The sequence below is a fragment of the Rattus norvegicus genome, chromosome 8, assembly GCF_036323735.1.
Source record: "Rattus norvegicus strain BN/NHsdMcwi chromosome 8, GRCr8, whole genome shotgun sequence".
Lineage (NCBI taxonomy): Eukaryota > Metazoa > Chordata > Mammalia > Rodentia > Muridae > Rattus > Rattus norvegicus.
Genome location: NC_086026.1, coordinates 40281374 through 40425552, shown reverse-complemented (window position 1 = coordinate 40425552; position 144179 = coordinate 40281374). Strand labels below are relative to the sequence as shown.

At 39.7% G+C, this 144179-nt stretch overlaps 4 long non-coding RNA genes across 4 annotated transcripts; 2 read left to right on the top strand and 2 right to left on the bottom strand.

Annotated features, from left to right (window-relative positions):
• Window positions 1-7023: 7023 nt before the first annotated feature.
• LOC120094105 (uncharacterized) lies at window positions 7024-9076 on the top strand. The gene is made up of 2 exons (XR_005488037.2): window positions 7024-7163; window positions 8914-9076. It is a non-coding gene; the product is annotated as an uncharacterized LOC120094105 (long non-coding RNA).
• A 20869-nt stretch (window positions 9077-29945) lies between these two features.
• On the bottom strand, window positions 29946-39296 carry LOC134480012 (uncharacterized). Its single transcript, XR_010054114.1, has 2 exons — window positions 39113-39296; window positions 29946-30170 (listed from the first exon to the last, which is right to left on the bottom strand). It is a non-coding gene; the product is annotated as an uncharacterized LOC134480012 (long non-coding RNA).
• Window positions 39297-54042: 14746 nt separating this feature from the next.
• Window positions 54043-64796, top strand: LOC134479973 (uncharacterized). The gene is made up of 2 exons (XR_010054045.1): window positions 54043-54235; window positions 64677-64796. It is a non-coding gene; the product is annotated as an uncharacterized LOC134479973 (long non-coding RNA).
• A 27228-nt stretch (window positions 64797-92024) lies between these two features.
• On the bottom strand, window positions 92025-117075 carry LOC120094363 (uncharacterized). Its single transcript, XR_005488710.2, has 5 exons — window positions 117015-117075; window positions 116160-116280; window positions 96257-96351; window positions 92854-92913; window positions 92025-92348 (listed from the first exon to the last, which is right to left on the bottom strand). It is a non-coding gene; the product is annotated as an uncharacterized LOC120094363 (long non-coding RNA).
• Window positions 117076-144179: the final 27104 nt, after the last annotated feature.

The following is a 144179-nucleotide window of genomic DNA, read 5'->3' as shown; positions in this document are numbered from 1 at the left end:
TATGATTCTCCCTAAAATGTAGTTGTCCGGGTTGCCTTGGAGATCTCTCAGTAGGTCTGGTTCCTCCATAATCACCTAGTCTTATTGTTTTGACTAGCTGTGAATCTCTGTAATGGTGTCACTTTTTGCAAAAAGAAGCTTCGGTAATGAGAAGTAAAAGCAACTTACCTGTGGATATAAGTATTTAGACACCATTGGTGAGGAGAGTACTACAGACTTCGGATAAAGGACTTCAAGGAATAAATCTGGAATTGCCCTGAATACCTCCTCCACGAGGGCTAGCTCTTATGGCATTAGAGGGTTGTAGTGAGAATTTTGGGATCTTTAAAAGCATAGAAAATTTATAGGAATATCTTTGTGTTTTAATCCCAGGTGTGGAATATGGGGCTGCTTTAGATTTCCCACAGCAGCTAACTATGACTTGACTCATGCTTTGGCTGGGGCATGGTTTTGTCAGCTGTAGATAGTTTCTGTAAGTATGTACCATTTAGACTTCTGGGGACTATTGAAAGGGTATATAAATGTTAGGGCCTTGAGAGGGTCTGCAGCTCCTCCTTTTCCTCCCTTTCCTTCTGCCCCTCTTCCTATTGCTGCTGATGCTGGTGGTGGTGGTTGGTGTTTAGATGCTGTTGGTGGGTATTCATTCAAGGAGAAGAAAAAAAAGAAATTAGATATTCTGAAGGTGAAAAACAAACTTGCCTCAAGGAATTTGACACCCCTACTCAATATGAAGTAGTCTAAGGATTTCTCCAACAGAGGTGGAGAAGGGTGGTAGAAAACGGGGCCCATAAAGTAGCCCAAAGTCCAGGTACAGAAAGTACTGTCCAAATTGACAAGAGAGAAAAGCGTTCAGTAGTCCTGCCAGACTGTAAAACGCTATGAAGCACGAAAATGACTGGACTGCCAAGACATCCACAGTAACACATTAGTATTTCTTTTATGTAGAATGTAGCCAATAGCTATCTAAGTAGACTTAAAGCCCAGGCATCAGGAGGGGATTCATGTTTGATGCTGAAAATCTTACCCTGTACCATGGCAGAGGATGTCATAGACCCAAGAGAAGAATTTTAAACAGTCATTATCTAAACCAATAGATATGACTTTGGGGTTTTCACTTTGTTTCTGAGGATAGAACTCATGCCCTCATTGTCACAAGGCAAGCACTTCACTGACTAAACTAGTAGCCTAAACTCTAAAGATGCCTTCTATGGTTTGTTAACTAAAGCATAATAAAGTTGTGCTCTGGGGGTTGAAGAAATAAACTGGCTGTTAAGAGCTCCTGCTGCTCTTCCAAATGGATCAGTGTTTGGTTCCCAGAATGCAGCTCACAACCATCTCTAATTTCATTTCCAAGGAATCCAATGGCTTCTTCTGGGTTCCACAAACACCCACAGTGTATAACACACACACACACACACACACACACACACACACACACACACACACACCTACACACGTGCACACACACATACAGGCTTGCATGTACATGTGCTTACAAACACATAAGCAGGCACATGTACATACACACAGGCACACATGAGCCTGCACACGTGAGTAAATAAAAGTAAATGTAAAGGGGACTGTAGCAATACCTCAGTGATAAAGAGCTCTGGGTTCAGCCACCATCCTGACTTATCTGGAACAGATATATTTCTCTAGGCACATGGACGTCCTGTGTGAATACTAGGATGAGCCTTAGAAAACAGGGATGTGTTGGAAGATGTGCAGAGGAAGAAAGTTGGATTTAAGGAACTGGAAGTGAAGAGCAAACAGCAGAAACACAGGCTTGAGGGACAGTAAATAAAGTAATGACTGAATGTCCGTTGAGTTAGGCTTGAGCCAGACTGGGGAGTGGAATATGGTTAGTACTGTGTGCTTTCGTAGGCAAGGGTGTTTGTGTATCTACCTCCTCAAATACTGCTAAGGATCAGGAGGACAAAGACCGAATCTTACTGCTTCATTGAAAGGGTCAGTGTTTGAGTACCATTGGGTCATTGCTGGGAGGCCAGGTATGGAGTCCATATCTTGGCTTCTGGCTTGTTGTTCCATAACGATATGTAAATACTTCTTTTCCTGTTTCCAGCTTCCTGCTTCTTCTTTCATTTATTCCCCCTCTTTTGTCTGTTACCTGTCAGCTGGAGAGACTAGACTCAACTTCACTGAGCTCAAAGAAGCCCAGACAGGTGCTGCTTAGGAGTGGGGACAGCAAAGGCACAGCTGTGCTCTTATAGTAGGGAAGTGACAACCACAGCTAAGAGACTCTGGCTTTTAATTAGATAACTTATGCCTGAAACTGGCAAGCTCTGGCTCCCTCACTCCTCTGTCTCCCCTCCACTAACATGTGCCCGCCTGCCTGCCTTTCTCTGCCTGTCAGGATGGTGGCACCTTGTGTTGTCAGAAGGCCAAAAGCAGCTCCCTTGTAGCAAGTGGAGCAGATCCATATGTCAGTGTAAACCCAAGAGAGAAACAGATAGGGAACAGGAAGGGAGCGGAGACTGAGGAAGGAGGGAGTCTGAAAGTGATAGTAAAATTAAAGAAGGACCATCTCCGGTGAAACAGACCAATGAGAAAAGTTCAGGAGTGGAAAGGGCTACATAAACACCCAGGAAAGATGCTTCTTACCAAAAGAATAACTCGATTTTTTTTTTAAGTCAGAAGAGCAATTCCAATCTTTGCCCCTGCTGAGATTCAAACACAGGCAGAGCACTCACTAAAATGGTGCTCAAGGATTCATCAGGCTCTCTTGGAAAATGCTGATGAGCCCTTCACTGAGAATAGCCAAGGGAAATTCACCCTCTTCTTCCCTTAAAACAGTATGTTCAATGCCTCTTTCTTCTTCTCAGTCTAATTATCCTATTTGCACTCAAAAAGGAGAGCCGTATTTGAAGGCATGTTAGGAAATATTTATTTAGAATGCTATTTACCACGCCGTGCCAAGGTGACAAGGCAAAGTAATAAGTAGGGGGCACTTTCTTTGGAAAGAAGAGACGAAAAGAAAATTTAACAGTAGCATCAAAGGCAGTATTTCTGTTTCGAAACACAAGGAAATAACCTTATAATGAGGAGTCACAGGGAGAACTGACGATGTGCTGTGGCTGTTTCTACACATCCATCTTTAAACTCCATTGTTCCAGTTGAAAGAGAGAGTGCCCGAGATGGAAGGAGTCGGCAAATTAGAAGAAGAGAGAGAAGTATAAATAAGTTATGCTCCCTTAAAGGCACATAGGCGAGATGAAATTCATATTTTAAAAAGGGCTGCTGCTCGTGTTATTAAAACTTAAAGAACTTTGCAAAGCGGCTAAATGACTCGGTAGCATTTATTGTTAGCTCAGGCTCCCCATTTCAATTTGTAGCAGGAGATCAGGCTAGAGGAGAGGGTCGTTTTCTTCTGATGTTTTGTTATTTGACTCAGCCGGTTTCTTTTATTTGTTGTCTACTCTTGTGTGTTTGTCTTTGCCCCTGCGTTGCACCTTCTCTTTGGGGAGAAATCACATTTTCTTATTATTCTTTTTATTACAAAATCTAAATAAAATGTACAAAACCTCTTTGTGAAAGGACCCACAGCAGCTGGCTGCTTTTTCTGTCTTGTTTATGGAGAGAGAGAGAGAAAGAGAGAGAGAGAGAGAGAGAGAGAGAGAGAGAGAGAGAGAGAGAGAGAGAGACTGCCATGCATCTCGCACCACACACTGATAAGGTTAACACTATCTCAAGAAAAAATTTATTAACCACGGGTGGTAGGGGGAGGGGGCTCTTCTGCCACCCACTTAGCTCTTTGTTTTCTTGTCAGGGATGTTTACTAAAAATGAATCATCTGTCACCCTTGCCCCATGCTTTGTCCTCTCCTTACCTTGTCTCAAACAAGACTCTCTTCTGAACAAGTGTGATTTTTCAGTTTGGACCTTAGAATAGCAACATCAATAGCTCCTAGGACTCGTGAGAAGCATGGAGTTACAGGCCTTATTTACCTCGGCCTACTGAGTCTGAACTCATGTAGCTGGACAAGTGACTCGTGACTCTTCTGCATTCTGCTCTGAAGCTATAGCTGGGCAGAGTAAATGGCAGCCACCAGCCAAATTCTTTGCCATGTTTCTTCCCCTCAAATAGAATTGACCTTATTGAAATAAGAAAAGGGCTTCATTTGAATTTCCTTCTATTTAGAAATTTTAATTGATGTCCCACTTAAGAAGCGGAGGAAATCATATAAGTTACTATTATTCTTAGAAACATCTTCACTTATTTTTCAATAGTGCACTCTCCCAGAAAGATAGAATTTGGGACAGATATACCGACTTCTTGTTTGTAAAACCCCATGACTTTTATTTGCTGAATATTAATTAGCTCTATCTTCTCTCTTTCCCAAAGATTTTCAGGATGGATAAACCCCTTTCTCCTTTAATATGCACAACTTCCATCATTCCCGCTTCAGTCTTTCCTAGGAGCCCAGTGGCTACTATGGTGTAATTATTGAATTTTAGCTGAGCCGAAACTCTCTGGTCTATTTGCAGATTAACAAGGGTTTTATTCCAGGTTAGCAACAAGAGCAGAGACTAGAGGTTTTGGAAATGGACCTGTATTGATCAGGGATTAATTAGAAAGGGATTTTATTAGAATGGCTTTGAGGCTGGGGTCCAGCTAATCCAACAATGGATATCTACCAATGGAAGGCCCAAGCATCCAGGAGCTGTTCAGCCCACCGGTCTGAATGTCTTAACTGGTCTTTAGTATACACCAGCATCCTTAAGAAGTAGCCTCTATCAACAGACAGTCTCCAACAACTTCCTTTGTCTACTACCCATGAAGAAATAGACTGGCCAGGGAGAGCGAGAGCAAGCAGGCAAAGACAGCAAGTCTCCTTCTTCCATGCCCTTGTTATAGGCTGCCACAGGAAAATGTGGCCCAGATTAAAGGTGGATCTTCTCACTTCAGAGATATGGATTAGAAGTGGGTCTGTCTACTTCAAATGATTTAATAAAACAAAACTCCCTCACAGGTGGACCCCCTGCTTGGGTTTTAATTAATTGCAGATGTAGTAGAGTTAACAACCAATATAATCCATCACAAGTCTACCCCATGTCAACTTGCCACACAATTATATCTCCTTTTTTTGCTTAATTTCTGAATGAAAACAGTAACAGGGCCTAATTATGCCTAACAGGATACAGCTATCCTTCATACAATTATAAAAACATCGTGAATTTAAAAAAAAAATAAGTGACAAAGTCCCTTGCGGAAGATTCTGCTAGTATCTCAAACTAAAAATGATAACCCCTGATATCCTCTTAATTGATGTTGCATTGCATTCCATAATAAAAATCAAAGAAATAAAGCACAAATATATACACAAACACATTTTTAGTAAACTGTGACAGAAATTCTCATGCCAATTATAATCCTTCTGTCAGTAACTTGGCACGTGGCCTTAGCAGGTGTTTATTACTACCTTTCTCTACTACCCATTCTGTATTTCCTTCGCTGCCAGCAAGCACTCTACCAGGTCTTTGTTCTTTGCCTGGAGGAGTGACCCACACCTTCATCCTTGAATGGTCTGTGCCCTTTGTTGTCCTGCCTGGTTTAAGGTTTTACAGTTTCCTCTGACTTTAATCACTGCAAGTGGTAGCACCAAGAGATGCTCTAAATGATCTTCAGCACTGCAGACACAATCTTCCTTACTTCCATAGTGAAGAAGTAATCCAGTTCCTCCTTGGTAACCAGGATCATTCACACCTCCTGACACCGTTATTTATTCCTTTCTTAGTCTGTCGTCTTAAGGACATCAGAAGGCCAAGTGTCAAGGGAGAGTCCTATACTTCCAGTTCAATTGAATATATGTTGTGTCCTCTAGAAGAAATGTTCCCTTCTCTGGAACCAAAACTTCTAGTCCACCAGAACTTAAGGTCATGGAATCAGGAAGCAAAATTTGCTATCAGGCCATTTTGGGTGACAGTAGTGAAACTTTTCTCTTTATCCCTTGATTTCTGGACATGTGGACCCTAGCTATGGGAGAAATTGTACCACATGTTGGACTCTGATTCAAAGCATATTCTGCTTTCTGGAGAACACAGCTCCAGATCTCCAAGATGCTTCTATCTAATTGGTGCTCTACACGAGTCTTTAAAAGGCCATGTCATTTTTCTGTCAGGCCAGATGCTTCAAGATAGTGAGGAAAAAAGTTAGATCAATGGATCCCATGATTGAGAATTGTGCTATGAAAAGAAGGATGATGCATTCCATCTACCTGCTTAGAATGACAGCTATCAAGACTTCTTGGTGCTTGGCTCCTGAGTAGGAACAAAGCGAATGTTAAGAAAGACAAGAATCCAGAATGCTTGGCTGGACCCAAAGTGATACCTCACTTTCCAGTAAGTCTGTTGTTAGCTGACTACCTCTGGAGACCAAGAATCAGGTTGAGACTTGGGGTAGATTTAGGGAATTGAAGGATGAGGAGGCTTTGGTCACTCAGCATGATGTTTAAGTGTTATTTAACCAGCCTCCTCTGCTCCCACAAGCAGTGGCTTTAATTAGTTATGTGTTTCATTTGGTATGGCTCAATATTTGTCAGGTGCAATTTAAATATAAATTAAAAATTTTTGGTGGTGTATTTGAAGTTACACATTATTCTGTTCTGTTCTATTCTATTCTAGTGTGTAAATGTTTGCTGGTATGTATGTCTATGTGCCACATGTGTGCAATGTTCTCTGAGGTAAGAATCTGTAGCCAATGGATGAGCAGTCAATTAGTTCTAACCATTGAGCAATCTCTTCAGACCGCTTAGATTTTTTTTTTATAATGGAAATACCCATGGCATATAATGACACTGTTACCTAGCTAAATGATAGGCTGTCTGTATATGCTCCTAGTATTTCCTGTACCTTCCTCACAAATTCTCATACTCTATTGGCATGAAAATATGAGAGAACAAAAGTGATTGAAGAAATTCTGTTGTACCATTGTGACAGGTTGAGTGTTCTTGGAAATAGAGGCCGATACTCTTTTGTGGAATGCAGGCAAAAGAGTAGAGTAGAATACAGAGAAAGTTATGCAGTAATGCAGCCTCATGAAGCCACTGTCACCCCTATTCATAGCTCTGGGATTTTAAACGGTCCTTCAGAGTTGTGTCTTCATGGGGCAGAGAGAAACAGAAGTGGCTGTTAATCTGACAGCCAGTAAGTTTGGGTTTACCTGGAAGGAAGGGTGATTTGGGGCTAGAAGTTTTATTTACTTAAGCAGATATAATGTTATTAGAGTGCTCTTAGACAGGGCTCTTCTTGCAGTGTTCTTTGCTAGCAAAAGGAAAGAATAATTCCCAATGAATGACTGTTCTGGGCAGCTCAGCATAGCATCTGTCACAAGAATCAGGAATAAATCCTTTCAAAGTGCAAATATGGAAAGTCACCATTCTCAAGACCACATGATCTTGAACAAGATTCCTAAAGGAAGACCACACTGTGTAAGGAGGTAGTTTCCTGAGTTTAGCCATCCCAGGAATGAGTTCTACCTTGCTGGAAGGATCAAGACTGAGTTCATGTTTCTAGGCCCCCAAACTGAACTCCTCCTCTGGTTCTTCAGATGTTTCCTGTTGGTTTGTTAACCAGTAAAAGATGTAAAGAGGGAAGATGCTGTTGTCCCGTTAGCCAAACCAAGGCACACAAATCTTAAATGTGCAGCCTCTCTTGACTTAATTGATTATATGCAGCTTACTCACTCCTTTGATCTTTGTTCAATTGACTGTATGCTGCTTCCCTGATCTTTTATTCCTTGATCACTCTAAATTCCAAATCAGAGAGTCCAGGAGGGGGCCTGACTGTAAAAGCTGACTCAAGGACCCTGAAGTCAGGTGACCCAGATAAGGCCCCATCACCAATGCTAACTTCCTTGTTTAACTTCTTGTGTCAAAAATTTGATTCGTGAATGCAACAGCACCCCCTGCTCCCCATCACTTTGTGTTCCCGTTCTTTTAAAGCGTGGCAGAATCTGGCTACCTCGCTCAGCATTCAAAAAACAAAGCTTTCTTTATTAAGCTTTCATATCTGAAGCGATTTTTTTTTACTTCTACTCCAAACCCAATAACTGAAACCTGGCTTATTTATAGTTCAAGATCTTGAAGCCATCACCCAAAAGAATCTAGGCCTGGTCATAAGTGGTATCTATATATTCCCTTAAGCAAAACTGAACAAGTTAGCGAACTGTCAAGTTAGCGAAATATCTAAAGTATACTAAGCTAGCAAAACTTTGTGGATCGTCTTAGAATCTGCCATTCCTCTGTCAGAGGTTAGATTTCTTGCAGGGAAAAGCCTCCACGTCAGACATTACTCAGGGCTTTTCACTGGGCTGTTGATGATAGCTATTAAAGTTCTGATTCTCCTTATATCTTAGAATCAGTTGAAAAAAAATCAACTGTTTGCAGAGTGCTGAAGAACATGAGGTTTTTATACCAACAAGGAAAGTCAACCCTTGGTGCTCTTGTTTCAGTAAAATAAGGGTTAAATTTCTTCCTAGAAGAAATTGATTATATGGTAACTTTGGGATTCTAGTGAAGGAAAGAACATTTTAAATCAATTGATCAAACATCCCTGTAAAAAAATAACAATGTAATTGTGTAAAGGCTTCACTATCCCCAAATCATGATGGATAACAACTTCAGTAGATTGGTGGCTTGTGACTCGTGGCAGCACCAGCAGCAATAAGAACACGGCTGTGCATCAGGCAGGTACTCCTGTGGAGTCTCAGCCACACTGCTCATTCCAAGGACCTTAGATAATGATGAGGCTCAACTCCTACAAAACAGAGGCTAACCTCACAGAACTACCATGAAATTTAAATGTAATGATATAACCAGCTTACAACCTAAAATCTGGTGATCATCAATAGTGATTCTAATACACGTTAACTGACCTTGCCGTTCTTATGTTTTAGATACATGGGAACAAATGCCTTCTTCCCACACACGAGCCTGAATAAAAGCAAAGAGAGGAAACACGGAGTTCCTCTTGATCCTCCAATCTCTGGATCTTTCATAAACTCCCAAGAACTTATGACCTCATTTTTTTAAAAATAAAAACGGAACCAGTTCTATATATACCAACATCGTCAAGCCTGCATTTAGTAAAAAAAAAAAAGGTGGCTTTTTTTTTTTAAGAAGTGCGACCTGTGTTTCAAGCAACCTATTATGTTCGATTGTTTATTTCTTGCGATTCATGTTATGATCACAATCCACAGGATAAGTTGACTGAAGCTTCATTACCAATCAAAACTACATCAGTGGCAACCAACTGCAGTCCCTATGCCTACTGACTTTTTTTTCCACTTTTACACTTCCCCTTTCTCCTTTCTTGCCACACAAAACAGTATTGAGATTTCACACTTGGATCTCTTTTTTAAAAAATCTATGATTGGTAAAGTGGTCAGGGTGTGCTTTCTGGACCATTTTCAATATAATGATATGTCAAGAGAGACTGTATAAAGATCATGTTTTGATGGCCAACCAAATACTAATTCAGGCAAGGAGGAATTCCAAGCCTGCACCTCAGTGCTGTTGCTTAAGAAGGTGTCAGTAGAGACTTGATAAAGAATTTGGATGAAGAGCCAAAGCTGAATAAGACACATTACTAAAACCTCATTCCAATTTCTTGAATCATAATATTTGATATATTTATAAAGCACATGCAAATCATCAAAATCTTTCAATATTCAAGATTTCATTTCATAGATTATTTATGAATATCTTATTGCAGAATCTCATTTATATCGCCAATGGATGTCTAGCTAGGCGACTGTACAACTCACATCACATTATGTCTTACAAAATTTCACTATGTATAAGTAAGTTTATCCCTTTTTCCCATATGTCTACTGGAGACATTTTCTGCTTTAGAATTGCCTCTCAACAAAGGCACCAACAAGGGCAGATAGGGACAGAAAGAAGCAGAAGGAGTGTCCCAAGAAGTCACAAATTTTGAACAGAAAGCAATACCCAGGAATAATAACATTCAAACGATCACAAACAATTACTGTCTATGAATGAGACTCTAAAAATAAAACAAACTAAAATAGAACAAAACCAGTGCACACTCAGTGCTAGTCCCTGTGTTTTGGGAAGCACCTATTCTAAAGGCTTAGCCATTATTTTATTATGTGTCAGAGACTGAGGGAAATTGTTGATTGCACTTATGCATTCAATATTAGCATGTGATTTTTTCCACATATGGCTCATGTTTATGTTTATGAGAATCATACAGGTGGATCTTATCTGCTTCACTTAACATAAGACTTCTGACCCACATGATACAATTAGGATATGGATTCTGTTGAGATTTCGTAACATAACAGTAATGAGTCTGGAAGTATATTTGTTGTTCCTTGGTTTGCTATGTTTTTTTTTTACCTGAATTTTGACTTCTTTCAATTAAGGGGCTAGTAGATATGATAATTACTTGAGCAATAAAAATGTAGAACCCTAACCTTAGACTTTAGGCAAAAACATATCCCTGAGTGCATAATTTCCAAAGTACATGTCTGTAGCCTTGTCATGTGAGTGGTTCATTGTAGCTTAGGAATTGTGACTCATTTTTAAGGGTGTTCCATTGCTGTTCAAAGAGGTAACCTGCAGAACAGACCCCATATACCATGTACAGACTCCATATGCATAATATGAGCCTAGTGGAAATACATGTAAGTGCAAATGATTTTATCATACATATAATTTATACAAAAATATTTCATCTGTGGGATGATGTCACAGGTGAGGCAGGCACAAGATAAAAGGAGATCTGTCACTGGACAAGAAGGAAGGATGGGCGGGAGAGAAGTTTGAAGGAAGAGGAGGAGACCATGGCAGGTGACATTAAGATTCCGCTCTGTGTATTTACAAGTTGTTATTAATGTTCTTAAGGGATGGATGTGTATTGGGCTTTGTATTTTAGATGGGTAATTATATCTTATCAATTGGGCCAAAGGTTATTGTGTTGTGTGTTCTTTTATGTGATGGTTTGAATGTTAGAAAGTGTATAGTGACTGGAGACACTGGGCCGCTGTTGCGGAGTTGGGATGTGCTTCCGCCAAGATATCTAGCAGATATCTTGGGACACCACAGTGCCGGACCTAGTGTGGGATAAAAGACAGCAGTTTTATTTTTTATATTTTTAGAACAACATTCATCCACTAATAGAAGGTCACTAGCTGTTGAGACAGGTTAATTTACATTATATTTTTATGAGAATTGCCATCTGTATGTCTCTCCGGCAAGCTCAGAAACTCAACCTGTCCAGCTTCAATGCCTTGTCCCTTAGGAGAAATAGCTTGCAGCCTTATATCAATTTAGGGATCCGTTCTCTATGAATCCCTAGTGAGGTCTCACTCATTCCTATCTAATGATGGTGCTAGGCAGTGACCTAATTCTGAAACTTTGAACATTGTTCCCCCTGAGAACTTGGCTCCAATATAATGTGCAGCTGGGGAGATGAGACCAAGGTGGAGAGCTAACTTAAAGTCAGCAGACACATTGTCTCTATCAGCAAAGATAATTACCAGAAAAGTTAAAAGTTGGGTCTTGGTTCTCAGCTGATTCTGGTGCATCTGACAGACATGGGTGTGTGTGTATTCCATGTGGCCACTGACATTAAACCATTATGTGAGGTCTACAACTATCTCCTGGGCCATGCAGAGATTTCTAAAACCTTTTAACACAGGATACTTTCAATCGCAGCTCTTTTTAATAAGTTGCACTGAGGTTGTAAGGAAACAGAAGTATGAACACAACTGACTGTTATGCTTAAGGTTGTATGATGTAGAACCAGACATGAAAAATACACACTCAGATAGTCACAATGAAAGTTAGAACATGGTAGTGGTGTGGATACATTTCTGACATTGATGTCTGTCTCTATTACCAACCTTCTAGATCATAGATACACTTTTCCTCCACTCTCTGGACCATCAATAGCCTCAAAAATTATCTGCAGTTCAGATCTCCTTTTCTCCCCACCTCCAGGCTCACAGATGATCACCCCAGCACCCCACGTCTGTACTTGTTACTTTGTGAATATTATGAAGAGGTGAGGATGCTAAGATCTTCAGAGGAAAAGCCCTACCTTTGTAGGACTTTGTAAGCACGTCTCTGTGTGCCAGATGCATAGTGTGTACTTATAGTCACTTTCATAACAAAAAGATGCAGACAGGGAAGTAGGAGGAATGTTTAGTTCTGAGGAACATTTCCAGAGAGGGATTTGGAGAACCTACTTTGGGGTGGTTGTTATGATTTGACTAGAAATTGCCTCCAAGGTTTTATACATTGAAGGGTCGGTCCAAGCAAGTGCCACTACTGTGAAATGACTGGGTAATGATGATGGTAAGTTTATCCATGGATCAATCTCTTAACTTTTCCATTGCTGAATGGGCTACAGAATCTAGGGCCTAGTTAGAGGAAGTAAAACCTGAGGCGTATTTTAAAAAGCATATCTTGTTCCTGCCATCACCCCATCACTTATACCATCTACTAGGTCACTCACTTTGATCTACTTAATGATTATGACTGTGATGTTCTACCTCCGTGTGGATACAAAAGCAATGGGGCCCTATAATCATGGACTGATGCCTCTGAAACCACAGTGCCTTCTTCTTGTAAATTGATCTGCACAAGAGCTTCATCAAAATGGATAAATACAGCTAACCTGTTGATCCATGCAAAGCCACAAGGCCTCTACAGCAGAAGTTTCACTCCTGGCAGGGCTTCTGTCTGCACCAAATGTCCTTCATTAGATATTTCGCCATCTTTGAAGACATCATTAGGGACTAATGTGAGTTTGACTCATGAAAAGCTTCTTCTTGTGGACCAAATCCATTCCGATGCTTCAGGCTGCTCTCACAAAGAAAAAAAAAATCAGTTGTGCCTCAGGAAAGCTCAGCAAAGGGCTAATAGCCTGGGTACTTCAAATGCTATTAGGAAAGCTGCATGTGTTGCCCTGGAAGCTTGACAGACTCCTTCTGGTGAGGTACAGCCAGAGTTCTTATTGTAGCTTCTGCTTCCCTTCCCAGACTCTCCAGCTGACAGATAAATCTCTTTATCGCCAAACTATTTTTGCCAGTTGCATCTATAAATTATTAGATGAGTAAAAATAGCTTTGTAAACCAACTGTTGGCTACAGAATTAGATTTGATCCTACAAGAGGAGCTTCCATTATTAACTTCCTTTGAGAACGAAAACAAGGCACACATCAAGCCTATTGACTTGATTCTCTCTGTCTTTAGAGACTTGCTTCTTTTGAAATCTGGCTTCGGAAGAGAGGTTTTGAAGGTTTTGTTTAGAAGTTAGACTGCGGTTACACTAACTGGGTAATGACTGCTTTTGATAATCTCAGATAATGATATGAGTAGGGTCTATACAGATAGGAATATACGGCGGGGGGAGCAGCAATATTACCACCACAATTCACCTCACATTAGATGGACTCTCAGCCACTCTACTATCCAATCTTTAGCCCCCCCCAGGTCGATTTTCAGGATTATTTCCAGAATGGTCTAGAAATTGCTTCCACAACAGCTAAAGTCCTGGGAGATATGTTACTAACAGTATGTTTTAAGACCATAGATTTATGAGTCTAAAAGTTTAACTTTTCTTCCATCAAAATATTGTCATCCTCACAGTAAGGTATTTTAAAGACTATTGTCTATGTTTCTCAGAAATTAGCTGGCCAGTGCATAAGGAGAAGAAATAAAACTTTAATTCAAATGAGGACAATTTATCTTCCTTTCTGTTTAGAGCCTTCTTCTCCATTCATTTCTAGGGAACACCTTTTTACTACTACATATTCATTTATGTGTTAAACTCATTCAGGTGCCAAAGTAGACAAAATGCCCATATTAGCTATGGAAGACAGAGTCATTTATCTCTCATTCTACAAATTGTTATCGTTTACTCTTATGTTCAGGGTATGATTCCTGATAATAAGAAAATTATAGTACATATGAAAGACAAAAAAAGGGGGAAGAAGATTGGATGGTAGAGTGGCTGAGAGCCCATCTGATGTGAGGTGAATCATGGTGCTAATATTGCTGGCCCCCTGAATAGTCCTATCTGTATAGACCCTCCTCACTTCATTATCTTGAATTATCAAAAGCAGTTATTACCCAGTTACTGTAACCACAGTCTGACTCCTATAAGTGAGACCACTTGACAAGTTTAGTGTTATTCCTGTTAGTCCTGTAAGATTCAGGAAGCAGAGCATGGTCTCACCTAACTGGGTTGGCAAGGTGAGGTGTTGCTTGAGAAGTTGTATATGAAAGCACCAACATTGCCCACTTGTATATTATTTGGAATAGATCAGCTTGTCCTTGTCTTAGTCCTATGTAACAGCTAATAGAATAAACGTACAAACGTTGTGAGGTCCTTAATTCTTTGTTGTTGTTGTCGTTGTTATATAGCATGACTGAGATTGAAGATGACACAGAAGTGGAGTCTTCAATTGCTTTTGATTTTCTACTTTTGAAATTGCATAAAGATAACCACATGCCAGGCTCCAAATAATTCTATACTTATTTACAGCACTTGATTTAATAAGGCTTATTTTAAATAAACAGTGGCACATATGTACTTCACTAACTTTCATCTAGGTTTTTGGAAAAATTGTCTCCATTTGCCTTTTCCCTGTGGAAAGGCAGTTGCAGGTGACCTGAATAAAGATTGACAGCTATTTTCTGGTAACCAGCCTTTCTGCCTCTAGGAATAGATTTTCCCCTGAAGATTGGAAAAAGCATAGTGACATTATCTAGTTCACTGATGCTGATCCTTTCCCCATAGGGAGAATGAAATATATTATGCACCTAAACAAAATTGTTGATGCTTTCCAGGCAGTAAGAGATTCATATTCCCCATCTTCCCGTTCCTGTGTCTTATGAGTACTTCTAACAATACCGATAGTCAAGATTGAGAGTCAAGAGCTGCAAGCTCTTCTCAACTTTGCCTTTAACAAGTTCATGGCCTTTAGGTGTCACAGGATATCTCCGCAACCAGGGCCCCCTTTCTGTGTTAGTTTAGTTGGTGATTGGCTGTTGACTTGCTAGTGGATCGATTTCAGATGAAGTGTGAGATGACACTTTGAGGAATAAAAATATCAGAACATGTATGTTTTATTATGAGACATGATGATATTAATATGAAGAATGATTTATAAAGTTACCGAAAGCACTCGGCTTACAAAGAGAGCAGTCTGGTTGGAAGTATTCCCAGGAAAGCCACAGAAAATATGTTGGGGTCAGAAAAAAGACTGACCCCAATTTCAATTAATAAAACCACTGAGCGTTTACAAAATCTGAGACGAACTTGGACTTCAATTCCTTTTAACCATTACTTCATCTTGAATGTGGGTGATCATCATGTGTTGTGAGAGGATTTGTATTCCAAGGATTCCAAGAGCTCACATTCTTTGCATTATCAAAAAGAACAACAACAACAAACCCCCCCCCCAAAAAACAAAAAAACAAACAAACAAACAACAACAACAACAACAACAACAAAAACCAGCCTAGGTCTTTCCCAAGCTTCGACACATCTACTCTGAAATGTTCTAACAGAGATGCTGCCAAAGAAAGAATTTACCACATCCCTTTATAGTTATTTCTTTCTTTCTAATTTTTAACATCAAAAGAGCTACTGAAGATTGACAGATCTAGGATCTTTGTGGATATCTCTTATCTCCCTGGAGTGCTTGACAATCACCCAGTAGCTGATCCATCCCAGAGAGACTGGTAAGTAGTCTGCCCTTTGAGTACAGCAGCCTGTGGAACTAAAGCATTCAGAATGTTCTTTTAACAGTCACAGTGATTTTCATGTATAACCTCTAAATTAAAGCATTCTCTCGTTATTTGTAACATCTGTAAAATATCTAAAGCAGATACAATGGACCTGAGCATTTTATTCTCTTGCCTGTCTTATCTTCCTTCTAGACTCACTTGTCCTGTTTGTGATAGTTAATATAGGTTTTCAACTTGATCCATCCGGGAAAAGGCAGAATCAATTGACAGAGTGCCCCCATATAGTGGTCTGTGGGATTGTTTATGAGGCATTCTCATGGTTAGTGACTGAATTATTGTAAACCCACCCACCATATCACCTCTGATTGTACAAGAAAGGCAGTGGAAAGCAAGCAAACAGGCAGCATTCCTTAGTGATCTGCTTCAGTTTCTGCATCCAGTTCCAGCTTGAGTTTATTCTCAGACTCCACTCAACAGAGAATTGTTACCTGAAAGAGTAAGGCGAAGTTAATTCTTCCTTCCTTATATTGGTTGCTGTCCGTGCCTTATCACAGCAACAGAAAACCAACTATGATACTATGGAAGCTTGATTTGAATCTGTGACAAATCTCCCTGGTCATATCCCTGACTTCATTTTGAAAGAGTCACTCATACTGACTAAAAATGCAAGTTGCCCAGTGACATTTCTGGGCATCAGAGACCTGACTTTATATTGTTTTCCACATTCAGTGTCAGCATCATGGCCTGAAAACAACACAAGCTCCATGGGCAGGTAAAGTAAATGGAAAGACAAACGGCATAAGTAAGATAGACATGCAATAAATAACCCTGCTAATGTGAAGCTCTTTACAAACAGCTGCTCATGTGGATTGCTCAACAGGAATTTAGTTTACAGGGAAGAGTATAGTAGGTAAAGGGATTGGCTTAGCCATTTATCCCATGTGTTCTTCCCATTGGCATTTTTTTTTGAGAACAAATGCCCAGAGGCCCATAGCCAGTCCGCATGCTCCATCTATTCACCTGTAATGAGGTCTATGAATCATGTTGCTCTTGAAAGACAGTCTGATTTGTCACTGCATCTGACAGCTGTCGATCATAGCATCTGTGGAGAGCCCATTTGGCATGATTTCACTGCTATTTATCAGATCCAGTTCAACAGCAGACTCTCAGGCAAGTGCATGTGCACATTCCACACCCTCAGTTGAAAGGGAGCTTCACAGAGTTTTCCTTATTGCGCCAGTGAAAAGAAATCAAGCCGGACTGTTTTTGACAAGGAGAATTGAACATTGACACTGATTACGAAGAGGTAATGAGCTTGGCTCAAGTTATGGTCTTCTCCCAATAACCAAGAATGATGTGAATCCTCATTCTACATGGGAGGCAGGACCTGCTTAGTTCCTTCTTTTGGGAGATAATCTGTCTTCTACAATGTGTAACAGGAAAAAAAAAGCCTTGGGGTATTAAGAAAGCTGAGGAATTGAAAATACTGCTATACTGACAATATTTTAAGATTATAAGTGAAGTAATAGTATATATTTGAAATACTTTTTTCTAGAAATTTCTGAGATGTGTATAAGATATAGGAAAATCTTTGGCCAAAGCTAACGATATAGGCATATCTAGAAGGCTGTAAGGGACTCCCCTAACAGGCAGTCCAGGCTGTAAGGGGAGTAAACAGGCAGTCCAGTGAAGGGATTCGATGATTTCAAAGCAAGGTGTGGTGGGGAGGTGTTCCCAGTATAGCCATTGGTTCAAGATTCTGTTTTCATTTTCCATATTCTGGACACAATAATCCTTAAAATAAAATAGTCAATTCTTATGCTTGTAGAGTATGATGTTTTTCCCCAAGGATTACTGTTTTCCCCAACTTCACTTCGTTCTTTAGCATCCCTCTTTTTTATGGTTTCTCCATGATGAGACAGGCCAGACACAATAGAAAATTTTACAAAATTCAGTTAAATGAAAAGTCTTTCTTTTCAGAGGCAATTGTAGCTATCCTATGAAGTAGAGAAGGCATGCTCATCCTGTTCATTTGACATTCTGGAAACCTTAACAAAGGCAGTGTCAGCATGTTTATTAGGTAATGTAACCAGTCAACAACTAGATTGCCTATACTTAAATCTCCATCTGCTTCAAACATTAGTTCCTGCTTTATCAAACTTGCAGAATCTGTCATAGCTACAGGCCACTTTGAAATCCCAGAATCAGGGCAGTTCCCCCTTGGTGAAACCTGACTCTCTATGTCCTACTATGGGTGGGACTCAGCAGCGCTCCTCAATAATTATGGTAGGACCAGTGACTACATCTCTGTCTACTCTACTCAGCACACACAACAATGTCCCACATACATGTGTTGGGTTCTTGTTTCTCAATATGTCTGCTTTCTCATGAACTGAGTTCCACTTTCAGCTCTTTGTCCTGTTCTTCACCAGCCTTTATCTATTGCTTTACTTTTTACATTCCTAATTAAAATCAATTCCAAAATATCTAGTTATCCTGACTGGAAAAAATGTGATATCCTGTTTATGGCTATAGGTTATTCAAGAGTCTGTATGAAGAAGACAGTGCCACCGAGTTTATGCCTGGTTCCTGGTTCATACTTTGCTACAAGAATACTAAAACAGAATATAAGAGAAAATGGTGGAAATCATAGGTCTTTTGAAAACATGGAGAAGGTCTATTTTTTTACTTTATGTAAGTTATCACAATGCATTTACAAGGGAGGGGCTGGGCAGACATACTAATGCTTTGTACCTCCCAAATTGCCTGCTGCTTCTGAGAAGCACTTTTCCCCACTGTAATGAGGATGTTTAAATGGAAACTGCCATTTGTTTACCTGCTGTCTGGCTCATGGGTCCTTTTAGATTTATGTAATTGGCTCGGGGATAGATGCATGATTTCTGAGATGCACATGGCCAATCTTAGCCATTCTCTATGGTTTTGAACATATAAACAGTTAAAGTATGTCTATGTGTCCTCCGCTCTGTGTGTGTGTGTGTGTGTGTGTGTGTGTGTGTGTGTGTGTGTTGATTGCAGTGACTGGTGACCATTAGAATATAAGGTTTATAGAGAAGAGAAGAAGGGGGTGAGAATGAAAAAAGACATAAAGGATGGAGGGGAGGATGGAGAGAGGTAGGGGGAAGATAGAAAGACTGAAGGGCCAGAGGGTGAGAGAGAAAGCCTGCAGCAGTCAAGTGTGACTGTGTGATCATTTTAGCTTAATTGCTGCAATACTGTATGTTAGAAATTATTTAGCTTAAAAACTCTCCCAAATACATCACCTCTTAGGCAATTACTGATTCATTATGCTGAGCTTATAATGATCCATTTACAATCATAGAAGGAATCTGCTCCCATTGTAGGAGCTGATTCTCTGGCAGCTCTTCTTGACAGCAGCCTCACAGAGACATTCCTGTAGCCCAGAGCTTACACAAAGGATCTATAGAGAAAAGACCAAGTGCAAGTGTGAATGGAAGCAGAGAAATTATCATGACCAGGTGAATTAGGTTGGCTCTATCAATTCTAAAGCAATCACTTTCTTTCCTTTGAGTCTTCAGGTCTCTCTATCTCCCTCCTTCCTTCCTTCCCTCCCTCCTTCTCACTCTCTCTCTCTCCCTTCCTCACTCTGTCTCTCTTCCTCTCTTGTATATGGTGTATGGATATGTCCTTCCCCATGTGGTTTACATCAGGATATCTTCTTCAATCATTTCTCCACCCTAACTTGTTTCTTGAGTCTTTTCATGGATGTACAGCATGCGCTGTTTGTTGGGCCAGCTGGGAGCTCCCAGGGATCTACTGTGTTCCTCTGCCCAGTACTGGGAGACAGAAATGAAATGCCATTCCTCAGTTTTTCATACACTTCAGAGACCTGAACTCAAACTTTCATGTTAGCACAGTAAGTGCTTAACCCAGTGAGTCAGTACTCCTGCACTGTAACCTTACTGAAAGGTTCCCTGCAGCCCAGACCACAGTGCATTATGTTCTTAGACTGGCCTTGAACGCACGAGTTGGCAAACTTGTTTCAGGATTTATAGCAAGGCTAAAAACCAGTTTGTGGTACCAGCCATTGTCAAAGAGACTTTACACTAAGGAAGGCCCTGCTCATTACTGAATTCACAACACCCTGTAGGTGGAAAGTGTTGCCAATGGAATTCTTTGCCCGTCTCATGGGTAAAGGGGCAGCCATCAATGAGGAGAAGCAGGAAATAGAATTGAGCTGTGATGAAGAGAGGAAGCAAATGTTAAACCACATAGAACACATAGACCCCTGAATATCTGTTGAGCAATGAAGGCAAAACTCACATGACAGCGCCTTTCCCAGTGTCAGAGAACCTCTCATGGAATTTGAAGTTTGGTACAGCCACAGAAGTGGTGGACCTCTCGATATGCTGATGCAACTGTTGTGACTGTAAGAACAAGGCCCTTGCTTCTGCTCAGCCTGTGCTCAATGGTCACCCATGGTGGTCCTATGTCAGTGTACTTGACAAGACTTACAATGACTCAGAGAATGACGTGAGGTGAAATAAGGGCTGAGTAGAGGCTGACCAGACATATGAATCTCGATGAATAATGAATCCGGTGTACAGCTGTATTTATATAAAATAATTATCCCTGACTTCCTGACTTCCTGACTCAGCACTTCAGCTAGAGTAGCAGAAAAAAAAGAAAAGAAAAGAAAGAAAAAGTAAAAAGAAAGAAAGGAAGAAAGAAAGAAAGAAAGAAAGAAAGAAAGAAAGAAAGGAAAGCAAAGAAAAAGTCTTGTTTGGAACAAGACAAAGTTTCCATACGTGCTTCTCCATGACTTAAGGGTTGTTAACACTTGGGAGTGTCCTCTGATGACAGTACTATGATCCCCTAACAGGAGAAACTCATATCGAAACATAGCTACATGGTACATAGATGTTTCTTTGCATGCATGCTAAGAGGGGATGTTTGGTTATTGAATAAAACCAATTTTATGGTTCTTTCCTTCTACCAGTGGCTGTGAGGATCAAGCTCAGCTTGTCAGGCTTGCTTGGTAAGTGCCTCTATCCGCTGGAGCCATCTCAGCAGGTGGACCTTGAACTTCTGAGCCTCCTGCCTCCATCCTCAAGTGCAGGGAGTTAGAGGCATGAGCCTCTTATACAGTGCTGAGGGTCCTAGGCCAGCACCCCACCAGCTGGGCCACGTCCTCAGGGGCTCAGGAAGGCCTTGCAGTCTTCCATGTTCTGTATAATCCCAACAGTCTGTATCTTCGAAGGGCTTCAGCAACATTTGACTTCAAGTGCCAGGCATGTATCTTGGTCACAGGTCACAATGAGGAGTGGATACAGATTAATAAACATACCATGGTGCTTAAAGCACAGCAGAGCATCGGAGCATCCTGAATTACACAGCATTTTTTCACTAAGAAGGGATGTGTGTTTGAAACATCTGTTAGGGCATGTTTGACACATAGGTGTCTGGGAAAATTTAAATGCTGTGTATTTAGGAACCTTGATATAAACTACTACTTCAGAAACATAGTCATTTATCAAGGACTAAGTTGTTCTTAATAACCTTCCTCAGGGGAACTGCAGGCAAATCGTTATGTACTTGGTGATATTGGGCCTTCAGTCAGCCATCCGCTAGGAAACTTAATCTTCCATTTCAGAAGAATAATACGATTTTGTATGGTAGAACAACAAGGCCCATAAAATATACAACATTCCCCTCCTAGAATATCAGACTGAGGTGGATTTGGGGTTCACCAGAATTATAATTTAAAGGAGCTCAAGCTTGGACAAACAAGGTTTCTAAGAATGAACTAAGAACTCTTTCATGGAAAGGGACTGCTTGGTTCAAAAGATGGCCAAACTGAAGTCTTCTGATCTAATCCTAGATTTGAACAATTAAGATCTTTTATGTTGTAGGGAGAAGGAAATGAACCCTGGAAGCTGATGAGGAGTTGATTGGGGAAATCCTGTCCTGCCTTGAATTAGAATTTGGGAGAAACTAGCGGGAAGAACAAGACTCAAATCTGCACTGAGTGGTCAGTCAAGAGGGGAAGGGAGAGATGTGAAGCTATGGAGAAATACATTGTTCAGGATGAAGTGACTTGCTGGGTAGCCACAGGCAAGAATTTCAGATATCCTTGGGCACAGAGACAACAATGTCTGATGGATGTGGGGGTTGGAAGTGACTTAGCCAGAGAATGGCAATTAAATTGTCAATGATTAAGCCCTGAGGCATAACAGATAGGAAACTTGGGATCAAGGTATCAGTCATGATTTAGTATAACTTAAAATACAGTAAGTTTTGCCCTGGACAGATATGGAGAGAAGAGGTGAGGAGATCAGCGAGATTCACCATGGTATCCACAGCAGTGTCTCAAAGGAGAGGGAAAAAAGCTCCTGCCCTTCGGAGATTCTGGATTCTTTCATGGAGGTCACATATCAGATATCCTGCATAACATATAGTTACACTGTGTTTCATAACAGTAGCAAAATTACAGTTACAAAGTAGCATCAAAAATAACATTATGGTTGGGAGATAACCAAAACATGAAAAACTGTATTAAAGGGTCACTGAATTAGGAAGGTTGAGGACCATTGCTCTAGAAGATAATGGAATTTGCAACTATAGTAATTATAGAACATTCTAGGGTAGAGCTTTCAAATTATATTTTTTGGCAGGGTATTTGGGGAAGGGTAAGTGAAATGTCACCTTGTCTGTGACTCCCTTTTTCAAAATTTCCTATGCTTAATTAGTTTTGTACTGTGTGGCTTACACAGTCTCTAAGCATCTTTTGCATACATTTTCCCTAATATACTTTGGCTTTAGAGCTAGTACCATGCCATAATCACATTTACAACTGAGATATTTAATGACAGATCTCAAGAAATAATTATCAAGTTATATTAAAGGAATGTGTAAAGGAAAATCTGTGAATGTTACATGTCCCATGCTCTCTAGTTATCTCCATCCTTACATGTTGATCATCTCTTGTTATTGTAATTCCCACAAGGATCTTGGGACACAGCTCAAATTGTTATTCATGTCTTAAAGATGATGAAGCTTTCCTACAGAGGTCAATTGTCCAAGGTCATGCAGCTGCAAGTGGCAATCATTTGGAGTCTTAAAAATGTCCATGTCTTGTGTTTTTTTCAGAGCACCATGCACTGGGAGAACGGGGTGAGAAAAATCTAGAAACCCCTTTAGAATTTAAATTTCTTTCTCCCCAAGCTGTCACACCAGAATGCAACTAATAAACTAATGTGAAATGACACCTATTCAGCTGCCTAAGCTAGAACCATCAGTCATATTTAAACCTATATCCTACTGAGGACAACGGATTCCAGTAAGTGGGATAATTGATTTATGAATGAAAGACCTTGAGATCAGAGAAGAGGAAACTGTCAGTTCCTCCTGAGGAACCCTGTAAATTGCTGCTGAAATCCTAGGGTGTTTAATAAAAATGTTGGAAGATCCATAGGATCCTGGACTACTAATTGGGAATGAGGACTTTCTTGATTCCACAGACTGATTTACCTCTAAAACAATGCAATGTGAATTCATAAACTTGTCTCAAGATTCCCTAGGTTCTTGGGTGTTGGAAAGGAAGAGAAGGATAAATATACAATGGCAGTGTAATGTTAAGAACCCAAACTCCATGAGGTTTGGACTTAACACAGTAAACCTGGAGCTGTGGTACCATCTCAAGCTGGGAAACAAAGCCAAGCATGTACAGCAGAGAGGGCACTAGGCAACCACAGAGAGAGTGTGAAGAATGCCTGATAGGAAGATCTTGGAGAGTGGCAAGAACTCTCTGGTGATGCTTTTCAAAATTTATTGTGTGTTTAAACAGCCCAAGGATGTTTTAAATGCAAATTATCATTGAGAAGACGTGGGTGGGGCTCAATATCTTAAAGTCCCCTAAATTCTAGAAATTTTGAACAGCAAGTGTGTAACTGACAAAAAATCCACACAAGAATTAATACTGAAGAGGAGGCGATGCCCCAGAGACATTATTGACATTCTAGAAACGCCAGTATTGGCCTGTTTTACTATCTAGCTGGTTTATTTTAGTGCTCCTTACTCTTATACTTCCAAAGAGAGCACTGTGTCTGAGGTATTTAAACATTCAAGGAGATTTTTTTAAGTGTGAGTGTATTTCCTTACTGCAGTATGACATTAAAATCCCCTAAAGGTCACAGATTATATCATAATCTTCTTGTTATACTCCAGTGAGCATATAGCAGGTGGTACTAACAAATTCTTATTAAACTTAATATGTTTCCAGAATATTGGTGATTTTGTAGGGTTTTGGGTTTCTTTGGGGGGTGGCATATTATATTTTTAAGAGAAAATGGGAAAGGAGTGGCGGTGTTCCCACCTTCTGTAGCCAGGTGGAATTTCTAGTGGAGGAAGGGGGCATAAACTCACCCACCAAATTTTTGACTCAAAATTTGTCCTACCTACAAAATGTAAAGGGACAATAAAGATGGAGCAAAAGATTGAAGGAATAGCCAACCAATGCCTGGTCACACTTTTGACAATATTAATGACACTTTGCTATACTTACAGACAGGAGCCTAACATAACCGTCTTTGGAGAGGCTCTGTTCAGCAGCAGATGGAAACACATTTAGAGAGACCCATAAGCAAGCAATAGGTGGACCTCACAAGCCTTTGTTGAAGAGTGGGGGATAGAACTGAGCAAGCAGGTTTCCATCTGCCCCCAGAGCTGACCCTGTAGGATAGCTCTTGGTACCCGAATCATGCCAGGAGAGAGCTGGTCTCCCAGGAGTGCTGACCCAGGCTTAAAAGAAGGTCAAGCCACTTTCAAAGACAGCAAGATCAGCTAACACCAGAGATAGCGAGAGGCAAGTGCAAGAACCTAAGCAACAGAAACCAAGACCACTTGGCATCTTCAGAACCCAGTTCTCCCACCACAGCAAGTCCTGAATACCCAAACACACTGGAAAAGCAAGATTCTGATTTAAAATCACAGCTCATGATGATGTTAGAGGACTTTAAGGACATAAATAACTCCCTTAAAGAAATACAGGACAACACAGTAAACAGGTAGAAGCCCTTAAAAAAGAAACACAAAAATCCCTTAAAGAATTACAGGAAAACACAACTAAACAGGAGAAGGAATTGAACAAAACCATCCAGGATCTAAAAATTGATAGAAACAATAAAGAAACCACAAAGGGAGACAACCCTGGAGATAGAAAACCTAGAAAAGAGATCAGGAGTCATAGATCATCAATGGAATACAAGAGATAGAAGAGAGAATATCAGAGGCAGAAGATTCCATAGAAAACACTGTTACAACAGTCAAAGAAAATGCAAAATGCAAAAAGAACCTAACTTAAAAAATCCAGGAAATCCAGGGCAAAATGAGAAGATCAAACCTAAGGGTAATAGGTATAGAAGAGAGCGAAGAATCCCAACTTAAAGGGGCAGTAAATGTCTTCGACAAAATTATAGAAGAAAACTTCCCTAACCTAAAGAAAGAGATACCCATAAACATACAAGAATCCTACCAAACTCCACATAGATTAAATCAGAAAATAAATTCCTCCAGTCACATAATAGTCAAAACACCAAATGCACAATTCAAAGATAGAATATTAAAAGCAGTAAGGGGAAAAGGTCAAGTAACATATAAAGACAGACCTATCAGAATTACACCAGACTTCTCACCAGAGACTATGAAGGCCAGAAGATCCTGGACAGATGTCATACAGACCCTAAGATAACACAAATGCCAGCCCAGACCGCTATATCCAGCAAAACTCTCAATTAACATAGATGGAGAAAACAAGATATTCCATGACAAAACCAAACTTGCACAATATCTTTCTACAAATCAAGCCCTATAAAGGATAATAGATGGAAAACTCCAACACAAGGAGGGAAACTATACCCTAGGAAAAGCAAGAAAGTAATCTCCTTGTAACTAAACCACAAGAAGCGAGCCATATTTCCACCTCTAATAAGAAAAATAATGGGAAACAACAATCATTGGTCCCTAACATCTCTCAACATCAATGGAATCAATTCCCTAATAAAAAGACATAGGCTAACAGACTGGATACATAAACAAGACCCAGCATTTTGCTATATACATTTCATCTCAGTGATAAAGACAGACACCTCATCAGAGTAAAAGGTTGGGAAAAAAAATCCAAACAAATGGTTCCAAGAAACAAACTGGAGTAGCCATTCTATTATTGAATAAAATCGACTTTCAACCAAAAGTTACAAAAAAAAAAAAGATGAGGAAAGACACTTCATACTCATCAAAGGAAAAATGGAGCAAGATAAAGTCTCAATCCTGAATATCTATGCTCCAAATGCAAGGGCACCCACATTCATAAAAGAAACTTTACTAAAGCTTACAGCATACATTGTACCGTACCTCATGGTATGCATTCAGTGAAAAATGGATATTAGCCCATAAGCTCAGAATACCCAAGATACAATTCATAAACCACATGAAGCTCAAGAAGAAGGAAGACCAAAGTTGACTGCTTCAGTCCTTCTTAGAAGGAAGAACAAAAATACTCACAGGAGGAAATATGGAGACAAAGTGTAGATCAGAGACTGAAGGAAAGGCCATCCAGAGACTGCCCCACCTGGCCATCCATACCATATACAGTCACCTAACCCAGATCATATTGCCAATGCCAAGAATTTGACAGGAGCCTAATATAGCTGTCTCCTGAGAGGCTCTGCCAAAGCCTGACAAATACAGAGGTGGACACTTGCAGCCAACCATTGAACTGAGAACATGGTTCCCAATGGAGAAGTTAGAGAAAGGACTGAAGGAGCTGAAGGGGTTTGCAACCCCCTAAGAATAACAACAATATCAACCAACCAAAACCCTCTGAGCTCCAAAGTTCTAAACCATCATTCCAATAATATACTGGGATGGACCTATGGCTCCAGTCACATATGTGGCTTTGTCAGACATCAATGGCAGGAAAGGCCCGTGGTCCTGTGAATGCTCAATTCCCCAATGCAGGAGAATGTCCGGGCAGGGAGGTGGGAAGGAATGGGTGAATGAGTGGGGGAACACACTTATAGAAGCAGGGGGAGGCAAAATGGGATAGCAGGTTTCTGGAGAGAAAAGCGGGAAAGGGAATAACTAACATTTTAAAAAATTTTAAAAATAATTCAATAAGAATACCAAGTATGGCCAAAAAAAAAAAAATGAGCAAGCTGGAGGAGCCAAGGATACTACAAGAAGATCTACAGAGTCAACTAATCTGGGCCCATGGGAACTCATGGAGACCAAGAACATCCAGGGACTGGACCTAGGCCACGTACACATTTGTTGCAGAAGCACAGCTTGGTTTTCATGTGGGTCCCCTAATGTTAGAGAATGGGCTGTCTTTGGCTCTGTTGCCTGCTATTGGATCCTCTTCCCATAGCTGGATCACCTTGCTAAGTCTCAGTGGAAGAGGATGTGTATAATTCTGCTAGGACTTGATGTTTCCATCGCGGGATGGTACCCAATCTCTGAGGAAGATGGGAGGAGTAATAGGAGGAGGGGCTTTGTGAGGATGGGACTGGGAAGAAAAGAGGGAGGAGGCTTCGATCTGGATATAAAGTGAATAAATAAATTAATGAAAAAGTGAAATATTAATTAATATAACCAATAGTAGTCTCAACTCTAAATTATTATGCCAAATTTAAGTGTCTCTTACATAAAGTTTATAGTCTCATTTTTGTGTTAGCACTTCAAAGTTTTAGCCTCCAAACCTTGGAGTTAGAATGAAAAAATGAATGAGGATTCAGGACCAGATTGAGGATAGAGCAAGTTGTGGTCCTTTGAAAGTGATAAGGTCTGAGGGTAGGAATGGTAATAGCTGACACCTTTCTTCCTCAAGAGGATGGAAACAAATTGGTTCTAAATTTGATTGAGTTAACTTGGATTCCCAGAAATTGCTTCAGATACCTAGCCGGTAGAGCCTAGACATGAACTTGGATAAAACTCTAGCAATGAAATGTCCTTTTACTCCAGTAAGTGTGGAAATGAAAGGACTGAATGGTCCAAGGTAAAGGTCACTGATTTCAGACATAGACAGAGGCTACATTCTCTAGTCCCCATCAAACACCGGAATTACTAAGACAATATGGGTAAGTTACATACTTGCTGGGCTCTGGCATCTTCATCCATGAAAATAGTGGGAATACACTACAGGCACCAACAGGCAAAAATGCCTTTATGCATCTGGTCTTCTTATGATCCCCATGATTCTCTGGGTAATAATCACTACAAGAAAATAACTTGCTTTTTATTAAGCAAAATCCTGACTTTGGTTTCAAAAATCCTCTCCCAATGTATGAAGTATTTTAAGTTGTCGAAGAAAACATCATTAGTACAATGTGAATGCTGCCTTCTTTATTTTTATTTTTCTAAATTGCAAGATATGTGTAGCGTTATGCTGTGTTGTCTGCCACCTTTTGGTTAGTTACATAAAATGAAATAAACCTCTTCTTAGGGACAAGGCTGAAATAACACGAATCTATATGGATATAGTGGGAATAAAAAAGAAATCTTTTCACTTAACCTTGAACTCTTTTCTCTGGTGAAATATGGGCCATTTTCTTTATAGCTTAATACTGTATTTATCACTGGCTCAGTGAGTGATCTGATGGAATTCACCCATCTTTTGGGGACATGAATAAACCAAGCACAACATGTCTTATTCTCAGTATGACTCGTAAAAATTTTACCAGGGTACTTACAGATGCAATAAAGAGATTCCTTCTTACAAACACTTTTGGTATTTTTATTAATTTCCCAAGACTGTCCCTTAAAAGGAAAGTGTTCAGTTCATTTTATTATCTATAGCATTGTATTTCCCTTATACTTGTTTCCCAGTGTATATATATATTTCTCCTTTAAATGTATGATTGTTTTTGATAATTGTTATTGAATGCACACATGGGAACCCCTACTGTCTTCTGTTCAGTTTTGCCTAGTTTGTGTCATTAGTGTGGATCTGTAATACACTCAGGGATTACGGTACCTTCAGCACTGTCTACTTCTGCCTAGAATTGTGTCTTAGGGTTTTATAGCTGTGATTAGATACCATGACCAAGGCAAACCTTATAAAGGATAGCATTTAATTAGCATGGCTTATGGTTTCAAAGGCTTAGTCCATTATTGTCATGATGGGAATCATGGCAGCATTCAGTCAGACATGATTCTGGAGGAGCCTAGAATTCTACACCTTGATCCAAAGGCAGTCAGGAGGAGGCGTCTTCCACAGGCAGCCAGGAGGAAACTGGGATGCCACACTAAAACTTAGCCTAGGAGTCCTCAAAGCCCATTCCCACAGGGACATGCTTCCTTCAACAAACCACACCTACTCTGACAAGGCCACACCTCCTAATAGTGTCACTCCTCATGGGCCAAGCATTCAAACTCATGAATCTATAATCAAACCCATCTTTAGTTTTTGAGCTTCCAAGTAACTTTTGATGGGGATTTTATTGAATCAGTGTTGTGGTGCTTTGAGTAGGTATGACCCACATAGACTCTTTTGTTTGAGTTCTTGGCCCATGGAGAGTGGCACTATTAGGAAGTGTGGCTCTTTTTGAGGAAATATGTCACTGTGGGGCAGACTTTGAGGTTTCATAAGCTCACATTAGGGTCAGAATGATATAGTCTCCTTCATGCTGCTTGTAGATAAAGATGTAGAACTCACAGTTCCTTCAGCACCACATCTGCCTGAATGCTACCATGTTTCTCTCCATGATGATAAAGGACTAAACCACTAAAACTGTAAGCCAGCCCTAGTTAGATGTTTTCCTTTCTAAGAGTTGCCCAGGGTTATGGTATCTATTCACAGCAATAGAAAGCCTACCTGAAAGAAGCACTGTGCTATTTTCACATTTCAGGAGCACAGAAACTCCACCATTTAATATTGTTTTCCAATTCCTTCTATCCTTTCACTCTATGTATCCATTTTTTAGAGTTTGGGGTGGAGGAAAGGTTCTTTTAAAGCTATTGTGAGTAGGATATTCCGCTGACTTTTCCTCAAATTCATTACAGATATATAGAAGCTACTGTTTGTGTGTGTGTGTGTGTGTGTGTGTGTGTGTGTGTGTGTGTGTGTGTGTGTGTGTGTGCTGCTATGTTGCTGAATGTCCTTATTGGGTCTAAGAGTTCTTCTGATGAAATCTTTACAGTATTTAAAGTATAGGATCATATCACCTCAAAATAAGGATAATTTAATTTCTTCCTTTTTCTATTGGTAACTCTTTTCTTTCTCTTTCACTTCCTTATTGCTTTAGCTGATATGAAGCTTGATATTGAATGAGCACAGAGAGGAGCCACCCTTGTATCATTTCAGATCTTGACACAATTTTGGCTGTAGCTTTGTCGTATTTAACCTTCATTATATTGAGGTCCTTTGACTCCTAATCTTCAGAGCTTTGACCCTCATAAAACAAAAGGAGAAAAACACCATCAGACTTATTCTATTAAGCTGGGATCACTCCGATAAGGAAATCAGATAAAGACATTTGAAAAAGGAAACTATAAGTTTCTCCAATGAAAATAGAGAAAAAATTCAATAAAATATTTGCAAACTGAATTTTTTAGCACCTTAAAAAGATTATGTACCATGATCATGCTGAATTCTTTCCAGGGAAGCAAATATAATTCAACATGTGCTGTTGGTTGTATATAATAAGGCACATAAATGGACATCAGTACTGAAATCACTTAATGATGGTAGTAGAAGCAGAAAAGGCTTTTGACAAAGTCCAGCATTGCTGTATGATAAAAACCGTGACTTCTTCGACAGGTTATACAAGAATGTGTTAATCAATCTGCACGTAATTCTGTAACTTCTGTGGTTTCTGTTGCTATGATTTCTAGTTTTATTTTACTATGATATGACAAAGTATCAGAAATTAATACTTTTAAAAGTTTTCTTTAGGTTTTGCAAATTTCATGTACACAAGGAGATCTGTTCATATCTAAGCCACATCTCAGTCTCTAACTTCCCCCATATTTTTTCTAACGTCTTCCCTCTCAATTTCATGTCCTTTCTGTATTAACCCACTAAGGTTTACTGGTGTTGTATATGTATGGATATGTATAGGACGACCCATTAGACCATGGGAAAACTTCCGAAGTCCGAATGTTCAGTAATGGATGTATCTCTCATCTCTAGCAATTATCCACTCTACATAGCTATTTGGTGAGGGACGGGGACAGGACCTGATATCATCTACTTCAACTATGCTGGAAATTTGGTGCTGTCTTACTGATTCTAGGTTTTGTGATAATCACCACAGGTGCTGTGAGTTATTAAGTGTGATAACCATGCCATGTCTACAAGACATTTCACAGCCCTTCCTCCTTATCTTCTGCCTTATACATTTTTTTGGCTTCCTGATCTACAATGTTCCCTTAACTTTGATGTTTAATGAGAAAGTTGGTGGGCTGAGCTAATAATATACATGTTCTACTCTTATTCTCAGCAGTTTGACATGTTATGCATCTTTTTATTAAAGGTTGACCACTGTAAAGAGATACTTCTCTGGCCAAGGTTGAGAATAGCCCAGAGATCACAGAAACATAAATATCTAGAAGGCAAATTGATAGCATGACTATTTAACAGAAATAACAATAGCAGATTCTATCCTAAGGCCTGACTTTGTCAGCCATGGGGAATATGGGCTAGGATATAACACCAGACATGAAACTCTTCCTGTGGAAAGACCTCAAATACAATCAGAAAATAGTCAGTTACTTATAACATTTATTCAACTATTGGAGCAGTGGGCACATCTGCCCTAGAAGGTAGATATTGTATTGTGGTATACAGGGAGTAGTGCTGTGTAAAATCCTTGGTCCAATTCTCACCAAGACTACATAGATAGCACCTTCTGACAGTGTAAAGTTAGGGAGCAGGATACAGGTTTTCTGGTCAGTTTAAGATCGGTTTCTCTATGTCCCGCAACCAAAGTGTATGTTATCTTCAACAATAAGTTCTTACCATGCAGTTATGATGGCTCACAAAAGGCAATGTCAATCAATAACTTGTGTTGTTATAGCAACCTCTGACATGTCCCTGACCAATAACTCATAAGAAAGGACCTTATGCCTCAAACTATCTTATTCCTCATACTGAAAAGTTTATTTGATAATGTGTCTTTTAGGAGTAAGATTTTTTTACCCAGTAGAGTATTTTCTTTGTGCATAGTTTGAAATAAGCTTTACTAACTACTGAGTTTCCACAAGGCTTTTCCATGCATCTTTAGTTTTGGTTAACAAGCCACCATTCCCTACATATAAATATGGGGTTGGTTTATGCTATGTCTGTTTGTAATGAATAGCATTAGATTTTTAATAGAAGTTTCAGCAAATCTGCAGATTGCTTTTGGTGGGATGGTCATTTTTATAATATTGGTCATTTCAATCAATCAGCATCTTTTTATCTTCTAGTGATTTCATCAATTTCTATCTTCTGTGTCTTAACAACTTCATTGTAGCGGTTCTTTGTTTCCCTGGTTACATTAATTCCTGGACATTTCCACCCTTGCAGCTAATGTGGAGAGGACTATTTCCCTTATTTCTTTTTAAGTATATTTATTATTGATGTATAGGAAAAGTAGTGATTATTGTGTCTTGATATTTGTACCTCAACTCCACAATAAAAATACACACACTCTAGAATTTTCTATTAGAAAACAGGATCTATCTTTCTGATACTTCTAAGAAACTTACTTTACCATGAAAATAGATGGCGCTTTAGGTTAAAAGGATGGAAAAAGGTAATGTTTTGCAAATAGAGTCAGGAAATAAGCTAAATACACACACACACAGAGAGAGAGAGAGAGAGAGAGAGAGAGAGAGAGAGAGAGAGAGAGATACAGAGAGAGACAGAAACACAGAGAGAGACACAGAGAGAGATAGCGACAGAGACAGAGATGATATAAATACACATATTAATCCAAATACATTGACATGAATAGTCAACTATAGCCAATATAATGATAATCTAGGCAAAGAATGAATAGAGCCAAACGCCATAAACCAAATGGCATTAACAAACATCTGCAAAGTATTCCACCCAAGTACTAAAGAATAATTACTTTCCCAATAACCAATGGAACTTTCTCCAAAATTAGTTGAATATTAGAAAACAAATCAAGTCTCAACAAATACAGAATTTTAAAGTAATATTATTTTGTCTGACACAATGAAATACAGCTAGATATAAACACCAGTAGAAACCACAGAAAGTAAATAAACTCATGAAAATCAGATAACACACTATTGACTGATAAATAGGTCAGTGAAATCGGAAAGAAAATAACAATTCCTACAATTAAATAAAAAAAAAACCACAGCATACCAAAAATGGATGAATGAAAATGATCAGGAACTTTATGGCACTAAAGTCCTATACCAAGACATTTATGTCATCTCAAACTAATTACTTAAGGATGCACCTAAGGGACTTGGAAGACCACACCACAAATCAAACACAACAATGTAGATGGAAAAGAATACAAAAATCAAGGATGAAATTAATGAAAGAGAACAAATGTAACACAAAAATCAATGAAATGAGAAATTGTTTCTTTTGAAAAGATAAGCAAAATTGACAAATATTTGGCCATATTAACCAAAAGAGAGAAGACTCAAATTCATAAAAGTGAGAATGAAAATTTAACCTTCACAACTGATACCAATGAAATTCAAAAAATAAATAAGGGTCTAGTTTGAAAACATACACACTATTTATTTGGAAAACTATTTTTAAATGAATAAAGTTCAGATGAACTAAACATATAGAAATTAAAGCAAAGTAAAACAAGTAATTTTAAGAGGTCCATAACCAACATCATAATTGAAGCAGTAATTATATTTGTTTTCAAAATCTTTCAGCTAATGTGACAAGAGCCACATAGATTTACTGTAGAATCCTATTAGGATGCAAAAGAGGAATTAACATTAGTATTTCTCAAATTACTCTATGAAACTGAAAAGGGGAGAAAAGTTCCCAAAATCTTATGATGCTGATATCATTACCATCGTGCCAGAAACAGATGAAGGCAAGAAAAGTCAAACAAACAATAAAAGAGACAAAAAATTACAGATAGATCTTGTTGGTGTGTATAGATGCAAAACTTTAAATAAAAAATGACAAATCAATTTGACACTCATATAGAAAAGGTCATCCATTATGACTAAAACAGTTCTATTACAGAGAATCAGAAATGGCTAAATATGCATAAATCAATAAATTGTTTCTTTCAAACCATAAAGTTCCTTTAACAAAATCCATCATCCCTTCCTGATAAAAGTCCAAGTGACTGCACATGGAGGAAATGTACCTAAATGTAATAAAGCCTGTATATGACAACCACCATGCTAAATAAAGAAAAAACACTCAGAGTTTCCACTAAGATCAAAACCAAAGCAGGTATCCATTCTCTCCACTCATTTACAATATAGTGTTTGAAGTCTTAGCTAGAGCAATAAAACAAGAGAAGAAAACAAAAGGGGAATCATAGAAAAATAAGTCAAGGTATTCCTGTTTGCAAATGTTAGGTTTTTTTATAGAATAATCTAAATACATCAGTTTGATTATTTTGTCTTTGCTATAATTATATGATCTATAATCATCCTTCCTAATTTTAATATTTCTCTAAAAGTACAAAAATAATGTTTGAATCTCATATCAAAAAGGAAGGATCATGAATAATAGCTTAGACCTCTACCCTGTGTCCTGCTCTCATGTGATGAGACTAAAGTTAGTGACTCTCATTGAATAACATGCCTCAGAATTTATACATCTCTGCTTATGCTGTGTAAAGGGTGCTATTCTGATACTCACTGATTGAACCCTGCCTCTGCATTCTTTACCTATATGCTTTGTATTTATTCCTAAGTCTGAATTCTTTATCTATGTGCTTTATTTTTATTGTTCAATGATTACTTCCCTAACATACAATACCAGACAATTTATTAAATTACAGGCTTTGATAATTCCCCAAATTAGATTTTATAAGACACAGTCCAATAACGGAGGAAGGCAGACAAATAAATACACAGGTGATATCAAGCGTCAAGAAGAAAATAAAGCGGGGTAAGGAGGAGCATGGGTGGACGGGAACAGGATTGTGGGTCAAGGAAGGTTTCCTGAGGTGTGATTAATTTTCATTAAGAAAGTCAGAAGGCTATCTTGGTAAAAGACTTTCCTGGCACAATAGCAACTGAGAAGGTCCCAGTTGACACCATGGTTACCGTGGAGACCCCCATTCAGTTGGAGTAGAGGATGCAGTAGGATATGGAGTGCATCCATGTCATCGCTATAACAGGCAGTCAAAATACTTCAGCCTTGGAGGCTGCAAGGAAAATATTTTTATATTCTTTTTGCCATATAGGCATCTCTCGTGGATTTTGAGGCACATATACTACATAGAGAGCCTACTCTTTATTATTAAAGGGTGACCCTATAACTTATAACATAGATTCCAAAACATAAATAACTGACCTAAAGTAGAGTCCATACACATTTTATTAACTAAACCAGGAGGTTTTTTTTTAAAATATGGAAATGGATAGTAGGGTTAAGCATGGAGGAAAACTCTATAGATAATGTCTTAGGAAAATTAAGCTACATATTAACCCCAATGCAGGGAAACAAACTGGAAGCTACTTCTGGGGTGGAGGCAGTAAGGCCGCAGTTTGCTTGTGCCAGATGCATTCCATATGCTGTGCACCTGTCCTCACCTTGGTCTCTGCCCCAGGACACTGACCTAGAAGGAAAGCTTTAATAAGTTCATGCGTCCTACGGGTTTAAGGTGAGTTCAGCCAAAGGAAGCTCCAACTGGAGATGGAAGGAGGAAGGATTCACTCCTCTGGTGCCTTTCATTAAAGTCACCTCCGAAGAAGGTGACCCTGCTTGCAGCCATCCCGCTGCCATGCCCCTTTCTCCTCTGGCTTCTCATAACCTCGCTCTTCCCGAGTCACATTAGAACTGGAGTTAACAGCATGTTCTCAGACCAGCTCAGGGTTCCTGTACTAACCCCTCGGGGCTTTCCCTAACTCCCTACCTGCAACTTTGTAGTTAGACCTTTTTTGTAAATAAGCTCTTCTGGTATTATCCTAATGTGACTGTGCCATCTGTTCCTATGAGGAGAGTACCTGGCACACGGTCCATCCCTGGAGGTAATTCTAGGAATGAATCACTGCAAGATGTGCCTAGCAAACCTGATCTTAAACACAAGTCCCTTGGAATGCCCTCCATTAATCATAACGGCTATTAATTTCTTAAGGGAACAAAGGAAAGCAAAAAAAAAAAGAGCCATTTTTCCTGACTCCCTTTAAACTTAGGAATTCATTAATTCACCTTGAAGGTAAGTGTTCACAACAAATCTTAAAATATTATGTTTTCAGCCACAGCTTGAAAGGACTTTTATATTTCAAAATTGGTTATCAAATGCCTTTATAGTGAGGAATCTTCAGCAAAGGCGGCTCCAGCTTGTGTCTTTTTGCCTGTCACAAAAGTCCCCTTATTTGCACACCAGTGAACGATTTCAACCTCAAGACGGTGGCAGAGAAAAGACACAGCCAGTAGCTCTGTGATGTTGAAAAAACGGGGGATCAGAATGAGAATGATTTAAATCAAAAATGGTTCCTTAAAATGTCAGAGAGAACAAGAAACAAAACTTGGTGCTGAATGAAATCTAAAATGTTTTATGAACATGCTTCGGATAATAAGAATGTTGTGCTTTGTTTCAGTGACCTTGGAAAAACCAAACTATCTTAGAAACTGCCTGTGTAGCACTTCACAGTGTCCTGGGGAGAGAGGGACCAGGAAAGGGTAGCAGGTGTTTAGAATATCAAGGAACTAAACAGTGGCAAGAGATATGCCCTGAAAATTTAGTCTTGAAATTGCCATGCCCCAAGATCTTAGCAGGGTACCTAGCAATACTGCGAAAATTCATAAATGTTTACCAGGGTAAATAAGCAACAGATGAAGTAAACAATAACAAATGGGTCTCTGGATACAAAGGATACCGCACCACCCACAGGCTGCCACTTCTAAATGGAATTAAATTGGTAGAGGGAATTAGAATAGTTAGATTGCCTGCCATTGTGTAACCTAAACAAATGGTTGCTTCTCTGCTATTTTTCATATTCAACTTGTTGTTTCAAATGAATAGTTTCAGTAACAAGTTATCATCGTACCACATTCTTAGGTGATAATTTGCTTCCAATTGAAAATGCTAAATGAAGGCATTTTTTAAGCTAATGAGGATAAAACTCCTTTTTTTTGCCAGATTTAGGGAGAAGCATTTAACATCATTCCAAAGGACAAATGGTTATACCATAAAGAACAGACAAATCAAAACTATCAATGAGTGGATAGATGATAGATAGATAGATAGATAGATAGATAGATAGATAGATAGATAGATAGATGTATAGATAGATAGATAGATAGATAGATAGATAGATAGATAGATAGATAGATAGATAGATAACAAAAGATGTCAAGCATTCTTTAAGGGCAAACGGTGCCCAGCCTTAGCCTTGGTACTAGAGGCAGTTCTCAGGTAGAGAAGTGACAGGGAGGGTCATTGAAAGAATGGCTGGCTCTTCTCCTTTGTTTCTTATAAATTCAGTCAATGTCTCTGGATCTCAGATTATACAGATCCCCCTCCCCAATTTACTTGTCTCCATTCACATTCACTGTAGGATGAATAGCAGTAAGTGAACCACTTCTCTTCATAGCATCCATATAGACCAATCTCATACATCAGAAAAGAGTTAGCATGGACGAACATGTGTGTTGTCCCTTGTTACTTAGTTTTAAACCACTACAGGATCCATTCTAACATGATTCTAACATGAAATGAATCCTAGAATATTGTCAATGTGCTTTATAAACTAAGAAAAAACATCAACTCATACATAATTTATTACATATGTAGGTCTATACAGATTATTTGTGTATATTATTATTATTATTAACTAGTTGACTTTGCTTAATTTGACTTTTAAAATAATAATCAGTCATATAATTTAAAATTGGCAACAACTAATAAATTTTATTTTCCCACAAATAAAATGGTCCTAAATTATAAACCAGTAATTACAAGATTCTACAGCACAAAATTATCTTATCTACTGCCTTCACATCCTTTTAAAACTCCAACTTTTGTATATTTGTCTCTTTGGAAGCCCAGAATTTCTTTAATTACCTTCTTTTTGGTATCTCCATAGGTATTGGGTACATTGATATATTCAGAATATCTATGTATATAAGACCCCAAGTACATTTTCAGCAGCTAATTCAACTCCAGCCAGTGAAACAGTTTCTTTGCTCCAATTATCTGAGTAATTTAAGTACATAGAATCAATCTGAGTTTATACCCAGTGCTAATGCTCAAACCATTTTCTTCCTCCTGTCTGAATGATAAAACTTTTAAAGGAGCAGAAAAAGCATTAAATGAATATATTTTTGTGGTCGTTTGAAGGTCTGTAATGAGAGCAAGAAATACATAATTGAACATAGAGTAGTACAAGGTAAGTCATCAGTGTAATAGATTGAAACACACATTCGTGCAAAGCAATAAACTGGGACAGTCTCCTATGAGGTCAGGTGTGCTGCTTTGAAGTCGGACTGCAATTTGCCTTCCTTAGGACAGAACCTTCTTATGATTGCACATGCTCATTGATCTGGAGCTGTTTAATGAGGCAAAGAGTGACCAGTAGGTCATGCCAGGAAATTTGCTCTCGTACCCAGAGGGCTAGAGATAAGCCAATCCTTGGACGTGCAAAGGGAGATTTCTTCTCTTGAGTTGATTATCAAACTGAGCTCAGACTACGCTGTGACATTTCACAGGTGCTTGAAAAGGTTCCTTGAATTGGATTGCCTAAAAGTAGGAACAATGACAGCAAACATAAAATTTCCTTCAGAACAGGTCCAGGTTCTAGTCTCAGCTGCCGGGGATTTATTAGGAGAAGAAAAACCTTTTCAGAAGGTCCAAATTCAAAATGATCCTAATTGCAAATTTCTTACATAAGAGAGAATAACTCAGTTATTTCTCAGTTAGACAATAACTATTGCCTCTGTCTTACCCCCCAGGAAGTGCATACTAGATTCCTTTTGGACCACACAATGCACAGTAGATCTTTCTTAGCACCGAGTGTTGGGCATACTAACATGTGTGGAAAGTTCTCTCAGTCTCCATCCTACCATATTTCATGTAGGTGTTAAGAAATAAAGTCTGACACAGGGCATGTTTTCCAGAATGTATGGAAAGAAAAAGAAACACTCCCACCCCAGAAATGACAATGTAGTTCAGGACAGGGGGTGGGAAAGCACTCTTTCTGGCAGGTGTCTTACATCTAATTTAGCGAGAAAAGTCTTCCTGAAGATGTTTGATGAACTTGGCTTCCAGCTGGGTTGATACGGCTGCTAACATCATTCCTTAATGACTTTCAGGAAGATTTCAAAATGTTTTATCAACATTAATGAAGCCCCAGAACCTGTCTTTGAAGAAGATTTGAATGAGCAACATTTATTTAGCATTCCATATGCGGAAGCTGGCGATTGTTAGAAACAACTTAGGAATGCTGCCTTTATCTGAGTTCTGTTCAGTTCTGAGTGTGCTGCTGCACCTGTGTCTTAACCCATGGCATACTTTTTCATGTTAACAAACCTCCCTAGGGAGGATCATAATTCTGACTGGCTTTCAGACTTCCCGTCCACAGCTAATTGAATTGTTCATCAAATTTCTTAGGAGCACCTAATCTATATAACCAGCCAGCATTAGAACATTTGAGTCCTTGTAATCTGGAGCTAATACTGAGACGTATACGATGGCAAAAGGAGGAGAATGAATTGAGAAAGGGACACACGTTGAACCATGGTAGAAAGGGACAGATCCTCAAGGATAAAGAAGACATAGATTTCAAAGACCTGTTTCATGTAAGAAGGTTCTCATTTTCCTGTTTAATTGTTTTACCTAGAAGCTGGAGAGCATGCCAACAGAACACGGTACCAATAAGCCACATATTGGATTGCCAGTTACGTTTGGAAAACACATGCTTTTTCTAGCCTCAACCTGTTTCTTAAAATTAAAGGTAAAAGCTTCCAGATAATTGTGAGCGTATGCACAAACTTCTTACTGGAGCAAAAAAAAAAAATTCACCTTGCTTAAGAACACATATTTGTAAATTTGGTGTTCAGTAGCAACAAACCTGGAGACTTCCAGGGCTATCCATTGTTTGTTTGGCTATGAACATTCTTTTTAGAAGAAGCCAGTGCTGCTTGGTGAATGGCAGTGAGTACCCTCATTACAGGCCACTTACCATCTTAAGAAGCTGCATATGGGCAACTTGACCTCACAGTGACCTTTATAAAAAAAACACAGAAGTTAAGACCAAAAGAAACAAGAAAGATCAAAAATACAGAGGCTGAACTTGGACCTAACACACTTGGTTCCATCTAGTTAAGTTTACTTCTAATGAGGTCAAGGTGGTAGGTGAAGTCCCATTGCAAGTATCACAGTTCACCTACAACCTTAATTCTAGAATCTTACACCACACTAGCTAGACCATTTTTTTTAAGTTGACACAGCCAGAAAACAAAGAGATTCCCTCTCAAGAAGAAAAGCGAGTCTCTATGTGCCTGGTTAAGATGGGAGGAAGAGTCATCTGCTTCTGAAGCAACGGTAGCCACAGTTCCTCCTAGTAGCACATTTTGGGAAGTGACACGCTCCCTCATCATTGTTCCTATCCTGGAATAGCAGTGGTTTCATTTCAGTTCTATCAAGTTGCTTGTCTCCCACTCTTTCCCTCTGCTTTCAACCTGAACAGAGTTAACTTTTTTGATCTCCAGTAATGAGGTGTCAAGAACAGAAAATAAAAGCTGCGCTGATACGATTCTATTCTGAAACATCTGGAATAAAGGGGGGGAAAAAGTTGGTTGTGTCAATCAGACTGCCCTGTCTAGACCTTCTCATTATTTAATGCCATATTTCTTACTTTATATTGAATACCATAGTTTTTCCGTGATCCTTCATAAGAGTCTCGGACCTCTCATTAGTCTATGCACTCGACCGTTCAATTAATACTTATTGAAAGCCAGACACCGTGCTAGACAAGGGGATAAAATAAAGTGCAAAAGTGCAAATACGAGTCCTTGGCTCCTAGAACTTTCGGCCTGTTGATAGAGACGGACTTAATTAAGTGATCACACAACTAAATCTGAATCTTCCTGTGTGAGGTACATCAAAGAGAAAACACACTGAGCCTTAATCTAGGTGTGTGTGACTTCCCTCTGACTGGGAGGTTCAGAATGCTTCATTTTAAAAAGTAAGTCTTGTTGCTATTCTTGCTACTCAAACCTGTTTGGTTCTAGGGTCTGTGGAAGTTTGCACGGTGGCTACATGCTATTTTTCCCCCTGTTATCCTGATATTTCTGCAGTAGTCTCCAGGGCAAGAAAGACTTTTCAAAGTCCTATAATCATTGTGAAGAATTGCCTCAGCAGACCATCTCCTAAAACAGGAGATCTGCCATCTGTCTTGAACAAGTGTTTACTCATCCTACATCCTTACACAAGTCTCTACTTGGCCGTCCATAATTTCTGTACCTGTAAAATGAGCAAAATGATTCCCATCTTAGTTTTCGTGTGGCTAGAGCAAAATGCTCATGAGAGAGGCATTTAAAGTGGAGTTTACTTGGCCCATAGTGTTAAGGGGGTCATCCCACTATGGCTGAGAAAGAATGACAGCTTTCTGGGTTCTCTGGTGAAGCAGGAAGCAGTGAGACAGGAAATAGCCATGCATCATTTGCTCTGCCTGGACTACATCCTTCAATGAAGCACCAAGTCCTAAAATTTTCCTACACTCCCAAAGTAACAGCAGCACCTGGGAACCAAGTATTTAAATCTTGGGACAATGAGAGACAGTTCATACTGCAGCCATGCTGTCATCCTCCAGGTCTGTGTGTCACCCTAATGTGCACAGAAGCACTTTATAAATCATGGTGTGAGAGATCAAAACAGAAGAACATGGTTATAGTCATTTTTTGTCATGCATGTAGCAGTGAGAACTAGATGTGATGAAACAAACCATTGGCATCCTTTTATCCTGATTTTCCTACCAGAAAAGAGCTAGGCCTTAAACAGAAATTCTTCATTTTCACTCAGACAGATCTTGTCAGAGCCTTAGCTTGCCGGCTACGGGGACTATAAATTTCCTATTCTAGAAACCAGAACACATGATCTGACAACTATTTCTTTCCCTACTGATTTATGATCTCATAAAAGCTAAAATAATTGTGATATTTTAATCTATAAGTGTGATATTTCAACTTAATAAGAAAAATTTAAGAGAAAATATAGTAGTGTTCTGTGAGAAATAGCATGTGCCTACCATTACCACACCTTAGGAAATAACATTTGTATGTCAGGGTTGCTTCTGTTACCTTTGGCTTCAATGCAGGGTGAATAAATCTGTCCCTATAGGACACCTTCTGAGGAGATGATCATCTAGAGTCTAAAGCTATTTATTTGCCTCTTCCATGATTTAACTTCAGAATTCTTCCTAGGTCCCTCTTGCCTTTTGCTACCACCCTCCCTCTGGATTTACGCTGCAGCCCAGAGTGGAATTTGCAAATGCTGATCATGTCCCTGGCACTGACGTGAGTGGGACATATCCTCACATCTGTTCACATTCTTGTTTGCATCACATTTTTAAACTACCTACTGCTAAAGCTTTTAAGTAGAGGATGGTAGGCAGAGCCTTGCTGTATCTAGTATCCTCAGAGATTCTGCATTTATAATCAGGACAGCCGAATTTAAGGACACCTTACTACCACCCAGATCGACGTTTCCAGTCCAAACTCTAATGCTGTGGAACTTGCCACCAGACAAGGGATATCTCAAGGTCATTCAAACTGGTCTTATCAAAAGCTGAAAATAATATTGACCCTAGTGAAGCAGGTGCAAAAGAATCTTCTAGAAAGAACTCTGCAAGCTTGTATTAGGTATATGGTTCTTTTATGGATCTCAGAATTATAATAGTATAACCAGTTACAGGTCAAATAACTTGAGCTTGTAAATGAGATAGAACGGATGAAAGGCAGAGCGGAACTTCAAAAACATCAAGGCAGTGAAATCCAGGCCACAGGGTTCTGGGAAACAAGACAGAGTTGAAGAGATGGCATACCAAGCTGCCTCCAATCTAGTGGTGCTTGAGCAAATTCTGTGATTCTAAAGGTGACACTCTGCCACTCTTCACCCAATGAAGTGCTATTGAGGGAAACAAAACTGAAGCCCTGGTTACTGAGACCGCCATTTGCAAAACAAAGATTTTCTCATGCCTGGTATAAAAGCTGAAAAGGGAATGTGAGTTCCTAGGTCCTAAAGGATTTTCTTTTTATCTTGCACACGTGCATGTGCACGTGTGTGTGTGTGTGTGTGTGTGTGTGTGTGTGTCTGTGTGTCTGTGTGTCTGTGTGTGTCTGTGTAGAAACAGTACAACTAGAAGTAGACTTGATTTAGTTTCAGGTATCAGTAACATCTTAAGTGCCTTCCCGAGTGATGAAGAGCCAATCCTCTCATTCTGTTGTTATATGACCACATGTCCAAACTCTATCTTTCCATGGGCTTTGCAGCTGCCCCTCCAATAAAACCAGTCATACTTTGAGGGTTTTCAGCACCTGTGGCCCTAGCTTCTGAACTCAGAGCAGTGAATCTCACACCCCTGTGAAGTCTCCTCTCACACACATGATAGTTCAGCATTAAAGTTTTCCCACACCTTGTCTCAAGATCTAGATGGTAAATTGTAGAACAGTAATCGATGGTGTCTATTAAAAGGTACCAGTAAAATAGGAAACGAGGTAACAAAGGCTATCACCCTGAATTCCATCCAAGGCCTGCATGTGATAGCAGAGGAAGAACTCTTGAAAGTTATCAACCGGCCTCCCCTATGGCACCCATAGGCACACATCAAATATATTTTAAAATTTTTTAAAAAGACATAATTTTGGAACAAATTTTGAAAAAACATTTACCTGGCAGATTCATTTTCACAACTTTTTTCAAAATGCCAAAGACCTAATTGTATGACTTTCAGACGTTCCATGCCAGGTGAGCACTTTAGAAAGAGCATATGCACAAAATTGTGGGATCTGTTTATATTTTCTGGCCTCCATAGTCAGGGGTGAGGTGGGTCCACAGGCCCATATTAAGGCAAGGACTCCTGGAGAGGGAAGCCATGCCAAGGAGGGTGACTCTGGAGGTGTGATTAATACCTAGTGAGCATACCTGAGAGGAGACAAAGAGAAGAGTAGGCCCAGGAGTGGTTATATGAGGCTGATGCAGTGTGGGAAGTGTCTCACAGGAAGGCTAGCAGCTGAGAGGTTCAGGCAGCGGTGGTTGAGGCATGCAAGTGAACAGTAGAGTAAATGTGACAGGGCTAGAGAGCCATTGATGCAAAGTGCTTAGAATGCTGTCCAAAGCCTCTGGCCAGGTGGTAGATGTGTCTTCAATGGCACTTACAATAACAACCAGAACAATAGCTAATGATAGAAATTGCCTTAAAAATGCTTACTCCCCAACACTCTGGTTACTTTTCTCTTGCTTGCTAATTTGCATAGGACTTCTAGGTTATCACACTGATAAGCCCACACCTGTTATGAGCTCTTCCTCCTTCTGGAGCTTTCTAGAAGAGACTGCTGGAGAGGATACTAGCTGGAGCCTTGCTGGGCTCACTTACCCACCTTCCCGACACACACACCCCAGCCTACTGGGAAACACTAAACTAATTACCAATTCAGATTCATAAACGAGGCAAGCATGCACTGTGCCTTTGATGGAACAGAGGCAACTCTATTTCTACACCATCAAAAACAATGCGGTGATCCCTGGGAACCAGTTTATCCAACCTGAAAAGCTGCATTTTGGAACGCCTGCATTTTGGAGGGCTGCTTTTGAAAGGAGGGAAAGAAGAACTGGGGGTGGGGGTGGGGTGGGACTCAACATTATCCTTTGTCACCTTTGTTGGGGAATGTGCATGCACACTTCTTCCCCTGCAAGTCTAATTATTATTACCTTCCTATGTTCTGCAATGGGGAGTTAAGACTGATGTTGCTTCTCCTCCTGTCCTCCTGCTTCCTGAAAACTCAGGATTTGAGTCTGCTGACAAAGTTTACCTTTGGCCATGTGCTCTGGGCCTTTACATTATCAGTTTTCTCCCTTCCTTCTCCTGTCCTCCACTTGTCTCCCCTGGCTCTCCCCTTTCCTGGTTTCGGTCCCCTACTGCCCCTCCCCCACCACGTTATATTAAAGTAAGTGCAATATAGTACCCACCTGCTGCCTTGCTCTCTGCTTTCATTAACAATACTCGATCAGAACTTGTTGTGTGAGATTCTCTGACTGTTTAATGTGTTGGCATATAGATGTAGCTGTTGTTTTGCTGTGCCTTGTTTGTAAGCCCCAAAAGATCACCAAGGAGACGACTCTGATGCAATCACCCTAGGGTCTTTTTATTCAAGTTTGAGCTTTGGCTCACTCACTGCTGGCCCTGGTGAAGTGCTCAGTCCTCAGTGCGACAAGGTTTTATAGGGGAAAGCTAGCAATTGGGGGTGGGGGGAGTCCCAGCCGGGAAAGCATCTTATTGAATGACTATTGTGAGCAGACAGGGGGGTGCTCTGAAGCAAAACCATGAGAGATCACAAACTGTCTGAAAGTACATTTGAAACAATTAGACCAATCTTGATTAGCTGTTGCTAGGAAGAAGCTAGGGAGTAACTGGCATACAGGCCAAGGACAAGTCATGGGGTCCTTCCTGGTACGTAGGGCAGTGTGGGCTCAGCTGCAGACCAAGTTCTCAGGTTCTTTTTCTTTTAAAAAGTAGACCTGACCCAAGATGGAGTAGGTTTGGCCTCTCAGTTTCTACGGGAACCTGAACACAGCCTGTTTACATCCTTCACTTCTGGTTGACATCAGATGCTTGCCACTGGCTCTCTGGTGCAGTTCCCCTAGAGGGTATACATAGAAAATACCGACTGAGCTCAGGTGATCAAGTGATCCCTTATATGTGGACAGGAATACCAGCTACCCCAATCACTCTACTGGGTAGGACTAGGAGCAGAGCTGCTAATAATGAATTAATATTCCAAATATGTCATCTCTTCCCCAGCAGAGATGGACAGAACTCTGCTTCAGGAGTGTGTGATCAGTTACCAATGACTTTTACACTAATTGCATCATTTTCTTACAAAAATTTAGCTGACAACATCTATTATAAATCTCATTGTTACATAAGTAATTTAACTGGATCATCCAGAGATCCTTAATCTCTTCCCCAAAATCAGCTCAAGAGCTTCTTGACCCAGCCAGATGCGCGGAGCAGCTCACACGTACTCAAGCCAGGCCTTAATATTATATTGTGCAATGTATGTGGATGCCAGAGGATCTGCTAAGAAGAAGGATGGGGCAGCAAAAAATAGAAAAAAATTAAAAACAGGCACACTACACAGAAGTGATATGATGAACCTTTAAATACATATTTTCCCCCTTTGGTCAAGGTGACAAAATAGTATCTTGTGTGAGCATTCCTTTATGCATACTATGCTGATAGCTTTTATAGAAGGGTTATGGCTATGTGGAAAAAGTCAGGGGGGAAGCCATGTTGTCCAATATCAGTACTATGCCATTGTGTGTGTATGTGTGCCTGTCTGTCTGCCTGCCTGCCTGCCTGCCTGCCTGTCTGATAATCCAGTGATTCCAGTGGTGGCTACATTAAGGGGAAGGCCAAACATCTGGTTCAGTGCAAGGACTAGTTGTCTCCACAGTGCGAACCTTGTACTAGAGTGTTAGAGGATGTGGGGGAGCCGCTGGTCTTCAGACTGTGTTGGAATCTAGAAGTAGGTTCTCATACAGTTAAAGGGATCTCTCAGCATCAGGATAGATGAACTTGCCAGTAAAGATGGGGCAAGAGGGCGAAGGTGAAAGCTTCCTTCTTCCATGTCTTTTAAATGGTTTCCACTCGAAGCTGTGGCCCAGATTTAGAATGAGTCTTTCTACCACAAATCATCTCATCAAGAAAAGTCCACACAGAGTGCCCGGGTACTTTGGAATTTAGATGAATCCCGATGTAGTCAAGTTGACAACCGGCATTAGCCTCAGAACAATTTTCTGTATATCTCGGTAAGTCCTTTTACTTTGCTGGTCCTCAATTTTCTTATCTGTAAAATAGATTTAGGACATCTTCCTGAAAATTATAGAACAAACACAATGAGCTGATACATGTAATTATTTACATTGGTGCCCAGAGCTTATCATGTATTGTTTTATAGCCATAACACTAGAAGGAATTGAGATTCCTAATTGTAAATATTTGTCCGAGATTGCACATCTGCTACTGACTATAGAACAAACTAGATCCTAACCTAAGCTTCAGAAGAACTGGAGAGGCATTTGTGAAGTAGTCTTGTGTAATTACTTAGAGAAGCCTGAAATTCAAACTTGCCAAGCAGATAGGAAATGCTGCCAGGTGGGAGGGGAGTACAGTGACTGGGGCTAAAGAAAGGATCCGCCCTGCCACACAGAAGCAAATATGGACAGAAGCCGAATGGAATTAGAAAGCAGTGCTATGGGGCCTCATAACCGAAAGAGAAGGGCTCTGCTCTGAAATCCACAGAAGCCCAAATAACAAGCACCCAGGGGATATTAGCCTTTCACTTAGGGGGTTTGGTCTTTTTTTGTTTTTTCAGGTCATCAGTTTTTACATTAAGAATTCCTATACATAGTGCTTCTTTTTACTCTGGTTATCCCCATAATCCTCAGTGATTCTTGTTTCCTAGAGATTAATGGAAAAATTGCCACTCAAATCCACCACACTAGCCTCATGGCTACTGTGTCATTTCAGATAGCATTAATCACCTCTCTTTTCTATTTTAAATTAAACTCCGAGTTTGGAGTTTATGCACTAGATCAAGATGCACTAGCATAGTACTAAAGGATCAAGGTTCTTGCAGTTTTTGTCCTCAGGAAAGAGCACCGGGGCCACTGGTTAGTTCAAGGCTTCTGTGAGGAGGAGGAAAATAAGGGAGAAGCTGCTTTGGCCAGCTCCAGCAGGAGGTGCCTGGACCTCATTAGACTCCAGCACTCGGTCCTGTCCCTCAGCTGGATCTGAAGTTTAACACAGAGAAGGAATGCACTCATTACCCAAGCCTTCCTCATGCCTTTCTAAAATAAACAGACACAAAAACAAGCAGCTCCCTTTGGGCAGGAAGTCTCTATGTATTTCCAAACGAAAATCTGTGGTGGGAAGAAAAGAGACTGTGTCCGGTGTCATATTAGAGATAGGCTTTTAAAAAGACTAATGCTTTGAAAAGCGAATATATTGGGGCTATCCATAACCCTGGCATTTTGACAAATACCTCGGTGCCTTGCCTGTGTGATCAAATTGATTATCTCTACGAGTTTCCCTCAAAGCCAGACACCTCTGTGGTACCTTCTTCATAGCCCTTGAAAACCTGAGCCTAATACCTGAACGCCATTTGTGTCCGAGAATGTATTGCCATCTCCTTCTGTCATTATAACCCCCCAAAGACAAGCAGTTCAAGGGTACCGTGGTAGCTCTCGAGAGTAACAAGATAAATATGATTAACTTTCTAGTTTTGCTAGGGGAGTTCTTTGGATAACGGAAGCTTTGTTGGAGGGAGCACAGAACAATTCATTTCCTTCTCTCTCGAAACTGTCACAGAAGTCTGTTGCCCTACCTGGGTTTAATCTGTCAGATGAGAGAAGGCTGCATAAGTGGAGGTGACCAGACTGCATTGGGACACACGCTGAATGTGTTATCACACCACAAGGATTCAAGTCTAAAGTCTAGTTAATGTTAGTTGTAGTTGTTTCTGAGGAGACAGAAGTGGGGACAGGTTGTTTCAGTCCTGACAGAGTCTGATGAAGAAGACAGAGCAGCTCTGAGTAACATAACATTCACATGAAGTTCATTCACTAGTCAGATGTACACTGGAACATGGCTAGGCCTCAGGCCTGATGCACACCTTGGAGATAGTGGTCTCAAAGGGGACACTGCCAATGGAGTACCTTTTCTAGTCTTTGTTGGGAAGAGCTTACCTAGAGGCAGGAAGCTTGCTTTCACTTTTCCTTTGAGAGATAAAGTAAAATTTGTGAGACGTGTAGGGGTAGAGATGAGGTACACAGACTATGTGGAGAAACTAAGAAAGTCTCCTAACCCATGCCTCAGCCTGAATCCTGTTCAGAGCATCAGCATCCTTGTAAGTCAGAAATGGTCCTGCTTACAAAACTACACATCTGCATTCTCTCATCCTTACTATCACTCACAGAGTCCAGAGGCCAGCTTTGATCTACAGCCTGGAGTGCTACAGCCACCGTTTATCCCTTCTCAACTCACTCCAAAACATTTTCTGCTCAGTCAGTAGTAGCATGATCTCCGTGGTACCAATAACTTCCCAGTTCAAACCTCTCCCTCTCCATCCAAATCCATGACATGCAAAGCCACCGACCAGGCTCCCCATGGTGTGTCACATACCTACTCACAAAACCTCATGCTAAGGACTTTGTGAAGATGGTGTCAACATTGACCATTTCGTTTATTCTCATAGACGTTGGGATTGCCCCTGATTCCCTGCAAGCCTCACTCCTACCAGCTGCCCTATTTGCCAGCTAAACTGCACTCTGCTGGGTCTCTGACATCTCGCTGGGATTTCATATCATTGAGTTGCTTTGAATCTGTGAAACAGTTCTGAAAACTCCATTCTCCCATACCTTTGCTAACATTTGAAACTGTGTCGCAGTTAGCTTTGTTCTTTGTGTACATTTTAATTCTGTATCTATTAGCTTCCTGCTCTTAGAATAAAAATTCCTGGGCTGCAAATGCTGGAATTATCCTAGATGCACAGAACACATGAAACTCAAGAAGGATGACCAAAATGCAGATGCTTCACTCCTTTAAAAGGGGAACAAGAATACCCTTGGGGGGGAATAGGGAGGCAAAGTTTAGAACAGAGGCAGAAGGAACACCCATTCAGAGCCTGCCCCACATGTGGCCCATACATATACAGCCACCAAACTAGATAAGATGGATGAAGCAAAGAAGTGCAGGCCGACAGGATCCGGATGTAGATCTCTCCTGAGAGACACAGCCAGAATACCACAAATACATAGGCGAATGCCAGCAGCAAACCACTGAACTGAGTATGGGATCCCAGTTGAAGGAATCAGAGAAAGGACTGAAAGAGCTGAAGGGGCTCGAGACCCCATATGTACAACAATGCCAACCAACCAGAGTTTCCAGGGACTAAGCCACTACCTAAAGACTATACATGGACTGACCCTGGACTCTGACCTCATAGGTAGCAATGAATATCCTAGTAAGAGCACCAGTGGAAGGGGAAGCCCTGGGTCCTGCCAAGACTGAACCCCAGTGAACAGGATTCTTGGGGAGAGGGTGGTAATGGGGGGAGGACAGGGAGGGAACACCCATAGAGAAGGGGAGGAGGAGGGGTGAGGGGGATGTTGGCCTGGAAACCAGGAAAGGGAATAACATTTGAAATGTAAATAGGAAATACCCAATTTAATAAAGATGGAAAAAAATCCTTGGGCTGAACTAGTGGTGTAGCATGTAATCCCAACTAATCAGGAAGCTGAGGCAGGAGGCTTCCTAATCCAAGACCAACCTGGAGTAAAGAGTGAGTTCAAGGCCAGCCAGAGCAATTTAGCAAGTCCCTGTTGCAAATTTTAAGAGAGAAATAAAGGCCAGCAATTCCACTCAGTGGTACTGGTCTTGCCTAGTGCTTGAGAGGACACATTCAATCGCCATTATCACAGAAACAGAACCGAACTCACTGAGGAAAAGTCATCTCAGAAGAGGAAAGGAGCTTATTTTAGTTTACAGTTAAAAGAATCCCTTCCATGGTCACTTGGCCCCATTGTTGATGGCTTTGTAAGGAAGAACACCATAGCAGAGAGGACAGGCATGAAAGAAAGAACCAGAATTCCACAATGTCCTTTAAGCACATGCCTCCCACTATCCCTTACCACTTTGCTATAGCACCAAAATGAGGACCAAGATTTGGAACTTAGGGGACATCCCAGATCTGCTCTCTGTATTTGGCAAAAGATATATTAAGGGTGTGATCATATATGCACATGATGCTCCTTATCCCTTTGGACCACTCTGAAGGCACAGAGATCATTGCTCCTTCAAACTTCATGAGTCTTTTTACCCGACAGACTCAGATACAAGAATGAGTGTGGTGTGTGTGTGTGTGTGTGTGTATGAGAGAGAGAGACAGACAAACAAAGACATATGGAGAGAGAGAGAGAGAGAGAGAGAGAGAGAGAGAGAGAGAGAGACATTTGATTGTACATGGATTTGTTTGTACATGTGTGAGAGGGGTATAAAGATACCTTCTTTTCTATGAACAGTGCCTGAAACTATATGCTTATGCTTTTTGGAGAAAATTTTAAGAGATTAAGCAAAACAAGTATATAAACCTGAAAAGAGGGAAAGTTTAATTAATTTTGGAGGAAATGCAGGGACAAAAATAGAGCAGAGACAGAAGGAAAGGGCATCAAGTGGCTGTCCAACGTGGAATCCATCCCATGCTCAGGCACCAAACCCTGACATTATTACTGATGCCATGCTGTGCTTACAGACAGGAGCCTAGCGTGTTCTCTGAAAGACTCAACCAGCAGCTGACTGTGACAGATATAGACTGAGACAGGTATAGATACAGATGTAGCCAATCATTTGTTGGGGACCCCAGAGACTAATCAACCAATCAAAGGGCATACGTGGACTGGCCCATGGCCCCTGGCACATATGTAACAGAGGACTGCCTTATTTGGCCTCAGTGGGAGAGGATGCACCTAACCCTGTAAATCTTGATGCCCCAGGAAGAGGGATCCTGGCAAGGCTGATGCGGAGGTAGGTAAATGGGTGGTGAAGCACTCAGAATCAAAGGGGAAGAGTAATGGGGTGAAGAACTTGGGGAGGGAGAACTGTGAAGGGGACAACATTTTGTAATGTAAAAAAAATCAAATAATTTAATTAAAAAGTGATGGTATTTATTAAAACCTTAATTTTATCAACAGTTACTGGCTTATAAAATTGTCATGAATGATGCCCAAGTGACGATTTTCTTTTCAAGACTTTTCTTCTCCTGGGCATTGCCCCATTCCTTGCAGGTCAGCTTTTGTATCCTAGCTCTCATGCTTTCAAATTGCTTCCCAAAGTTCAGAATCTCTTGATGTAGTTTATCCATTATACTCTGTGCATTATTGCTATTTGCTCTTTTTTCAGAATAATGATGTATGTTTATTGTGCATGTAAAAGTGCTTGCTTACATGTATGCATGTGCATCACATGTGTGTAGGACCCACAGAAGCCAGATGAAGGTGTTGGATCCTCTAGAATGGGACAGTTGTAAGCCAGCATGTAGGTGCTGGGAACTGAACTTAGGCATGATGAAAAGAGCAGCAAGAGCTTTGAACTGCTCAGCCTTCTCTCCAGGGCCCTGTTCATCTGGTCTTAGGTCAATTGAAGGAATCTGTGACTGACAGAAAGGTCTTTGCTTATGGCATAACCCTACACAACGGTCAGCTGAAACACTGCTTTCCTATTTCTTGTTGTCTCGATATAGTCCATGTTTCTATAACAGAAACCTGCAGAGTAGGCACAATATAAGGGAAATTAATTTCTGTCCCACCATTCTAGACATAGAGAGGAGCATGGAGACTAAAAGGTTCACACCTAGGAAAGGCTTCCATGCTTCTTCATCATGGCAGATGGCATGGGGGTAAGACAGAGAGACTACCAGGGAAGACCTAACCCATTTTCACAAGACTATACTCATAATAATTGACACACTGACACTATAACAATCATTTATCATTAGGGATCTCCTCCCAATACTCTTTCACTGAGTATTAAGGTTCTGGTAAGTAAGCTCTCAGGGCCCACTTGGACCACACTAGTAGCATCCCTCAAATATTCAAATATAATTGCCCTGGAAACAGGCCGTCTTGGGTTAGACTCAGCAGTGTTAGGGCATATGCTAAATACAGTTCATGTTGACAGTGAAGTAGGTAAGGGTCATTTGCCCAGATGATGCCATTCATGATATTGAAATTAAACTTTGATGCCTAGATTATTCCAGCATCTCTGGAGGTGGTGGCTAGAGCTACCACACAAGAAAAAAAGAAGCCAAAAGAAAGCTCAGACGCACCCTGACAGGTTGCTTTTTGTTTTGTTTTGTTTTCTGTTTGGTAAGACATGTAAGGAGTCACCTTTCCATCTGCTACAGAGACCAAGTTAAGCAACTTCAGTAACTGAAGAAGTGCCACACAAGTGTTTCAAATCTTACCTAAACTCTTCCTCTCTGCACTTACTGACATTTAGAAGCCAAATCTTATTACCTTAAAATTGGCTAAATAAGGTCTCTCCAGTTAATTCTGCCTATAAAACAATTTTTTTCTATTCAAGAATACTGAACACTGGACTCCATCTCTCCTAATAAAGAGGCCATTAATTCTCTGCTACAGCTCATTATTCCTATTAACTATTCGCAGACTTTTTGCTAGAGGCAAAATGTATCTATTAGCGCCAGCAAATAAGGATTGCTAGGATGCTGAGACCAGCGTCCTCACCCAGGAACTCAGCACAGCCAGTGACACTGGTCTTCACCAGCTGAAATCTGATCGAAGCATCTGTGTTGTTGCAAGCACAAGACAGAAGGTGAAAAGGCATGTTGTTAAAAAGATGGGGTCCTTTTTTGTTCAGATTTGTTGATTCAGAGCCTGTGTCTTAAATCTACAAGCAAAACTAGAGTTTTTTAAAAACGTAATACTTTGTATTAATTATTTGGGACTTTCACACAATGCACCTGATTACACTCTCTTCCCAGTCCTTCCAGGTCCAATCTCCTCATGCTTGTGCCTTTCCCTCCCCCTCACTCCCTCAAAAATAGAAGAAGTAATAAAGAAAACCACACCAAGTCCAGTTGTGTTGCCCATGTACTCACTGAAGCATAGTCAAACTCCTAGTGGCCAGCCCCTTAAGGATAACTGGGTCCTCCCCTTTATCCCCCTGCCAAAAGCCATCAACTGAAAAGCTACATTTCAGCAGCCCTATCATGTTTTTAAAGACCTCTCTTCAATAGCTTCCTATCTGGACTGTTTCTTTTCCACGCGCCAGGGTGGAAATTGTCATAGAAGCCTTCCATGTCATAGAAGCCTTCTAAATCTCAACTGTGACCCTGCACTCATCCTGGAGACCACTGCCAAAGAAGGCAGTGGCAGCCCATATTATGGACTTACAAATGGTTTCTGGTAACAGCATGGCCTATAGACCTCATGATGGCTTGTACATCCACATGGCCTTTGGCAGTGACGCAGACTACATGCATCAACATGGCCTCCAGTGGGAGCATGGACCACAGATATCAACACAGACCCTGGAGGTAGCACAGACCACAGACATGAACATGGCTCAGAGCCAGGGAGATCTTACAGTTGGGTAGCATGTTTACAAGCAGAACCTGTGCAAGCCCCGAGCTGCTGCACCTCAATATCTCTTGTTCTGCCTCTCTCTGGCAAGTGCACTTGTAGTTCTGTTCTGCTATCTATCCCACTGAGTGGAGACTCAGTCTTTGTTCATTTAAAGTGACATTGCAAACTGCATTGTGTAACACTGTATGTTTTGTTTTGTGCAAATAGTTTTATATGCAAATATTTATTGGAACTGGTTATTGGTCTGGTTCAAGGTCTCTGGCTTTTGAAACACCATGAATGCTAGACGATTGCTGAGAATTTTCTTGGATATCTGGCTGTTGGTCCGAGTCATGGTGATCATGAGCTGCCTATAATTCCAGCCCTAGGGGATCCAATGCCCTCTTGTGACCTCCCTAGTTATCCACACATGCATGCACATACAAACATGCAGATACACATACCTACACATGAATAATTTTTTAAAATCTTCAATATAGAAATATACTAACTTTTACCAGGCTTCCCAAGTGATGGAAGCCTCACCAATCATTTATAAAGCACGGTTACTCTGCCAAGAAGGTCCAACTATCTAATCCACACTTCACGCCACCTACTCCAAGCGAACACTACCTAACCTCTTCACACTTACCTCACACTTACCAGGCAATAGGTGTTGTCTTGCTTCTTTTTTCATGTACTACAAGGATTGAGGTTCATCATTGCCATAGCATATGCCGTCAGGTCCTTCCTTTCTATTAATGAATCAAATGAATATAGCAGGATAAATATGAATACTTACCTATTTACCAGTTGTTAAAGCATTTACTTCATTTCAAGTTTCACTTAACATCAATAACTCTATCTTAAACATCTATGAACATCCACATGCAGGCCACATTCTGTTGACATGTTCCCTCTGTGTAAGATATATCCATACAAGTAGAATTGTTAGATTGTGATAAATCGTATTTTTCACTGTTAAAGAAATTTACAGACTACTTATCCAAAGTGGTTATAGTGTATTGCATCCCCACTCCACATATCAGGGTTCCTATTTTTCTATCTTTGTAAACATCTTTCTGCCTTATAATAGCCAGTCTAGTAGATATGAAGTGATATTTTGTTGTGGTTTTAATTTACATTTCTCTGATTAATAATATTTTGAGCATCTTCCTATGTGCTTCTTTACCATTTGGGGCCTCTTAGGAGCAATATCTGTCACAAACTCTGCCTCCTTCTAAAAATTAAATTGCTTCTTTTTCAGGAACTAGGCTGCAAGTATTCTTTGTAAATTCTTGAAGCAGTCCTTTATCAGATTTGTGCTTTACAAATACTTATCTTCCAACCTATTGCTTATCTTTTGATTGACTCGATAGGTTTGTTTTACAATGAAAAAGTTTCAAGTTTTGATTTATCCCAATTTGTCATTGTTTATACTTCTTCCAATGGCCAATCTAGAAAAAAAATTAACACAAACCTTGATGATTTTCTTAGGTTATGAATTGAAGACAGATTCTTTTCTCATACAATATATCCTGGATTGTAGCTTGGTAATTATTTACTTAATAACTAAAATCCCATTTAAGTGAATATATACCATATTTATATTTCTGAATCTGGGTTACCTTACTCTGGATGATTTTTCTAGTTCCATCCATTTGCTTGCAAGTTTCATGATGTCAGGTTTTTATAACAGCAGACAAATACTCAAATGTGTGAATGTACTATTTATTTTTTTATTCATTTTCTGTTGAGTAACATCTTGGTTATTTCCAGTCTCTGAATATTATAAATACAGCCCCAACAAATATAGTTAAGCAGGTGTCCTTATGATACGATGAAGTGTTCTTTAAGTATATATTGAAAAATGGCATAACTGGGTCTTGAGGTAGATTCATTCTTAAATTTCAAGGAACTACCATATTGATTTCCATAGTTGCTGTTCAACATTACAATCCAACCAGCAATAGAAGAGTATTTGCTTTTCTCTACACTCTCACCAGCATGAACTGTCACTTATGGTTTTGATCTTAGCCATTCTGACAGGTGAAAAGTTGAATCTCAAAGTAGGTTTGTTTGGCATTTCCCTGATGGCTAAGGATGTGAACATTAAGTGTTTCTCAGCCATTTGAGATTTTCTATTGAGAATTCTCTGTTTAGATATGTTTCTGGTTGTTACAGGATAGTTTAGTCACATTATAATCCCTGAGATTATACTATTTAGTGAAAAAAAAACTATTTCTAGTTGTGGTGAGGATCAGCTCTTGTCACATACCTATAACGCCATTGGCTAGAGTACAGACATGCCCTTAGAACACATTTAAACCCAAACAATGAAGGCAAAGTTGGTTTGTAGAAGAAAGCACCATGTTTGAAAATGATGTCTAATTGAATGGAAGACAAAGTGATGAATCAAAGAAAGATTTGACAGAATAGGATATGCCTAATCCTCACAAAAAGAGAGAGGAAGGGGAAGCTACATGAGTGACAACACCAAGAGGAAACAATTTTACCAGAAAAGTTTTACAGAGACAGGTTGGCGAGAACAAGCTAGACACATGAAAAGACAGAATGACCCAGAGACCAAGAGAGAAGCCAGGACTAGGCTTAGGGTAGCAGAGACAGACAGTAAGCCTCTGAGACAATTACTATAGGAGAATAAAAGACACTTTAGCACCCGGTTTTTACATTGGATTCTTTGGGTTTATTTTTGATGCCTAGTTTCTTTAGTAATTCATATATTTTGGGTATTGGGCCAGCATTAGATATGGAGTTGGTAAAAATCTCTTTCTAGTTTTTAGGTTGCCATTTTGTCTGATTGATGGTGTCCTTTGTCTAAGAGAAGATTTTTAGTTCTATGAGGTTCCTCTTATTAACTGTTGATCCTTGTGTCTGTATTACCGATGTTCTGTTCAGAAAGCTGTCTCTTAAGCAAATGCCTTCAAGGTTTTATCTCACTTTCTCTTCTATCAGTTTCAGTGTATATACTGAGGTCTTTGATCCACTTGAACCTGAGTTTTGTCCAGGGTTGTTAAGTATGGATCCATTTGCTTTCTTCTACATGCAGACATCCAGTTTTACCATCACCGTTTATTAAAGATGCTTTATTTCTCCACTATGTAATTCTGGCTTCTTTATAAAAAATCAGGTATCCATAAGTATGTTGACTTAATATATGGATCTTCAGTACTACCTCATTGATCAACATGCCAAATCAGGATATAGTAGGCTTCCAGAAGTTCTTTTATTGTTCAGGATTGTTTTAGCTACCCTAATTTGTTTGTTTGTTTGTTTGTTTGTTTTTCCATATGAAGCTGAGAACTGCCCATTCAAGTTCTGTAAAGAATTTTGTTGGAGTTTTGATCAGGATTGCATTGAATCTGTAGAATGCTTTTGATAGGATGAGCATTTTTACTATGTTAATACTATCAACCCATGAGCATGAGAAATCTGTCTACCTTATGACTTCATATTTAATTTCTTTCTTCAAAGACTTGAAGTTTATGTCATAAAATCTTTTCCTTGCTTGATTAGAGTTACCCTAAAATATGTAATATTATTTGAGACTATTGTAAAAAGTCGTTTCTCTGATTGATTGATTGATTTTATTTTCTTTCATAAGAAAGGATCTATTTCACCATATAACTTGTAATACATTATCCAGGGAAGTAAAAACAGGAACGAAGGCAGAAATGCAGAGGCCATGGAGAAGTACAACTTATTCGTTTGGTCCTCATGGTTTGCTCAACCTTTCTTTTTTTTTCTTTTAATTTGTCATTTGTATATAAGAGGGCTACTAAGTTTTTGTATTATTCTTGTATCAAGTCACTTGTCTGAAAGTGTTTATTAGATGTAAAAATTCCTTGGTGAAGCTTTTATGATCACTATGTCCACTGATAGATCATCTATAAATGAGGTTACTTTAACTTCATCCTTTTCCTATTTATATCCCTCTCATTTCTTTCAGTTGTTTTATTTATCTAGCAAAAACTTCAAGTACTATATTTAATAACTATGGAGACAGTGGACATCCTTGTCTCTTTGCTGACCTTAGTGAATTTGCTTTGAGTTCCTTTCTATATTGTCTATAAGCTTGCTGTAAATTGCCTTTATTATGTCTGGTATGTTGCTTATATCACTTATCTCTCCAGGACTTTTATCATGAAGGGGTGTTGGATATTGTCAAAGGTTTTGTCAGCTTCTAATGACATAGTTATATTTTTATTTTCTTTCAGTTTATGTATATGGTAGATTACATTGGCAGATTTTTATATGCTGAATCATCTCTGCATCTCTGGGATGAAGCCTACTTGACTATAGTGGGTGGTGTTTTTGATGTATTTATTTTTGGATTCAGTATGTGAGTACTTTATTGAGTCCTTTTACATTAATGTTCACAAGGGATATTGGTCTGTAATTTTATTTCTTCATTGAATCTTTGTGTTGTGAGTCTTTATGAGGTGAGGGCTTCATAAAATGACCATCACAGGGTGCTGTGAACTCATAAAGTGAATTATGTCAGTACTCCTTCTGTTTCTATTTTGTGGAATAATTTGAGGAGTATTGGTATTAACTCTTCTTTGGAAACCTGGTAGAAATCAGTATTAAAATCATCTGGCCTGGAATTATTTCTTATTGCATCCCTACTCCACCTCCTCTTCCTCCCCCCCTTCCCCCTCCCCCTCCCCCTCCTCCTCCTCCTCTTCCTCCTCCTCCTCCTCCTTCTTTTAGTTTTGGAGACTTTTATGACTGCTTCCATTTCATAGGCAACATAGGCGTATTTAAATGGTTTATCTGATTTTGCTTTAACTTTGGTAAGTTGCATCTGTTTCTTTTAAAATTTCCAATTGAGTGCCATATATGTTTTAAAAATGTGTCCCTATGATTCTCTAAATGTCTCTGGTGTCTCTTGTCATTTCCCCTTCTTTTTCTGATTTTGTTAATTTGGATAGTCTCTTTCTGCCTCTTAGTTTGGATAAGGTTTGTTCTAACTCTTTCATTTGCTCAGAAAGAAAAACAGCCCCGTTTCATGGTTATTTTTATTGTTCTCTTTATTTCCACTTTATCCATTTTAGGTTTTGGTTTGATTATTTCTTGCCATCCACTCCTCTTAGGTATAGCTTTCAGATGTGCTATTAAGCTCCTCATATGAGATCTCTCTAATTTCTTTTTTTTTATATATAGGCACTTAGTACTATGAACATTTCTCTTAGCACTAATTTTATTATATCCCATAGTTGTGGGTATGCTATGTATTCATTTTCATTAAATTTTAGAATACCTTTGATTTCCTCCTTATTTCATTCAGTAGAGAGATGTCTCGATTTCATGAGTTTGAAAGCATTTTGTTTTTTCTGTTGTTGTTGTTGATATTCAGCTTTAATCAATGGTGGTCTGTTAGGGTAAAGGGAATCATTTCCAGTTTCTTGTAACTGTTGAGACTTTCTTTGTATTTGGTCAATTTTAGAGAATGTTCCACAGGATACAGAATAGAAAGTCTATTCTGTGAATATCTTTTAAATCCATTTGTTTTATACCAAATGTTAGCCCCATTATTTCTCTGTTTAGGCTTCTTTTTTTCCTGGATGATCTGCCCATTACTAAGAGTTGGGTTTGAAGTCATCTTCTATCAGTTTGTGAGAATTAATATGCCATTTAAGCTATACTGGTATTTCTTTTACAAACTTCGGTGCCCTTGTGGTTTTTAGTAACATTGTGTCTTTGGTATAGATGTTAATTGAAATATAATATTTGTGTTTTTCCTCTGATGAATATGCACTGTCTTCCTCCATCTCTTTGTATTAGTTTTAGTTTGAAATCTATTTATCTATATATTTAAATACCTACACCAGTTTGCTTCTTTGGTCCATCTGTTTGGAATATCTTTTTCCAACTGTTCGCACTGAAGTAGTGTCTATCCTTGATGTTGGGGTGTGTTTTTGGCATGCAGCAAAAGAATGGATCAAGGTCTTATACCCATTTAGTATCTGTGTTTTCATTAGGGGTATTTAGACTACTGATATTGAGAAATATCAGTGTCAGATGATTACTGATTACTGTAATTGTGGTGGTGGTGATGATGGTGATGGCGGCAGCGGCGGTGGTGTGTGAATGTGTGTGTTTTCTCCTTTTTATATGGTTGACATATACTATGTTTCCTATACTTTTATGCATATAACTAACCTCCTTGGGTTGGAATTTTTCTAGTAACTTCTGTAGGACTGAGTTTATGGATAATTATTGCTTAAATTTGCCTTCATATAAAATATTTTGTTTTCCTTATCTCTAATGATTGAAAGTTTTACTGGATATAATAATCTGGGATAGAATCAGCCGTCTCTACCAGTCTGTGCCACATCTATTCAGGTCCTTCTGGCTTTTAGAATCTTCCTTGAATGTTCAGGTATAATTCTAATAGGTCTGCCTTTATATTTTATTTTTCCTTTATTCCTTGTAGATTTTAATATCCTTTCCTAGTTGTGTACATCTAATATTTTGATTTTTATTTGTATGGAATTTCAATTCTGTCCCAGTCTGTTTGGTGTTCTACAGGATTCTTATAACTTTATAGGCTTCTACTTTTTAGGTTAGTGAAATTTTCTTCTATTATTTTATTGAAAGCATTTTCTGAGCCTTTGATCTGAAATCCTTCTTCTTCCTCTATACCTATTATTCTTAGGTTTGGTCTTTTTATTATGTCCCAGATTCCCTGACTGCTTTGTGTTAGGAGTTTTTAGAGTTAACATTTTCTTTGAACAATGTATTCATTTTTTTCCTATTGTACCTTTAACACCTGAGATTCTTCCTTCCATCTCTTTTATTTGGCTCATGAAACTTGCTTCTGTAGTCCCTGTTCAAGTTCCTAAATTTTTCATTTCCAATATTTCCTCAATTTTTTTCTTTATTAATTTCCTTTCCAATTTCCGGTGTTAAAACGTTTTGTTTATATTTTTCTCTGTTTGTCATTTCATGGAATTCTTTAAGGAATTTACTTATATACTGTTTAAAGACTGCTATGATCTTCATGAAGGTCCTTTTCTTGTGCTTCATCTATGTTGGACTATTCAGTGCCTGTTGTGGTAGGATAGCTGGGCTCTGGTGAAGATCTATTTTTCTGGCTGATGTTGATTGTGTTATTAATCTGCTATTCTGGCATCTGTGTGTGGAATTAATCAATGGTCTAGATGTTGATTTCTGGATTTGCCTTTGTAGATGTGTGTTTTGTTCTTTGGTTTTTGTTTCCTGTATGGATTTTCAGAGAGTATGACAGTTTTATATTATCTGGCCTGGTTAGCTGGTGTGGGAGACTGGATAATTGTGATGAGTTAAGGAAAGGTTGAAGGAGGAGGTCATTGTGCTGTCTTGGGGATGGAGTTAGAGAGGAAAGAGAAACATAGATTTTAAGCTACAGAGCTAGAGATGAGACTGGGGATAAGAGTAGAGGATTAGGTGTCAGAGTAGTAGGAGATGTATAGGTCTGTCTTCAGCTTATCTGTTGCCCTGGGAGAAATAGTCCTTGGTTTGGGGGCTGAGATATGGTGATTAGTGGTGGGAAGGAGTTTAGAAGGGAGATGATCTGTTGCATCTGCAGATATATACGTTAGGGAGGAAGGTTGTCACTGGTGTTCTAGTGCTGTGTTGGGAATGAGAGTACTGAATTGGGTCTTGGAGAACAAAGAAACTGAAGAAGATCTATGGGCAGCCTACCTGGTTATCTAGCACGCATAATTTGTGGTTTAATGGTGCTTTGATGATTTCTTTTTATAATATTGCTCATGGAATGTGTTTCATCTCATAAGTCTATGATCATATTAAGTAAACTTTTGTGGATGATGTGAAGTGAATGTCGAAGTTCTTCTCTTTCCATTTCACTATGTATCTGGCCCAGCACCATTTGATGAAAATATTGTTCTTTTACCAGTGAATTAATTCACTAGCAATTTTTAATCTAGTGACAGTAAAGACAAGGTCTGTGTTCTAAATTTAGTATTTGTAATAAACTAATAACTTAAATATCACTATGATGAATTTCCAAAAGAGGAGCTAAGAAAGAAGAAATTTTGATGTATTCCTATGTAGCAATAAAATACACTGGTGTTCAGTGTGTTTCATTGCTATAACATTTCATTGGTGGAACATTTGTTCCCTTGTGTATAATCTTTCTTTTCAGAAACTGTACAGTATCAAAGATTATTATAAAGTGTTATACTATTATATAATATTTGTAGAAGACCATTGTTTTGGCATAAACTCCAATTATCATTCGAAGCTCCATCTGTTTTTATCCTCAAAGTGAAAATGTTGCCTGAAGTAATTTTTAAATGGGTAATAAAGGTAAGTTTCTAAAGGCAGTTGGATGGTAGGTCTGTTTATCAAACTAACAGTATAATGTTCTCTCTTGGGTTATGTGACCTTTTTGGTCATGGGTTCTTGGCTAGATTTTCAAGATCAGGCATGATGAGTTTCCTTCTGTGGAGGAGTCTTAAACCCAATCAGAAAGTTGTTGGTAGCTTCCATAACATTCATGTTACTGTTGCACAAATGGATACATCTTGCTAAGACAGTTTTCATTTCTGCATCATTTCACTCTCCTCACAGAAGCTTCCTGTCGTAGTGAATAGCTGTGACCACAGTAACTCACAACTCGTCAAAATACCGAGAATGAACAACTGTAGAGTACTCAACACCAGATGGGACATTTATATTAGACTCAAGGAACACAGCACAAGAGGGATGGAAACCTTGTGGGAAATAGTGCCTTCTGTTTGTGACATTGCTGTTTTTACCATGTAGTCATGGCACCTGTGGTAACCTATCCAAGAACTCAACATGTCAGGTTAGCCGACATTGCAGGGTGAGTAAGACAGGGGCTTAAAAGATTATAGTCCTCCTACCAGGTATTGGCTCAATTGATGACTCAAGGTGGGAGTCAGTTTACTTCAGTGCTGTGACATCTGATCTATTGCCTATGTTTCATCTCGTAGATGGTCTCACACTCACTGCCACACAGGTAGCACTAATAGGAATTATTTTTTAAAGTGCATAAGAAATCAGGAGGTGAGTGTGTATTGAGACATCCAGAGAAGTTAGAGGAGTGTAGCAGAAGATATAACCAAAATATATCATATGCATGTATGAAACTTTCAAGAATAGACACAGATAATGTAATTAAAATTAGATAATAATCTCTAATAGGCATTCATTAAAAGAAGGTATAGAAATGGTCAACAGATGCATACCAATGTTTAAAATAACTAGTCACAGTGTGCACCAAAAACAAAAGTAGATATCAGTTAATTCCACTTATGACTACTATAAAAAAAAAGATGAATGTAACCACTGTTGACATTACTGTGGACACAGTAATGTGGAAACAGGATAATGCTTCTTTAAAGAGGTAATCTATGGGTTTATCACATGATCCAGCAATCTTACAAACAAGCATGTATCCAAAATAAATAAGATTAACATGTTCAAAAGGGATCTCTGCTCCCTTTTTCATGGTGTCAGTCACAACTGCTATGTGGTTAATGCCTGCAGTGGTCCCGTCATGTCTGTCATATACTGGTTTGCAGCAGATGTCACTACCTCTGGCTTCCACAGTCTTTCAGCCCTTCTTCTGTGATGATTCCCAAGCCTCGAGGAATGGGAATGTAACACAGGTGTCCATGTAGAATTGATCACTACCCAATTTCTTCTACAAATTTATGAGTTGTTTCTGTATTAATCACTGTCTATTACAAAACAAAACTTCTCTAGTGAAGGTTGAAAGATTATACTAAGCTGATGGTGTAAGATAAAATGTAGAGTTTGTATCTTATGCAGGTTTTTTAAACTTGTGGACAAAGTTTAATACTGTGTCCATTTAGTCGAACAATTGTGGTAGGTATCCCCTAGGGCATATGACTTAGCTATTCACAGGTTTTTGGCCCAATTAAGGGTAACAAGCATGAATTCCAACTTGTGAGCTTTAAATCCACCCAGAAATTGGCTGGTTACTCTAATAACAATCCAGCTACTATTGGAAAAATAAGTACATCTTTGCTAGCTACTCATTATTATAACTCTCAAGGTTCACAGCTGGTTAAGATTGTCGATTCCTTTTCTCCTGTGGCAGTGTACAAAGAACCTTCCAGTACTTAAAAAGCTACCTGGTAAGGATGAAGTTTTGTTTTGAGAGTTTTGTTATGAAGAAATGATAATTTAAACCTGATTTAAATAATATATAAGTGTATGCACGTATCCGAACCTCACATTACCCTATTAGCACTTACAGTTATGTTCTTAAGGATTAGTTAAGAAAATAAATATTATTTTTAAGATGCCCCATAACAAATTAGTTATTTTTCTTTTCTTCTGTCTGCGTGACAGGTGTAACTACATGTTTTGTCTTTGTTTCTTCTTTTTCAGACACTTCCAGCCTAGAAACCACCCTCTGCTCAGCTCATTAAAGCACTTGCTTCATTTTGCAGAATGAAATGTTCTCCAGTTCTGAATTGAAAATAAAGGGAATTAAGTTATTTAACTAAATTCTAGTCATTTTTCCCTTGACAATGTTGTATTGATAAAGTGATCAAGAGTTTGGGACTTATGTTTAATAATGGCTTTTTCACTGAAAAGGATGTCCATTATCTTTTACTATTAGGGAAGATAATTAGACTTAGAAGTCTCCAACCCCTTCTTTTAGCCATTGATAACTCAGAACAACAAATGTGCTCTTTCATTTATTCATATAATGTCACCATTGAATTTCTGCTCTTGTTAACAGGTATTTATGATTTGCCCCTCATGTTTGACGCAGGATGGTCTTCCTATCAGCTACCACTCCCATCTCCTGGCAGGCATCCATTTGACCACAGGTTTCCAATTACCGAGTCCATTCTTCCTTCCTCCCTGCTCCAGCAAGGCAAGGCTCAGAAGTCACAATAACTCTTGTTTTGAAATCAACAAGAACTATAGAATAAGCACCAGGCCTGAGGCAAAAACCTGTCTCTCCAATAGTGGAGTCTGTCTTGATTTGTTACTTCACATCTGTTCTCTTCCGTGCTTGGCTCTCTTTCTTTAGTTCCTGAGAATTCTTAGTTCCTGGATATTGGATTTGTGTTAACTACCTATTTACCTCTCTCCTGCTCTCTCGCTCTCTCTCTCTCTCTCTCTCTCTCTCTCTCTCTCTCCCTCCCCCTCTTCCCTCTTCCCTCTTCCCTCTTCCCTCTCCCTCTCCCTCTCCCTCTCCTTCCCCTCTCTCTCTCTCTCTCTCTCTCTCTCTCTCTCTCTCTCTCTCTCTCTCTCTCTCTCTGTGTGATTTCTACTGCAAGGTGACATTTTATTTTGACCCTTTCCCTTATCTTGACTTGTTTAGCCTGGGTACATTTTATAAGAGCTGATATATATATCTGGGTACATATTCTATTCAGTCTGAACCCTGAAAGATTTAGCTATGACGAAAAACTGGTGTGCTGTTCAGAACCTGTCTTTTTTATTTATCATCTCTTTCCATTGATATACAAACACCATAATTACAGCGACAATCAGGTTTTTTGAAACTCTAATAAATGCATGAAAATGATTTTTCCACAATAAAAAGGGTTTTGGCTGACAGATTTTAAGACTTTTTAAATGATTGCGTGAACCCGAGGGACTAGTGAATAAGGTTTTACCTCATGACCATGAAATAAAAGTAGTCTAGACTTCTACAATCTGCAAGCATGCTCTAATGACCTAAAGCACTTCCATTTGGCCATATTGCTTAACAATTCCGTAATCTCCTCAAACCAGTAAGGTGATTGTGAGAGAATACGGGACCATGGGAGACATTCTAAATCTAAGCAGTAGCAAGCATATTAGTCTATCTTGTGTTGCAATAGCAAAATACTAGGGAATTGGGATTTTGCAAGTAAAGAAGCTTACTTGGTTCTTGATTCTTATATTTTGAGGGTCTAAAGGTTTTGGCACCAGCATTCTGGTGAGTTTTCTTTTACCTCTGACTTTGGACATTTCACAAAATGGCAGGAATAGAACGTTTTAAAAATGGCTGTATGAGAAGACACTAAGCACATGAGGAAGGATTACTTTATAATAAGGTTTCCTATGAAATTACTTCACTCCTGTGAGATTCAGTCAGCTACAAAGGACCAGCATTAATTCCCCATTAACTAATTATTCTCCCATAGACTCTAGCCCTCCATGGTTCTTCTACATTTTCAAAGTCGCTGTACTGATATAAGCCTCCAGTACATGACACTTTGAGTGACATATATCAAACCAAATCCAAGCCATTGTTAATGGTTAGTGACTATTAAGGGTGCAGATTCTAGGCTAAGACTGACTACGTTGAAATTGAAGGAGTCAGTACATAACATTTAAAACAGTTCCTGAAAGACATTAAGTTATCAATAACTGTAGGCCCTCCCTACAATGTATTCATATTTACTATTACAGTCCAATCCTATTGACTTTGAGATGCTTCCCTTTATAATCCATTTCCACACTGCATTTCCAGTGATTTCTTTTATATGCCAATGATCACCTGCTGCCAGTGTTTCAGGAAAAATATGTAATTTAACCTTTGTTTAAAAGATTTGTCTTTCCATTATCTCCAAATACACCTTGTAGTCAACCAAGCCAATTTCTTGCCAGTAGTATAGTCATATTTTACCTTCATCTTTTTCTTATTTTATTGTATTTTATTTTATGGCCTTATGTTTGTTGGTTGGTTTTACTGTCTCGTGGCTCCTGTCTCTGCCCACACTTATGCTACCAATGGTGATTGAGGTCATTCCCTTTCTTGTGGCTTTGTTTTGACAATCTGCTGTTATGCTTCATATTCTCAATATCCATTTTCCAGCAATCCTTCCCTACCTCTCTAGATAGTTCAGGTTTCTTCCAATGTGCTCCCATAGCCCTTGCATTTTTTTACCAAGGAAGTTACATTGTTTTTTTGCAGCTGCCTAAATGTCTGCCTTTCTCCTTCACTGGGTTCCAAGTTCTCCAGGTCTGAGACTTACTTTGTGCTGCTCTCAGTGACATCTCAAATACCTAGCACAATGGATAGCATATAAGTAGTTTCCGAATAGTTGACAGTTGTTTGCAGTGGTAACTTGGGAAAATGCAATCTACACATCAAAACTTGAAGACACTCATTACCAGCGATTAGTGATAGTAGCTGATGTTTCCTGTGTTCCCTGAAGAAAATCCACATACAGAAAAAACAGGCTTCAAATGGACTGATTAATGGAAGAAAAGGCAGGTGGAAGAAGGTTCCAGAATGACTCACATTCTTTCATTGGCCTTTATATAGCAATTTGTAGACTTGGGGTAAAAGTATTAGATACATAGACTAGGAAAGAAGAATGTTGGGGGAAATATGGTACCATTGGAAGACTGCTCCTCCTTTTCACTCCCAAGATGGTAAGGTTGCCACCTACCTCAGACTCATAGATAGGTTTCACAGGGCTGTCCCCATGTGCTTCACTTATCTGTCACTTTTGTTTACTCTGTTCTATATTCTTTACTAATTTGACTTGACATAATCAGGACATGACCATGAGAAACAAGATGACATCTTTTAAATATTTCATTTAATAAGAAAGTACTGGTTTCAGATCCCTGTTACTTTTTATTAGGAAAGAGATTGGGACTATCTACCATCACTCGTGGGATTAGCATGAATTTATAATAAAATTCTCCAAGACGTGTGTAGTATCTCCACTTTAACTAATGGAAATAGCTTTAGAATGATATTCATATTTAATGAGTTGTAATGAACTTTCCTTTTTCATTGCTCCCAGTCAGAAAGTAGCCCTTTAAGTGCCTGGTAATCTAAGAAAAACACCCACACTATGACAACTCATAATGCTGTTTGTTCAGCCAAACACGTTCTGGCTTCCCTACAGCTTCTTGAAATGACAGGTTCCTATTCAACATGGTGTGCTCCTTGGTTCTCCTTTCTTAATTAGGAAAAAGTGCAAAATGTTGAAAAATCTACTGATTTCAATGATGCTCCTTTGATAGAAAATTAAGTATATTTGGGGGACCTGTTATGTTTATAAAGCTCATAGTTCAGTGAGGGGAGTATTGATAGGCTTTTTGTATTTCATCTACTTCCCAAAGCCTGAAATTTTTATGAAAACCAAGGGCAACTTCTCCATCTGCCTCCCACTGGTATGTTTTAAAGGTAATCATTGGAAACACATGAGTTTCTTTCTCCTGTGTATTGCCTGTGGCATTTTTGTCACTATCCTCTTCAGATCAGCTGTTCCTCAGTCACTGAAAGAGAAAAATGTATGTCTTGTTTGCATACCGAAATGGCCTTTCCTCACCTACAGAGATCTCGGACTTCTATCTTGGCTTAATAGAAGTACTGGATGAATTAAGCAAACTACACATACCGGAAATATTAACAAGAGTGCTCCATTCTTAATTTCAGCTGTTAAAGAGAAATCATTTGAGAGGTGCTACTTTTAAATACTCACATGAATTATAAACCATAAATGGTAAAGTACTTGACAACACAAGTCATTATGTTGCTTTTTATGGTCCACACAGTCAGCAGGTTTCTCTAAGTGACTATGTGGTCAGCAGGTAGTAATGTTCATGCTATCTTAGGCACAGATCAAATTGCTTAACCAATGACCAATAACTGATCAGAGTTCTATAATTATTACTAACCCCATAGGTGGAACATTGCTTACTTTACCTCTTGAGAAAATGAGTTCACTTGCTGTCTTAGTTTCTTTGGTTACTGTGATAAAACACCCCAACAAATGCAACTCAGGCAAAAAAAAAAAAAAATTAGCTCTACCATCATGGTGGAGAAGTCGAGAATATAAGGAATTGGTTGGTTACATCATCTATAGTCAGAAGTAAGAACATAAATGAAATGCTCAGCTCATTTCTCTCTCTTTTTTTTTAAAGATTTATTATATATAAGTACACTGTAGCTGTCTTCAAACACACCAGAAAAGGGCATCGGATCCCATTACAGATGGTTGTGAGCCACCATGTGGTTGCTGGGATTTGAACTCAGGACCTCTGGAAGAGCAGTCTGTGCTCTTAACCGCTGAGCCATCTCTCCAGCCCTCATTTCTCTACTCTTCAATCATCCAGGATCCTCTGTCCAGGGATTAGTGTTGGCCACGGTGAGTTGATTTTGCCACCACAATTAATATAATTAACATAATTCTCCCTGAGCAGAGAGGTCCATATCACTATAAACCATAGTTTATGTCACACTCATGACACTAACCTTCTCTACCCTACAGCACACCTTCTCTTCAGTGCTGATGGTGGCTTACCTCCATTCTCCTTCAGGGTGTGATCTGTAAAGCAGCAAAGAGTGCAAAGACATTTATTTTTCCTCTGAGTTCGGCAGCCAGTTGTAAAATTTTAATCTTTTTTCCCCTATCATTTCAGGCTATAAATATAAAGCCCAGCCATCTGTTGATTCTTTACATTTTCAGGTGGCAGAAGGAGATGTGAGACTTAGCAGGGACTGGAGTTTTGCAGAGCTCTCCAACTTCTTAATTGTTCCTAGGGCCAAGGAATGAAGTTTCTAAGCTTGAAAGTTAGCAGAAACCCTGCATCCTCTAAGTGGGTCTAAGTTACCACCTGTTATTGCCTTGCTGTCATAGTCTTACATTTTAGTACCTAATTTAATCTAGACCATTCACCGAGCACTCATTGGTTTTGAAAAAAATGGGAGGATTTTAATGATTATTCCTGAATAGCAGTCCCCTAAAAAAATTATCTATTAGCTCACTCAATGAATATATTTAAATGTATATTCTGTCAGCCACTCCTGTGAGCTTCAGAAAACCTAAGTTCAAAAGCACTATCCTCTTCTTAGGAAATTTAGCATTTAACAAAGGTGACAGGCAGATAAAAGAAAATTAAAAAGGCTGCCTTTATCTTAGATGTCTGTGTGAATTACAGTCGAAGCGCAGAAAGAGAAGCCCAGAAGTTGCTTTGGGGAGGGAAGCAAGGATGTATTCACAAAGGAAAGAGGTTGGGGCTAAACCCTTAGAGATTGGCCCACTCTAATACACAGGGTCTGGTGTACTACAGGCAGGAGGCGTAGTGTGAGTAAAGATGTGTGTTATGGTGTGAAAGGAAGTGAAGAGGAAGCTTTCTCTGCTACAGAATGTTGTAGAAGAAACCCAAGTGGTGAGTGGAGAGGCTTGTGCCTCCATCTGACTAAGCATCTTTAGAGAAGCTAGAAAAACAGTTGATATTAAACAAAGTCCCATACAGGAACCAGGTACTGTTCAAAAAAATTTGTTTTATTTTACCTGATTTTAAGCACAATCAAGGCAATAGCAAAGGTGACTTTCATCCCGATTAGTCAGACAAGCTTTGTAAATGTAATTTTGAACAAGGTTTCATCTATCTACTGCAGTTGATCCTAGTTGGAATACTGTGTACTCGTTCTTTTCCTGAACTCTGTGGCCAGAAGCATCTGTTGCATCTCTGGCATGAATCCGGGCATCTCACTCTGTGATCTTTGAGACTGAAACACTTGGTGAATCCGGCAAGGTTTGTAAAGGGGCAATGGTGACTTGGAAGTTCTGATGCTAATGAGTCAGCTGAAAATGGCTTAGAAAACAAACTTTATGTTTGTTGAATGAGAGAAGTGCATGGTTTCTGGATATGCTCAGTCCATCAGCAGAAGTAGAAAGAGTTGTTTCAGAAAGAATGTTTAAAACATCATAATAGAACTGCCTTTTGGGTAGCATCAAATGAAGAGCATCTCAGAAAGAGACCCATCACTGATAGGCCAAAGCCAGATTTCTCACTGGACCTTGTCTCATAAGGCAAGGACACACGTGGAATGTAGTTTGCTGGACACTAAGTACCCCCTGTTGGTTGATCCTTTAACTAACGGATTTGTCATTCCACATTGCTGAAAACATGACTTTTTACATGGAGAACACCTAAGAGAACATCTCAAAGAGAACTGAATATTTCTTGCTGTCATCCTTTGGAACTGTCCTTTAATTGTTTCATCAATTAAAAAAAATAACAAGCAAGACAAGAAATTCATTACCAAGTGCAATTTTTCTCTTTTGTAATTGGCTTTCCAACAGGAACACCTTTTTTCCTCTATGTATAAAACTAGGAGGTGCATATACAAGACAAACATGATGTCATTTAGCTTATCAATATTTTATAGTGACCTGTGAGGACAAGGGATGATGGCATTCTCCCAAAACAAGGAATGGCACCAAGAAGCCATAAGAAAAGATGTACACGCAGTTCCTCTGCCCTTGGAAGGTGCTTCCACACCAGGGGGCTTTGATAACAGCATGTGTCTGCCACCAACAGCCCTGTTTGACTTACTTATTTGGCCTGGGGTGGTTGTATTTGGAAGATGTTTCAAACAGAACACAGAAATAAATTTAACTTGGAACCTACATTTATCAAATAAACTGTGATAGCAAGTGCTATGTTTTATAGGAGAAAGTCATTTAACCTGATCTCAGACAGGTTTGATAGGGTGGGCTCCAATGCTCATTATGGTTTCTGAAATGGCACATCATGTGGGTTGTAGAGCTCTTTGTGTTGTTAAGGTGCATGGTCTTCAAGCTCCATGTTGAGCTAGGGATTCTCTCTTTCCTCTTGCATATATATTGGGAATCTTGGAGCTACATGTGGTTTGCGAGGAACAAAGGCACATGCGCACATAGATGTTTGTTCCATTCACTCATTCAATTACATAGCAAATGGAGGGTATGGGGAGTGATGGTACAGACTGTTGTGATAGACAGGGCCTACAGGCCCAAGAAGATGCAAACTAGAAGTCAGTTGAGCTTTTTTTCACGCTGTGTTAACAATGCATATGCAGCAAACAAATGGGCATTGCAGATTTTACATAATATTTGAGTAGGCACAACCAACACTATCAAATAATGAAGAAAATATCTATAATAAGGCAGAATAGGTTGAGCTCTATGTTACAAGAAAACAAAACCAGCAAACAAACAAAGTCTTATCCTTGAGACAAAGTCTTATTCTTTTATCAGAGCAGACATTAAACTTGAAATTCTCTTCTTCCACCTTCTGAGTGCTGAAATTGTTGGCATATTTTACAATGCTAATTTGAGAGAATTTTTATTTTTTGAAGTTTATTTGATCTCATATCTATTTGTACCCATGAGGTATACATATGGGCCTGGGTATCACAGTTGACATGTGGATGTCAGAAAACTTGGTGGAGTCATTTCTCTCCTTCTACCTTTATATGGGTTGCAAGACCAAATTCAGTATTCCAGGCTTGTGCCCCAAACAACTTTACCTGCTAAGCCATCTTCTTAGCCCATGAGAAAGGATTATTTCAAATGAGTCACCAATGAGGTAAAACTTAAGCCAAAAAAAAGTTGATGAAATAGTCATGAGATTGTGGAAGAAGAAAATATTCTGTCTAGTAGGAATAACAAATAAAAGAACCCCAAGCTAGATGATCTTGACTAGTGGACAGGAGCCAATTGGAGAAAAGGGTAAACAATAGAAAGTCCGGAGAGAAGATGGAGAGAGACCTTTGGAGCAGCCTTACTCTGTTTATACAGGCATAGGTGAAAGGAAACGGAGTGTGAGGCACTGTCTTAGCGTGGTCCATATTAGACATTGCTGGGGAAGAGGGCCTCCTTGCTCTCAAGCTCTCAGGGTATTCAGACTTTTATCTAGCATCGAAGAGTGCGTGTGGTACCAACCATTTCTCAGATCAGATGAGTCTGCTCACTGGTACTGCCATGAGCTGTATGAAAACCTCTCAAACCAGAACTCTCACCTGGTTTCCTTTGCATTTTCTGTAGCAAAGGAAACATCAACAGGTTTGCTGGATGGTTTGGAAGTGATGCACAGCAAAGAGGTCTTTAAGGCTAGATGACTTCCGATGACACAAAACCCAGCTCCCATGAAATTGTAATGTACACATAACAACTCTTCATTACAGAAAACTCACCGTTTCCCTCCTCTTTAACCCCATCCCTGGGAGAAAAAGAATCTGCAGACTGAACTGTTTTTATACTGCATGAATGTCAACACAAGGGAAAAATTCCCCATGTAGGAGAGATCATTAAAACAACAAAACAACAAAATCATTTTTTCTTCTTAAGTAATGAATACAGAGGCAGCATTCAGCCCATCATTTCAGACTGCTGAGTCATTTGCCACTTGAAATGAATTGAGGGCTGTTAAAGGTTTTATAGAAGAATTCATTAAATATGTATTGAGCCAGCTTAAGATGGAAATTGTTATAAAAACTGGCAACCGTTCAACGCAGCAAAACTGATCAGTTTATGATGGAAATATCTTACTCCCTCCTGGATCCCCTGTTCCATTAGGCCATTCAACCTGGCAAGGCAGGAGGAGCCATCCCTACCCACAGGACATGGTAATGACGGCGACTGCTCATATGGCTGTTCTGGGAGGCAAGGAAAACATTGCCATTCTATCCAGGTGTTCCCTTGCCCAGGAGGCTCTGCGTGCTGCAAGGTCTGCATATTCACCTAAATGCTGAGTCCAGATTGTCTGCAGGTGGAATTCGAGACCATTGGCATTAGCAAGCCTGGGAACAACGCTTTGTGCAGGTACTGTGTACCTTCGGGAATAACGAGAAAATGAACAAGGAAGAACTGAGTAAGCTGAGCCCCGACTCACACTGCAAGTGTGGCACGAATTAATCCAGTAGCTATCGCCACACTGTGTAAAACAGCCCGGTGTTCTTACGCTTCCTTGCCATACTGAAAATATTCTTTACTTTGTAGGCAATATTGGTGACCCAGGCATCTCAGCCGAGATATCCGAATGTAATCCTGATACTGTGAAAAGTTCTGCTCTGAACATTAACAAGGGTAAAGAAACTTGAAGTTGGCTTCAGACTATATGAACTGTATAAGTTTGATCATCGGACAAGTAGAGAAACATCAGGAATCTAAACAGTGAAAGGGCTCATAAACAAAATAGTAAATATATGTTTTAAAAAAGGAAAACCAGTAAAGGTAACTAAATCGAAAGAGGGACGAGAAAGGTAGAAACCCTCGTGTCTGGGTCAATATATATACCAAGCTCCAGGATGCAGGATGAGATCATGACAAGCTGAATGGACATGGGCAGCACTGGGCTTGCCTAGTTTCCCACATTCATCTTACTATAGCCGTACTAAGATACTGTTACCTGGCAGGACAAAATGTCCTGGGTGTTTTCTGCCTCTCCTTATACCACTGCCTTTGAATTATGAGAAGCAAGCTGGAGCACACCCTCTGCTTACTGTACACTTCCGAATGTGCTGCTCAGTACAGGTTTGTAGAGAATACGCGATTGTGAACATGATGTATTATAAAGTCCAGAATGCGGTGTCTGGCAGCAATTGCCTTGAAAGTACATATTTCTTTCATAAGATAAGTTAAGAAAAATGTTTGGCATCTTTGTGAAAAATAATACAACCCACAATTCCAGAAATATCAAAACTTTCTTCTGTGTATATTATGCTGGGATGATAGCCCAGGTAGAAATGGTATAGACTGTAGCTCTGTAGAAGAGTCATATTCATAACAAAGGAGGCTGAGGTCCCTAACTGCCTCAGAGCAACCATGATGACAGTGCACCCAATTCCCAAATAGAAATCATATCTTGATTTCAAAGCCAAATCAGGAGTCAGCAAGCAATCCCACAGTTAAAAAGTCTGCAAAGAAATCTGGCATGGAGTGTGTTGATAAATTGCTCTATACTGGAACTCTGAACTACAAGAAAACATGCTCTACTTTTGTCTAGTTTGGGATATTACAATAGGGTTACCATGGATTACCACTTCAAATCCAATCACTTAAAACTCTAGATTTAAAATTGTCATACTGATAACGACAGCAACAAGGAGAACCTGTCTATTTTATAACAGATTATTTATGACATCTTGGAGTTCTGACTACAGGAATTGGTGAACCACGATGAGATATCTTCCTTAACCTCTTACTCACTGTGGATACTTTCAGTCCTAACCCCTCTATTGACAGGCATCTCTATACAGCAGGTCTGGAAACTTTAAGTCACCCAAACCTCTCTAGAAAACAACCCTTAGAGAATAAGTATTAGTGCTATTTTAAGAGTTGACAATCACAGGCCCCAAGTTTGGTGCACCCATTACCCTTTATTGTATGACCAAAGACAAGGATGCTCTGTGGATAACTGGAAAGCATCAAGGGATGTCTTATTCTGGAGGTGGAGAGAGATAGAGAGATAACAGAAAGACTTCTCTTAATGAAGTCTGAAATAAAAATTATCCTGACAATGAAGGCTGAGAAGTGGGCTCATGCCCAAAGGAGCTAAGGTAAGGTGATACAATCTGGGATAAATGGTAAAAGACAGGGGTGCAAAATTTTCACTCTTACTGAAATGAAATGCCAGGCAGGGAGTCTCATAACTTATTGACCACATATAGGGCCTGCCTTCCTTTTCAAAGGAATTTTGATTTAGTCCTTTAACCAGTAGTTAGTATCTGAAGGGTCAAGTTTGCCCTGAATATCTTATTCGATCTGTTCCTACAGATTCAATCCAGCTTTATCGTCTTCTCATCCCCAAGTCAATGACACAGACTAACTCTATATAGTGTTTCCATTGTATGAGGCATTCAAGCAATTTGGCAAGTTTCTAAGGCTATGGGAATGTATGAATGCATAATGCATGGATTGATCATGCCAGTTTATATTTGGACCAAACACCCACATGTTTCAGCATCTCAGGGAGGATACTGAGGCCCATCTTTCATAGATGCAGAGGATGCCAGTATTAACCTGGAAAGGGAACCTGGTCAGTTGATGTTTTAGCACCATCAGATGTTACCTATGGGAGACTCCTTTGTTTTCTGAGGGGTGTTGTTTATCATAGGATCACAGTGGTCAGCGTACCTCCTCTGGCTCCATTTACATCCGTATCATCTTACTCCCTATGACTTCACTTTGTTTGAAATGAAAGGCTTTTACATCTAACATAGGAAAGTGCTGAGTTATGCCAGGAAGCATTCATGAACCCCAAAAGACCACCACAGAGTCATTTCTAATGTAAACATGTTATGGTCTCTTTATTACAAACTCGAGTTTGAGCTTATTTGCCACAATCCACAGGACAGGGTAGTGAAGCAGCCTCAAACCCTCATTGGGATAGGGTTTATAGGAAAAAAGGAATAACTGAGGGAGTGTCTAGCTTGCAAGCATCTAATAGAATGACTATTGTAAGCTGACAGGAGGATACTCAGAAGTGACAACAAGAAAAATCACAACCGGACTGAAAGCACATGTGAAACAATCAGACTAATCTTTGATTGGCTGTTGCTAGGAAATAGCTAGGGAGTAACTCTGGGGTGTGGGCCAAGGACAAGCCATCGGGTACTTGGGTGTAGCTTAGGTTAAGCTGTAGGTCAAATTTTCAGACTTTTGTTTTTCTTTTCAGATGGAGTCTGATCCCAAGGTGGAGTAGGTTTGGCCTCTCAGTGACGACTCTAGGATCAGGAAGTGCCACAAACTTTAGTCAGCTCAGGGCAGACTAGTTGCCATGATCATCATCTGCTTCTCGAAAGAGACAATGCTTGAAAGGCCAATGAAACCTTACTAGCTGGAGCAAAGTAATAATGGTGCACCCCTTTATTCTTAGCCCTTGAAAGGCTGAGGTAGGTGAATCTCTCAGTTCAAGGCCAGCCATGTCTACGGAGTTAGTTCTAGGACAGCCAGGACTAGACAGAGAAACCATGACTCCAAAACCAAAACAATAAGAACAAAAAACATACAAAGAACAGTAACAACAACAACAAAGATAAAGAAAGAAAGAATACTGATCAGAATCTGCTGAACCTGAGGCTCAGAATGCTCATATAGCCTCTATCACAAGGTCACCTCATGACTGTGTTTCCGGTCTCTAAACTCTTTTCTGTGTGGCCATCCATCTTTGTACCTCTATAGGAGTGTTCTTACTTAAGTAATATTCAAAATGGCTTTCTGATATGCTTGGTCTGTTTGGGTCTTTAAGGTGAAGGAAATATGAAGCAGACTGGTTCCTGTTGGAAGATGCGCGGTGTGTGTCCCTGGGGTTATATAAGCAAAGGGGAAAAGGAAGCGTGGGGAACAAAACTAAAAGAAAAAGCATTTTAGTGAAGTTCACTATTAAAGTAACATCACCAATCTCAAGAAGCCACCTGCAGAGGAAATAACTTGGTTCCTTCTACTAGTTCTGCTTTGGTGACATGTTACAGGAGTCTTTTCCTGGGTCTGATCCTTGGAAGCAAGTTTCTGAGCCAAATGATGTCAGCTGAACTCCTGATGCAAACTGCACTGTCCCTCATGTGGTTGATATTTTTAGCCAATACAATCTGTGATTTCTCTCAAGGACAACAGGAATGTTCATAAACTATGCATAGGTCGTGATGGTGCTTAATGGAGAAATAACCATTTGTTAGCAGAGCATTAAATGTTTAACAGTCCATTAGTATAAAACCTTTTCATTTTAAAATTTGAGGATAGTTTCTAATAATTCTCTTCCTCCTAACCAGAAAAGTATTGCAGTGTTGCAATTCAGAAAGCTACCTGGTCTTTTGACCCTTATAGAGTAGAGAGGTTTTTCACCCGGTTCTCTGGAAATGTCAGGCTTAATCACTCTATAATTATCAGTTAAACTGTCAGCTGTATCTCCTCCCAGAGCCTTTGCATAAACATTTAGAACAATTAGAAGCAGAATCATTTTATGATCCCACTCTGAGCAGAGTCGGGATGTGTTCCTTTCTTGTTAAAAAAGAGACCTCTGACTATGGCCAAGTCTGCACAGTTAGAGATGCTTGGAGAATGCCAAGAACTCCTAAGTTCAATGTTTGTGTCTGTGCTCAGAATTTCTGGCTAAGGAGTCAAGTTTTACCTCTATATATCCTAGGGAGGGGAACCGAGAGAGAGTGAGTTGGTAGAAACAGGAGGCCAAAAAGAGAAAGAAGTGGGTGGTGTTGCTATCCAACACTGTGCCAATCAAGCTGAGAGGAGCTGTAAGGGAGTAAGAGCCAAAACCCCTCACAGCCAAGTTCTTTCTCCTCCATGGCCAATGGACTCAAGCAGGACTCATACTGATGCCAGGAAAAATGGAGGCAGAATTGCTGGTCATAGCAGCAAAGGCAGGCAGCCTAGGAACATCACAGACTCTTTGTTGGTCGGTTGGTTTTGTTTTGTTTTTTAAATATAGCATGTCTTGTCCCTAGGCCCTGCCTGCAGCTAAATTCATTACCTATTTGGAGACAAGGAAGGTGAAAAGCAAAATTATGTAGAAATATACCTCCCTTTCATGAGGTCAGTGTACCCCAGTCATTGGGTAGAACTTAACCCTCCTTCCTTTCCCTGAGGCTGAGACTGATGTATTGCAATGATTTGACCAGAGACTGGAATAAAATATTCATTATTACAGAAACTTCTGTCCATTTTGTTTTCTCATAGTACTTGTGTTTCCTTTTTATGATATTCCCAGAGGCTTTGGACAGAGTATTACTGAAAGATCAATAATAATTACAATAGTAGAGAGGAAAACAGATCAAAAGTCGGCCTTGCCTTTTAAATTAAACTAACGAGTGATAGTCACATGTCACAGACATTTAGAATTTTCAGTCTGGCAGGGACATTGGAGATTGGCTAGTCTGACTCTTTTGTCTTTCAGGTGAGGAGTGAGCAGAAGTCATGGGATTTTCCCAAAGTCTGAGCTCTCAAGGGCAGCAGACTATTCTAGAAGCACAGTGTACAGGCACACAGAAGAGAAGTGTTATGATTAGTCCTATCCTTTATCAATAACAACCAGAATAATGGCAATTACAGTTCTCTAGCTAAACAGCTTGAGGTAATTTTGTGTTCAAAATGGAAAATGATTAGCAGAGGTCTAAGAAAAAAAGAACCTGGTAATATATGAGATTTCTTTGAATGTTGAAATGGGAAGGTTAGAGCTTGGGGGTTTGTATTAATATTTTTTGAAAAACAGGAGATGGGTTTTAATTAACATCATACACACACACACACACACACACACACACACACAAAACTTAGCTACATGCATTTATCACGTTGTTAAAGTAAAGCATAAGATATACTGCCTGTAGTAATTATATTATTCATGTTCCTGACACATTGTGATATTTTGTATCAATTTTTATTTTTCTTTCTGCATGTCAAAGTCAAAACAACATCCCTTAACCTTATGACGAATTACAATTCATAGTATACTGATGTCAAAACATGCAAAATTCAAGATCCCAAACCTTTTAGATTTAATAGACTTATTTATCTCTCTGAATCTTCTAAAGACCTTTTCACATTTATTAAATTCTGTGTGTTAATTTGCCAATGTTTTACAATAAATCTCAAAGGTTTAATATTCATTTTTTAAAGTAAAATTATTTCAACAGCTTAATCACATTTCTATGTAGATGACCCGTGTAGGTGTGGAGTTAATACCTTCCTGAAATGAGGGGATGAGGGAAGGGACAGTTCACTTTATTGATGTTCACTGCAGAGCTGATCACATGCTGATTTCTCTGTCTTGTTGGCACCCTCCTACATCTTTTTCTCACATCTTCTTTCAAAAAAGGAGTCTTTTGGGGTTCTATTTGACCTGGCCTTTGCCTACCTTTGCATCTTGCTCTGAAAACTCAATGGCAATGACTTGAAAGAAGTCCTTTTCTGCCTTCTGTGTGATGCCTTAACTGTAGAGGGCTACCATTCCTATAAATATAATAATAAGATTCAGGTAAAACCTGGATAGGAACCTCCAATGTCTTCTCTCTTTCAGTACCATGTCTAATTAACAGAAAAATATTATGGACTCAAATTCGGGGATGTTATTCTGGGGGAACAACTTTCTAAATTAAGATATTGCCTAGTCTGCCTTCCAACCTATTTATACTTATCCTTGTAACACAACCTTTATGCTTAGGAAGTGTTTTAAAATATTTTAACAAAGAAAAATCTAAAAGTACTATAGTCAGAGATACCCACAAGCATATTGCCCATGGATGCTTGCTTTTTGGCACCATGTGTAACGGCCCAAAGTGTGGATCATTCTACAGCAGAGGGCAAGACTCTACTGGGGTCAAGTCAATGGGCATGCCGGATATGTAAATGACCAAACTTGCCTTCACAGTGGTTTGCAAGCAAGAATTAATAGGGGCTACAGTAGCTAATGCAGTTTTCCTGCAGCATCTGCATTTGTGTGTGTACCAGGCAAAGTGTTTGCATATGAATATTGACTGAGTTGATTGGCATGGATCTACCCTACAGGGCTTGGAAAATATTAGACTTCTTCAAAGAAAGCAGAGGTGCCAGACACAGCCTATGAAAGGAATGTATGATTAAGAGAATTAATTCCATTGATTTTCAAGCTTCTCACTATAATCTTGACACCACATAGGAAAGCCTAAGAAGGTTTTTAAAGGGGAGGGGGAGAGGGGCTTGGGTACATTATTTTGTGCCTGTTGGAAACTTGGCCTTAAAAACACAAGTGTGACAAGTGGTTGCTAAGTAAAACCACATCTCACTTGTTTATTTGTTTGTACATGTAATACATGTTTTTGACTTACTGTGGCCCAGGCCCTTACTTTGACATTACAACCAGAACTGTGAACCAAACTATCAAAAGACTATCAGTCGAGTCTCCTGAAGCTCATGCTTTTTTTATTTGAAGAAAAAAACAGTGCTAAACATTCAGTGTTAATAATTTCTCGACAACGTTTAGAATAATTCCTAGCGATGACCAAGAAATACATGCTTCTGATTCATTTTGCTTTCCAACCATGTCAATGTATTTCCTATTCAGATGTTAATTGTTTCATTTGTCCCTGGATGGATCCAAACCATCTGCCCCTGAAAATTTGACTTGTTGAGAGCTGAGTTAGGGCCTTCCTTTGGCTCCAGCTCCCTGACTCTGAAGTCCGCAGAGGTTGAAGCAAGCACACAGTGCTCCATTATTGCCTTCTGTTTGGCTTATAACCAACATGACCTCTAGATCTCTCTCAGTACTAGCTCTAAATAAATTTAAAACTTGAATCCATGGATGTCAGGCATTGAGAAGGAATAGGGAGTCTGCACTTGACCTCAGATCTATCTTTCCTTGGCAATTTTATAATAGACAAAACAGATCTGAGAAATTTCTATCTCAGTCTTATAGGATTGAGGAGGAATCAATCCATGCAGATGAAAATGTCTCTGTGGCCATTAAGGCAGGGAAAAAGCCGGGCTTGAGGATGGACTTTGTGCTATTAGTGGTTTCGAATTGAGTGCTGAGGCTTCGCATGATACAGAGGTTTACTAAAAGCAAGGACTCTTTTTACATTGTAAAGGTCGCTTGTATTTTTTTAACCACAGATTGGTCTTACAAGAAAAAAGTGACAGGCTCTGTGCGGTCAGAACTTCTGGCCTTGACTTGGTCTCAGCAGCAGGAAAGAGTTTCTTAAAACAGGACACAGAACCTTCTGGAGTCCTTGCTCAAGGCATCGACAGTTGTTATTATTCCTTCAAAGAGAAAAAAAAAGTCTAGGAAATATGTTCTTTTCTTGAACTTAAATCCTTTCTAGCCTGAAAGGCATATGGGAAAGGTAGAGCTGGGTTTCCTCTTCTTGAAGTTTTTGATGTATCTCTCCACTTTGCTGGAACAGTAAATGTCTCTGCTGTCTACTCAAGGCAGCCCAACAGGAGGAGCACAGAGCCATGTGATTGCCATTTCTGGCTTTGATCTTTAACAGAGAAAATGCTGTGTCTACAGAATTGACAAAAGAGCAGTGTTCGAGGTACTAAACTGGGAGTGTACACACACTTGCTCTCTTTTGTCTTGAGATGTCTATTAACTGAACTACAGGTGCATCGAGGGAGACTCTGGACTCTACAGAACCTGAAGCCTGAGTATCTTCGGGGAACACTTGGAAGTCAAGTTTCAGGCACAGTAAAGCAGAAAGTGAAACTGCATCATGTTAGAGGCAAGGGAGACGACAGCAATCTTTTGAACAAGCAGCGATTAGTCCTTTCTCCAGAGGCAACTGAGACAAGCCAGGAAAGTTCTTATTTAAGCTGTTTCTCTGTGCTTTTGCACATTTCACTGACAGGATAAAACAGCTTCAATGAACATCCACCACTCCTTGGGACACGTGCCACAGCACGGTAGTGCTCGAGAGTGACCAATTCTTGGTCATGTGGAGCTTATGCAGTAAGAGAGGAGACAGGTACTATGCAGAGTCACACAAGTCAGGACTTGTTTTCAATTGTGTGAAGCAGTCAGAATCCTACACTGCTATGGAGACATTTGTTATGTTGGGAAGGCATCCAAGAGCCAATAATAAGAAAGATGCCCAGACCTGGTCTATTCTTTTTTATTATATCTATGTAAAGAGATCCATACTTTTAAAGTCTTTTCCTTATCTCAATAAGTAATTGCTGGAGAAAATAAAAAACTTAATAAATCCCAAGTTTCTTTATCTGCTATCAGATAGAATTGTGTCTCCTTTCTACTGATAAGGCAAAGGCATTTTGACCAAAAGGGCTTCTGGACAGTCAGAGAGAAGAGTCAGAGATGAAAACAAGGCAGAGATCCTGGAGTATCTGTTGCCTGGAGCTCAGGGAAGGACGAAGGCTCCATCAAGACACTATGTCCCTAACGAGAACCAAGTGGAGGCTCAGAGACCTATTGTGGACAGGTGTGCGCTCAACCTTTCTGAGTTGGGTATGAAGACATAGCTATGATAGAAATCTTGCTCACTAGAAACCTACATGCTTTTTTTTTGCTACGAAGGAGCCCCACTAGACTATATTAATCTTGCTTGGAACACCATACTCCCCAGAACCTACATATTTATTCTTGATTGTCTAGGGAGGAGACTTTTCCATTGGAGAGAAAAAGGAAGCAATGGTGGTAATGGAGCAACTTCAGTAGCTCACCAGCCATCCAGAAGGACTGCTTTAAAGGCGATCTTCTGAGCTCTTTTAAGTTCTCTTGGGTTTTGGAATGATCGGAATTGAGACACAAAGTACCCAAATCTAAGAGGGTAAAACATAAAGAGAAAGGCAGGTTTGTCTTCCCCCTGCTAAAGGAGAGATATTCTGAGCCTAGGTAAAACCTAGTAATATAGAAAGAAGTGCTGATGCTGAGAGAAAGAGCATGGAAAGGAAGAGCCATGTAGCTTCGGTTGTTCCTTGTATTTTACTTTCGAAATAAAATCAGAGCACAGAATCCCCGAAGCTACCCCACGATCCCGTCCTTCCTCTTTCTCCTGTTTAGTATCCCTGTACTTGGTAATGATCTGTGTAAGCCAACATGGAAGACAGAAGTAATTGGTGCAGCTTTCAATGCTGTGCCAAGCCTGGAGAAGATACCATTTTGAATGGTCAATAGTGATTTTCAGATTCCCTTGGGACTTAAGCAGTTTGATATTTACTTATCCCAGATCCTCTTCCTCTACTGATCTTTAATAGAATTTTGCTTAATAATGGGGACAAATGAGCTATATAATTCAGGATAAGGCCATTGAGAAATAAGACCGAACCCCAGTTCTATTTATAGTCTTTGGGTGAATTTAATTTAGCCTAGGAACTGACAAGCTTAGAAATATTTTGAAACTCAAAAAAAAAAACAAAAAAACAAAAGATACTGTTACAAGTAATAGCATGAGAAAATAAACAACAATTACCCTTACCTAATTTCACCATCCAAAACAACTTTTGAGGCCTCTATAATTTCCCAGGGTCTATCTTCATGCAAACACATTTTACCAGTTGCAATTTACATATTGTTTTGCATTTTTCTTCTCTTAAGATTATATTTCAAACATTAAGAAAAAAATTTCCACTTTGGAAAGCCATAACTCAGATATTACTCTGCTGTAGTCTGAAGAGGTATTTACTGCCTGAGGAATCCTAACAAATCATTTCAGGCTTCTGTCAGTCTCCAATGACACCATTTAGAAAGAAGTGGAGGTAAGAAATAAAAAATAATGTAACCCTGTGAGGGGAGAAGACAACAGAGTTGCCAAGTGCTGTTGTCTGACAAGACATCTCTGGAGAGGCTGGGATGAAAGCCACACAAATTACTAAAAGCCATTTAAGAAATTGGAGACCCTTCAAGTGTGGGAGAAAGGAAGACGTGAAGGATAGTGTGGGCTGAAGAATTCTGTCCTTTTTTCTTCACGAGTGCATGGTGAAGGTGGTTAGTTAAGTGGCTTCATAGATTTTCAAACAAAAATGGTCTGCGAGAGAGGGTGCATTAATCACACTGCAGTGGGGGCAGCAGGTTCAGTGTGGGCTGTGGCCTGCTCTGCTAAAGGTTCCTAGGGTGGCATTCTCCTTATTTCTGCTTCTATCAGCCTTGCGTCCTTGTCTTGACCTTGACAGAAAGGATCTTTACATAGTCTGTGGCTCTCAGGTCTTTGTTATTTCTGAAATATTCAACAAAACAGCCCAGATGCCTTGCACGGTAACATAGCAAACAGACATGTTTTCTGCATTTACGTGTAGATGCATGCACAGGTTCCCTATAAATTCATAAAGGGGAAGAAAAAAGACAAAACACCCACCTTTTTGGTGTTCTTCCAGCATAGTGTATTGTTTGAAATATGGCTTGAGAAAGTGGACATCTAAGTTCATGATCCAAGCTGCTAACATGGAGGGACATCGCAGACTAAATCTCTTCTCTTAGTGACTTCAGCTGCAGGAGATTAAACTCAAATGCCCTAACTAACACCGTGATAGGGAGAAATACAAAAAGAAAGTCCCTCTGTTTTCTTGGTATCCGATATCTTTAACTCTTCTGATTTGTTTACAGAGAGATGTTGTCAGGGTGATGAGACCACTAGTAGCCTTCAAAAACATCCAAGAATGGTTCTCTCACAGTTCAGATTCCATGGAGCCTTTGTGTGCCCTTGTTATTTCTTATTCCTTGCATCATTTCTTACAATATAGGAAATGGATTCTATAGATACCATTCAAGGGTCCCTCTAGTCCCAGCATGGAACAACTTATGTAATTTATTGGTGGTTGATGCAAAGGAACAAGAACAGTATCTTAGGTAGAAAGTGACTAGATAAAGGGTAAAGGAATTAAAGTTATTAAGTTTACCATTGGGTAAGTGTCATTTCAAACACAGTTTTCTTGTCATTCCCCATCAATCCTTAACTGTGGGACTGAAAAGACCCTGATATCAAATTCTTAATGAAGACCTGAGTCAGGGATACTGCATGGCCCATGTTCCCTAACCAACTTTTCTAGAACCCAAACTGAAGAGCCCACATCAAACTCATGTAAGTTCCTGATGTGAGATTGGACAATGCGAGCATGACTGGGGTGAGAATGGACTGGGAGGACTTACATAATCTACACAGGCTTTGAAGGGCATGACCCACATGGACACCACCACCTGCAGTGACACCGCTTAATTATGAAACCTAAAAGTACTATTTCAGTGACCAGGAATTGTATTTCCTGTTGTAGTCTAAGATTGCTTTTGTCCTGCCGTTTAATTGTAATATTGTTTGAGAAAATTGTAGGGAAGATTTAGTCAGTTCATCTCACCAAGTCCCACCTCTTAGCCTCTCAAACTCTCAGCATATGGAGAACATATGGTAAGGGACAGGGCTACTTGAGATCAAATTATGATTTATTTCTCAACTAAGTTTCTTTTTGGAATAGGTCAAATATGTGACATATTGATCTTGCAAAAATTAAAACAGAGTTTCTCCTCTTCATTCTCTCCCCTCTTCCTCCTCCCCATCCTCTTTTTGTCCCTCTTCCTCTTCTCCCCTTACCCCTTACATTCTCACTGTCTCTCTCTCTCTCTGTCTCTGTCTCTGTCTCTCTCTCTCTCTCTCTCTCTCTCTCTCTCTCTCTGTGTATGTGTGTCTGTGAGTGTGTGGGTGTGTATGGGTGTGTGTCTGTCTGTTATTTCTGAGCAAGACATTCACTGCTGACTCACTTTACAAATAAATACACTCTAGTCAGTTGCCATAATGTCACATTTAAATTTCATTAATTTGATAAGAAACCTATACATTTTCAGTTCTGTTTACCATATATAAAAGGATAGGATTTTGGAATGCACAGCTTTCAATTAAAGGCTAATTCTAATTAGAAGAAATACATGGAACACTGTGTGGGAGGAAAAGCTAGGATGTCATTCACTGTGACAAGCTTGCCATACTAATCTCACGAGAGTCTTTCCTGCAAGATGAGAGGGACAAACAACCCTTTGATATGAGCCATTGTCCTGATTGACCTAGGCTTTCCTGATAATCACCTCCCCAAAGCTTATAATCTGAGCACCTTTTCTCTCATTATCCCCAGAGAATTACCAGAATGCATTTATCTTGATGACTCCAAGGTTGTGACCCACAGCTGCCGTCACAGGTTCACAGCCAAGTTGAGCTTCCAGAATACCATCCAAAGCGCAGAGTTTTACCATTGCCCTTCCTGACTGAGGTCACTTGGTTTATAATGGTGATTTATTGCAGATTGGATCCTTCTGGTTTATTGTTCTGCTACAACCTTCCTGATCATTTTTCCTATTAACTGAGCTCTGTGATTATCACAAATGGCCTTAGGATTCAGGCAGTCACCAGGGACTAAAGGGAGGGATAATGTATGGTGGGTCAGCTGCTGCGATTTCTCTTTTCACCTGCAGGAGGCAGGGGACACCACCCCAGGCTATCCAGTCCAAACACTGTAGGTATGTGGGGCAGGCTCAACTGCCAGGCAGAAGTATCAGCTCTTATCACTAACAAGGGTCTCACTGACTTATCGGGGGAGCAGCTGGCCACAATTAGGACACGTAATCAGCCTAAATAGATCCCAGTGAAGGTAAACCCCTGAGGCCACAGCTGGTTAATCCTGACCACTGCTCAGCACTTGCTCTGAGGTATTTAGCCGTATAACAAACCTCCATCCATTAGCCACAGCCTTGGAAAGCTCTGGCTGGTGTGGCGATATGCATATAGGCCAGTCAATGGGCCTCGACTCCGTTTCCTGTTCAAGATTCCTTCATCCTGAGCCTCTCAATCTCTCTCTCCCCTCTTAGCCAAGGATGATTTGACTTCTGCCAATTTTTATTTCTATTCTTTTTGTCCCACGTGGCCCTGTCTCTGCCCCTCGGAAATAACTACACATGGAAGGGTGAGTAGCGCAGCCAGTACGTGACACGTGAGACTTTCTCCATCTCTGTAAACTGACAGAGCAGTTGTCTTCCGCATCACAGCAAGATAGAAGTAACTGAGGCTTGGAGTCAGACGGGAGGCCACGGTGCAGATGTGTACGCTGTTTTATGGCTATCAAGGAAGTCATACAATTTCACTCCATTTCATACTTCCCATCTATCACATGCAGCAAATAATACCTAATTTTTGGAGTTGTTCTTAATAATAAATGAACCAAGATCGATTATACTGCCTGATACATAGTAAGCTCGCAATGAATATTAGCTTAAAATGTATTAGCTAATGTAATAATTTATAAATCCTGGGCTTGTGGGGTATGCTTAATCCATGTTAATGATATTTACTGATATTAATGATATTAGGTGCCCTGTGATGATATTTTTATAATGAAATGATGATTAGGCCTCTGGGAACGCTTAACCAGATGATCAGCAGAGAGTGACCATATATAACATATAGTCTCTATAGGGCAGAACAGGCCACTGTCCCCTAATTTCGGCAGACCAAGACATGTATACACTGAGCAGAGTGTGTCAGAGGCTAGTCTGTGCAGAAGGAAAACATAAAGTGTACAATTTTAAATCATCCATAAGCTGGTTTTATATGATAAATAGCCTTCTAATTTCCATGTCCTAAAATGAGGTTCAAAGATAAGGTCAGGATAGGAAACCGGTACAAGTTAGACTTCAGACATCCAACCCTTAGCACTAGATAGTATGGAAAATAAACTCTGGGGGAAAATGTAATATAGTCATTGTCACCTATGCTGTGTGCCCTGTGCCTTACAGATTGTGAAAGACTTTCATGCACACTACTTATGTAATTATAGTCGTGTGATATACGGATGCTGTGGTAGTTTTCCACAGCTGTAACTGATATATAAGAGAGAGCATTTTAAGGTGGGTAATTATTTATTTTGGCTCATGGCTTCCATTCACCGTCCTCCACCAAGTTGCTTCTGGGTCTGTAGTGACACAGAGCACTACAGTGAAGGACACACATGATAGAATTTACACACCTGATGGTAGGCTTAAAGCAGAATGTGAAGAAGGGTCTGGCTATCAGTTCTACCCCTCGAATGCAGGTCCCCGGTGGTTTACTTCCTCCTGTGAGGCTTTGATTCCTCACATTTTCAGCTCCTCTCAAGGCAGCCCCACCAAAGTTCAGCACTTGGGTCTGTGGGGACCTGGTTCATCTTCCAGGCATTACAGATGTTTTATTCTTGTTTTCTGCAGATGAGCAAACAGGGCCACAGCAGCTACTCACTTGCCCCGCCCCAAAGTTACACAAAAGGCAAAACTCGTGTCCAGAACTGAAGTGTAAACATTTGAGTTCAAAATCCAGCCTCTGCTACTCAATGTGAAGGGTGTTTTGTTTGTCCAGCTGTCCAAGAGCCTCACTATGTAGTCTAGGCTAAAATCAGACAAATAATCCTCCTGCTCCAGACTTCCAGGTGTGAGGATTACAGATGTATACAACTATACCTAGCTCAGATTGGACGTTCAATTTATGCTCTCTCACTATATTTGTGAAATCCCTAAATTCTCTCTTGGAAGAAAGCAAAGAAGACATGGTTGCATTCTCCTGTAATGGGTTATACATGGTAGATATGATAGTAAAAGAAAGTCAACCAGAGAAATTCACTTCAGAAATATTAGCTCTTCTTCTAATTAATACTAGATTTTAACACATCATGTTATGATACCACCACAAGTCTTTCGATTATTAGACTGAAAGCACAATTTGAACCAAAAAAAGGTAGGAAAATAAGAAAGAAATAGGGCACAGAATTACCTAATTTTTTAAAATTTTTCTTTCAGTTATACTTGTCTTTAGAGGCACAGGAAGCGGCAGTGCAAGCAGATGCTTTTAAAGGAAAATTTAGCATCCACCGGGAAATAAAAACCAGGAGTTGTTGGATCAAGCATCAGTCACCCAGCACCGATGTACCAGTCACTCATCTGTGATGAGGATAGGGGTCCCTCTCTGCAGGACAATGGGGCCTTTTCACATCTTGACATCTTGTCTGGGTCTTTGTGCATTGAAAGCCCTCCACCAGTAACAATGCACTTCACTTGGGACGGTAACAGCAGTCCTAACTAATAGTATTCATGAGATCCCATGGCAATAAGCACAGATTTCAGAAATCCTAGAGTAATAGTTCTGGAAGGAGGAGTCCTTCCTCCTCTTGTGGTAGTTATCAGGTGCTTGAAAGTCATAGAAATATTTTGATATACCAGTGGTCACTCATAGGAAGAATAGTAGCCTATTGTTTCATCTTCTACATTCCCTGCCTTGGGATAGGTACATACTGTACACATACTGTGTCTCCATAATAGAATATCTTAGTTTGTGGTTAAATTCAGAAAGAGGCCTAATATTTAATAGCTTCATTTATTTACTTTCCAAATGTTGCTCCCTTCCAGGTACCAACTCCAAGTGTTTCATCCTGTCCATCCTTTTTCCTTGTGAGAGGGTGATCTCCACCTCAGGCCCCAGCCACAATCCCCTTATCCACCCTTGACCTGACCCTCCCCCTGACATCCCCCATATCTATGGCATTAAGTCTCTATAGGAATAGGCATATCCTCTCCCACTGAGGACAGACAAGGCAGTCCTCTGCTACAGGCCTTGGGCCAGCCTCTGTATGCTTTTTGGTTGGTGGCTCTCTGAGAGCTCCTGGGGATCCAGGTTAATTGATACTGTTAGACTGGGTTGCCATACTCTTCAACTCCTTCAATCCTCCCCTACCTCAACCTGACCTCATTGGGTTCCTGACCTCAGCCCAATGGTTGGCTGTAAGTATCTGCATCTGTCTCATTCAACTGCTGGCAGAGCCTCTCAGAGGACAGTCATGCTAGTAGGCTCCTGTCCATAAGCATAACACGGCATCAGTAGTAGTATCATGGTTAAGTGCCTGCCCATGGATGGATCCCAAGTTGGACTGGTCACTGGATGACCTTTTCTTTTATCTCTGCTCCATTTAGAGCATGCATGTATGAACCGTGTCAGTCATTTAGCTAGATACAAAGTTAAACATGAGGTATGTGCATACTCAGGGTAGGGAGTCTACAAGAGATGAACCAGAATCTTCAAAATGCCTGTTGTTTCTCTGTGTTTGGAATTTCTCCACTGTAGGCTTGAATACCCAGCTATCCTTCATTACTCAATATTCAAGATCCTGCCTCACACGGAATTTACTTTTTCATTTTTTTATTTAAATTTTCTTCTTTTTATTGTGTTTTTTGTTTGTTTGTTTGGTCGGTTGGTTGGTTAGTTGGTTTGGTTTGGTTTTTCTTTCTTGTTTTGTTTTTCAAAATAGGGTTTCTCTGTGTATCCAGGCTGACCTTGAACTCAGAGATTCACCTGTCTCTGCCTCCTAAGTACTTGGTTTAAAAGCATGTGCTATCGCTGCCTGGTATCTTCTAGATATCGATGTCATGCTTTGCTTTGCTACATTACAAACGCTTAATTCTCTCCCCCATTTTTCTATCTTCTTTCTTTCTCACTTCCCCTATTTTCCATGTTTTCTTCCAACATCCATATATTTTTCTTCCACTGTGTTCACGGATATCCTGTCTATTTTATATCACATTTATGCTGTCTATAATTTGCTATCTTGCATTATCCTTTGGATATACATATCATTTCTTTTACAAAATGTTTGATGCTTGGGTAAAAACATGTCTGCTTTATCTTTACATAATTCCATGCATAGAAAAGTCACCAGAGAGTGAAATTTGAATAAGCCATCATTTCAATGACACTCCTATAGTGAATTTTTACTGTAAGTCTGTTGTGGCAGGTAAATATGAGTTTTATTGATCATTAAAAAGATTCAAACTTTAGCACTTGGATTGATCTATCCTGTTGGCTTTAAGGACCCCCAGAAATTGTAGGACCAAAGCCACCTCTGCTGTATACATTATTGAGGGTTATCCGCAGTTTGTAACTTAGAGAAAAATTCTTACACCCAGGAGATACTTTTATTTATAGTATCACAGGAAAATATAACTAAACTTCATTTCTCTGTGATAATCAAGTCTTCAATTGTTTTAAATCTTTGGGAATTGTTTTGATGAGAGTTGTCATGTATTGTATATCATTACACATCTTGCTACTACTGAGTTCACAGGCTTCAATGGAAAGTCACCTTGTCAACTCTTTTCTTTATTCCTGGTGGGATGATTTCTCTAGACTCACTTTTTGCGTGGTCTTTCCAACTCTTATTTAGGTCATTTGCTATAGAGTTCTCACTAATTGTTTTACTTCTCTTCAACATGAAATAGCATTTACACATGGTGGCATTAATTAACACTCATCCTGCTTAGTGTTTACAGCATTGATTTCGAGTTCCATAGAACAAAAATGAGAAACAGTCTTTAAGATGATTCAGGATATCTCTTTAAAGCACAATAGAGCAAAATTCTTGCAGGGCTATTCCTGTCTTTTTTCACTTTTCGTGTTTATATGAACTCAAAACTAGCCATGTTTCATAAGGTTTTATAATGAAGTCAGAGTCAATGTCTCATCCATTCTGTTAGCAAAGAACTAACACTGGCAATGTATTTTATCATATGCAATGTACTTGTATTGTTCTGTATCATACAGTTTCATGAAGCTGCACTGAAAAGGAATATTATTACCATGGCACTGCAGGTAGGGAAACTGAGTTTCATAAACAGTAGATGGCTTCCTTTTGAGCCATTAGGGTTCACAGTTACAATTTCAGTATAGAGTCTTTGTTTAAAACTCATGGTTACTTCTTTCTTTATAATTTTTCATTACTGCAAAACTAAAGAAAATGCATAGAAAGCCTGTGTGACCACCAAATAAGTTCCACCGATACATGAAATCCTCATGCGGTCCTTGATTCATTCAGAATGTCCAGTGTTAACCTGTGAGAGAGGGAGCTGCATAAATCAATGATGATGAAGTCAATTATTCAGTAAATGGTGCTGGGAATATAGGATTGGTTTATGAGGAAAACAAAATCAATTTAGATCCTCGTGTACAACTAACCATCAGAATAAAACCTTGATGACTTACAGATTCCCATTAAAAAACAAACGAACTGAAAATAAATATAAATGAATAACTGTCCAATCCTTAATAAGGCAAACTGGCCATGTTCAAAACTAATGGGAGACATTGCAAAGAAAGAAATCAATAAACTCCACTTGACACAATTTGAGAATTCTTATCAAAACCATAAACAAGCAATAAAGAGAGAAAACATCTGTATCACATGTGGCAGAAATGGCTTAAAGCCCTTAATACATGAAACGTTTATGTTGATCAATACAATCATTGAAACAGTTAATAGGAGAAAATAAGTTATAGAAATATGTGAAAATATATTCAATTATTAAAGGAAAGTAGGCAATCAAAGCAAGAACATACTTTTGAAGTTTAGCCTTCAATGCCTGCAAAGATCCGGTGAGATAAAGAACCTTCTCACTACTGTGGAAATAAAGGGATAGGACTCTTTAGAAATGCATTTGAAGAGCTTACCTAACAACAGTAAAAACATTCATATCCTTTAACCTAGTAATACAGCTCATAGGAAATTAGGTTACAAATAACTAAATGAAAAAAAAGATGGGAATAAAATACCAGTTGCAACCTCATTGAACTTGGCACATGAGGAGAGGAACAGACTCAGGCACAAGGGAAGCACTTCAGACTTGATGGTAAAACTAATGATTACATATACGTCTTATATAATAATTGAAGAATAGAGAATTTAGGGTCTACCCACATACATATATTCACTAAGATCAATATTTTGAAAAATTGTAAAAGATAAAGTGCTATTGGTATAAAGTTGAGGCGGAAACAGGATGTAAGTCTGTGCATGGAGTATAATATATGCAAATCTATATGCAAATATGTACACACAGAGAGTGGAAAATACCAGATGGAAATGTGATAAAATGCTCGCAGAGATTACTCTGTGAAGTTGGAATTCAAGATAATTGTAATTTTCTTAATAGCAGCGCTCTGTGTTTTCCACCTTTCACAGAAAGCACACACTACATTTAATAAAACAGCATGCCACACCATCTGAAAGGATTCGTGTTAGAAAGGTAACGGTGATCTGAGTGAGAGGATATTTTAGCAGGTTTTGTAAGTTTTCTACAATATGCTTATATTTTAATCAGAAAAGTGATTCAAGAAGAAACAGAGACCATCAGCCAACAGCATGAAGAAGGACACCGTGAAAAGTAGAGACTAGACTGGAGAGTGATGACAGAGATGGTGGTGTCACAAAGAAAGATTCTGAACAATGGTTTTCATTAGGGGTCTGGACTATTCACCTTCCCACACCCATTGTACTTGCCGTTCAACTTCCAGTATCTTCTCTTAACTGACGGCTGTGAGCTTGGCCATTCAATGTGCCATGCTTATAGATGTAGAGAGTATGACATAGGCATGACTTGACTGCAGTTTCACTCCAGTTCTTATGCAGGCAATATCTGTCCTCTGAAGGCAGCATGTCTTAGTCTTCCTTATTGTATCAGCTCACCCAGACAGAAGGGTGAACTCAGCTGAGTCCAGAACAATCTGGCCAGTCCAAGTGGAATGGCTGTTCCCCAGACAGATGCACTGGAGAAATTCTCGATGTTGGAAAGTGTTGTCGTAGCACAGTTTATTGTCCTGCATTGCGATGACAGTAGTTTTTGATTCACAGGACTGTGTTGATTCTTTGTGAATTACCAAGGTCATTCAGAATCCCCTGCTTTAGTTCAGGTCTGGATGAAATGTTTCTCTTGACAACCACCTTCTCTTGGTTCACATGTCACTCTCAGCAGTTAACTGATAGCACGCAGAGCACATGGGTGTCATGGGGAGAAGGGGTCTCTGTGAAAGACTTGGACTCTCCTGTTTCTGCAGTCACACCCATCCTGGTACCTCACAAATTCCAGCAAGGTAGCCTCACACAAATAGCAATGTGTAATTTCCTTATATTAAGTTAGCCTTAAAATATCCCCTGCTTCCAAATTGATGCAATGGTAAACTGTAACTTCCAGGACAGAGAAGCAGGCACTAATCCCTGCTTGGAGTCTGAGTAGGACAGCAAGTTGCTTAGTTTTGTCTGGCACTTCCCTGCAAAGGCAGGCTGCTATGATCTTTCTACAGTTCCTTAACCTTCAACACCAAATATTAAACCAAGTGCATGGATCTGAAGCATGCCAAAACTTAGAGGTGGTAACCCACTGCCTGAGAGCTCATTAAACATCATTATGCTTCTATCCAAATACTGATACATGGGGGGAAAAGACCTTGTCAGTGTGACAGGCACATCAGGCTGTCAGAGACTGATGTCATCATCTGTTTGAATTACAGCAGGAATGATAAAAGCCGACCATTTACTGTGGGTCTAAATGGTATCAATATTGTGTTATATGCTCTGCACACATGACATCATAATAACCTGACAAGGTAAGTGTTATTTCCTCCATTTTACAGAAAGTGTAAAACAAATGCATTAGCTGAGGTTAGGAAATGAGGTGAGATCATAGGCTGGGGCATGGCAGAGTGAGGGTTTACATCCACATGTGCAGGAATTTACAGCCATTCTTGCATGCTTAAATCAGTCTGCTTCCCATACCAATACCTTAGAGGAAGCAAACAGGCTGGTTTCCACTTATCTTGAAAGTTAATTTTTTTCATATATATCAGCAGATTGGCATTGTGATTTTAGAATAATATGAAGTTCCTAATTAGCCCAGCTCACTCCTCTGAGGTCTCAGTTGTTTGATATGCAATTAAGACTTTTATACTTGCCTTTCAGACATGTCTTCTAACCTTAAAGTACTCCAAAAATATATCAATTCTCACCTGGCAATCTGTAGTTCTTTTACTATGAGGACTAAAGGACAATGAATTTTCTTCATTTGCTGCTTAATATACAGCACCTTCTGATTTTATTAGTAGAATATGGTAATTACAAATGCACTTGATTTCATTATAACTTTTACCCTGCTGTTCTTATGCTCATGAATGTAAATATAAAAGTATGATCTCCATATAGTTAATCATCTTTATTTTGCATTAGAGAAGTTCTGGCACACATGCACATTCACAGTTCCTTCCTTTCTTCTTTTATCATTTCTCCCTTTGCAATTTGATTCCTGGGTCAGCCTTTGGACCGACAAGGTCCCCGCTATGCACTGGCCTGACTTCTCATTTTTCTATCATGCTCTGTACACAGAAATTTACCTTCTGGGAAGATTTTAATAAGATACTTTATGAAAATATTATTAATTTACAAAAGCTTTAAATCCGACTCTCTCTGGATTAGATATGCTCTAACTGGGACAGTGATAAACTCGAAATATTAAACTTTGGCAATAAAAATCTCAGCAGTGAGTGAACGCTTATGAGTGGAAGAGGGTTATAAGTGTGTCTTTCCTCCAGTGTCCCTCAGCTCACATTGTACAAAGTTTATTTCTTTCAGCAGTGTAGCCTTTTCTTACACAGTACCCATAGTGAGAGATAATTTAGAAGTAGGCTGCGAAAACTAAATTAAATAAATGTCATGCTTTCCTAAAAACAAAATGAGAAAAATCAAACTCCAACACGCAGAAGTTCAGGCTACACGTGAGTGTTTTTTCTTTATGTTTTAGCTTTGGCAACAACATTTTTATCTGAGTTAGGGAAGATCTATATCTGCCTGTTTTATGATATTCAGAGGAAAATAGAAGTGCTGATGGTCCTTGAATTAGGAAAGGTCATGTCCCAGCACACCTATTATAAGCTGAAAATACTGTTGAGTGTAAAATACATTTACTCCACTTACCTTACAGAAGACCCTGGCTTATCACAGAGCACGGTAAACGTTGTGTTGGCTCCCCTCATGATTGCATGGCTGATTGAAGCTGTGATTCACCACTACTGCCAAGTAATAGGAGAGATTATTTTACTGTTTATCACAGTTCCAGGCAAAGATCAAAATTCCCAAGGCAGTTTTCACTGAATGCATATTGTTTTCACTCCATCACAGTGTTGGATTATGGTAAATTGGGGATTGTCTATAATTATGACCCATTGTGATGATAATATAACCAACTTGAGTAAATACAAAATATGTGTCCACATGCTCATCGTTCCAAATGCAGACCTGAAATGATGTCAGCTTATTATAGGTAATTCTTTTTGAATGTATGAACACATGAACATTTTCATACATAATTTTGCATATATGGTACATGTGCTGACACACTCAGGCCCATGGTTGTGATAGCTCTCCTTTTACTAAAGAATCAAGTCTAGACTTCATTCCCAAGGACTTCACAGAATACAGGGACAAAACTCAAATGTCAATGTTTCTAAATTTATAAGTATTTCTGAGTTAGTTCCATGAAGGATGGGTAGGAAAAATTGTGAGTGTGTATGGAGGGGGTTAAATAGAAGCCAAATGAAATGGCCTGTCTTTTACAACTTCTGTAGTGTTCTGATCTCACTTCAGTAATGCATGTCTCGGTGTGACAGTAGCTAATCCTCTACCTTCAATACCACATTTCTCAGAAGAGCCATGAACATGATGTTGTACAGTAATTTCCCCTGAATAGAAACATTCCCTCTTGGAGAAAAGATACAAGATCCTAAGACTCCAGATGTTAATGAAACTCACAAGACTCTGGAAGCTCATAAAGTTCCAAGATTTACAAGAATCCTCCCCAAGGTGATAAAAGTTGTATGTAATTGCTGCTGGGGCGGAGATGCTCTCTGGTGTCTCTGGTGGAGTTGCCTGCAAGTTGGGCAGGGTGCTGCTCCAGGGGTGGCACTTCAGAGAACCCATGCTGGGGTAGGTTTTTCAGAAATATGGCTTCTTTTGCCTCCCTATGACCTCACTGGTTCACTAAGGACCACTTGAGTGGAGTCACTATGAACTACGGTTGGTGCCCTGAGATGCTTGTTTGTGCCTTCCTGGGGAAAGTCCAAGAACTTAGAGAGAGCAAAGATCATTTTATAATTAATCTTTCTTGACAATTTCCTTCTGTAAGAAACTAAGAAGCACCACGTTGATAGCTATGCAGGAAATGGGTTTGTTTGTTCTTATACAATCCCCATGGAATGCATGTGCACCAAGTACTTACTGGTGGGGAATACCGCTTCAGTTTCTATGGGAGAGCAGGGACAAAGGGGTATTTAAAAATCCTGTGAGTGTGAAACCTAATAGAAAATGAAGAAAATAAAGAAGCAAATCGATTTCTAAATAAGAATGCTCAGTCCTTCCCACCATGCTAGGGAGGGTATGGAGCACTGAGCCAGGGGGGTTGGCACAACCACTTCGAAGCACATTCAGGCCTCTTGCCTCAGAACAGTCTCTGGTGATTTTCCAAGAGTGTTTGGTGTGTGTTGGTAGCATGGAGATATGACTCGGGGTGTTTGGATGTCCACAGTATGACAGAGATGGGTTAAGTGTTGCCTCCTTTTTGCTGTCCATCATCTGACTTGAATGGTGTAGACAACTACACCTCCCTGGTTCCTTTAAGAGGGAAGTGTAGTCATTGGTAGGCTATTAGTCTTCCCTGCTGACCGTTCCGTTCCATTATGCAGGAGAAACTACAAATGGTTTTGGAATGAATAGAATGCAGCTTACAGGTTACCACAGTCACATGGGTGGGTCTTGGTGTGACATAGCCCTGAGGACTATGTTTCCTGAGGACTTTATACTGTTATGGAGTTCTGCTCTGCTTGCTGCCCTCACGTGCCTCTTAATCTAAGAATTATATGATAACTAAGGAGGCTACTGGTCTCTCACTGGGCAGTTTCTCTGGCACTCACAATATCAATGTTTGATCTCTTTCAGGCATTGCCGCTGGAGCAGAACCACCCTAGAGAAGAACTTATGTAAATTGTCATCAATGACCACCACCCTGAGAAAGCATCTGGAAAAATAAAATTGTTTATGAAGCTAGGTTAAGATGTTTTTTATACTGGCTCTGATGTAGAAAATCTTAGGGGACAACTTGAAGTTCAGAAAGGCATGCTCTCATTAGTTAGGCTAGGCACCTTTATGGTCAGGGAACGAGAACAATGGCGGCACTGGCTGGCGTGATTCTCACTGAGGCTGGACGGGTGATGATTGATTTCTTATACCCATTTTTGTCCTCAGCTTCCTCATATGATTTAATAAGAATTGCTGATAAGTAGCTATAAATTTTGAAGATTTAAGGTAGGTAGGACTGATTTTTATATAAAAGTTTAGATTTGTGATTCTTTTAAGATTCTTACAAGATTACTTTTGAGGATAAATAATGAAATAATTACTTCTCTTCTGTAACTGCAAATTACTGCCTGCCAGTAACTGACTGAGGAAACTAAATTGTTTGCTTATACTTGGTCAATCTATAACAAGTTACTTGGTTATGAATGTATTTTGGGTTATCGAGAATAATTATTTTCTGTACCTATACTATGTAATGTTATTTCTTATACAGATATGGGAAAACACATTGTTTTTTCATAACCATTCACTAATAGAAAACAAAAATGTAATTACATTGTAATTGTATACTGCTTGAATGATTTTATTGGGATATATAAGCTTTGGAAAAAGAAATAAAAAATGGGGTGCATGGAACATTGTTTCACCCATCTATCAACTACTGGTGTGATAATGGTGTGACTAAAACATTGTTTCTCCCATCCATCAATTATGTTTGTATGTGCAAAGTTTGTGCAAAAGGGGATTGGTATATTGTTCCTTCCATTCCTCAATTGTATGTATTTATATATGTATGTGTGGAGTTCTTGGAGCATGCTTATAGGAACCTGACTCTAACCATTCTGTGTGTGAATATGTATATGTCTGTCTGTAGGTCCACACAGGTGTGAATCCTCTCTCTTTTCTTCTCTTTCTTGTCAGCCCCAAGGTGTTAAAAAAAAGTTTATAGTTTTTCTGCTGGCCACAGGGAGGGTTAACCCCAGTAAATTAAGCATTGATCTTAACCATTCTGATTGGTGTGAGGTAAAAGCTCAGAGTCATTTTGATTTGCACTTCCCTGATGACTAAGGATGTTGAACATTTCTTTAGTGCTTCTCAGCCATTTGAGATTCCTCAGTTGTGAATTTTTTGTTTAGCTATGTACCTCAATTTTTAATAGAGTTTTTTGGTTCTCTGGAGGATAACTTCTTGAGTTCATTGTATATATTGAATATTAACTCTCTATTAGAAAGATATAGGGTTGGTAAAGATCTTTTCTCAATCTGTTGGTTGCCGTTTTGTCCTATTGACAGTATCCTTTGCCTTACAGGAAATTCAGGTAACAGCAGATGCTGGCGTGGATGTAGAGAAAGAAGAACACTCCTCTATTCCTGTTGGGATTGCAAGCTGTTACAACTACTCTGGAAATCAGTCTGGTGGTTCCTCAGAAAATTGGAAATAGTTCTATGGAGGACCCAGCTATACCACTCCTTGGATAGTCCCAAAAGATTCTCCAACATTTAATAAGGACACATACTCTACTATGTTCATAGAAGTCTTATTTATGATAGCTAGAATCTGGCAGCAATTTAGATGCCTCTCAACAGAAGAATGGATACAGAAAATGTGGTACATTTACACAATGGAGTACTACTCAGCTATTAAAAACAATGACTTCTTGAAATTCATAGACGAATAGATGGGACTAGAAAATATCATCCTGAGTGACATAATCCAATCACAAAAGAAAAAACAAAAAACAAAAACAAACCACACATGTTATGTACTCACTGATAAGTGGATACTATCCCCAAAGCTAGAAATACCTATTATACAACTTACAGATCATATGAAGCTCAAGAAGAAGGAAGACCAAAGTGGGGAGGCTTCAGTCCTACTCAGAAGGGGGAAGAAAATAATCATTGTGGTAGAAGGAGGGAAGGATCAGGGAGGGAGAGAGGAGGAGGAGGGAAAAAGGGGATAGACCTGGGGGAGGAGATGGGGGAGAAGTACAGAGGGTCAGGATTTTGAAAGGTGTGTAGCAGTGGGGTATGGGGAATTAGGGTTAGCCATTAGAAAGTTCCGGATTCCAGGGATCCAAGAGGTTCCCAGGACTCAACAGAGATGACATTAGCCCAAATACCCAACAAAGGGGAGATAGAACCTGTATTTACCATATCCAGTGAATAGGCATGGCCCCCGATTGAGGGATGGGGCCACTCACCCATCTCAAAATATTAATCCAGAATTCCTCCTGTCATAAGGAAATGCAGGGACAGAGTAGAGCAGAGGTTGCAGGAAAGGCCATCCAGAGACCTGGGGATCCATCCTATCTTCAGACACCAAGCCCAGTCATTATTGCTGATGTCAAGAAGCGCTTGTTATCAGAAGCCTGGTATAGCTGTCCCCTGAGAGTTTCTGCAAGAGCCTGACCAATACAGATGTGGATGCACAAAGCCAACCATCAGACTGAGCATGGGGTCCCCAATGGAAGAGTTAGGGGAAGGACTGAAGGATCTGAAAGGTTTGTTACCTCCTAGGAAAAACAAAATCAACCAACCAAACCTGCCCCCTCCAGATCTCTGGGGTCTAAACCACCATCCAAAGAGTACACATGAAGGGAACATGGCTCCAGCTGCATATTATCAGAGGACTGCCGTAACTGGCAGCAATGAGAAGGGAGTTCCTTGTCTCAATGACTCAACATAGTGGAATGCTAGGGCATGGAGGTGGGTGTAGATGGGTAGGTGGGAAAGCACTGTCATAGAAGCAGGGGGGATGGGAGGATAGGGGGATTAATGGATGGAAATGTGGGGAGTGGGATAACTTTTGAAAAGCAAATAAAGAAAAAAATCAATAATAATCAAAAAAAGCTTTATTCTCTCAGAGATAGGTCTACTGAACAGTTTCTCTAATGACTGGCTGCCTTTGGCAGCAGTCTCTGTAGGTATCTAGATCCATCCTGGTCAGTGGCTCTAAGCACTGATCTCTATTGACTGCCTGCCTTGGTTTACACACCACACAGATGCCAAAGCTAGTCATTGGCACTTCCCATTTGTATGTGGGCATAGTGAAAAGTACATGAAAATGAGATAGATTATGATAAAGAAAACGAGATTACGATAAAGCTTCTATGAGATCTGTGCTCCTTGCATTGCTTACATGATCCATTTTGTTTCTTCATTTTTCTTCTAGTGATGCTGTATCTGGAAAGAGCCCAGAGATTCTACACAGCCAGCATGAATCATTTCTGTCTGTTTCCCCTGGTATCTGGGGATCCTTGCTTAACAGGAGTGCTTTCATATGACAGTAGCTATGTCTGCCCTAGCTCCAGTAGCTTTGTACTGGTGTGAGATCCTCCTACAGGCTCAGGAGGACAAGAACATGGATGGGGGTGCCTGAGGAAGAATGATGTTCATACTCAAGTGGAGCCCTACAGGTTAGGCTAGCTGAGCTTATTTTCTCATATATTGACAACCCTGCATGTCTGGGATTTCTACTTGATGGCTCAGTTCATTTGGAATCTATTAGTTCAAAGTTTAATACAAGACTATGAACATTGAGAGTTATTCTAAACTGCCTAATTGGTCCCCATGATGCAACACAATTATTTCTCCATGGAATCTGTGTTTGAAGGCAGAGTAAAGCAAATACACATACACACACACACACATACACACACACACACACACACACACACACACACACACACACACACACACACACACACACTAAAACAAAATAACCTACCAGAAAAGGAAAAAGCAAAGACAGAAGTAAAATGTAAGCCTTTTCTCTGAAATAAGTGAAGGAGATCATTGTAGAGACTCAACCACAAAGAAACCTACTCTGTCCAGTCTGCTGAGAACTGCGTAGAATCTGAAGAATAAGGAGAAATGCCATACAATTATTTCAAACAAAAATAATTTGACAAAATTTAATTTACTTTCACAAGTATTTCTATGAATTGAAGAAGGAACAAAACACTTTGTTCCTAAAACATAAATTGACACAAACACAGTATTCTATTTTTAAAAACTAGGAGGCATTCCTAAAAATATAGAAAAATGTCATGAATATTTGCCACTATTATTTCTTTTTTTTTCCCATTTTTAATTTATTTTTTATTGGATATTTTATATATTTACATTTCTTTTTTTTTTCACTGCATCGGATTCATTATTCTTTTTTTTTTTTTTTTTTTTTATTAACTTGAGTATTTCTTATATACATTTCGAGTGTTATTCCCTTTCCCGGTTTCCGGGCAAACATCCCCCTCCCCCCTCCCCTTCCTTATGGGTGTTCCCCTCCCAACCCTCCCCCCATTGCCGCCCTCCCCCCATAGACTAGTTCACTGTGGGTTCAGTCTTAGCAGGACCCAGGGCTTCCCCTTCCACTGGTGCTCTTACTAGGATATTCATTGCTACCTATGGGGTCAGAGTCCAGGGTCAGTCCATGTATAGTCTTTAGGTAGTGGCTTAGTCCCTGGAAGCTCTGGTTGCTTGGCATTGTTGTACTTTTGGGGTCTCGAGCCCCTTTAAGCTCTTCCAGTTCTTTCTCTGATTCCTTCAATAGGGGACCTATTCTCAGTTCAGTGGTTTGCTGCTGGCATTCGCCTCTATATTTGCTGTATTCTGGCTGTGTCTCTCAGGAGCGATCTACATCCGGCTCCTGTCGGTCTGCACTTCTTTGCTTCATCCATCTTGTCTAATTGGGTGGCTGTATATGTATGGGCCACATGTGGGGCAGGCTCTGAATGGGTGTTCCTTCAGTCTCTGTTTTAATCTTTGCCTCTCCCTTCCCTGCCAAGGGTATTCTTTTTCCTCATTTAAAGAAGGAGTGAAGCATTCACATTTTGATCATCCGTCTTGAGTTTCGTTTGTTCTAGGGATCTAGGGTAATTCAAGCATTTGGGCTAATAGCCACTTATCAATGAGTGCATACCATGTATGTCTTTCTGTGATTGGGTTAGCTCACTCAGGATGATATTTTCCAGTTCCAACCATTTGCCTACGAATTTCATAAACTCGTTGTTTTTGATAGCTGAGTAATATTCCATTGTGTAGATGTACCACATTTTCTGTATCCATTCCTCTGTTGAAGGGCATCTGGGTTCTTTCCAGCTTCTGGCTATTATAAATAAGGCTGCGATGAACATAGTGGAGCACGTGTCTCTTTTATATGTTGAGGCATCTTTTGGGTATAGCTGGATCATCAGGCAGTTCAATGTCCAATTTTCTGAGGAACCTCCAGACTGATTTCCAGAATGGTTTTACCAGTCTGCAATCCCACCAACAATGGAGGAGTGTTCCTCTTTCTCCACATCCTCGCCAGCATCTGCTGTCACCTGAGTTTTTGATCTTAGCCAATCGCACTGGTGTGAGGTGAAATCTCAGGGTTGTTTTGATTTGCATTTCCCTTATGACTAAAGATGTTGAACATTTCTTTAGGTGTTTCTCAGCCATTCGGCATTCCTCAGCTGTGAATTCTTTGTTTAGCTCTGAACCCCATTTTTTAATAGGGTTATTTGTTTCCCTGCGGTCTAACTTCTTGAGTTCTTTGTATATTTTGGAAATAAGGCCTCTATCTGTTGTAGGATTGGTAAAGATCTTTTCCCAATCTGTTGGTTGCCGTTTTGTCCTAACCACAGTGTCCTTTGCCTTACAGAAGCTTTGCAGTTTTATGAGATCCCATTTGTCGATTCTTGATCTTAGAGCATAAGCCATTGGTGTTTTGTTCAGGAAATTTTTTCCAGTGCCCATGTGTTCCAGATGCTTCCCTAGTTTTTCTTCTATTAGTTTGAGTGTGTCTGGTTTGATGTGGAGGTCCTTGATCCACTTGGACTTAAGCTTTGTACAGGGTGATAAGGATGGATCGATCTGCATTCTTCTACATGTTGCCCTCCAGTTGAACCAGCACCATTTGCTGAAAATACTATCTTTTTTCCATTGGATGGTTTTGGCTCCTTTGTCAAAAATCAAGTGACCATAGGTGTGTGGGTTCATTTCTGGGTCTTCAATTCTATTCCATTGGTCTATCTGTCTGTCTCTGTACCAATACCATGCAGTTTTTATCACTATTGCTCTGTAATACTGCTTGAGTTCAGGGATAGTGATTCCCCCTGAAGTCCTTTTATTGTTGAGGATAGCTTTAGCTATCCTGGGTTTTTTGTTATTCCAGATGAATTTGCAAATTGTTCTGTCTAACTCTTTGAAGAATTGGATTGGTATTTTGATGGGGATTGCATTGAATCTGTAGATTGCTTTTGGTAAAATGGCCATTTTTACAATATTAATCCTGCCAATCCATGAGCATGGGAGATCTTTCCATCTTCTGAGGTCTTCTTCAATTTCTTTCCTCAGTGTCTTGAAGTTCTTATTGTACAGATCTTTTACTTGCTTGGTTAAAGTCACACCGAGGTACTTTATATTATTTGGGTATATTATGAAGGGTGTCGTTTCCCTAATTTCTTTCTCGGCTTGTTTCTCTTTTGTATAGAGGAAGGCAACTGATTTATTTGAGTTAATTTTATACCCAGCCACTTTGCTGAAGTTGTTTATCAGCTTTAGTAGTTCTCTGGTGGAACTTTTGGGGTCACTTAAATATACTATCATGTCATCTGCAAATAGTGATATTTTGACCTCTTCTTTTCCGATCTGTATCCCTTTGATCTCCTTTTGTTGTCTGATTGCTCTGGCTAGAACTTCAAGAACTATATTGAATAAGTAGGGAGAGAGTGGGCAGCCTTGTCTAGTCCCTGATTTTAGTGGGATTGCTTCAAGTTTCTCTCCATTTAGTTTAATGTTAGCAACTGGTTTGCTGTATATGGCTTTTACTATGTTTAGGTATGGGCCTTGAATTCCTATTCTTTCCAGGACTTTTATCATGAAGGGGTGTTGAATTTTGTCAAATGCTTTCTCAGCATCTAATGAAATGATCATGTGGTTCTGTTCTTTCAGTTTGTTTATATAATGGATCACGTTGATGGTTTTCCGTATATTAAACCATCCCTGCATGCCTGGGATGAAGCCTACTTGGTCATGGTGGATGATTGTTTTGATGTGCTCTTGAATTCGGTTTGCCAGAATTTTATTGAGTATTTTTGCGTCGATATTCATAAGGGAAATTGGTCTGAAGTTCTCTTTCTTTGTTGTGTCTTTGTGTGGTTTAGGTATAAGAGTAATTGTGGCTTCATAGAAGGAATTCGGTAGGGCTCCATCTGTTTCAATTTTGTGGAATAGTTTGGATAATATTGGTATGAGGTCTTCTATGAAGGTTTGATAGAATTCTGCACTAAACCCGTCTGGACCTGGGCTCTTTTTGGTTGGGAGACCTTTAATGACTGCTTCTATTTCCTTAGGAGTTATGGGGTTGTTTAACTGGTTTATCTGTTCCTGATTTAACTTCGATACCTGGTATCTGTCTAGGAAATTGTCCATTTCCTGAAGATTTTCAAATTTTGTTGAATATAGGTTTTTATAGTAAGATCTGATGATTTTTTGAATTTCCTCCGAATCTGTAGTTATGTCTCCCTTTTCATTTCTGATTTTGTTAATTTGGACACACTCTCTGTGTCCTCTCGTTAGTCTGGCTAAGGGTTTATCTATCTTGTTGATTTTCTCAAAGAACCAACTTTTGGTTCTGTTGATTCTTTCTATGGTCCTTTTTGTTTCTACTCGGTTGATTTCAGCTCTGAGTTTGATTATTTCCTGCCTTCTACTCCTCCTGGGTGTATTTGCTTCTTTTTGTTCTAGAGCTTTTAGGTGTGCTGTCAAGCTGCTGACATATGCTCTTCCCTGTTTCTTTCTGCAGGCACTCAGCGCTATGAGTTTTCCTCTTAGCACAGCTTTCATTGTGTCCCATAAGTTTGAGTATGTTGTATCTTCATTTTCATTAAATTCTAAAAAGTTTTTAATTTCTTTCTTTATTTCTTCCTTGACCAGGTTATCATTGAGTAGAGCATTGTTCAATTTCCACGTATATGTGGGCATTCTTCCCTTATTGTTATTGAAGACCAGTTTTAGGCCGTGGTGGTCCGATAGCACGCATGGGATTATTTCTATCTTTCTGTACCTGTTGAGGCCCGTTTTTTGACCAATTATATGGTCAATTTTGGAGAAAGTACCATGAGGAGCTGAGAAGAAGGTATATCCTTTTGCTTTAGGATAGAATGTTCTATAAATATCCGTTAAGTCCATTTGGCTCATGACTTCTCTTAGTCTGTCTACATCACTGTTTAATTTCTGTTTCCATGATCTGTCCATTGATGAGAGTGGGGTGTTGAAATCTCCCACTATTATTGTGTGAGGTGCAATGTGTGTTTTGAGCTTTAGTAAGGTTTCTTTTACGTATGTAGGTGCCCTTGTATTTGGGGCATAGATATTTAGGATTGAGAGTTCATCTTGGTTGATTTTTCCTTTGATGAATATGAAGTGTCCTTCCTTATTTTTTTGATGACTTTTAGTTGGAAATTGATTTTATTTGATATTAGAATGGCTACTCCAGCTTGCTTCTTCTGACCATTTGCTTGGAAAGTTGTTTTCCAGCCTTTCACTCTGAGGTAGTGTCTGTCTTTGTCTCTGAGGTGTGTTTCCTGTAGGCAGCAGAATGCAGGGTCCTCGTTGCTTATCCAGTTTGTTAATCTATGTCTTTTTATTGGGGAGTTGAGGCCATTGATATTGAGAGATATTAAGGAATAGTGATTATTGCTTCCCGTTATATTCATATTTGGTGTGAGGTTATGTTTGTGTGCTTTCATTCTCTTTGTTTTGTTGCCAAGACGATTAGTTTCTTGCTTCTTCTAGGGTATAGCTTGCCTCCTTATGTTGGGCTTTACCATTTATTATCCTTTGTAGTGCTGGATTTGTAGAAAGATATTGTGTAAATTTGGTTTTGTCATGGAATATCTTGGTTTCTCCATCAATGTTAATTGAGAGTTTTGCTGGATACAGTAATCTGGGCTGGCATTTGTGTTCTCTTAGGGTCTGTATAACATCAGTCCAGGATCTTCTGGCCTTCATAGTTTCTGGCGAGAAGTCTGGTGTGATTCTGATAGGTCTCCCTTTATATGTTACTTGACCTTTTTCCCTTACTGCTTTTAATATTCTTTCTTTATTTTGTGCGTTTGGTGTTTTGACAATTATGTGACGGGAGGTGTTTCTTTTCTGGTCCAATCTATTTGGAGTTCTGTAGGCTTCCTGTATGTCTATGGGTATCTCTTTTTTTAGGTTAGGGAAGTTTTCTTCTATGATTTTGTTGAAGATATTTACTGGTCCTTTGAGCTGGGAGTCTTCACTCTCTTCTATACCTATTATCCTTAGGTTTGATCTTCTCATTGAGTCCTGGATTTCCTGTATGTTTTGGACCAGTAGCTTTTTCCGCTTTACATTATCTTTGACAGTTGAGTCAATGATTTCTATGGAATCTTCTGCTCCTGAGATTCTCTCTTCCATCTCTTGTATTCTGTTGGTGAAGCTTGTATCTACAGCTCCTTGTCTCTTCTTTTGGTTTTCTATATCCAGGGTTGTTTCCATGTGTTCTTTCTTGATTGCTTCTATTTCCATTTTTAATTCCTTCAACTGTTTGATTGTGTTTTCCTGGAATTCTTTCAGGGATTTTTGCGATTCCTCTCTGTAGGCTTTTACTTGTTTATTAATGTTTTCCTGTGCTTCCCTAAGTGTGTTCAGGTCTTTCCTGAAGTCCTCCAGCATCATGATCAAATATGATTTTGAAACTAGATCTTGCTTTTCTGGTGTGTTTGGATATTCCATGTTTGTTTTGGTGGGAGAATTGGGCTCCGATGATGGCATGTAGTCTTGGTTTCTGTTGCTTGGGTTCCTGCGCTTGCCTCTCGCCATCAGATTATCTCTAGTGTTACTTTGTTCTGCTATTTCTGACAGTGGCTAGACTGTCCTATAAGCCTGTGTGTCAGGAGTGCTGTAGACCTGTTTTCCTCTCTTTCAGTCAGTTATGGGGACAGAGTGTTCTGCTTTCCGGCGTGTAGTTTTTCCTCTCTACAGGTCTTCAGCTGTTCCTGTGGGCCTGTGTCTTGAGTTCACCAGGCAGCTTTCTTGCAGCAGAAAATTTGGTCTTACCTGTGGTCCCGAGGCTCAGGTTTGCTCGTGGGGTGCTGTCCAGGGGCTCTCTGCAGCGGCAGCAACCAGGAAGACCTGTGCCGCCGTTTCCGGGAGCTTCAGTGCACCAGGGTTCCAGATGGTCTTTGGCTTTTTCCTCTGGCGTCCGAGATGTGTGTGCAGGGAGCAGTCTCTTCTGGTTTCCCAGGCCTGTCTGCCTCTCTGAAGGTTTAGCTCTCCCTCCCACGGGATTTGGGTGCAGAGAACTGTTTATCCGGTCTGTTTCCTTCAGGGTCCGGCGGTGTCTGTGGCAGGGGTCCTGCCGCTCCTGGGGCCACTATTATTTCTACACAATATTAAATTAGAAATGATATACAATGCAGTTAGACAGAAAAAGCAAGCAACCTAAAAAGGAAAACGGATCATATTATCAATAAATATTATCATATTTTCCATAAAATGCTCAAGATAATTTCACATATATGGATATTAAGGGAACACAGTAAAATTACTATGTAATTCTTGGGAACAGATAACATTTCTATACATTGAAATTAACTAATACAATCTTAACAAACTTTAAAACTATAGACATTTCAACTTACATCAAAACTATAGGACACAAAAGAAATTATCAAACAAAGATTGTGAAAAAATTGTAAGAAAAAGTTCTAAATCCTTATTGCAAGCAATAAAGTGATATATTTTACACAATTTAAGTGATATTTATAAACAAAGACTCAAAGAATTAACCGAGTGACACACAATTTTCAACTACAGTTCTGACAAAATTGTTTTTAAAGTTAATATAACAAAATAAGAACTGGGAATAACTAAGAATTATAGGCAAGAAAAAGAAATGAAATTCATGGCATTGAAAAAACTGTAGTAACTTAGTGTTGTTAATAAGATTCATAAATATTCATTCAGGTCAGTAGGACCGACAAGAAATCTTAGAATTACCTCATATATCTCATATATCTTAGACATAAAAAAAGTACTCTACAGACTAAAGTAAAAACATGCATTTAAATTTTTTTGCTAGGTCAATTAGCTAATTATATTAGAAAAAAATCAAATTATATCTCTACCTTGAACCAACCATAAAGGAAGTCTCTAGTCACTGTATCTCTACATTGCAAAAACAAGTTCTGGAAAAGCATACACAGAAACATGAACATGTGTGTTTACAGTGGCAGGGGAAGAAACTATTTCTGGAAAAGACAATACATAGAAAATCACATTCAAGTAAAAAAAAAACTGAAACTTAGTGAAAACAGTATAAACAATTCTAAAATAAGCTGTCATGGAAAAAAGATACTAACTTTACAGAGGGCTGGAAAAGGTCCATAGTAAAACCATATAGAGTTTACTAAATACAATGACAAATATGTGCTACCGAAAAGCATCAAATGCTACTCCTCCTGTGTACCGCAGATTCTCTATACACATTTTCCTGAAGGGGCCAATATGTGGGTTCAGAGATGGTGTGTGTGTGTGTGTGTGTGTGTGTGTGTGTTTGTGTGTGTGTGTGTGTGTGTGTGTTTTAGGCAGTCCTTGTCTTCTGAAGTTCTGATAAGCACACATTTTAACTATGAAGTTAAGCAATGTGAGTGCCATCAACAAAACAGTGTAGCTTTCAAGCACCCTGCTACATTAACTATGACTACATTAGCTACATACTGTTATCTCTCAAGTTCACACATCACTATGTAACGGATAATCATTGTGATCAATGAACATATGTCACTTTTCAGTCTGTAATTGATTATTATACAGCAGTTCACATAAACAACACAAATCATGCTCTAAATCAAGGCAATGTACATCAAAATACCTTGTGATACCCTTATAGATCTGTTAGATGGGAAATATGTAAATATATGAAATGTGCTTAGTATGATCAAACTTGAGTCATGGTCTTATATACTCTCTGCGTTGACAGAGAGCTTTCTCAGTCGAGGACAGAGAGAAGCATGGGGAAACAATCAAAGGGTACCCTACTGAGGCTGCCCTTATATTAGATAAACTCCCTAATGAATAACTCTAAAACTTGCCCCCATCACACCAGCCAGTTTAAGGATTCCTTAGGGAAGTGGTGACTAGTAGAAGAGAATTTGCTAATATGATCACTAAATTTTAATAACAACAATCAATTTGAGTTTATACCACAATGTATGTAAATGGTTTAAAAAGAATTAGTATTTACTGTTGAAGAATCTACAAGTTCATTGACTACCCATCACGCCCATTTTGATGAGGGCTATCCACAACGGATTTTTAATTTTTCAGATATTATATTTTCACTTAGATATTTTATTTTAGTTCTTTTATACTGCTTTGGTTTTCTGCCTTGAAATGCTCTTTTGCATTTCTGTGAAAACTAGGGAAAACAGGGGAATGCCCATCAGGGTTGGGTTTGTAAGACTGGGCCTCCGAGCCCAAAGTCCAAGATGTCCCACTCACAGAGACACAGAGATGGAGATTGATGCAACAAGCAAGAGGTTTAATGATCCAGTACATTGGGGTGGCCCTGTGATTGGGACAGAGGCAACCCCAAAGAACAAAAGCATACACTTTTAATACTTTTTCAGGGTATAGGCTCTAGGTTACAGTATGAGTTGGTTATTTCTCATTGGTGGGGCTTATTACCCTTTGAATTCATTGGTGGCTGCCTATTGTCCTTTGAATTCATTGGAGACCCTTGGTGGGGAGATATCTTTGGCATGCAGAGGGGGTGGTAAAGGATCCCACCCTTACTGAGGTTAATTAATTTGAGCAGCCGTGGGGGGGCTGGAGATAGGGGGTGCCACTGCTAAAGGTGGTTAGCTCATTTCCTGGAACAGGGTGTTATCCTAAATTCTTTGGACAGTGTGTTAAAGTCCCAGCCACCAGGTGTTTGCCCAAGGCAGCCTTTGACCTTAAAGTTTGAATCTTAGCCTTTGTCCTTAAAGTTTGATTCTTTCAGGTTCTCTGTGAAGAGGCCAAAAAGGCCATTGTGTAGTACTGTGAAGGTGACTCTTAGCTTCTGCATTCATCTTCCTTACTTCCTGATGAAGGGTATGGTGCCACCAATTGATTAATGCTTTTACCAAAACTCAATCAATTTTCACCATCACACCATCTCCATCTAGATGAGCTACACTTTCAAACTGGGTGAAAATGAACCCTTCATTCCTTGTGTTGTTGGTATTTTGTCATAACAACAAGACAGGAACCAGAACACAACTATATCATTCATTCTTACTCTTTAAACTCTTTTCCTCATTTGTTTGACTAGAGATTTTCTGTTGACATGAGAGAGGGAGAGGGAGAGAGAGGGAGAGAGAGGGAGAGAGAGAGAGAGAGAGAGAGAGAGAATGATAGAGAGAGATATGGGGGATCGAGAGAGGGAGACAGAAGTTAGAAATAGAAAAAAATTACATTTTCTTTTTTAAAGTTCCCTTTTAAGTATTTAATTCATTGTTTTATGGTTGAAATAAATTCTATAGTACTGTCTGTAAGCATAGGTATCAATGCGTGTGATAAACAATGGCACTGAATGACAGGCAATTATGCCTCTGGCTTTTCGTTATTATTATTAACCTTTCCAAATTTAGAAAGGCCAATTATTCAGTTTATTCAATTGGAATTTTTAAGATGCAGTAAATCATAACTACAATAGTTTGACAATGAAAGTAGACATTATTTTCTCTTTTTTTCCCCTTTATGTGAGAAAGAGGGCAAAATGATTTTCATTTCAGTGATTTTTTTTCTAGCAAAGGGCTGTAACCTTATTTAGCCATTGTTAGCCAAGCTAGATCATAAAAGCCCCTGTTATTGTTTAGGTAGTAATCAAAGCTGGAACGCAAGCACATTGAAAGAGAAGGGCAAGGAAAGCAACATGCTTTTTGATCTTTCAAACTTTAAGTCCAATGAAACTCTAGTCTCAATTTCTTTTTTTTTTTCTTTTTTTTTTTTTTTTCCGGAGCTGGGGACCAAACCCAGGGCCTTGTGCTCGCTCGCTAGGCAAGCGCTCTACTGCTGAGCTAAATCCCCAACCCCCTAGTCTCAATTTCAATGTGTGAAGAATCATCGTCTTTATTTAAAGGAAAATCTGGACCCAATGAAAGACAAGTGCTTTTCTTAGATCCCATCAGATAACTGAACAAGTAAGGAAAGCCACCATAGCAGAGTCTTTAGACACAGGACCAAGGAGAAAGAGACAGGAGGATGTGCTTCTGGGATGTTATGGCTGGGATGAGGAATCAGTGAGAATATTTGAATAGATATGACATATTGTTACAGACTGGCGTGGACTAGAGAAAACAATTACTCTAGGCTGTAGTCTTTAGGGGCCATACCTTGTGAACTCTCACTCCAAAAAATCCTATTAAGTTCTTATGATGAAGTTCTGAGAAAAAAAAAAAAAAAACAACCCACTCCCGGCTCTAGTCAAAGGAATGAGAGAGTAATTATTTTGAAGCACATTGTGGACCTCCTCCATAATAAAGACCTAATGATCAGGGGAAAGAAACGTGGGAGTATTATTTAAACAACTCTGCTCGCTATCCTTCCTGCCTTATGCAAATGGGAAAGGAGGCTAAGAACTTTATATGAATCTTTATATAAATAGGTTGGGAATACAATTGTGAAGGACAGATGGGAATAGAGGCCAGGGAGTGAGGACGCAGACCAGACATAGCACAGGAAGAACGTGTCTGCGAGGCACATCTCACTGATGACAACTGATCAGATGAATTGGACATTGTTCATTGCTCCATCCTAACTGGCCCATCGTCAAGGTTGCAGTGCCATCTGTGGAAGGTGGTTGACAGTGCTGTAGGACACCCTCAGAGGGACGGCCTAGTGAAATCTGAACTGGAAAGGAATGAATAAACAAGGACGTAGAAGCAACTGTGATTCTTTAGCACTTAGCTCCAGAAAACATTAAATGCAGTTCAGCTCTTTTTTTTTTCAATTAATTGCTCACTTTAATAATCTGGTCATGATGATTTAGGCTGGTAGTCTTTCTTTCTCCTCGTATCTTTTTTTTTCCATTAATATTCTTTATTCACTTTACATCCAGATCATAGCCACCCTTCACCTCCCAATCCCCACCTCACATATCTCCTCCTTCATCCCCTCCTCTTGTTTTCCTGTGAAAAGAGGGAACCCCCACCCTACCTTCCTGGCACATCAAGTATCTGCAGAATTAGCCACATCCTTGCCCATTGAGAGCAGATAAGGCACCCTAGGGGAGCAGGATCCACAGGGAAGCTACAGAGTCAGGGACAACCCCTGTTCTAGTGGTTTGCTGGCCAAATGAAGACCAAGCTGCGCCTTTGCTATTAGTATAGCCAGCCCATACGCGCTTTTTGGTTGGTGGGTTCTGTCTCTGGGTGCCTCCAAAGGTCCAGGTTAGTTGACTCTGTTGGTCTTCTTCTGGAGTCTCTATCCCCTAGGGGTCCCTCAGTCCTCCCAACTCTTCCAGAAGACTCCCAGCACTCAGGTGTCTGCATCTGTTTTAGTCAGCTGCTGGGTGGAGCTTCCCAGAAGGCAGTTGTACTAGCTCCTGTCCTCCTGTCCGGCAAGCAAGCACTACTAGCATCAGCTCCTAATGTGAGAATAAAACCCTCACTCTGTAGGCCAATTTACCTCAGTCTAACTCCAAAGCATTACATAAATTTCAGAAACAAACAAACAAACAAAACCTACAAAACATAAAAACAGTTAAGGGGAAATGATTACTCTAAATTCAAAGGGCCATAAAATCCAGTATCAGGATATGATAATAGGAATAAAGTTATCAGTGTTAGGTCTCAAAGAAACTCAGAACACATGGCTAAGGTGCTTACTTAACATATCAAAGGGGACACTGGCCAGCTCTCCCAGGATCCATTAGTACCTGTGGCTCTTCCCAACATTACTAATAGCTGTGGGTCCTCCCAACACCTCTCACTGTGCCCCTACCCTAAAACTCCACCCCCATTCCAGGTCCAGGCTTCCATTTTTCCTTCCCCCAGTCTGAGCCCTATATAACCCAGTCATTTTACCTATTCCAGTCTCTTGACCTCCTGGCCTAAGCCAACTCTTGGTCAGCATCTCCTCTCTTGCTCTCTTTCTCTCCTTTTCTCCTCTCAGGTTTATCCTACCCCCCCATGTTCAGCCCAGACTCTTCCTTCTGCCTGCTTTCTCCCATATATCTACATTAAAAAAAATCATCTCCATAATTTAGGAGTATCTAATATGTTTATAAAAAGGTAAAGAAAGGATGTGTCCCAGGTTTCAGCACCAATGTTGTGTTACTAAAAGGATAAAGAGAGGATAGCTATAGTCTATGGAGGTCTGGGGAACCCATACTGAGACATCCCTTGCCTCCTGAGGGACCAGCCACAGGATAGTATAGTATAGAACAGAGTTTATTCAGGGCATGAGGAGGAGTATTAAGAGGGGAGTAGGGCAGAGAGGGAGAGAGGGAGGGAGGGAGGGAGGGAGGAAGGGAGGGAGGGAGGGAAGGAGGGAAGGAGGGAGGGAAGGAGAGGGTGGGCCATGATCTCATGGAGAAAAGTGGGGAGGGGAATGGGGAGAGAAGGGACAAAGAGGGAAGGGTGTAAGAGCAAGAGAACAAGAGCAAGAGAGTGAGGAGGGGGCAAGCAGCCCCTTTTATAGTGTCAGCATACCTGGCTGTTGCCAGGTAACTGGAGGTGAAGCTTAGACAGAATGCTAACATTCCCCCATTTTTATTTAATTAAAAAAGAAACACTAGAAAGGCGATGGTGAAGCAGGATAGAGTCCTTGTGATCAATGACTGCTTCATGCTTGTTTGGGGTCGACGGGTCTCTAGGGAACCTAGAAAAGTATGTATGGGATGTTTGCCAAGTCTTAGGTGAGTTGGATGTTTTCTCGTTGTCCAGGGTCTAAGGAACCATCTGAGGATAGGTCACAAGGAACAGGTCCAATAGAACCATCTGTGTCTGTGAGAGGAGATTGGGAACATTTGGAAGTTGCTGCTCTGGAGCTGTGCCGGGTGTAGTAAGCACCTGGACATGACAAGATGCTGAAACACACATATATATTTATTAAGGAGAGAATAAGTACATTTGGAAGAAAGAAATTTTTTTCTTAGATGTACATTGGAAACCCAGAGGAATCCCACCCTCTGGAATAGGTAGTAAGTGGGGACTTTAGACAGAGGCACTTACTGGGTGGACTCTATTTTGTCCATAGGAGGTAGATCTGAGTGGGTTTCTTGTAGCTTATAAGTTTACAAAAGAGATTAACAACATGAGTTTTTGTGGAGCAGAAGGAATAAGAATTTGTGATTACTGTTGGATCATATAGTAGTGAATTTGGCAAGAAGAAGAAATATGAAGCATTTAACCAATGTAAACCACGCTTAGGTAAGGAAGTAACCAATTACATCTTTGAAAACTTTACATCTGAACTAGTTAGGAATTGAGTTTAGAGCTCTGTTTTTTTCAGTTGTCAAGCTACAGTTACCTTAGCTGTCAATAGAGTCAGAAATCTGGGGAGGAATAAACTATAATCTAGCAGTCATATAGTATTTAAAAAGTGACAGCCCATTAACCAACAGTTCCCAGTGGTCTCTGTGGTCTTCATGGTATCTTGGGCAGAGTCAGTCTGGGTTTCAAGCCCAAAAGATGCAGAGCTGTTTTTCTGTGGAATGGATACATGTGCCACGAGAAATGACTTACCTTGATTTAGATAAATCAGTTGACTCTGAGTTTTGTATTCAGTTTGTCCCTTGTGTTTCTCCGTGGCTATCATGTCACAATCTAGGCAGCCTCTTAAAGCTGTATTCATATCTTCTGAGACCTTGTGGAGCAAAGAGTTAAAGGCTTTGAGAGATTCTGTTTGTCATAAACTTAAATATATTAATAATTACCAGACTTCTGACAAGACTGTGGGCTATATTGATTGGTTACATCTAAATAGAGCACATCATCTGTACAGAGTGGAAAGTCAAGCTATAAGACTTGAGTACTGTACTGAAACTTTCTAATAAAGGAGGAGTTAGAGGTGTGGGAACCCTGTCTGCTTTCTATCTGAGAAAGTTCATTAGCTGGGTCAAGGTTTGTACTGTCATCTGATGTGTGCCTTATAGCTAAGAGAAGTTGAGTTCGAAGACAGTGAGTTACCCATGGGGGGAGGTATTGAATTAGTTGTACCAGCATCCTGAGAATAATCTCAACACCCCAAATTTCTGCCAAGCTAGATGTCTAAGTCATCACTCAGACCATCTAGAGGCCATATATAGTGAGTTCAAGACTCACCAGAAAGCACTTCTACCAAGGCCTGCGAGTTTCTTTAAAAGGCTGCAAGAGCTCAGAAGGGGGAGGGGATAGAGAGTTGCTCACCAGGGAATACTTGCCTAAGGGTCAAAGTCTAATCTTGTGTGTCAGCTAGGAGACCCCTTTATCCCATAAAGGCTGGCCCGGCTCTGTTTGGGAAATCGGGATCCTGCTTGCCACCTGGGATTGGCAGGGGCTCGGTTCCCTGGATTACTCCTAGTTCAGGGGGGAAAGAGTACCAACGGGCAAACTCCTCACCAACTGGCAGATAGGCGATGATATACCTGAGTGCCACAGAGAATGGCAGTTTTGCACTGCCAGATATTCTGGTAGAGATGAGGTAACAAAGGTTGTGGTTCTATTGCAGTCTAAGGAGCCTAACGTTCCTACAGAACCTATCCCAGATATCTTAAAACAGTTTGCCACACCAAAAAGAGGGATAGAGAAAAAGATATGGCATCAAGGTGACATCAGAGTCAGGGCAGTTGACAAAAGGTGAGGTGAGGTCATTGGGCAGTATCACTGGAGCGGCTGTGAATTAGTTCCCTGGGGTACACATAGCCAGCAATCTTTAAAGCGACTAGGTCAGGTGACATTAAGGAGTTGGTACGCTGAGGTCAGGGTCTGAAGCAAAAGGCGAAATGACAACTTAGTGCCATTTATGAGCAGGGATGTCAAAGTGGTAAGGACCTTAGAGGAGTGTTTGGTTACCTCCCCCACTTTTCCAATATCTAGAGGTTGGGCAATTGAGACACATTTTTTTCTGAAAGCCAATAGTATTTATTGGGGACCCTGCTTGGTTTTTACAGAAGAATTCACCAACAACTCCTGCCTCCCACCTGACATTCTATAGGTCTTATATGTAGAAAGAGTGTCTTGCATTGTTGAAGAAGTGATTGGTTCCTGATCGTCACATATTTATCTGACAAGACCAATATGGGCAGCCCCCATGTTCATTTGACCAATTTTTTACAGTTGTCTTTTGTCTGGTCAAAGAGAAAGCAAGTAAAGAGATGCTAATATTTCGATGGAATAACTGATACAGGGATGTCAGCAATTTGGATGGGTTCCTGGCATCTGGCCATGGAACACTTTCCCAGAAACTATTTGGAAAGGCTGTTTGTTTAGCAACAGAGGAGTTCTGGATCTCCTAGACTCGGAGGCCTATCTGAGAAGTTGGTAAAGGAAGCAACATGTTATTGCTAGTAGGTTGGCTGGTTAGAAGAAGGAGCAGGGGGAGCGTTGTCAAGCTTGGGTTTAGGTGAACGGGTAGAGCAAAGGAAATAGAGGCTCCCACCTTAGCTAGAAGTTCCCTTCCCAGTAAGGGGACTAGGCATACCAAAAGGGAATGGGTGAGAGGCACATCCCTAAAAACGCAACTAAGTGTTGAGGTTTGGTGAGGAAGATAAGGTGGTCCTCCTACCCCAACAATCTAAAAATTGAGATGGGTTTTCCTGTTTTTTCCTGGATGACCTCTTGGAGTTTTCAAATTTTACTGGTTTTAGGGCTGCCCTGCTAAGACCGGCCAGAAGGCAGGTTTTGCAAATAGAGAAAAGGAATAAGAAAAGTATGCCATGTGTGAGACCTTGATGAGGAGAATTCAAGCCTGACACTGAGCACAGCAAGCCCTGGGAATGGAAGAGGCACAAGGCACATGCACGGGGGGGGGGGGGGGGGGGGGGGCAGGTGCAGTTGAGGCTCCAGGGCGCTCTGGTGGTTCTGTGAAGCAAATGGCTAGGACCCAATCAGGCAAGGCAGAGGTTCGTCCTAACAGCTGGAAGCACCACACCAATGATTCCCCGCTTCAGGCCAGCACTGCCAGACCCTGTGGTGGGCGGGGGTGGGGGGAGGAAGTAGCATCCAGTAATGAGTGTGCTATTCTTGTGGCGGGCAGGCACTGTGAGAGTGCAGGAAAAGACAGGGCAAAGGCTGTTTTTCTTGTGACTGTGGCAGGCAGAGAACTGGAGCAAAGTAAAGGAGAGAGAGAGAGAGAGAGAGAGAGAGAGAGAGAGAGAGAGAGAGAGAGAGAGAGAGAGAGAGAGAGATTGATTGCATGTAGGTCTCAGCAGGTAGAGTCCCTGGCAGGACACAAGGAGCAGGGCTAGACCCACTTTTCCCACTATGGTAAACCAGGTGCTGCAGCACCTGCAGTAGCGGGCAGAGCGCAGAAGCCCCAGAGAATTCACCAAGTATAGGGGTCGCACAGGCATGGGGCACATGCTTTTCATGAGAGCTGCAGCACTGTACAGCAACAAGGAACCGTGGCGGGGGGGAAAGCCTATGCTACTGATTGCTAGTAAGAGAGTGCCAGTTTAGGGGCCACATAGAGATATGGCTTTCTGCTTATTGTGAATTAGACCAAAATATCCCAGAAAATAGGGACAAGTCGGTGAAGACAGGCCCCGTAAGTGAGCGAATAGGAGCTCGGTGCCCCTGAGTGAGAGAGCAGTTTATCCAGGCACAAGTCTGGCATTTCAGCAGCAAGAAAGAGACTGTCTCAAAAGGAGACAGAAAAATCTCACCCAAGGGGAAAAGTCCTAGAATGAGGGTCAGTGAAAAGCTCCATCCTCAAGGATAGCACAGTAACTCCAAGCTCAAGAATACTCCCCTGGGACCGTGTGGACTTTTACTCTGACCAGTTGGGGGAAGGGGTTTAACAGTTCTCCATGTTTAGGCTAGCAAGTGTTGGCTCCCATATTATAGCAGTGGGGTGTAAACCTGCAGTGTTTCTAAATCAGTCATAGCATCATGTGGTGTGCTTATAAAAAGATGAACAGAGGATATGTCTTGGATTTTGGCACCAATGTTGTGTTAATAAAAGGATAAAGAGAGGCTAGATATGTTCTGTGGAGGTCTGGGGGAAGGAAGTACCTCAGCAGGCCTGTGCTGAGACATCCTTCCCCCCAGGGACCAGCCACACAACAGTATAGAATAGAAGAGAGTTTATTCAGGGCCTGGGGAAAGGAGTTAAGAGGGTAGTGGGGCAGAGAGAGGAGTAGAGGCTGGCCATGAGTACGTGGACAGAAGTGGGGAGGGGAATGAGGAGAGAAGGGACAAAGTGGGAAAAGGGTAAGAGCAAGAGAGCAAGAGAGCGAGGAGGGGGTCAAGCAGCCCCTTTTATAGTATCAGACATACCTGGCTGTTACCAGGTAACTGTGGGGTGGAGCATACCTATCTGTTGCCAGGTAGCAGTAGGGGTGCAGCTTAGACAGAATGCTAACAGTATTCATGTCCTCCTTTTATTTCCAATTTCAAATCAGTTATATATTTGTTGACACAATATTGCCATTGCTTCTTCAAAGGGAATAAGAATTTATTCTGGAGACAAATATGGGAGAGCATGGCCCAGGAACAGCCAGGTATGGCGTTTAAGCATACCAACATTTGCACGAGTATTCACAAGAGAACAAAACAAAGTCAGAAACCAAGACACAATGGACAAAATATAAAATCCTCATTTCTTCCGTCAGGTTTTCTGTCAGTGTTCTTAAGAGACTAATATTTTGAGAAAACATTGTTGCTCCTAACAGAATAAAGCAATGGTTCTACATCAGAGTATTGAAGATTTTGACCTTAAGATTGTTTAATAGTCTCTAATTAATGTCAGTGAAGTTATATTCATGCTATCTTTGTTTTTATCTTTTATAATCTTTTTTATTTATTCTTCCCACCTTCCTCCCTATTTAACTCTATGTTCTTTCTTAATTCTCTCTAAAAGAGAGAAAAACAAAAGCAAGCAAACAGAACTAATACATCAAAATAAAAAAATCAGTAAAATCCATCAACACACACACACATACACACACACATACACACACAGACACACACACACACACACACACACACACACACACACACACACACATGTTCCCACTATTAAATTGAATTCATTTGTGTTCCTATGCATGTGCCTTCCCGTTGTCTATTTTGTCTGCTAGTTTGGTCCTCATCTGTCTACTTTCATTTGGAACATTCTTTTAGTTTAAGAAATTAAATTATAATCTAAAAGCATGTTCACTGAACCTTCTTTTTTAAAATACACACACACACACACACACACAACTATTGTATTTCCTTTTTCTTTTTTTTGGGGGGGTGGGTGGTTTCCATAAAACTTAGAAAAAGGAAAGTAATAAAATAACATTGTTTCAATGAAACTGTAGTTTATCTAAAAACAAGGGAAGATTAAAATAAATATCCAACAGTTATAGCTACAGGCAGAACAAAGTTAATCATCTACTTGCTAAAATCTACGTCCTATTTTAATGTGAACTTTGACACTGACTTTTCTAAGAAGGACTTCTTTATGTTGGTCCAGGAGGTAACTGCAAATAGTGCTAACAGCTGGGACTTCTGTTTTCCTCTACTTATGGGTCACCTGTTCCTCTTTGTTTTAAGCAAGTAATTCAACTGAGCATCTCTACCCAGGTTGCTCTTAGTCTGCCTAAAACCTGAAAGCCTTGTGATAAATTATTCTTCCAATATATTGTGGAGAGAAACTGCTAAACTTAAATTATATTTGTGGAGCAGTGAAGCACATTATTATTTTTATATGTTTACACGATATTTTAAACCTTTAAGCAGAAAAAGCAGGTAGTTACAGATTGGCTTTACAATGAATGTCTTGTTTCGTTTTGTTTATTTCCATTTAAAAAATTGAAAACAAATTCTTCTCTCATATATCCCAACCACAATTTCCCCTCCCCTCCTTTCACACCTCTTAGCCTCCCACCTCAACTTTCAGAACCACATCAGCTCTGTTTCTTCTTCAGGAAAGAATAGGGCTCCAAGAGAGGGCAGTCAAACAGGACAAAACAAGATGCAAGACGAAAACTCTCATATCCAGGCTGGAAAAGGCAACCCAATGGGAGGAAAAGAGCTTCAACGGCTGGCAAAAGAGTCAGAAGATTCATCTGCTCCCAATATTAGGAGTCCCACAAGAACACCAAGCTAACAGTCAGGACTTTTTTTTTAAGAGTCATGCTCTTGGGTTTGACTATGATGAGGACCTTGAAAGCTATGTTTCTCTAAAGATGCAGTGTTAGGGGAATGAAAGAGAACACACAAATAGGCAACTGCCCCTGCATATTAGTGCTATATTGTTAAGTTCAGAAGCCACCCTAAAATGTTTTTATCCACATATGCGTGAATATAAATGTCTTAAATAACACAGACCAAGAACAATAATTTTACACAGTAAGTTAAACCTATAAAAATAAAGTAGCTACAGACTTTGCTATGTAGCTATTTTAAGGATTTCAGGGGCATATTGAGTTTTGTTCCAGTTGGTTTAAATTCAAAATGACATAAAAATTATAATTATATGAAACAACTATAAGCACATATGACTTCAAAGTCTACTTTCCAGTAAAAACTAAGTATAAAGTTTCTATGTCTGTGTTTTCCAGATATAGGAAAGGCAGAAAGAAAGAAGGAGCATGGACAGATAAAGCTTTTCCTGTAGACCTATGTATGCTAATATTTTTCCCTTAAAAGAAACGTGAATTGAGAGAGAGAGATAAAGAGAGAGAGAGAGAGAGAAAGAGAGAGAGAGAGAGAGAGAGTAGAAGTGGGCTTTTACAAATGTGGTCAGTAAGGGATTGGTCTTCTCTCTGGTTTGATCATGGAATAGCCTATAGCAACTTTTCTCTTTAACGTAAAGTTTTACTCTGCTTAAGGAGGACAGAGAAAGTTGGAGAGTAGATTAGAGGACAGTTGAGCATAATGATGGTCCTTAAATTTACCTCTAGCTTTACATGTCAATGTGGTATTTATTTATTTTTTCATCTATTTTATAATTTTAACACTGTCTCTAAAGAGTCTTTCTATGATTGTAGATTCCTAATATTTATCATTTCTTTCCTGTACACAGTTTAACTTGTCCAGTAAAGCAGGCTTTCTACGCACGATCTTTAGTTCTTGTGCTTAGAGAAGTTTTAGTTTACCATGTAAATTAACAAACAACAAAAACAGTGAACACAATTGAAACACAAGAAGTGTTCTTTACTGAGAGAAACATCCTTTTTGTTAGACAGGTCTGTGTTTTCAAGTGCTTACACATTAAATTATCGTAAAGTCAAGCATGAATCCAGCTGGAGTAACGAAGGACAGTTTTGTTTTGTGTTTTCCCAGAACGTTCTTTCCTTCAATCTCAGTTTCTATTTCTCATTAAAATTGAAGTCTTCTTCATGATACTTCATGATATTCATTAGGGAATATGTGAATCAGATGAAATTCATATTTCTTTTGGGAGTAGCTCCCTCTCCCCTGAAAGAAAGAATGGCTCCTCCCACTCTGTCTTCAGTTTGTTTATGGGAAGTGCATGAAGACTTAAGAAACTAGATGATCAGCCCTTATGTGTGCCTTCTCTGCTGAGCCAGAATGATTTACCAACCCAGGAGTAAGATATACTTAGAGCTTCCTAGGAAGATGATTACATACTACATGGTATTCCTCCTGACAGCTCCACCCTACTGTGCTGGAAGGAACAAGTGTCTCTTATATCTGGTATATGAATGATTAGGACAATTATAGAATTAAACTAAAGCAACGAAATTACAATGAACAAAGCAATATTACCGAAGAACTCAGTCAGATCTCGGAAGAGTAGCAGGGGCAAACAGACTAATGGTTGTAACTTAACCAATGTTCTGAAAGCAATAAGAAATTAATTGAATTTCACAAGACCAAATAAACTAAAATCAATCAAACAAAAAATAAGATACCCTTTGAAACAAAATTCTACAAAGTAAGAAGAAAAACAAACAAAACCTATCCAAACAAAATAGAATCTAAAGGATTGTCTCCGAATAAATGAAGGGATCATTGCCCAATTCAAGAGAGGGAGGCCTGAGCTCCAGAAACAATGCACTGACCATGTCTAAAGAAACAGTGCCAGACGGATGTGCACAAGATGGTAACTGGGACCAACTCAGGTGACTTTTGCAGGGAAAAAGAGATCATGGCTGAAAGCCTATGTTACTTGCCAAAATCTGTAGAAGCCAAAACATAGTCTTACCTCAAAGATAGTAAGAAATAGTTTATTCTCCAGACAAATAAAACCGTGGCTTGGAATCATGGATTCAGATCCCCACCCCCTGAATAGCGTGTTTCAATGCAGTAAGAGTTTCATGAATTATTTTTAGCAATATATCAAAGTAAAGACATAAGGCACGTAGTAAACACATTGTTGACAACATCAAAAGTGAGTAGCAGTAGAGCTGGAAACTCTCCATGGTAGGTAGGCTTTGTCTGAGGACATTCTTAGCATTGGGCTTGGTAGGCGCTATTAGCCTATCAGTACATTCCAAAAAGATGTATATAGACTACTACAAACATAGAGATGGAGGGTAAATGGTAATAAAGAAAATTAAAGGTAGCTTCACGTGATTTGGCTCAGGACTTGCATGCTTCAAATCTCCCCACAATTTTTACTTCTAACCAGTGAATGAATATTGTAGCACCAGTTTTCACTATAATCATTGTGGTAAAAATGTAAAAAGAAAAAAAAACAGACAATGTAAGACAACAGTAGAAGCTGAAGAGAGAAAATCTGGGGAATAATTAACTCTAAAGAAAGTCTAGTTGTCCAAGCATTCATTACATCAGTAAAAATTCTTCAGGCATGTAGATGTGCTATGGACCAGATATCAGGATAGGAAGTAGTATGAAAATAGTTAATAATGGTAAAAATTAAATAGTTTTCTTGTTCTTACTGGATTCAAAACATAATTAAAAGCTTAAAAGTCATTAAAAAGCTGGGTGGTGATGGGGAGTCGAAGGCTAGCCTGGTCTACAGAGCTCCAGGACAGCCAGGACTATACAGAAAAACCTTGTCTCAAACAAACAAACAAATAAAACAAACAAAAGACAAAACAAAACAAAAAACAACCCTAAAACAATAGCGAAACAAAAAACAAAAACACACAAAACAACCGTCAAAAACAACAAAAAAGTTATTAATAAACATCCCTTTATGTATTTACACATAAATACATAAACACAAGGTCAGATAAGAATCAATGCAGAAGAGAATTTGGACACATGGAAGAGAAGATTTGGTGCTATTTGAAAGTAAAGCTAAACTAGTTAAAATATAAATCGTAGATTCTAGCTCATTCCTAGTTTTCTTCAAAGAGATATTTAACCACTATTAGGCAGTAAATGAGATCAAATTTTAAAAATATTCAGTCACAATGACTAAAGCACATGAAAGGGTGGTAATCAACACATGAAGGATGTAGGAAGCACAGTATTGCTATTATTTAACTCTTACTAATAATAATTTTAAATAAAAGTGGCTGAATATGCAAGTTAAAGACATATTGCTACTGTGGAACAAAAATGTAAGGCATGGCTGTTGTTGATAAGAATGTATTTAAATATTAAAACTCAAGAAAGTTAAATGATAGAGACAGAAATATAAACCACACCAACACACAAAAAAAAAAAGTTGATGTGTCTCTATTGATTTTAGAGAGTTCAGACTTTAGATCCAAGGAGGTCATTAGAAATAAGCTAAGCAATGAATGATGATAAATTTATTTTATAAGAAGATAGACATTCTCAATGTGTATGTATATATCAACACAACACCAAAATATATGCATTAAATATTTCACAGATATTAAAAGAAATAGAAATATCTAATATTTGAATTAAAATCTTTAGTATACTCTGTCACTGTACAGCAGATAGAAGATCAATAAAAGTATGAATGATCTAAATGGTGCAATCACTAAGGTTGATCTAATTTGTAGTCATTGAATCTTCAGCCTAACAAAAATCTAATATATTATATTCAATCTCATGTGGATGATTTACCAAAATGATCCATATTCTTTGTGATAATTCATGTAATAATAACTTTGAAGAGCTGGAAATTGTGCGAAGTATATTCTCAAAGCAAAGCTGAATTAAACTAGAAATAAACAAGAGTAAAGCAGCTGGAAAGTCTCCAAGTATCTTGAAATTACACAACACACTTTTAATTAATAGATGCATCAAAGGCATCTAGTGATAATTTTAAAATCTTTTATTGAGTTGAAAATAAAATATAGCTTGCCAAGAGTTTCAGAGGCAGTGACTACTGTAGTCTTTGAAGTTAGCATGTGTGTGTGTGTGTGTGTGTGTGTGTGTGTGTGTGTGTGTGTATGTGTGTCTGTGTGGGCACATGTGCATGTGCTAAGAAAGAATATCTAAAATTACCAAAGAAAGAAAAATAATTTAAGCATAAATTAAATAAAAAGAAATGTTTAAAATTTACAGAAGAAAAGTATCAAATGGTAAAATCAATAAAAGTTGTCCCTTAGAGATTAACATAATTTATAAAACTTTTACAAGGCTGAGAAAAGAAAGAGAAGGAAAAGGAAAAGGAGAAGCATGATGGTTACAGGGCTTGAAGATATTAAAATGGTAAATACCATAAGCAACACCACATCAAGAGTAGAAATGGACATTAGAAGAAGCAGGGAGATGGATGAGTTGGGTAAACATAACAGGAATACTAAAGCAAGTGAAGCACTAAGTATTAACTTCTCAGACAAGAAGGTACACAATGTAGATGGTTTTATAGTGTCATTTGATCAACATTTAAGAAATAAGTAACACTGTTCTGCACAATTTTGTCTAGAGAGGTCTATCCTAATTCTGGAATTTTTTTTTAGCCATTGACATTAATACCTAAGAACAAACAGATATGTCATGAATGTAAGATGGAAAATTAATTAAGAAAATAGCATTGTAGGGGTTGGGAATTTAGCTCAGTGGTAGAGCACTTGCCTAGCAAGCACAAGGCCCTGGGTTCGGTGCTCAGCTCCAGGGGAAAAAAATAAAATTAAAAAAAAAAAAAGAAGAGACACCAAGAAAATAGCATTGTACTAAGCTAGATACAGTAGCATGAAAGATATAAAGCTTTAGAATCAAACCTTTTTTATTCACAGATATCTTTAAGGAGAACTGCCTTCAAGTGGGAAAGTTAATGTACCCTCTGCAACTAATAATCTATATAGCAAGGTTATACAATATAGGATCAAATGCATTTGCATATATTGATATTGAATAATTAACTTATCTAAATTTGAAAGCAGTGTTTTCAAAGGTATGAAAAATGTTACATAAATTAAGCCTTACAAATGTAGATGTAAATACAGCAAAGAAGTAGAAGATATGTATTTACAAACTGAAAAAAATAATAAATCAGTGAGCCAAATATATAAATATTCCCATCGAATTAATTTAAATACACTTTTGTTGTGTTTGTTATTTGACTCAATATGTATATTAACTGAAATTCCAAGATATGTGCTAGAAGTTCATTGTATAGATACCAACAAGTAGATTCTAAATTGTGTGTATGCAGGCAAAAAGAAGAACTATTACTAAACTGCTGAAGAAGGATAGATGAAACCTTAATTGCCTGAATGTGAAGGTTCCAGAAAATCTACAGTAATAATGGTAGCATAGTGTTGTTAATGAATTAGATAGATCAATCAATAAAACCAGAAACTGGCCTTCATGAAATAGTCAATTAACTTTTACATGTGAAAGGTCTTTTATGATGGGAAGTACAGAATGTGCTAGTATAAATTATAAAGGAAATAATGGCATAAGAAGAGTTAAATTTAGGCAGTTACTGGAGGACAGGGTAGAAGAGAGAATATGGAAACTTACTATTGTTGAATTTCACAAACAGCTCACACACACATGTACACACACACACACACAGAAAGAGAGAGAGAGAGAGAGAGAGAGAGAGAGAAAGAGAGAGAGAGAGAGAGAGAGAGAGTGTGTTACAAAGGCGTTACAATTGAACCAAGCAACAATTCCCCTACTACTCCCGAGAGGCTAATAAAAACAAACAAACAAACAACAACAAATGGTGCCAGGAATAGATGATTCTTTTGAAGGTTTTAGCAAGTGATATTCCATAGGATAGACCCCCTGAAACATTTCAGGTATCGCCAGTACTCTTGGTTACTCTCTAGAACTTGACAGAACTACCTTGTTGCTATGATAACATACACTTACATTAGAGAATATGGAGAAATCAAGCTGATACCGACTAGGACATTTCATACCTCTTGACTAGTTTCATAGAGTTAGAAGTTATTATGCATGCTCCTTGAGGAGAAAGGTAATTACCCATCTTAACCAGCTGTGAACTCCATGATCTAAAACAATGACAAGTTGACCAAGATATACCCACTGGTGAAATAGTGTCAGGAATGACCTGGAGTAATCAACTTCTTTATGATTGCTCTTAAAGGCTGTTTCACAAAGTGGAAACTATGTTAGTGTTAAAGGAGCTAAGAATATATGGCTAGACAAATCATGGCCCCCAAGATAAAGTCTATTATTACTATTTTACTAAATACACATAGTATTAAACTGAACCCTAGTGACTTATTATTATACATATAACAACCATAGATGTACCAACCTTCATCAGAGAAGCTACTTTTTACAGCAGATGATGATTAGCATGAGGACCCACAACTGACCAAGGTACAGAAAATAAGAAGTTGTGAAATAGTCACCCCTAAGTAGAACACAGTATCACATCTTCTCATCTGAGGGTTCACAAATCATTGAGAAAGAGGTAGAACAAAGAGTGTAAGAGCCAATGTTGATAACAGAAACAATATATTCTAGGCAGCTTCACATGTAAACTCACAGTGGTTATCAACATGTCAAAAGCAGTAAGAATTTTAGCATGGAGAGGAGAGTTGGACACAAAGTTCCACCCCTAGCCTTGGAGCTACTGATAATTGCTAGCTAGGTACTAGAGAGGAAGAGTCCATTTTCTCTAAGAGTATAGCCACTGGTAAGTTGACCACATTCCAGTGGAAGGCTACACATCTACGGTTGGATAACACCAACTGATCCTGATGGAAGAAAAAATAAATATAAACAACACAAAATTGGAGAATGAGGGAGGAGGCATGAATCTGAAAAGAACTGAGTGGAGGTGAAAATGTTCAAGGCACATGGTATAAAATTGTCAAAGAACTAATACAATGGTGAAGCACAAAACAATTCATTGTATAAGACACAAATTTTTCAAGCTTTATCCATAATCTGTGAGCAATCTACAAACCCATGGGAGGGACTTCTTTAGCCCTTCCCTCCAAAATCTTCTACTTTAGACAAAAATGAACTTTAAACGGAAAATTATTCTTACATAAGAAAAAAAGTTATAATAACCATAAAATGAATAGAAAATACTCTATCAATTTAAGGTTTTTTTAAAATTGTATTTTAATTATTGTGTGTATCTATGTGGGTGTGCTTGCATTCAGGTAATTATGTGAGGGTCAGAGAAAACATTTGGGTATCAATTCTTTCCTTCTACCATATAGATCCCAGTGATTGAATTTATCTCCTTGGATTTAGGTGTAAACACCCTATAAGCCATCTCACCAGCCCACCGCAGGGGTTTAGGTACACAACCATAAGCATTAGCCATAAAAACAAATGTTCTATTTACTTTACTAAACTGAAAGCTTTTGCTCTGGCAAAACCATAAGAGATTTCAAAGGCAAACTGAAGACTTAGTGAAAATATTTGGAAGACTCAAAAACCTGAAGCCTAACAACTCTATTAAAATATGGGCAAATGATCTGAACTGACACCTCATCAAAGAAAGTATGAAGTTGCCAAATGAGTACATGAAAAGATGCTCGATGCTCACCCTCTTCTTGTCACCAGAGAAGTGCAAATTAAACCACCCTGAGAAGCAACTACAGAAAGAAATGACAACACCGGTCTGTTCCGGCTATGATGTGGGACTTCAGCAACTCTCATTCATCACTGATTCCAAACACAAAATGGTACAACCTTATGAAACACTGGATGAGTTCTACAAAGTCGAACTGCACTTCTCATTCAATCTAGACTATCTCCTTGGTATCTGTAAATGGATATAAAAGCCTATCCATGATAGCTAAGGCAAATGTTATTTATAGATCTCCCAAATTAGAAAATGCATAAATGAACAATTGAACTATTGTACATTTTTGAAAGACTACTATTTAATAAAAAGGTTATAAACGATGCTGAGTGAAATAAGGCAGACCGAATAACTACATCCTATATGCTAATCAGGAATATTCAAATATTGAGATGGCGAAAAAGTTAATAGTTACCAACAGCTTGGTGTTGGAGAGGGCTGGGTAAAAGGAATGTGGGATGTTTTTGTAGGGTGGGGAAACTTTTGAATGGTTCTCTGGTGATGCATATGTAGCAACATGGATTTGCAACAGCCTACTTAACTCTGCACTGCACAATGAATCTTAAACATTCAAATTCGAAACTTTCCCAGAGGACTGGCAAATGCTTGGCAGACTATGACAGTCTATGTGCACCATAGATGCATAAAAAGAGCAATTCTGAAAGGTTGTGGTGAGTAAAGTGGTGGACCAAAGTCATTTGGAAAATGAATAAAGTCTATAAGACCGAATACTGGGGAAGTGGTATATAGCAGCATCTTCTTGTGGTTAAGACCACCCCCTTTCCTCAGGAAGCTGGTTACCAAGTTTGAAAAGGATACTGGAATCAAACAATGGTGTAAATGGATGCAGAAAGTTGACTAGATAGGATGTGGATAAGAAGTCCAGGATAATGCCATTATGATTAGATGTGGAGAGATGAGTGTGCTATTTAGTTACTTCTTTCCTTTGTTAAACACAAGAAAATCATTTTAAAAGTACAAGCTGAAAGATGGCTCAAAATTACTGTTATCTTCTTGAGTGATCAAAGTAGGAGAAGATCTCACAATCAAGAGGAGCCTGGAAATGTTATGATTAAGGCAGTTTCTCAACACGGGGAAAAAAAAAGAAAACACTGAGAAAAGCCAAGGAAAATAGAAAAGCATGGGCTTTAGTAATGCTGTCTTGGTACTGGCTCATTGTTCCTGGGCAGGCACTACACTCACATATGGTAGTGTTGCATTGGAAGCTAGTAATGGCAATATGAGACTTCATTTAAAAAAAAAACAATCTTGTCTTTTATCAATTGACTTGAAACGCTAAAAATAAATTTTTTAATTCTCTGGATAGTTGTATATTTTTGGATCTGTTGTCCTATTGGCGTACCTATTGGTGTGTTTGTAGCACACCAGTCAAATTTTGTAAGTTTGATACTCTGATAAAGCAAGGTTCTCCCAAGTAAGCTTGTTGGTAAGTCATTGTGAGTTCTGTTTTATTTGAATGAATCCACATGACTAGTTTCGCAAATATATACTTAATTACTATTTCAATAAGTTTCCTCCTGTGTATTAACTTAGGAAAAATATAGAATCTTGTAAATGTTGATTATAGCTATGAAGAAAGAGGAAGTACATGTGTGAACTAATATGTGAAGTTTGTAAGGAACTTACGTTTTACCTGAGATTGTCCAGTGTAGTTTGTTTTGTACTTATTTTTAAAGTGGTTTTATATAAAAGAATTGAAAGATATTTATTGTTATAGTAAAACTATAACCAGCCACCTCATCTTTTCTTAATATCTCTAATGATTTTTCAGTTAACTGTTGAGATTTTCAGGTTTACACACTAATCATATATTGTTACTAAACTTCCTTCCCTGAGGATGACATAAACAACATCTGCCTCCTTTCTCCTATAGTCCCAGAGACTTACTGGGGAGACTTTCTACTTCTATAAAGGTTCGCTCAGGAGAATCAATAACTATGTCAAGGCTACCCAAAGAGCATTGGGTAAAGGATTACAGGTAAGAGCATGGGTGATGTTATAGAAGCCACGCTGGAAAGTCTGCCCCCAGTATAAGTGATGACGTCACCATGACTGTGTAGAGGGAGTGCCCCTCATCCTTCCTTATCTACGTTCTCTAGCCCAGTGGTTTTCAACTTGTGGGTTGTGACCTCTTTGGGGATTGAATGATCCTTTCACGGGGTCACCTAAGAGCATTAGAAAGCACAGATACGGGGCTGGGGATTTAGCTCAGTGGTAGAGCGCTTACCTAGGAAGCACAAGGCCCTGGGTTCGGTCCCCAGCTCCGAAAAAAAGAACCAAAAAAAAAAAAAAAAAAAAGAAAAGAAAGCACAGATACTTGCATCATTATTCATACCAGTAGAAAACTTAAAGTTATGTAGTAGCAATGAAATGATTTTAAGGTTGGGGGGGTTACTACATGAGGAATTGTGTTAAAGGGTCGCGGCATTAGGAAGGTTAAGAACCACTGCTCTAGCCCTTCTCTGAGACCACCAAAAGACATATACAATTAGAACAGAATTGCATAAAACTGACTGGGAAGGGTTACTGGAGCCTCAAATGAGGTTCTGTGACCATCCCTCCCTTTTCCTTGTAAGTGGAAATTGTCACTCCGAACAAGCCCAGCTCTGGTGCTCTTTCAGGAGCAAACTCAGTCCAGCTTCCGAAGATGGTGGCAGAGTGTCAAAGGACGGTTCTCTACATCACTGCCCTCTTCCTCCGGCTCTTACATTCACTCTGACCCCACTCTGCTGCAAGAATGTTCGAGCCTGGGAGTGGTGACATAGATGGCTATTTTCCCTCGATTCAAACAAGGTACCAAACCTTTGTATCTTCTCGTTAACTTTGTCCCCATAGGATGGCTATTGCCAGTTCCAGATGGGGTTCTTCTTACTACAAAATATAAGTGAGAAGGACAAAAGAAAACATAAAACAGAAACATCCAAATAGGCACAGCAGTAATAACCTATGATTGGAAACAGATGTCAGGAAGCTCCCAGTCAATACCTCCTTTGACAAAGCAATGTCAGCTGCTTTTACACTAAAGCTGGTCACTTCCCTGGTCATGGGATTTTGTCTAAGCTCTGAATACTAGATGTGGTTTTCCTAATGGAGTGGATCTAAAGTCCAATAAAAACTTGGTTCTATACATAAACAGTTCTTGCCACCTCTCCATAAGCTGTCATATCTTGCATAGCACTGTCATTGTGAAGCACACATTTTTCACAATCAAATAGGACTTCGACCTTAATTTTCCTCAGTCACCTTAGTGGTACTGTTTTACTCTACAAAAGTCAGCCACAAGTCTGATTCCATTTATAGCCTAATTTCTATAAGTCCTGCAACAAAGGCATGCTATCCTTTCAACTATCCCTCACCACTTAATTCTGGAATACAGTCAACAGTTTTGGCAGTAGCCTCTTTCAGCAGAATGACCTGTGAGATAGTCCTCTACAACACACTTTCTGAAGTCGACAGACAGACAGATTTCCATTTGAGCTGTATAATCTAGACCTCCCCTTGTACAGTTCTTGATTAAGAATTATCCTCTTTCTTCAGTCCTAAGGCCATTTCCTGCTATAATCCTGGTATAGCTTTTCCTTCCAGATTTAGGCTGTATTCCCTAGTCTTCATTGCTTTTCCACTTTAAAAATATGTCTCATGACAGCTTGAGAGATGGCCCAGAAGTTACTGGCCGCTCTCCTAGAGGACCATGGTTTGACTTCCAACACCCAGCATGGTGCTCCACAATCCTCTGTAACTCCAGTTCTAGAGGACCAAATGCCTTCTTTTGTCCTTCTCAGACGCCAAGCATGCATGAGCACCCAGACATGCATCTAGGGAAAACACCATGCAAATAAAATAAAATAAAAAATAACAAAGTGGTAAAATAGAACTGTTTGTCATTCTGGCTCCAGACTCACTACGTAGATGAGGATGACCCTGAATTTTAACCCTCCTGCCTTTCCTCTCAATTGCTGGCATCGCAGGCATGCACCATCCAATTCATTCTACCAACTGTGATACATCTTGAGCTGCCATGTTCTACTTTCCAGGCAATACCCAATGCTTAGAAAATTACTGGTTGTTAGAAGTGGTATTTTCAAGATAAAAAGTCAGGCATCAAATACTTGATACACAAGTTCAAAACCCATAGCTTGGGGATCCATGACCCGAATAATAGCTGCTACTTGAGCCTCGAGACACGTCTAAGTGCTGGGTGTAAGGAAGAGGTGAGATTTAATGAAGACAAAACTCCAATGGTCTAAGATAGCTTCTCATAGTGGTGCACAAATGCTTTCTCTTGATCATAGAGCGAAAGTTGAAGTTTGGGGCCTCTCTGGTCTCCGGGAAGCTTGTAAGGGGGTTATTGCAGTGCAGAGATGAAAATACAATGTCAAGGACAAACAGAAGACAGGCGGTATTAGCAGCAGCCCTGCACAGTGGGAACGCCATGACTGCTGGGTAGCGGTATGTCCCAGTGCACACTGCTGACTCTGACATTAGAGCCTGGAGAAACTGAATGCCCTGAAGAGAAATACTTAGAAGAAACAGTACCCAGCAAAGCCAACAGAAGAACCTGGGAAAGTGACCTGCAATTCAAAAAAAAAATTAAAAATTAATTTAAAATTTTTTTAAACATATGTACTGAGACTTACACGTATTGAGTTGCTTAGGAAAAAAATAGAGAGAATTTATACTTTGTGATACCTGGTATTCCTGGACTTCAGAATAGATGCAGTTACCAAACCTATGTAGTACCAAGACCATATAGTACCAAGTGCACAGGGAGAATGTGGCTTCTGCACATCCACCTGGCATCCTACCCTGTAGCTCTGCCACTCGATACACAGAAAGACTTTGCTGACAGTTACTTACCACATCAAGTTTTCTACTGTCTAAGAGGGAAAGACAGTATCTTCCTATAACCACACTGCAGGAACCAGAGAAAGCATCTGAATTCCCGACCTTAGCCCACAGCCAGGCTAAGCCAACTGCCTTGATTGTCATGCCAACGTTGAGGAAAACCCACTGGAGATTCTTGACCACTGCCCAGCCCCTTCCAATCGCAGGCCTCACAGCTGTCTTTTTTCCGAGTACCAAAGCTATTGGACTGTCACCCCGAGATATATAGGAGGATGAGAAGCATCAGGCCATAGTGTGTAGTTAAATTTCATACCCTGGCAGATATAATGAGGTGTTTGAAAATAGGAGGGAAATAAAGATAGAAACACAGCAGTCTCTCTCACAAAGTAGAAATTCACAGCAGTGGTGTGGAGAGGGGGGGGGGTATTAAATTTGACATGTGAATGTAATCCTAACCTTGCTGTACATCTCAGAATCCTGACAGTTACCTACTGAGAGAAACCTTGAAACATTTACCATCTTGGCTTCCACACCATGGTAGTGCATTTTCCTCTATACACAAGTGATACTTACCAATGGCCTCAGTGAGAAAACATACTTGGGCTACAGTGATGGTTCAGTGGGTAAAACTTTTCCTTTACACATGTGAGGACCTAAGTTCACTTCTCTGCATCCCACATAAAGTACGATATGGTAGGATGTATCTAATCCCAGCTTTGTTAGGGCAAGACTGGAGGAGGGCGAGGGGGATCCTCCCCAACACACACAGACAAGTTCGCAGGCCTCCTAGCCTGGTAAATGAAATGCCAAGAAGGGACCTTGTCTCAAGCAAAGTAAAGGCAAGAAGCAAAAACAAGAGTTGTCTTTCGACTGCCGTACATGCTCCATGGCACATATTTACCTCTCACACAAATATGTACATGCACACACACAGAAAGCTTTTAAAAAGAAGTCATGTTTATAACTGTTCGAATTTTTACATAAAAAGGGGGGAAAGGAAGTATAAAGAAATATCCTACTCCTGCTCCTTTTCACCCCTGACAAAATTAATTGAGATTTTTATTAAAATAATGGCGTAGGTAAAAACGCACACTGATTAAAGCCCTTTAATACTGTATTTTATTACCATATAATATGAAGTGAGGCACAAATTAGAATTTGCTTGGCATAGATACATGGGGCCTCGTGCTTCCCACAATGATTTTCAATTGACTAGCTACATTTAAACACCAGCACCATGCTCATGGAAACTAAGTCTAGAGCAGTCTCTAAAATAAGCAGGATGTCATTTCGCATTACTCTCTGACTCAGACACACCAGCGATGCCCTGGAGGTGAAGTGCATCTGGAGATCACATGAATCATATTCTGTAAGACTTGCAGAAAATAGATAGTCTGAGATCTGGACACTTGAAGATGTTGAAACCTGGAATTAGGAAGCTGATTTTTCTAAGGAAATTAAGAGATGTACAGAAATGGGAGGAAGCCCTTTTCTCCTGAAATAGTCCCTCTTAGGCCACCCAGATAACAACTTCAGTATTAGAAAATAGTCTCTGCCTTCCATATTATCTGGTTTCTGCTGCCTTTAGGTCGGTGTGATGCCACACAATGAAATATTATACTTTGTCTTTTAAACTCACATGAGGTCTTACGTGCATGCTTTAATTGGCTATTTTTTATTCTGTCCACATTTCAACATGTCTTTGTTTCTGAACATCAGGAATGGTTCACCCAAAGAGTTTCTTTTCCATAGGGGTTTATTTAGATTTTTTTGTGTGTTTGTTTGTTTGTTTTCTTGGTTGTCAGCTGATGTTTTGGAATCAAAATGCCACAGTTCCAACCATTCCCCAGTAGATGTTGAACTACTGTGCCTGGAAGAAGTTGAATGACCTGTTTAAGAAGACCCCAGACAAATTTATTCCGTATTAAATGATACAGAGAGGTGGAGACACTTACCAAAGGGTTCACAGCCAATTTGTATTAAAGCAAGACTAGAATGCAGGTGTCTTCACTCACTGACTGGTTTTCCTTGACTTTGTGTACTGATCTCCGATTATTTTTCTTCTAGCAATCAGGGAGAAGGTAAGAATATATGGTACTTTGTGCCTTTAAGCCTTGCATGGGAGAGCTCAGCCTAGTTGCACTAGCTTCTTAAAACATAACAGTTTGCTCTGATTCTTAATTCCTAACATCCCAGGCTTCCATGCTGGGCCTTTTTGTTTGACCATTCATCAGGCGTTTTCTGCTGCGAGCCAGAGACTTGGCTCACTTCTCCACCCTGCACCGAGAGCTTCATTTGCGCTGATTACCCAGCATTTCACATAAAAGTCATTAAGAATTCTGTTTCAGTGAATAAAAGAATGTAAATGAGGTAATTATGAGCTCCGCTTACCTTACTAACCCCGTGCATTGTGCAATCATTAATGCTTTCACATGATCTACTCACTGGAGAAACCAGAAAGATAGAAAGTAATATCTCTGGGAAAGAAAATAGGATTGAAGCTTATTCTGTAGCAAACTTTTCTTTTTTCTATTTGTGGGGGTTAGGGAGATAGTCTTTCAATGTAAACTGTAAAAACAGACAGCATGAGAAATGGCTTTGCATTGCTGCTTCGAACTCCCCCCACCTCTCCTTTGCATAAATTAACTCCAAGTTGCAGAGGTTGTAATCTAAAGCATTTCACACTTGGAGAGTGGCATTCATCTGAAGAACCCTTTAAGATACATCAACATGATCCTTTCCACTTGCTGGACAAATACATCTTCCCACACAACATAAGTTGGCTGTTAAGCTTTAGCAAGCAGAATGAAGCTGGGACAGTTACATTACCGTGGGTCAGGGATAATGTGGTACCCAAAGCTGACCTTGACCAAGCCTCTCATCTTTCCTCTTGTGAAGAGCACATTATCTTTGACATCTCAGTGTCTCTGCCTTGTGCACCTACTTCCTACATTGACAGAATATCCCTGCCACTGTGTTCTGCTACTGTCTTCATAAGAGTAGGTAGAAGAGGACCCAGACGTGTCTAATCATGTGTGTTCTGCCCTTGATCAAGGGCATGACCCCAGTAATCCCCTCACTACAAAGGAGTGAATAAATTGAATACATAAGGAGGGTTGGGAAGGGGACACCCATAAGGAAGGGGAGGGGGGAGGGGTATGTTTGCCCGGAAACCGGGAAAGGGAATAACACTTGAAATGTATATAAGAGGCAGAGAGCCCGTGGGCAGCACCCCACGAGCGAACTTGAGCCCCGGGACCACAGGTAAGACCAACTTTTCTGCTGCAAGAAAGCTGCCTAGTGAGCTTGGGACACACGGAAGCAGAATTCCTCTAGGACCGGGCACGTTCTGTGTTTACCGGAAGTCCCACACCCGCGGATCCCGGCCCGCAGCAGCTCTCTGCCCCCAGACCCTGTGAGAGAGAGACCCAACCGCCTGGTCAGGTGGGCACTCCTGAGGCTGCAGAGCGGAAGAGACCACCAACACTGCTCACCCCTGCCCACATCCCTGGCCCAAGAGGAAACTGTATAAGGCCTCTGGGCTCCCGTGGGGGAGGGCCCAGGAGCGGCAGGACCCCTGCCTGAGACACCGCCAGAACCTGAGGGAAACAGACCGGATAAACAGTTCTCTGGACCCAAATCCCGTGGGAGGGAGAGCTGAACCTTCAGAGAGGCAGACAAGCCTGGGAAACCAGAAGAGACTGCTCTCTGCACACACATCTCGGACGCCAGAGGAAAAAGCCAAAGACCATCTGGAACCCTGGTGCACTGAAGCTCCCGGAAACGGCGGCACAGGTCTTCCTGGTTGCTGCCGCTGCAGAGAGCCCATGGGCAGCACCCCACGAGCGAACTTGAGCCTCGGGACCACAGGTAAGACCAACTTTTCTGCTGCAAGAAAGCTGCCTGGTGAACTCAAGACACAGGCCCACAGGAACAGCTGAAGACCTGTAGAGAGGAAAAACTACACGCCGGAAAGCAGAACACTCTGTTCCCATAACTGACTGAAAGAGAGGAAAACAGGTCTACAGCACTCCTGACACACAGGCTTATAGGACAGTCTAGCCACTGTCAGAAATAGCAGAACAAAGTAACACTAGAGATAATCTGATGGCAAGAGGCAAGCGCAGGAACCCAAGCAACAGAAACCAAGACTACATGGCACCATCGGAGCCCAATTCTCCCATCAAAACAAACATGGAATATCCAAACACACCAGAAAAGCAAGATCTAGTTTCAAAATCATTTTTGATCATGATGCTGGAGGACTTCAAGAAAGACGTGAAGAACTCCCTTAGAGAACAAGTAGAAGCCTACAGAGAGGAATCGCAAAAATGCCTGAAAGAATCGCAAAAATCCCTGAAAGAATTCCAGGAAAACATAAATAAACAAGTAGAAGCCCATAGAGAGGAGACACAAAAATCCCTGAGAGAATTCCAGGAAAACACAATCAAACAGTTGAAGGAATTAAAAATGGAAATAGAAGTAATCAAGAAAGAACACTTGGAAACAACCCTGGATATAGAAAACCAAAAGAAGGGACAAGGAGCTGTAGATACAAGCTTCACCAACAGAATACAAGAGATGGAAGAGAGAATCTCAGGAGCAGAAGATTCCATAGAAATCATTGACTCAACTGTCAAAGATAATGTAAAGCAGAAAAAGCTACTGGTCCAAAACATACAGGAAATCCAGGACTCAATGAGAAGATCAAACCTAAGGATAATAGGTATAGAAGAGAGTGAAGACTCCCAGCTCAAAGGACCAGTAAATATCTTCAACAAAATCATAGAAGAAAACTTCCCTAACCTAAAAAAAGAGATACCCAGACATACAAGAAGCCTACAGAACTCCAAATAGATTGGACCAGAAAAGAAACACCTCCCGTCACATAATTGTCAAAACACCAAACGCACAAAATAAAGAAAGAATATTAAAAGCAGTAAGGGAAAAAGGTCAAGTAACATATAAAGGGAGACCTATCAGAATCACACCAGACTTCTCGCCAGAAACTATGAAGGCCAGAAGATCCTGGACTGATGTCATACAGACCCTAAGAGAACACAAATGCCAGCCCAGGTTACTGTATCCAGCAAAACTCTCAATTAACATTGATGGAGAAACCAAGATATTCCATGACAAAAACAAATTTACACAATATCTTTCTACAAATCCAGCACTACAAAGGATAATAAATGGTAAAGCCCAACATAAGGAGGCAAGCTATACCCTAGAAGAAGCAAGAAACTAATCGTCTTGGCAACAAAACAAAGAGAATGAAAGCACACAAACATAACCTCACATCCAAATATGAATATAACGGGAAGCAATAATCACTATTCCTTAATATCTGTCAATATCAATGGCCTCAACTCCCCAATAAAAAGACATAGATTAACAAACTGGATACGCAACGAGGACCCTGCATTCTGCTGCCTACAGGAAACACACCTCAGACACAAAGACAGACACTACCTCAGAGTGAAAGGCTGGAAAACAACTTTCCAAGCAAATGGTCAGAAGAAGCAAGCTGGAGTAGCCATTCTAATATCAAATAAAATCAATTTCCAACTAAAAGTCATCAAAAAAGATAAGGAAGGACACTTCATATTCATCAAAGGAAAAATCCACCAAGATGAACTCTCAATCCTAAATATGTATGCCCCAAATACAAGGGCACCTACATACGTAAAAGAAACCTTACTAAAGCTCAAAACACACATTGCACCTCACACAATAATAGTGGGAGATTTCAACACCCCACTCTCATCAATGGACAGATCATGGAAACAGAAATTAAACAGTGATGTCGACAGACTAAGAGAAGTCATGAGCCAAATGGACTTAACGGATATTTATAGAACATTCTATCCTAAAGCAAAAGGATATACCTTCTTCTCAGCTCCTCATGGTACTTTCTCCAAAATTGACCATATAATTGGTCAAAAAACGGGCCTCAACAGGTACAGAAAGATAGAAATAATCCCATGCATGCTATCGGACCACCACGGCCTAAAACTGGTCTTCAATAACAATAAGGGAAGAATGCCCACATATACGTGGAAAATGAACAATGCTCTACTCAATGATAACCTGGTCAAGGAAGAAATAAAGAAAGAAATTAAAAACTTTTTAGAATTTAATGAAAATGAAGATACAACATACCCAAACTTATGGGACACAATGAAAGCTGTGCTAAGAGGAAAACTCATAGCGCTGAGTGCCTGCAGAAAGAAACAGGAAAGAGCATATGTCAGCAGCTTGACAGCACACCTAAAAGCTCTAGAACAAAAAGAAGCAAATACACCCAGGAGGAGTAGAAGGCAGGAAATAATCAAACTCAGAGCTGAAATCAACCAAGTAGAAACAAAAAGGACCATAGAAAGAATCAACAGAACCAAAAGTTGGTTCTTTGAGAAAATCAACAAGATAGATAAACCCTTAGCCAGACTAACGAGAGGACACAGAGAGTGCGTCCAAATTAACAAAATCAGAAATGAAAAGGGAGACATAACTACAGATTCAGAGGAAATTCAAAAAATCATCAGATCTTACTATAAAAACCTATATTCAACAAAACTTGAAAATCTTCAGGAAATGGACAATTTCCTAGACAGATACCAGGTATCGAAGTTAAGTCAGGAACAGATAAACCAGTTAAACAACCCCATAACTCCTAAGGAAATAGAAGCAGTCATTAAAGGTCTCCCAACCAAAAAGAGCCCAGGTCCAGACGGGTTTAGTGCAGAATTCTATCAAACCTTCATAGAAGACCTCATACCAATATTATCCAAACTATTCCACAAAATTGAAACAGATGGAGCACTACCGAATTCCTTCTACGAAGCCACAATTACTCTTATACCTAAACCACACAAAGACACAACAAAGAAAGAGAACTTCAGACCAATTTCCCTTATGAATATCGACGCAAAAATACTCAATAAAATTCTGGCAAACCGAATTCAAGAGCACATCAAAACAATCATCCACCATGATCAAGTAGGCTTCATACCAGGCATGCAGGGATGGTTTAATATACGGAAAACCATCAACGTGATCCATTATATAAACAAACTGAAAGAACAGAACCACATGATCATTTCATTAGATGCTGAGAAAGCATTTGACAAAATTCAACACCCCTTCATGATAAAAGTCCTGGAAAGAATAGGAATTCAAGGCCCATACCTAAACATAGTAAAAGCCATATACAGCAAACCAGTTGCTAACATTAAACTAAATGGAGAGAAACTTGAAGCAATCCCACTAAAATCAGGGACTAGACAAGGCTGCCCACTCTCTCCCTACTTATTCAATATAGTTCTTGAAGTTCTAGCCAGAGCAATCAGACAACAAAAGGAGATCAAGGGGATACAGATCGGAAAAGAAGAGGTCAAAATATCACTATTTGCAGATGACATGATAGTATATTTAAGTGATCCCAAAAGTTCCACCAGTGAACTACTAAAGCTGATAAACAACTTCAGCAAAGTGGCTGGGTATAAAATTAACTCAAATAAATCAGTTGCCTTCCTCTATACAAAAGAGAAACAAGCCGAGAGAGAAATTAGGGAAACGACACCCTTCATAATAGACCCAAATAATATAAAGTACCTCGGTATGACTTTAACCAAGCAAGTAAAAGATCTGTACAATAAGAACTTCAAGACACTGAGGAAAGAAATTGAAGAAGACCTCAGAAGATGGAAAGATCTCCCATGCTCATGGATTGGCAGGATTAATATAATAAAAATGGCCATTTTACCTAAAGCAATCTACCGATTCAATGCAATCCCCATCAAAATACCAATCCATTTCTTCAAAGAGTTAGACAGAACAATTTGCAAATTCATCTGGAATAACAAAAAACACAGGATAGCTAAAGCTATCCTCAACAATAAAAGGACTTCAGGGGGAATCACTATCCCTGAACTCAAGCAGTATTACAGAGCAATAGTGATAAAAACTGCATGGTATTGGTACAGACAGATTGACCAACGGAATAGAATTGAAGACCCAGAAATGAACCCACACACCTATGGTCACTTGATTTTTGACAAAGGAGCCAAAACCATCAAATGGAAAAAAGATAGCATTTTCAGCAAATGGTGCTGGTTCAACTGGAGGGCAACATGTAGAAGAATGCAGATCGATCCATCCTTATCACCCTGTACAAAGCTTAAGTCCAAGTGGATCAAGGACCTCCACATCAAACCAGATACACTCAAACTAATAGAAGAAAAACTAGGGAAGCATCTGGAACACATGGGCACTGGAAAAAATTTCCTGAACAAAACACCAATGGCTTATGCTCTAAGATCAAGAATCGACAAATGGGATCTCATAAAACTGCAAAGCTTCTGTAAGGCAAAGGACACTGTGGTTAGGACAAAACGGCAACCAACAGATTGGGAAAAGATCTTTACCAATCCTACAACAGATAGAGGCCTTATATCCAAAATATACAAAGAACTCAAGATGTTAGACCTCAGGGAAACAAATAACCCTATTAAAAAATGGGGTTCAGAGCTAAACAAAGAATTCACAGCTGAGGAATGCCGAATGGCTGAGAAACACCTAAAGAAATGTTCAACGTCTTTAGTCATAAGGGAAATGCAAATCAAAACAACCCTGAGATTTCACCTCACACCAGTGAGAATGGCTGAGATCAAAAACTCAGGTGACAGCAGATGCTGGCGAGGATGTGGAGAAAGAGGAACACTCCTCCATTGTTGGTGGAATTGCAGACTGGTAAAACCATTCTGGAAATCAGTCTGGAGGTTCCTCAGAAAATTGGACATTGAACTGCCTGAGGATCCAGCTATACCTCTCTTGGGCATATACCCAAAAGATGCCTCAACATATAAAAGAGACACGTGCTCCACTATGTTCATCGCAGCCTTATTTATAGTAGCCAGAAAATGGAAAGAACCCAGATGCCCTTCAGCAGAGGAATGGATACAGAAAATGTGGTACATCTACACAATGGAATATTACTCAGCTATCAAAAACAACGAGTTTATGAAATTCATAGGTAAATGGTTGGAACTGGAAAATATCATCCTGAGTGAGCTAACCCAATCACAGAAAGACATACATGGTATGCACTCATTGATAAGTGGCTATTAGCCCAAATGCTTGAATTACCCTAGATCCCTAGAACAAATGAAACTCAAGACGGATGATCAAAATGTGAATGCTTCACTCCTTCTTTAAATGAGGAAAAAGAATACCCTTGGCAGGGAAGGGAGAGGCAAAGATTAAAACAGAGACTGAAGGAACACCCATTCAGAGCCTGCCCCACATGTGGCCCATACATATACAGCCACCGAATTAGACAAGATAGATGAAGCAAAGAAGTGCAGACCGACAGGAGCCGGATGTAGATTGCTCCTGAGAGACACAGCCAGAATACAGCAAATACAGAGGCGAATGCCAGCAGCAAACCACTGAACTGAGAATAGGTCCCCCGTTGAAGGAATCAGAGAAAGAACTGGAAGAGCTTGAAGGGGCTCGAGACCCCAAAAGTACAACAATGCCAAGCAACCAGAGCTTCCAGGGACTAAGCCACTACCTAAATACTATACATGGACTGACCCTGGACTCTGACCCCATAGGTAGCAATGAATATCCTAGTAAGAGCACCAGTGGAAGGGGAAGCCCTGGGTCCTGCTAAGACTGAACCCCCAGTGAACTAGACTATGGGGGGAGGGCGGCAATGGGGGGAGGGTTGGGAGGGGAACACCCATAAGGAAGGGGACGGGGGAGGGGGATGTTTGCCCGGAAACCGGGAAAGGGAATAACACTTGAAATGTATATAAGAAATA